Raw genomic sequence first — 119,137 nt, 5'->3', positions numbered from 1 at the left:
TCAGAGATTACTACATACAACTCTATGCACATAAATCAGTAAACCTGGAAGAAATGGCTAAATTCCTGGACACTTGCACACTTCCAAGCCTGAACCAGGAAGAAGTTGCAACCCTGAATAGACCAATAACAAGGGCTGAAGTTCAGGCAGGAATTAATAGCCTACCAACCAAAAAAGGTCCAGGTCCAGACAGGTTCACAGCTGAATTCTACCAGACATACAAAGAGGAGCTGGTACCACTCCTTCTGAAACTATTCCAAACAATACAAAAAGAAGGAATCCTTCCCAAATCATTTTATGAGACCAACATCATTCTGATACCAAAATCCGGCAGAGACTCAACAAAAAAAGAACACTTCAGACCAGTATCCATGATGAACATGGGTGCAAAAATCTTCAATGAAATACTGGCAAACCAATTGTAACAGCATATCAAAAAGCTTATCCATCACGATCATGTAAGCTTCATCTCAGGGATGCAAGGCTGGTTCAACATACGCAAGTCTATAAATGTAATCCACCACATAAACAGAACCAAAGACAAAACCCACATGATTATCTCAATAGATGCTGAGAAGGCCTTCAACATAACTCAACAGCCCTTTATGCTACAAACTCTCAATAAACTAGGCATCGATGTATCCTATCTCAAACTAATAAAAGCTGTTTACAAAAAACCCTCAGCCAATATCATACTGAATGGGCAAAGCTGGAAGCATTCCCTTTGACATCCGGCACTAGACCACTCCTATTCAATATAGTATTGGAAGTTCTAGACAGAGCAATCAGGCAAGAAAAAGAAATAAAGGGTATAGAAGTATGAGAGGAGGAAGTCAGATTGTCTCTATTTGCAGACGACATGATTGTGTATTTAGAAGATTCCATCCTCGCAGCCCAAAATCTCCTTAAATTGATGAGCAACTTCAGCAAACTCTCAGGATACAAAAATCAATGTGCAGAAATCACAAGCATTTCTATACACCAATAACAGACTAACAGAGAGCCACATCAAGAGCTAACTCCCATTCACAGTTGCTACAACCTCTTCAAGGAGAACTACAAACCACTGCTCAACAAAATAAGAGGACACAAACAGATAGCAAAACATTCCATACTCATGGTTAGAAAGAATCAGTATCGTGAAAATGGCTGTACTGCCCTTTTCAATGCTATCCCCATCAAGGTACCAATGACCTTTTTCACAGAAGTGGGAAAAAACACCTTTCAACTTCATATGGAACCAAAAGAGAGCCCAAATAGCCAAGAAAATCCTAAGCAAAGAGAACAAAGCTGGAGGCATCATGCTACCTGACTTTAAACTATACTACAAAGCTACAGAAATCAAACCAGAAATACAGACCAATGGAACAGAACAGAAGCCTCAGAGGCAATGCCACACATCTACAACCATCTGATCTTTGACAAACCTGACAAAAACAAGCAATGGGGAAAGGATTCCCTGTTTAATAAATGGTGTTAGGAAAACTGGCTAGCCATGTGCAGAAAGCAGAAACTGGACCCTTTCCTGACACCTTACACTAAAATTATCTGGAGATGGTTAAAGGCTTAAACATAAGACCTAACATCATTAAAAACTCTAGAAGAAAACCTAGGCATAACCATTCAGGACACAGGCCAGGACTTCATGACTGAAACACCAAAAGCATTGGCAACAAAAGCCAAAATGGTCAAATAGGACCCAATTAAACTCCAGAGCTTCTGTACAGCAAAAGAATCATTAGAGTGAACTGGTAACCAACAGAATGGGAAAAAAGTTTTGCAATCTACCCATCTGACAAAGGGCTAATATAGAAAATCGACAAAGAACTAAAACAGATTTAGAGGAAAAACCATTAAAAAGCAGGTGAAGGATACAAACAGACACTTTTCAAAAGAAAATATATATGAGGCCAACAAACATGAAAAAATGCTCATCATCACTGGTCACTGGAGAAATGCAATCAAAACCACACTGAGATAACATCTTGTGCCAGTTAGAATGGCGATCATCAAACAATCTGGAGGCAACAGATGCTGAAGAGGATGTCGAGAAATAAGAACACTTCTACACTGTTAGTGGGAGTGTGAATTAGTTCAACCATTGTGGAAGGCAGTGTGGCAATTCCTCAAGGATTCAGAAATAGAAATTCCATCTGACCCAGCAATCCCATTACAGGGTATATACCTAAAGGATTATAAGTCATTCTATTATAAAGATACATACACACGTATGTTCACTGTGGCACTGTTTAGCAAAGACCTGGAACCAACCCAAATACCCATCAATGACAGACGGACAAGGAAAATGTGGGACATATACATCATGGAATACTATCCAGCCGTAAAAGACGAGTTTGTGTCCTCTGTCAGGACATGGATGAATCTGGAAACTATCATTCTCAGCAAACTGACACAGGAACAGAAAATCAGACACTGCATGTTCTCACTCATAGGCGGGTATTGAACACATGGACATGGGGAGGGAGCATCACACACTGCGGTCCGTTGGGGGGGTCTAGGAAAGGGGCAGTGGGGGATGGGAAGGATATCATGGGGAGAAATGCCAGATATAGGTGATGAGGGGATGGAGACAGCAAACCACCTTGTCATGTATGTACCTATGCAACAATCCTCCATAATATGCACATGTACCCCAGAACCTAAAGTACGATAAAACATTTTTAAAAAACAGAGGAAAAAATAAAGGATGAAAAATAATCTTATTTACTACAACATTAAATAACATATTTCTGAGAGAAAAAAATTAACCAAGGAGATAAAATATATTCACAATATTTTAAAAAAATGAAAAAAATAGAGAAATCCCAATAAATTTAAAAATGTTTTATGTCTATGAATTGAAAGAATATATAGCTGGGCGCGGTGGCTCTTACCTGTAATCCCAGCACTTTGGGAGGCCGAGGTGGGTGGCTCACGAGGTCAACAGATTGAGACCATTCTGGCCAACATGGTGAAACCCCCATCTCTACTAAATAAAAAAAAAAAAAAAAAAAATTAGCTGGGCATGGTGGCACATGCCTGTAATCCCAGCTACTTGGGAGGCTGAGACAAGAGAATTGCCTGAACCCAGGAGGCGGTTGTTGCACTGAGCCGAGAATGCGCCATTGCACTCCAGCCTGGGTAACAAGAGCGAAACTCCATCTCAAAAAAAAAAAAAAGAAAAGAAAAGAAAAGAAATCGAGATCATCCTGGCCAACATGGTGAAACCCCCTATATACTAAAAATACAAAAATTAGCTGTGTATGGTGGCTTGTGCCTGTAGTCCTAGCTACTTGGGAGGCTGAGACAAAAGAATTACTTGAATCTGGGAGGCAGTGGTTGAGGTGATCCAAGATCATGCCACTGCACTCCAGCCTGGTGACAGAGCAAGACTCTGTCTCAAAAAAAGGAAAAAAAAAATTCACTTTGGGAGGCCAAGGTGGGTGGATCACGAGGTTAAGAGATCGAGACCATCCTGGTCAACATGGTGAAACCCCGTTTCTACTAAAAATACAAAAATTAGCTGGGCATGGTGGTGCGCGTCTGTAGTCCCAGCTACTTGGGAGGCTGAGGCAGGAGAATTGCTTGAACCCAGGAGGCGGAGGTTGCGGTGAGCCGAGATCGTGCCATTGCACTCCAGCCTGGGTAACAACAGTGAAACTCCGTCTCAAAAAAAAAAAAAGAAAAGAAAAGAAAATTCAACTGAAACCACTACTGGCACACGTTTCAGACCTGATGCAAAAAATAAAAAACATATATAAAAAGCATAAGACAGAGATGTCCCTTTGTGAGAACAAATGTAAAACAAATAAACAAAACAGCTGCCCAGGAAGTATTGCCTTGGAACACAGCTTTCCCAATCACATTTTAAGGACTGGATTTCTCTTTGACCTTGGGACCTCTTATCTGTGTCATCTGTTGTATTCATTTTTTTTTTTTTTTTTTTTTTTTTTTGAGATGCAGTTTCGCTCTTGTCTCCCAGGCTGGAGTGCAATGGCGCGATCTTGGCTCACCGCAACCTCAGCCTCCTGGGTACAAGCAATTCTTCAGCCCTGCAGTGTAGCTGGGACTACAGGCGCACGCCTCCATGAGCAACCAATTTTTGTACTTTTTAAAATTTTTTGAGATGGAGTTTCGCTCTTCCTTACCCAGGCTGGAGTGCCATGGTGCGACCTCGGCTCACCGGTTTTATACAAAGCGTTCCTAGACTACGTGTTCTGATTGGATGAGAGCAAATCAGGATAACCAATCAGAGCATGAAAATAAAGACCAATTAGAGTAGACCTTGTAGTTTTTCACTCATCCAATCAGGACATGTACTACAAGAATGCCTCATAAGATGCATGCCAAAGGGGAGTCTCGCCATTTTAGGTTCTTCTGGGTCAGCTCGGTTACCGGCTGTGGCCGGGTTTAGAGGTGAAGACGGAGCACCCACCCACGCTGGAAGCTGGAGCCTGCAGCATCTTGGCTCGCTTCGCTGTTGCGGTTGGTGGCAGTGAGGAAGACTACAGCGCAGCCAGAAAGGTAAAATGATGGTGGGATAGGTTCTCCATCCCGGCCCGCACGGCCTGCGTCACGGAGGGCGGGTTGGGGGCGCCATGCCCTGGGCAGTAGGTGCTATTCAGGGTGTCACTGCCCGTATTCAGGGTTTGGTTGGGTGTGTTACCTGGGGTGCCACTGCCCACGGAGGGGAGAGGATTGGGGACCCTATCTGGGGGTGCACTGCCCTTTGATGGTGGTGGGTGTGGGCAGTATGGTTGGTGGCGAGAAAGGAGACTACAGCCCAGCAAGGAAGGAGAAAAGGTGGCCGCATAGGTTCACCATCCCCGGCGCAGTTCCTGCAGCATGCGGGGTTGGGTTGGCGGTGCCCGCCCTACTGTGGGCAGTGGACACTGTCCGTGTGGACCTCACGGCCTGTGTTTCGGGCTGGTTGGGTGTGCTATCTGGGAGCATCGCTGCCCATGGAGGGGAGTGGGTTGGGGCCGCTATCCGGGGTGCACTGCTCGTTGATGGGGGTGGGTGGGTTGGGGCGCTATCCCAAGCTGTACAGCCAGCGGCAGTGGGGCGTTTTGGGAGCACGGTCTGGGGATGCACTGACCGGGGATGAACTGCCCGCACTGTGGGGCAAGTTGGGGGAGCTATAGGATGCTGCAATTCCTTTGTCAGGAATAGGTTGGGGGCGCTGTGGGGTGTTACATTGTCCATGGTGGGTGGGGAGTGTGATAACCAGGGCGTCACTGCCTCCATCTGGGAACTGGTTGGGGCACTATCCATGGCTGCTGCCTTCAGCGGGGGGTGGGTTGGGGACACTATCGGGCTCGAATCCCAGTGGCGGGGGATGGGTTATGGTCACTATAGGGTGCTACACTCCTGGTGGCGGGGAGTGCTATCAGGGGCTACACTGAGGCAGAGGTGGGGAGTGTTCCTTGAGAGCACTACTGGAGGCCAGACTGCATGAGGAGAGGAGGTGGGGGTTGGCTGGGGGCACTGTTGGGGGCAGGATAGACTGCTCATGGTGAGGGAGCATGTTGGGTGCTATCAGGGGTCTGTGTTGCCTGGCAGGGAGCAGGTGGGTGTGCTCTCCGAGGCATATTGGCTGTGGCAGGGGCAGGTTGGGTCCGCTATTGGGAGCTACCCTGCTCATGGTGGGGGATGGATTGGGCGGACTATCCATGGCTACATTTCCAGAGGTGGGTAGCAAGTTTGGAGCGCTATCCCTGGCTGCAGTTCCTGAGGCAGGAAGTGGGTTGGAGGAGCTATGGGGGCCTGCTCTGCACCCAGTAGTGAGGGGATTGGGGTGCTATCTGGGGTTGCACTGCCCACGATTTGGGTGGCATATCGGGGTGTCACTGACCGAAATAAGATTCTGGTTGGGGTTGCTGTATGTGGTGAACTGCCCATGGAAGGGAGTAAATTGGGGGCATTATCCTGGGGTGTGCTGCACAGAGTGGGGTGGGGTGGGGAGGGTGGATTGCAGGCACCATCGGGTGCTGCAGTGTCTGAGGCAGGGGCAGGTGGAGCCACCATCGGGTGTTACACTTCCTGCTGTGGGCTGCAGCGTGTTGGCCCTATCCCAGAGCTACACTGCCGGTGGCACGTCTATCGGGGGCTGCACCGCCGGTGGCTGGCTGGCAGCAGAGGTGTCAGTGACAGCAGTGGTCTTTGAGAGAAGAGCAGTTCTCCCCTCCCTGGACTCTGGACTCTATAGGGCCATCTCTTCCTGCTCTAGCAAGGTGGGCACATAACGTTTCCTTGGGAATCCTGAGCATGGTGGGGTGCCCGAACCCGGTGGTTCCTAGGCCCATGCCCTCTCATTCTGTGTTGTGGGGACCACCTGGGACCCCCAGGACACAGTAGCAAACACCACGGAGTGACAGGGCTCTGTGGGTATAGGCGTCGGGAATGGGAACGAGCACTTTGGTGGGGAGAGCTGGCTGGGACTGAGTTTCTGCTGCTCCTGCTTCCTGAGCTCAGCCCAGGGTGGGCCCAGCAATTCCTGTGGAGTGGGAAAGTCCAGGTATCGTGGTGTCCCCACTACCGCATCCCACGCCCCAGTTCCTGGACAGTTTGTGACAAAAGGAGCAGCTGGACTTTGGAGGGTGGGTATGAGTGCCTTCACTGAAACTGGCCTGTGCCACCCAGTGGCCAGCATGACAAGGTGGGACTCTAAAACGGTATGACTCTCTGCATCCTGTTCTAGGCTTTTTGGCTTTGCCAACCCAACTCCTCCATGCCAGGAGAAGGAAGAGCCGCCTGCCACATGCTGGAGGCTGGAGCTTGTGGCAACACATCTCGCCTCGCTGTGGCTGGGGGCAGTGATGGGGACTGCAGAGTGCCGGAAAGGTAGGAGGACAGCTGCTTGCCGCCAGGGCAGGGGCAGGGGTTTGGCGGTTGCCAGGTGGAAAGGGACTCATAGGTTGGGCCTCTGCATTGAGGGCAACAGCAGTGGCATTGGCATCGGCGCTAGTGGTGGCAGCAGCAGTGAGTCTGGGGGCCAGGAAGGTGGGTATGAGTGCTTGGCCTGGCCTGGCCTGGTGTGGGTGGGAAGCTGCAGGTGCTGTACTGCAGGTGTGGCAGTGGTAGAGTCACAGCCAGGGCAAGGAGGGGTCTTCCCTGCTTCTCCTGCAGAATCTGGAGAATAAACTCCACCTGCTGGCACTTGAGCCAAGTGACAGTGGTAGTATTGTGTCATTATTAACAAAGTTTGGGGGGTGATTATTTGTGTATCCCTTTGCTTGTCTTTTTTTACATTGGGATAGTCTTTCAAATTTAATGAATCAGGGAGGGGACAAAAGGCATAATAGGCCTCCTGATTCCCTTACCTGTTCGTTCTCCTTTCTTCCAGTCTGGTTTTTCTTCTCCTTAGTATTTTCTTGTTGGTCTTCATTTTCTTATATTGCTGTTTCTATTTCTTGTATCTATTCTTGTTTCTCTTTTTAAAACACTTATTTATTTTACATTAGATTCCCTTTTTTTTCTTTATCCCAAGCAGTGGTCTTAACAAACAACAGTCCAAAACTGACTTAGGAATAGACCTCTTGTTTTAGTTTGTTTGTTTGGTTTTTTTATTGCATTTTAGGTTTTGGGGTACATGTGCAGAACATGCAAGATAGTTGCATAGGTTCACACTTAGCAGTGTGATTTGCTGCCTTCCTCCCCTTAGCCCATATCTGGCATTTCTCCCCGTGCTATCCCTCCCCAGCTCCCCCCTCTGCTGTTCCTCCCCATTCCCCCCAATAGATCCCAGTGTGTAGGGCCCCCCTCCCTGTGTCCATGTGTTCTCATTGTTCATCACCCGCCTATGAGTGAGAACATGTGGTATTTCATTTTCTGTTCTTGTGTCAGTTTGCTGAGAATGATGTTCTCCAGATTCATCCATGTCCCTACAAAGGACACGAACTCATCGTTTTTGATTGCTACATAATATTCCATGGTGTATATGTGCCACATTTTCCCAGTCCAGTCTATCATCGATGGGCATTTGGGTTGGTTCCAGGTCTTTGCTATTGTAAACAGTGCTGCAATGAACATTCGTGTGCATGTGTCCTTATAGTAGAACGATTTATAGTCCTTTGGATATATATCCAGTAATGGGATTGCTGGGTCAAATGGAATTTCTATTTCTAGGTCCTTGAGGAATCACCACACTGTCTTCCACAATGGTTGAACTAATTTACACTCCCACCAGCAGTGTAAAAGTATTCCTATTTCTCTACATTCTCTCCAGCATCTGTTGTCTCCAAATTTTTTAATGATCGCCATTCTAACTGGCGTGAGATGGTATCTCAATGTAGTTTTGATTTGCATCTCCCTAATGACCATTGATGATGAGCATTTTTTCATATGTTTGTTGGCCTCATGTATGTCTTCTTTTGTAAAGTGTCTGTTCATATCCTTTGCCCATTTTTGAATGGGCTTGTTTTTTTCTTGTAAATCTGTTTTAGTTCTTTGTAAATTCTGGATATCAGCCCTTTGTCAGATGGGTAAACTGCAAAAATTTTTTTCCATTCTGTTGGTTGCCGATTCACTCTAGTGACTCTTTCTTTTGCCGTGCAGAAGCTGTGGAGTTTGATTAGGTGCCATTTGTCTATTTTGGCTTTTGTTGCCAATGCTTTTGGTGTTTTGGTCATGAAGTCCTTGCCTACTCCTATGTCCTGAATGGTTTTGCCTAGATTTTCTTCTAGGGTTTTTATGGTGCCCGGTCTTATGTTTAAGTCTTTAATCCATCTGGAGTTAATTTTAGTGTAAGGTGTCAGGAAGGGGTCCAGTTTCTGCTTTCTGCACATGGCTAGCCAGTTTTCCCAACACCATTTATTAAACAGGGAATCCTTTCCCCATTGCTTGTTTTTGTCAGGTTTATCAAAGATTGTATGGTTGTAGATATGTTGTGTTGCCTCCGATGCCTCTGTTCCATTCCATTGGTCTATATCTCTGTTTTGGTACCAGTACCATGCTGTTTTGATTACTGTAGCCTTGTAGTATAGTTTGAAGTTCGGTAGTGTGATACCTCCTGCTTGTGTTTTTTTTTTGCTTAGAATTGACTTGGCTATGCAGGCTCTCTTTTGGTTCCATATGAAGTTTAAGGTGGTTTTTTTTCAGTGCGCCATCCCAGCCTGCATGGCCTGTGTCACAGAGGGCAGGTTGGGGGCGCCATGCCCTGGGCAGTAGGTGCTATTCAGGGTGTCACTGCCCGTATTCAGGGTTTGGTTGGGTGTGTTACCTGGGGTGGCACTGCCCACGGAAGGGAGAGGATTGGGGACCCTATCTGGGGGTGCACTGCCCTTGGATGGTGGTGGGTTGGGGCCGTATGGTTGGTGGCGAGAAAGGAGACTACAGCCCAGCAATGAAGGGGAAAAGGTGGCCGCATAGGTTCACCATCCCCGGCGCAGTTCCTGCAGCATGCGGGGTTGGGTTGGCGGTGCCCGCCCTACTGTGGGCAGTGGACACTGTCCGTGTGGACCTCACAGCCTGTGTTTCAGGCTGGTTGGGTGTGCTATCTGGGAGCATCGCTGCCCATGGAGGGGAGTGGGTTGGGGCCGCTGTCCGGGGTGCACTGCTTGTTGCTGGGGTTGGGTTGGGGCGCTATCCCAAGCTGTACAGCCAGCGGCAGTGGGGCGTTTTGGGAGCACTGTCTGGGGATGCACTGACCGGGGATGAACTGCCCGCACTGGGAGGCAAGTTGGGGGAGCTATAGGATGCTGCAATTCCTTTGTCAGGAATAGGTTGGGGGCACTGTGGGGTGTTACATTGTCCATGGTGGGTGGGGAGTGTGATAACCAGGGCGTCACTGCCTCCATCTGGGAACTGGTTGGGGCACTATCCATGGCTGCTGCCTTCAGCGGGGGGTGGGTTGGGGACACTATCGGGCTCGAATCCCAGTGGTGGGGGATGGGTTATGGTCACTATAGGGTGCTACACTCCTGGTGGCGGGGAGTGCTATCAGGGGCTACACTGAGGCAGAGGTGGGGAGTGTTCCTTGGGAGCACTACTGGAGGCCAGACTGCATGAGGAGAGGAAGTGGGGGTTGGCTGGGGGTGCTGTTGGGGGCAGGATAGACTGCTCATGGTGAGGGAGCATGTTGGGTGCTGTCAGGGGTCTGTGTTGCCTGGCAGGGAGCAGGTGGGTGTGCTCTCCGAGGCATATTGGCTGTGGCAGGGGCAGGTTGGGTCCGCTACTGGGAGCTACCCTGCTCATGGTGGGGGATGGATTGGGCGGACTGTCCGTGGCTACATTTCCAGAGGTGGGTAGCAAGTTTGGAGCGCTATCCCTGGCTGCAGTTCCTGAGGCAGGAAGTGGGTTGGAGGAGCTATGGGGGCCTGCTCTGCACCCAGTAGGGAGGGGATTGGGGTGCTATCTGGGGTTGCACTGCTCACGTAGGGGGTCGGTTTGGTTGGCATATCGGGGTGTCACTCCAGGTTGACAGAGGCGGCGCCCACACTGTCCCGGCCCAGGGTAGTGTAATGGGGCAGGGCATTGCAAGAGCCGTCCTCATGGACTGGGAGGTGGGAGACATAGGCGGCAGGGTTGCAGGTGCGCACAGCCTTTGCAATCTCCATACCGCAGGCCGCTGTCTGCCAGGGTTCCTCTGAGCCCATCCACCACTTCCGGCCCGTCGTGGGCCTGTCCCTCGAGTCCAGGCATCACTTCATCTGCAAAGGCCTGGCACACCTGCAGCGGCTCGTGCTTCTTGAGCCCCGTGAGGTTGACCATTTGGCTCTTGAGCCAGTCTAGGCCATGCGGGCCGAGTGGGCGACCCTGGGCGATCTCGAGCAGGGCCCGCGCCAGGTCATTGCCCAGGTTCTTGAAGTGCGGCGGGAAAGGGTAGGTGCGGCTGCAGAAGGCCATGTTGTGCAGCAGGCGGAAGACGCAGTTCCGCGGGGTTTGCGCCAGCGAGAGGCGGTACAGCGCATCCACCCACAGGCTGTGCACCTCGCCGGCCTCCTTCAGGCAGCGCGCCAGCTGGGCGGCTGGGGGTCCTCGGGTGGTGGGGCCACCTCGAACGGCAGGGCCAGCATGCGGAGCTTGGGGCAGCCGTTGTCCTGGAAGAGTTCCAGCACGCGCCCGTTGGCAAGCCAGGCACAGGTGCCCAGCTGGGTGAGCGTGTCCAGGGCGCCTTGTAGTGCGGTGGGCGGGCTGTTTTCCTGCAGCCGCTGGTGGTGCATGGTGCAGTCCACCGCACGCATCAGCTTGGTGGGGCTGAGCAAGAAGGCACCGGTGTGCGGCGAGGTCCAGGGCAGCGGCGGGCACAGCATGGGCACATCCACCGCCTGGAAGGTCAGTGTGGGCTCCGCGGCCGTCGCCAGCAGCTGCACGTAGGCCGGGTGCGGCTTCAGGAAGCCGATCTGGCAGATGCTACGGAAGGAGTACAGGTGGTAGAGCAGGGGATCGAGCCGGGAAGAGTCGCGCGGCTCGGCCAGGTTCGACGGCATCTGCGTGGCCTGCACCAGTATCTCCGCCAGCAGCTTACCCAGCTCCACCTGCACCGGCAGGGGCCAGGGCTGCTCCTGCGGGGGCTCCGGCGCCCCGAGCGCCATGCGGTACCTCAGGCCTGGCGGGCTGCGCGCGGGCGATTCCTGGACGTTCCAGGCGAGCGCAAGAGAACCCGCCAGCCAGAGGCGCCTGCACCGGCGCTGCAACCGCCACCTGCCTGCCGCGCGCTGGCTTGGGAGCGGCTTCCGGAGTCCGGGCGGGCGCTGAGCTGCAGGCGCGGGCCTAACGGCCTCACTCGGCTCACTCGGTCTGAGGTCGGAGGCTGCGAGTCTCGCTGCTGCTGGCTGTGGTGGACCGGGCTGGATCGCGGATTCTGATCGCGGGTTTGGGGGTGGACCCCTGGTTCGGGGTGGGTCGCAGATTTGGGGCTGGGTGAGGGTTGCAAGGCCACGAGGAGCCCGGCGGCTCAGGAGTCGGTGGTGGGCTTCTGAGGAGAAGCCGCCACCATGTGGAACCTCTTTAGCTTTGGGAGACGCCTGGGCCAGGCGATCCGGGACTTCATCGACGACAAGTACTCGGGTCGCGGGTACCACATCCGGGACTGGGAACCGCGGGAGATCCACAGGGCGGCCCTCCAGGGCGATGCTGCGAAGGTGCGGCGCTGCCTCCTGAAGGGCAGGAGCCGGGATGTGGACGCCCGCGACAGAAAGGACAGGTAGCGGGGGCTTGTGTCTGGGGCTCAGCCCGGGGTCAGAGGGGGGTCCCAGGCCCGGCTTCCCTGCAGCCCCTGGGACCGGGTCTTGGAGGGCGCCGGGCAGCCTCAAAGCAGTGGGGCGAAAGCGAGCCTCAGCTGCTTTCCATCGCTGGCAATTCCCTGCCTGGAGAACTTGGTGTAAAATTTGAATGATTTAACTCACAAACTTGAGCATAGGCACGTTTAAAACATGGTGTCGTGTACATGATAAGAAAGTGCCTAATGAGAACTCATTCCCTTGTCAAAAATACCATGAGTCATTTTCAGTAGGGGAAAAGTTCTCAGATTAAAAACCCGGTGTCCGTTTTACATCCGAATCGATGCAGATAGGTTCTTTCCTGGGACTTCTTTGAGGGAAACTTCAAGTGGGTTCCTTGAATGGGAAGACTCAGTTTTCTCAAAATGTGAGCTCTATGTTTATCAGTTTTCCATAGACCAAATGAAAACATCAAGGTTTCATTTTGCATGACAGCTGTTGTCTATCTTACTATTGTGATGACATTTAAAAATGTTTATAATGGAGTGAAAAAAGACTTGCTCCTCTAGATGTCAAAATGTGCGATGAATTCCCACAATTATTTACCAACAGCTGAAAAGACAGATAAATACATGGAACAGAATAGGAAATCCAGAAACACGGAAATATCTGTAAGCTATAGATGCAGGGATTGATAATGGTAACATTTCAGATGAGTAGGAAAGGATGTGTTATTAATAAAATGCCTGCTGTGTGAAGAAAACTAATGACATTTTATGTCCCAAAAATGAGTTCCTGATGGAACGCAGATTGAAATGTTTGCATATGCAAGATGAGAAAAGGACCAGCAGAAAACAGAAATGCCTATTTGTACAGGTACATTTTATGTTGACAAAGGCCTTTCTAAGAATGACCTCACAGGCTGGCATTCTGATAGTTCACTTAGCGGACTAAAAATCAAAACACCGTGTGTATCCGAAAACAATTAGCAAAAGATAACATACCTAAAAACTATTCTCTCTATATATCTAATTTTACTAGTGTATATATAAATACATATTCAGATGAAAAGTGTATCTTCATCCTACAGGGAATTTATTCTTTATTATATATAATATTTTATCTATTAGTGATTATATAAAAATTGTATATATTACTAATATAATGTTATATATTTATCAGTTATGCATATACACAGATAAATAAAATCCACATCTTCATTTTACATGGAATTTTTTCAAATCAAATCCACAAGAAAAGAACTCTAAAAGTGAGCGAAGTACTTTCTGCAGATCCACAGTGACTTACATAGGAAAAAATCCTTAGTGTTTCTTGTAAGAGAATTTTAAGTTTAAAGAGGAATGAGACTGTCTTCTACCCACAGTGTGTGTGAGAGGAAAGAGCAGTGGCACTTCCGCTGCTGCTTCAAGTTGAAGTTGCTGCTAACTTGTCAGGTAGACCATTTGGTGGGAATTGCACCAAACTGAAAAATGTAGATGCCCTTTGCTCCTCAGTCCCATTATATTAAAATGCCTTCAGAAAGTAGAGATCCAGGCACTTTGTTTTTCTTAGCATTTATGTTAACAAGAACCCACAGAATGAATAGGTGACCACTGAAGATGGCAGTAAGCGTAGATATGTTGCTGTGTGGAGATGTGTTTTGTTATAGCCAGTGAGGAAAACAATTTGTTTGCTTACACATACGCACAAACACACTGTGGTGTTCTGTTAGCCAAAACTTTGCACAAAATAGGATAAAATTTGTAACTTCTGAGCACTTATATTTTAAGTCTTTGTTCCTTTTTTAAAAAAACTGTCATTTCTTCAGTGAGTATAACAATTCTAGTAAAAATGTATTAATGAAATAATTTTTGGGATGAGAGAAATATAAATCTTGTGGAGATAAAAATAATTTCTCATTGTCTATTTTTCATCATTACTGTGTGGCTTGTTATCTTTGAACTTTTAGCTTCTTCAGAAGCAAAAAGGGAATCTTTTTATCTGTGCTTGCAGATGTTATTACATATATATTTTGTTATGTGCATCTGTTTTTCTTATGTATACATATATTACATATATGCAAACAATGATAGATTAATCATTTTGTTTTAGTTGTAGTCTTATAAAAATAACAAATCACAAATAAAATTACTATCACAAAAATGCTGGATTACAGAAGTTATATTTTAAAATATGGAACTCCCCAGCTGTGTCAGTTCTTTCAGTCCATTTGTTCGTCAGACGTAACCTGCTACCTGCTATGTAGCAGACGGCTTGTACTCTCTCAGGGCCCTTCCATTCTTAACAACTTTGTTTACCTGTTCTGCCTGGGCAAGGTGAGAGAGGCTAAGTGGAAATATTAGGGCTTAATCTCATCGAAGCTTTTCCTCCCAGCTTTCAAACAAAAGCATTTCTGAAGGTAAAAAATAGTAAAAGATAACCTTTAACTACCCTTTTGAAAATTTATTCGTCTTAAAACGCTAAGTCATTAGAAAGTCTGACTTGCATATATTCTGTAAATCTAAGTGTTGACTAAAATGATCCATACCTGTTTATTTCACTCATGAGTTTCCTTTGGCTTCACATTTTTCAAAAATCAAAGTAAGAAATAATTTGTTTAAAAACATGTTATTTCAGTGCTCTTTTCCCATGGTTCCTTTAAGAACTAAAATTTAAGTGCCAGTTAGATGCCTAAAAGAGCTCTAGACCTGCTGTGTATCCTGTATTTTACTTAATGTAAGGCCTCACAGATATTGTGGTACCCTATTATTTTCTACATTAATAAGATACTTTTAAAATACTACCGATTCCTGGTATAAAAAGTTATGAATTATAAATGCCATTCCAATATCAGGTATGTTAAGATGTGACCTAATCTTTAAATCATTTTGCAGAATAGGAATAATTGTGTCATTTTACTTAATGAAACATTTTTTAAGCACTAGTAATGGTAATAATTACAACATCTGGCTGGGTGCAGGGGCTCACACCTGTCATTCCAGAACTTTGGGAGGCTGAGGTGGGAGGTTCCCTCGATGCCAGGAGCTTGAGACCACCCTGGGAATCAAAGTGAGATTCCTACTCTACCAAAAAACATTTAAAAATTAATGGAGCATGCTGGTGCACTCCTGTAGTCGCAGCTACTCAGGATGCTAGGGCAGGAGGATTGCTTGAGCCTCAGAGTTCCAGGCTGCAGTGAGGTATAAATACACCATTGCACTGCAGCCTGGCCAACAGAGTGAGACCCTTTCTCAAATAACTAAAATCTAACAATTACTGAGTTCTTGCTTGTTCTAAAAACAGTTCTAAATAGTTTAGATAGGTTCACATTTAAGCATCACAATGGTGTCCTGTGAGCCAGCTGCTATTGTCATCTTTATTTTATTAATGAGGAAACTGAGGCACAGGAAGCCTAAGTAATAGCTGGTAAGTGACAGAGCTCAGAGTAGAACTCAAGCCCTAGTTGGACGGAATCCAAAGACCAAGCTCATTCTATCCAAATAGGTTGCTGTCTTCATTAAGGCAGTGAGCAATAAGAGCTAATAAATATTGTACTTTCGTCCAAAAAATTTTATTTGTTTTGAAGGCAGAGGAATAGCATGCCATTCAATGTTGACAATGACGTGAACCACCGTAGGTCTTGGGATATGGCATTGCAATTTCCTGAAAACTCCTCCTACTCTCACAGGACTGCCCTCCATTTGGCCTGTGCCTATGGCCGTGCGGAAGTTGTCAGTCTGTTACTGAGCAGAAACTGCCAGACGGACGTCGGCGACAGACTAAACAGGACACCGTTAATGAAGGTATGTAGTAGCCAACTCTACAGCATCAAACGGATTTGCTTTAAATACATAGAAATAAAATGAATTTATCGCATTTAAATATAACTAGTTGGTGAAACCTGTGGAATATGTACTGTGAATTCTTAGAATTTACAGCCTAGTTTTTTATTTAACACTGATAGGCTGTACACAGCCAGAATGAGAACTGCTCCATTTCTCTGCTGAAACATGGCGCCAATCCAAACATTCAAGATGTCTACGGCAACACCGCTCTTCATTATGCTATATATAATGAGGGGACTTCACTGGCAGAAAAACTGCTTTTCCACAGTGCAAATATTGAAGCAGTAAACAAGGTATAGATCAATCACCTTTCTTTTCAAAATATTTGTTTTGACATTGAGAAAGATAAGGATTAATTTTTCATGTTTAGAAGCTGAAGCACTCCCTGAATGAAAATATTTTGAAATAAAAGAAGACATATATGAGGCCAAGAAACACATGAAATAATGCTCATCATCACTGATTATTAGAGAAATGCAAATCAAAACCACATTGAGATACCACCTCACGCGAGTTAGAATCATTAAAAAATCAGGAGACAACAGATGCTGGAGAGGATGTGGAGAAATAGGAACAGTTTTACACTGTTGGTGGGAGTGCAAACTAGTTCAACCATGTGGAAGACGCTGTGGCACTTCCTCAAGGACCTAGAAATAGAAATTCCATTTGACCCAGCAATCCCATTACTGAGTATATACCCAAAGGATTACAAATCATTCTATTATAAAGACACATGCACACATATGTTCATTGCGACACTGTTTACAATAGCAAAGACCTGGAACCAACCCAAACGCCCATCAATAGACTGGACAAGGAAAATGTGGCACATATACACTGTGGAATGCTATGCAGCCATAAAAAATGATGAGTTCATGTCCTTTGTAGGGACATGGATGAACCTGGAAACCATAATCCTCAGCAAACTGACACAAGAACAGAAAATCAAACACCACATGGTCTCACTCATAGGCGGTTGATGAACAGCGAGAACACATGGACATAGGGAGGGGAGCATCACACACTGGGATCTGTTGGGGGGTCAAGGGAGGGACAGCGGCGGGGTGCGGAGGTCAAGGAGGAATAACATCGGGAGAAATGCCAGATGTAGGTGATAGGGGGATGGAGGCAGCAAACCACATTGCCATGTGTGTACCTATGCAACGATTCTAAAATGTGATTGTTTGGCACAAAAAGTATTGTCAAATTGGGATTAGGCAAAGTTCAGGAGATTTCTTGATTGTCAGCCCCATCATACAGTTTTGTAATACTTCTCAAATGCAAGTGATCACGGAATCTTGCTGTTGGGGAATAGTATTTCTGGCAAAACAAATATTCTTTGGAATATGGTTTAAGAAAAATTGCTCTAGAGAATGATTTAGGTCATTAATTTATTTTTAAAATTTGAAGCATTTGCTACTATGTCTTCAGTTTTAGGGTTATAGAGAGAGAAAAAAAGATACAGCCCTTGCTCTCAAGAAGCTCTTGGTTTCAGTGGGAAGCAATGAAATAATTACAGTATATGCTGTGTTAAAACGCTGTGATAGAAACAATGATTTTGGGGCCTGGTAAAGTGAGTTTTGGAGATGACTAAGGTTAACATGGGGAGACAGAAGAGGGGTGTTTGCAAGGCAGTGTGTGGAAAAGCACAGAGGAGGGCGAAGGCTGTGACCGTTTTGCATTTACTTTCTTTCTATATTGTTTGTTTAACTTCATAGCATCTTATAGAAGATTTTTCGTTCAGTTGAGAACTATGTAGTTTTATGAATTATAAATTGTTTTTGCTTTCTCACAGGAGGGAAACACACCCCTTCTGCTTGCCGTAATTTGCAAGAGACGGCGAATGGTGGAATTTTTGGTAAAAAATGGGGCAAATGTACATGCAGTTGATAATTTCAGAAGGTACAGTAGTTCATTTTTTAAAAAACAAAATCCTGACTATTCTAGAATGGTAACAGTCACTGGAGTCAGAAATGTTAATAAGATCAACTTATAATTATTGGCATACAGTGAAAAACAGCACAAATAATCAGTTAAATAGAAAAGCAGTTATTTGGACTGTACAACGTAAGAATGGTATATAGTAGGGTTCATTTTCTCTTATAGACTGTTATTTGTAATCGGATGGTTTTGGTCCTCAAATTTTATATTAGCTAAAGGGGTTTTGTGTTTTATTAATTTTATAAAGTGTAGACTTTAACTTTCGGTTTAAAACTACTACAGTTACCATTCTTATGTTATCCTATGCCTTCCTCCTCTGAATTTTTTTTTTTTTTGAGGTGGGATCTCACTCTTGTTGCCCAGGCTGGAGTGCAGTGAGTGGCATGATCTTGCTCACTGCAACCTCTGCCTCCTGGGTTCAAGCGATTCTTCTGCCTCAGCCTCCTGAGTAGCTGGGATTACAGGCATGTGCCACCACACCTGGCTAGTTTTGTATTTTTAGTATTTTTAGTAGAGACGGGGTTTCTCCATGTTGGTCAAGATGGTCTCGATCTCCTGATCTCAGGTGATCTGCCCAACTCGGCCTCCCAAAGAGCTGCGATTACAGGCCTGCGCCGCCGCACCCCGCCCTCCTCCTTTGAAGATTTTAACTTTCAGTTTACAACTACTACTATTCCCGTTATTATTATTACCATCGTTGCTGTTGTTTTCAGCCTGCAGTTAGCACTCAGTTACCTGACCTCTAGCTGACTTTGAATTACGATATACCAGACTAGAAAAGCAATGAAGAAATCTTCATCTAAATACTTGCTTACTTTATATAAATGACCTCAGCATAGTTTCTTGGCCATCAGAAAACTATAAGTTAGCAATTTGTATTGTGTCATACCCCAGTGGGACAAGAGACTTCCTTATTGTCCCTGCCTTTTTGCTTTGGTGGTAATTTACAAAGATGGGCTGGGCGTGGTGGCTCACGCCCGTAATCTAAGCACTTTGGAGGCCAAGGTGGGTGGATCACCTAAGGTGGGGAGTTCAAGACCAGCCTGACCAACATGGTGAAACCCCATCTTTATAAAAATTAAAATTAAAATTAATTTACAAAGATGAACACTTAAGCACCCAAGATGCTTATAGGCCTAAGCTAGAACATGTGAATGGTTCTTATGTCTGCACTGACAGGCAAGATACTAATTGGTAAGCTGTATCCAATTTGCCAGTTAAATATCCTTATGAACGTTCTTGAGTGGAGTCATTTCTTTGATATTTTAGAACAGCCCTCGTGCTTGCCATACATCATGACTTTCCAAGTATAGTCGGCTTTCTTCTTGAACAAAATGTTAACATCTTTTCTCAAGATTCGTTTCAACTAACTGCAGAAGATTATGCCGTTTGTTGTGATGTCACAAGGTAAGTGTTTATATTAAAAGACCAGTTAATACTAAGTTAGGTTTTACACCAATGAGAAATATTGCATCTTACACATTAGGTGGCATTTCATAGTTTTTTAGATGTAGTTAGGGATGGCAATGAGTTAGTCCACTTTGTAGCCAGAAATCAAACAGAAGCTAAACCAGTGAGAAGGAGCAATAGTGCAAGATTCTTTCAGGACTTTAAAAAACTTTTGTCCCTGGATACCTCAGTGTTGTTCATTTTATTCCAAGTATAACCCCTATACGTGACATATAAATAGTGTCACATCTTTTTACTATTTTTCTTTCTTTTTTTTTTGAGACAAGGTCTCACTATGTTGCCCATGTTCCTAAGCTCGAGTGATTCTCCTGCCTCGGCCTCCCAAACTGCTAGCCAACGTGCCTGGCCTGACCTTTCTAATTAGTTGTTGGGTCTTGAAATGTCCAGTTTAGCAGAAAATCTTGTATTGTCCCCTGGGGCTGTCTCCTGTGCCTTCCTGCTTTGAATTTTTTGAAAAACGAAGTCGTCCACGAAGTCCAAGGAAGACGGTCTCACTTTACAAGTCGGAAGAAGGGGAGAAAAACTCTCATCATCCGTTGTTTCCACCGATTCACCTGCTGTCTTGCTGCCATTGTAACGGGTCCTACAATCTGGCAATGGTTGACCTTTGCCCCCAGGATGCCTTTACTGATTCAGATCCCTCAGTCTTCATGGTGACTCATACACAGAGGTCACAGCTGCAGTGTGTTTTTATTCATGTACATATACTCAGCCCGTGTTCCCAGCATTCTGCTCTGGCCGCGAGGCCTCCTGGCTTTACCCAAACACATAATTGTAAATTGACCCTGTCTCAAAACTAAAAACCTTATTTGTAGCCCACCTCTTAGTTAGGCTTAGCCCAGACTTTCCTGGTAAGTTATCCTTTGAGACTGATGTTTGTCTTTTCTCTGGCAAATATTAGTTGGAATTGTACTCAACAGTCAGGAACGTTCAAATCATGTCGTAGGAAGAGGTCAGAGTGTCCATCCCTTTTGTTATCACATCTGCACCTGAGGCTTTTTCATGTCCCGTGCAGCAGCTTTTGATAGACAGCAGAAGCTTCCACATTATCCTGCAGTAGAGTAGTGGGCACCAACTTGCAGCTGGCCCAGTGGTCTGTTTCCATCATAATGAAAATCTGTCAGGATACTTGCGTCTCTACCTCAAGTTTTTGAAATACTTAAAAATTCTACCTCACAGGAAGTCATTCAATACAGTTCTCTATATCTGCAGTAGGTAATTTGGATTTAGCAGAGCTAAGCTTTATACATGACTCATGAGTATCCATGTATAAGGGCCTTACACCTGTTTCAGCAGCACATATTCCAATATTGAATCAGTACAGAACAGATAAGCATGCCTGCTGTCTAAGAATGGCACACAGATTCTCAAAGCATTCTGTATTTTGCACAGTCCCCAGAATGTCATTTGACTATCTGTTAACTAGCTCCAGGGAAACAGTGTGAGTCAAACCAAACTGGGAGACGCCCAAAATTGAAATTGTTACTATTATCATCATAGAAGTGTTCATGTCGGGCCAGATGCAGTGGCTCATGCCTGTAATCCCAGCACTTTGAAAGGCCGAGGCGGGCCGAGCATGAGGTCGGGAGATTGAGTCCATCCCAGATAACATGGTGAAACCCCATCTCTCCTAAAAATGCAGAAAAGGTGCCAAGTGTGTTGGCACACTCCAGCAGTCTACTACTCCAGTAGCTACTCAGGAGGCTGAGGCAGGAGAATTGCTTGAACCCTGGAAGCAGAGGTTGCAGTGAGCTGAGATTGTGCCACTGCACTCCAGCCTGGGCTACAGAGTGAGACTTCATCTCAATTTAAAAAAAAGTATTCATGTAAGGTGATCTGTGAAATGAGAACAGAACTGAGTAACATATGGGATGTTACATGCAAATATGTTGTTAGTACCTGACTTGGAAATAAGGAAACATCAACTCGCATCTATTTCATGGAACTGGAAGACAATACAAGCCGGGTGTTGTCTTGTCAAAATTAGCACTTAATTACATTTTCCAAAAACTGTGACATTGAAATATTAGAACCTATGAAAATGCACCCATCAGGTTTTGAGATTTCAAAATTATTTCAGCAATGCACTTCAAGAGTAAATTGTTCCATTGTTTCCTATTTCTCTGAGCATTTAAACATGTTATCTCCTTACATCCTACTTACAGCCTAGTGAAGAAAGGCAGTAAATCCTTATTTTTTAGAAGAAGCCATGGAGCCTAAGAACAACTGGTCCACAAACGAAATACCTGTTGGTTACAGAGCGAAGACTTATTCTGAGTGCAGGACACGTTCCAGGATGTTAAACTGACTAGAATTCATTTACTGAGCTATGCTTCTCTCCGTTTATGAGTACTTTATGTTTTTCTTCTTTAATTAGAAGCTTAAGTTTATAGAGCTTACAATTTTAAAGTGTATGGGACATTAAAGTTCTGTTATTAGCTCTGATATTGTCTGAAAAGCTTTAAAATTTCATATGTTTGGTAAATATTATATTTTGATAAAAACAGTAATTTTATGTATTATATTTATTATGCTTGTAGCATTCAACAACAACTTTTGGTACATAAAAATAAGATACTTAAAAAGCATCTTCGAAATGACAATCGAGGTAAGACTTCTGATAGTAAATTTCTCATTTCTCTTGGTAGTCTTATTGATTTTAAAAAGCAATATTCCAGGCCAGGCATAGTGGCTCACAGCTATGACCCCAGCACTTTGGTATGCCAAGGCGGGTGGACCTGCTGATGTCAGGAGTTTGAGACCAATCTGACTAACATGGCAAAACCCTATCTCTTCTAAAAATAAAAAGTCGGTCAGGCGGGATGGCTGGAGCCCGTAATCCCAGCTACTTGGGAGGCTAAGGCAGGAGAATCAGTTGAACCCAGAAAGTGGATGTTGCAGTGAGCTGAGATCACACCACTGCACTCCAGCCTGGACGAAAGAGCAAGACTCTATCTCTGGGGAAAAAAAGTAAGATCATACAGTTTTAATTATTAAAGAGGAGTTTAAATATATATATATATATATGTATATATAAGTTTTTTACATAATTAAATATGTATATATGTTTTTTATTTAATTTCTTTAGAATTTAGAGTTATTTAAGAGGTTAATTGTAGCTAATTTGTAATCTCAAACAGTCTGAAAAAGTTTATTTAGCTACTTATGATCCCTGAAAATCTATGTGATGTTTTTGTATTGATATAAAAAGAAATTAGATGTTTCAGTTAGTATGCTGTATTTCTCTATGATCACATTATTACAAACTGGACTTGTCATGCAAATGGATCTTCTATTTAATTTTTATAATTAATGGTTTGTATTTAGTAAATAAACATTAACTACAGTTGATTCTTGAATAATGTGCGGGTTAGGGACTCTGATCCCTGTGCAGTTGAAAATCTGAGTGTAGCTGACTCCTTCCAAACTGAGCTATTAATAGCTTACCATTGACTGGAAGCCTTACTGATAAACAGTCGATGAACACATATTTGGTATGTGTTGCATTATTATATACTATGTTCTTACAATAAAATAAGGTAGAGAAACGAAGCTTTTATAAAGAAAATTATAGAAAAGAAAAAATATATTTACTATTCAAAAGCTTAAGTGAATTCTCGCAAAGGTCTTCATTATGTTCAGGTTGATTAGGCTGAAGAGGAATAAAAAAGTTTGGTTTTGCTGTCTCTGGTTTGCAGAGGCAGAAGAAAAATCTGCATGTAAGTGGACCCCTGCAGTTCAAACTCTGGTTGTTTAAGGGTCAACTGTATTACACAGGAATTTGTGTCACTAAGAAAGTAACTATCTTTAGAACTGGGAACTCAACGATTTCTTTTTGATACCATAAAACAAAGGGAATAAGAGTCATAAAACTGAGCCAGTGTTCACCCATTCAGAGAGATGATTTTTAAAGTTACCTACTGAATGCAGAAGTCAGAAAAGTAATTCCTTTCCAAGCAGCAGAAGTTATATTACATATTCTTATACAAACGAGGTCTATTTTTTACTTCATTCTCCATAAGTTGGAACCTCATGAGATATATTTACTTCTTAGAACAAGCTGCATTTTATTATATGCTGGATAATTCTCACAATAATAGTGATTTTATTGGAACAAGATACTCTGTTACCAGGTTTGGCATGGTGGCTCATACCTGTCATCTTAGTACTTTGGGCCGGGCGCGGTGGCTCACGCCTGTAATCCCAGCACTTTGGGAGGCTGAGGCGGGTGGATCACGAGGTCAAGAGATCAAGACCATCCTGGTCAACATGGTGAAACCCCGTCTCTACTAAAAATACAAAAAATTAGCTGGGCATGGTGGCACATGCCTGTTAGTCCCAGCTACTCAGGAGGCTGAGGCAGGAGAATTGCCTGAACCCAGGAGGCAGAGGTTGCGGTGAGCTCAGATCGCGCTTTGCACTCCAGCCTGGGCAACAAGAGCGAAACTCCGTCTCAAAAAAGAAAAAATCTTAGTACTTTGGGAGGCCAAAGCAGGTGGATTATTTGAGGTCATCAGTTTGAGACTTCCCTGGCCAACGTAGTGAAACCCATCTCTACTAAAAATACAAAAATTAGCCAGGCATGGGGGCAATCACCTGTAATCTCAAGTACTTGGGAGGCTGAGGCAGGATAATTGCTTGAGCCTGGTAGTTGGAAATGCAGTGAGCCGAGATCGAGATCGCACAACTGCACTCAGACTCCATCTGAAAAAAATAAATAAAAAGGTACTCTGTGACCATTAGGCAAATGGTGATCATAATAAATATTCCAGTAGCCAAACTCTAGGTTCAAAATATTATAATAAAATCATAAAAATGGTTCACAATAACGAAAATGTAACACCTAATACATTGTGCCATCTGAACGGTATAAAGACACCTTAAATTTAGTACATACGTATCAAACCACTTCTGTAAGTTAGGTTTGGCAAATTGCAAAAGGCAAAGATGAAATTGACGTAGCTTTTTGTCTTCAAGGTGTTCATAACAGAATATAGATAACTTTAATTTTTGTATTTTTTCTACTAACTTTTTAAGAAAAATATGTTGATTCATTCATACACTGTCCACTTAAAAAATAACTCATGTGTCTTTTATGGACTAAGAATTTTTCTCCAATGTTACAAAAGACAGTTTATTAATACGGTTAGGAGATTGTTGTTACCATTGTCCTTTATTTGGTTTACTCCCTTATGTAGTGCTTACTGTGTGTCCACTGTCATCTGGGAGCTTATAGTTATTATTCCTTACATATGTGTATTACGTTTAGTATGTGCCAGGCATTTTTACATCTGTGGCAATGAATGCAAGCTTCTCAAATGTGGGTAGGATTTAGGGCAAGCACGTAGAGTGAGTAAACTTTTCCAGGTAAGGAGGCAGAGGGACGATGCTTGGCAGAAGGAATCTCTAACAAGCTTGCATGTTTGACAGAAGCAGCAGCCATGAAGGATGAAAGTTTCAAAAAAGGAGGAGCAAGTTCAAAAGGCAGGACACCTGAGTGAACTCTGTAGAGTTTATGAGCAGTTCAAATTGACTAGTGCAGAAAGAGTATATGGGAGTGGTTGGGAATGGGGTGAAAATAGCTTACAGTTATTTATTATGTATTTATGATGTCCAGCATGTGTCAGTAAAGGCAAGCTGAGGAAATACTTTGTTGTTGTTGTTTTACCTGTGTCTATAAACAAGTTTACTAAAAGACTTTCAGTAGGATATAAATGAGTAGATCTTACCCTGTGGCTAGGAGAAACTTCTCAGGTAGAATGCTTTTGGCTGAAAATATTAGAAAGACCTAATTAACAGTGGCCAAAACCATAAAAAGCAGACTTGTTTTGGTCCCATGATATTACTGGATCCCACGTGTTCGTCTTTCATGTAAGATGTCAGCAGTGTCTTGTTCATGTCTCCTTTCACGGGTCACTACTTAGCAACAGCTCCAACCCTCATGTTCTCACAAGACAGCATCGAAGGGCTGGAAGGGCTGGTTTTCTTCATATGTGTCTTTTAAACTGAGAGAAAACTCAGAAGCATGCAGGGGGCTTCCTTTACTGTCTTATTGCCTGGGTCACACCACATGCTCATCCCTGAACCAGGCAATGGGAAAGCACATGTAATTATGTGATTACCTTAGAATAATCATTTCTCTTTCGAAGCTGGGGAGGGTTATTGGGATAATAAATGTCCAAATAGATTTGTGTTTCTCCAGCAAGAAACAATAAGGAACTGCTCTTGGGTAGGGAGCCAGCAGTGTTCGCTGCAGGAATTCATTGGAAAATTGTGAGCAGGGAAGGCATTGGATTAGATTTGAGAATTAGGGCATTCTGTTCATGGTATAAAGCAGAGATTGGCAAGCTTTTTCTATACAGGGCCAAGTAGAAAATATTTTAGGCCATGTGGTCTCTCTCTCTCTTTTTCTCTCTTTCTCTCTCTCTATCTCCCCGCCCCCCGCAAAAATGATTTTGAACAGTTGAAGCCATGTGATCTCTATTGTAGCTACTCAACCCTGCCATGGTGGTGAGAAAGCAGTCATAGGTGGCCTGTCAGTGAATGGGTCTGACTACTCTCATAAAACTTTGAGAAAAAACATATGCTAGGCAGCATTTGGCCTGTGGTCTGTAGTGTGCTGACCCCTAATGTAGAGGATAGATGGACGATAGATGTCACCTGAGAGCATATAGTTATTATTTACTAGGTATTTTATTATGCTCATTAGATTCCATGCACTTTTAAATTTGTGGTGATGAGTGCAAGCTTCTAAAAGGTGTGTAAGATTTAGGGTAAGCATGTAGAGTGAGTGAAACTTTGCCAGATAACAAGGCAGAGGGATGATGTTTCCAGAAGGAGTAGATAACAAGCTTGCATGTTTGACAGAAACAGCAGCTATGAAGCCTGCAAATTTGAACAAAGAAGAAGAAGAAGGAGAGGGAGAAGGAGAAGAAGGAGAAGGAGAAGAGGAGAAGGAGGAGGAACAAGAAGAAGAAGAAGAGGAGGAGGAGGAGGAGGAGGAGGAAGAAGAAGAACAACAAGAAGGAGGAGGAGGAGGAGGAACAGGAGGAGCAGCAAAGGGTAAGACACTTCAATGTCTCTACTCTTAACCACATAGACCAGGGAAGCTTCAGCCATAGTTAATGCTACAGTTTCCTTGTCACAAATCCATGGAGTACATGAGTCTATTATGAGGTTTTTACCCACTCATGATAAAATAAAATGATGGAACTCCAGTTTATTCATTTAAAATATTGGTGTTGCTGGGCACGATGGCTCAAGCCTGTAATCCCAGCACTTTGGGAGGCCGAGGCGGGTGGATCACGAGGTCAGGAGATCAAGACCATCCTGGTCAACATGGTGAAACCCCGTCTCTACTAAAAATACAAAAAATTAGCTGGGCATGGTGGCCCGTGCCTGTAATCCCAGCTAGTCAGGAAGCTGAGGCAGGAGAATTGCCTGAACCCAGGAGGCGGAGGTTGCGGTGAGCCGAGATCGCACCATTGCACTCCAGCCTGGCTAACAAGAGCGAAACTCTGTCTCAAAAAAATACATAAATAAACAAATAAAATATTGGTGTTGCTGGGCATGGTGGCTCCTGCTGTAATCCCCACAGTGTTGGCGGCTGAGACAGAAAAATCCCTTGAGGCCAGGAAGTCCAGCAGCCTGGGAAACATAGCAAGGCTCCGTGTCTGTTTTTTTTTTATGTTGCTGGGTGTGGTGTTCTGCCCCCGTAATCCCAGCTACTTGAGCAGCTGAAGCAGAGAGTTGTTTGAGCCTGGAAGTTTGAGGCTGCAGTTAGCTCTGATAGCAAAACGACAGTCCTGGGCGGCAGAGCAAGACCACGCCTCTAATGCAAATCAAGTCACCTAAGATAAGATAAGATAAGATAAAATGCTGGTCTTTTTCTTTTAAAATTTGTTTTGCTTTTTTCTAAATTTAAGAAACGATAATGATAGTCGGTTTGTATAAGGCTTTCAGAAACTGGCTTCTGTCCAAATCCCCATCTGCAGCCCTTTGTCTGTCTGCCCTTTTTTCTGCCATTACTGAGCTACTGGTAATGCCCCCATCACCATCCCTCTCATGTAGACAGATACATACGCTCTGGGAGGCTTCTTTTCCTCTCTTGCCAACGCGCTATTCTTTCTGCCCTCTGCCTCTTTTAATCTGGTGTACTTGATGCTCTAAGTCTCAGCTCACGCGCGATCTCTAGAAAAGCTATCCCTGACCAATTTTATTCCCATTCCTTAAACCCCAGTGCCACCACTTAGCAGGAACTTACCAAATATTTAGGAAAATAAAGACTTTATGCAAAGATGATTGCTACAGTCTAGCAGCAAAGAGGATAGACATGCAGAGACATCATGGACAGTTCAGATGGTAAAGTGACATAGACAAATTGGCAGAGTACTAAGGGATCCCCAAGGAAGGAGACACTTGTGTATGTGGATAAAAATAGCTAGATTCAAAGAGGACTTCACATAGCATTCTGAACCTTTTCTTTCTTTCTTTGATTTTTTCTTCTGTTTCTGGAAACAAGTTCTGACTCTGTCACCCAGGGTGGAGTGCAACGGCATGATCGAGAGTCGCTGCAAACTCAAACTCCTGGGCTTAAGGGAGCCTCTCACCTCAACCCCTTGAGCAGCTGGCACTCCGGGCGCACACCACTATGCCTGGCAAATGTTCTATAGAGTCAAGGTTTCACTGTGGTCTCCAGGCTGGTCTTAAACTCTTGGCTTTGAGCAATTCTCTCTCTCGGGCCTTTCAAAGGACTGGGATTACAAGTCTGATCTACTGTGCCAAGCCTACATTCAGAGTCTTAAAACACAAATATAAATTTTTCAGAATAGTAGAGGAAAACATTTCAGATGTGAAAAGCAGGATGTACACTACTAAAGATATAACAGTAACAAAATTTTTATAAATTATTGGTAAATAACTCGCTTAGCATGTTGTTAAAAAAATACACCATTAGGAAGGAGAGAATAGCAAAGTGTTACTTGATATGTTTTCACGTATTTTTTTTTTTTGGGGGGGGAGGAAGGCAGAAAGGAAGGGAATAAGGATGGTAGGGAGGAAGGAAGGGATGAAGGAAGGAAGGAAGGGAGGAAGCGGGGAGGGAGGGAGGGAGGGAAGGGAAGAAAGGAAATCAAGCAATGAAAGAGACATTGCCGACCTGGATCTAGAGGTTTACAAGTTGATTTCTTTTTTTTTGAGAGAAGGAAAGAAAAAAAAAATAAATAAGTAAAGGAGAGGAAGAAAGAGGAAGAGAAAGAGGGAGAGTAAATGGAAATATTGCTTTATTCTGAAAAAAAATTGGGTATTAATAATGGCCAATCAATGTTTCATTTAAACTAATGGGTAGGTGTGATGTGGTATTGACAAGAATGTATATTTTGTGTATTTGAAGTGGAGAGCTCTATAAATATTTATTAAGTTTACTTGTTCTGGATCTGAGTTCGAGTCCTTGATATCCTTATTAATTTTCTGTCTCATTGAATCTATGTCTCGTATCTGGGTGTTAGGAACGTTAGCTCTTGTTGTTGCATTGATCCTTTTACCACTATATCTTTGTTGCTTTAAAATCTGTTTTATCCAATACAAGAATTGCATCTCCTGCTTTTTATTTATTTATTATTTATTTTTGCTCTCCATTTGGTTGGTAAATCTTTCTCCATCCCTTTGTTTTGAGTCTTTGTGTATCTTTGCATGTGAAACAGGTCTGGATGTAACATGCCGTTGGGTTTTGGCTGTGTCTTTTGATTGGGAATTCAGTCCATTTAAATTTAGGGTTACTGCCATTTGATGTTGACTGGCTGTTTTATCCATTTGTTGGTGTAAATTCTTCTTTATGTTGGTGCTCTTTACTTTTTGGTGTATTTTTAGAAAGGCTAATACTGGTTGTTTCTTTCTATGTGTAATGCTTCTTTCAGAAGCTCTTGTAAAGCAGGCCTGGTGGTAATAAAATCTCTGAGTTCTTGCTTGTTCATAAAAGATTTTATTTTTCCTTCAGTTGTGAAGCTTAGTTTGGCTGGATATGAAATTCTGGGCTGAAGGTTCTGTTCTTTGAGGATGTTGAATATTGGCCCCCACTCTCTTCTGGCCTGTAGAGTTTCTGCCGAGAGATCTGCTGTAAGTCTGATAGGCTTGCCTTTGTGAGTAATCTGACCTTTCTCTCTGGCTGCCCTTAGTATCCTCTCCTTCGTTTGAACCCTGGTGAATCTAACGATTATGTGCCTTGGGGTTGCTCTTCTTGAGGAATATCTTTGTGGTATTCTCTGTATTACCTGGGGTTGAATGTTGACCTGCTTTGCTAGTTTAGGAAAATTTTCCTGAATAATATCCTGAAGGGTATTTTCCATCTTGGATTCATTCTCTCCGTCGCATTCAGGTACACCTATCAAACGTAAATTTGGTCTTTTCACATAGTCCCACATTTCTTGGAGACTTTGCTCATTCCTTTTTATCCTTTTTTCTCTAATCTTTTCTTCACATTTTATTTCATTAAGTTGGACTTTGACCTCTGATATCCCTTCTTCTGCTTGAACAATTCGAGTGTTTAAACCTGTGCATACTTCTCCGAGTTCCTGTATTGTATTCTTCAGTTCCATTAATTCACTCATACTCCTCTCTAAGTTGTCTATTCTCAATAGGATTTCATCAAACCTTTTTTCAAAGTTCCTAGTTTCTTTACATTGGGCTACAACATGGTCTTTTAACTCACCGAAGTTTGTTATTATCCATTCCTTGAAGAGTGATTCTGTCATCAGGATGTGCTTGTTCTCCATCAAGCCTTGTTCCATTGTCAATGTGGAACTGTGATCATCTTTAGAGGGAGAGGCATTCTGACTTTGAGTATTCTCAGCTTTTTTACGCTGGTTTCTTCCCATCATTGTAAATTTATCCTCCTGTCGTCTTTGAAATTACCAACTTTCAGATTAGGTCTCTTGAGTGGACGTCCAGGTTGTTAGTTCCCAGGGCCAGAGCAGCGGCATTAAAACTGATGGTGCTTTTCTGCCCAGGATTCTCCTGTCGGGCTTCCTTCTTGTGTCCGTAGGCGACTCTGCCTTCCCGGGGCTCCAAACCTTGGTCAGAAGGGGAACCGGTCCCGTTTACTCTGCGCCGAGCGCTGCCGCGCCAAGGTGCTGGCGGGACCACTGCGCTGACCACGAGAGTCGCGCTGGTGACTCGTGTGTTTCCACCGCTGGGGGATCTTCTGCTCCATGAGTGACCAGACTTTGTCTGAAAGTGTGGCGTCCTCTAGTTCTCCGCGCCTTCCCTGAGAGCTGCAATCCCGGGATGTTAGCGATCGGCCATCTTGGATCGTTGGTTTTCACGTATTTTAAATTTTTGTTTGTTTATATTGAGTGGAATAATTTGTGGGTGACCCTGAGATTTTTGCATGGCTCGAACCTGCTGCTATCTAGTGTCTCCCCAAGTGGTTTGTTGAAGTTTTAGATAATTAGAAGTAGTTCTTAAAAAGGTAAATATTGTAGTAAACATAAAGCTTCATTTAAACTCTCAATTTGTAAAATAAATGTGTATGTTTTTTGTATCCATTTTTCTAAAGATTATAGTCTTTTAAGTGTTCTGTGTCATTCATTTAAACGCAATATATTTATTTGTTAGCAGAACTTGACTTAAAAGTGGCTTCAGAGGAAAGGCAAGAACGTCTTGAAGGAAGCGGAAACCAACAGCCGCAGGTAGGAAAGTACTGAAATCTCCGCTTCCCTATCGGTTGCTTTGTTTACGTTTGAAAGATAACATACCGTAGTCCAAATGAAGTGACCTTTTAGACTATCCTTTTAGAGTGCAGCAGATCACAATTTCACATTGAATTTTAAAACACGTTAGCCAATTCTAATAATTTAGCATTTGCCTCCTCTCCAGTTATTCTTCAGATGTATGAATTCACTGTAGGGGTTCACTGTGTATGGTTTGCTGAGGTGAAAATCCCTTCAGAGAGAACGCTTTACGATACTACATACCATCTATCAACCCATTTCTGGCAGATTTAATTCGTAACGAATTAAGTTTTCTTCAAACAGTGAGAGTTAAGCTTCCTGTGTGAAGCCAAGGCAAATTACTTTTTTACGTTAAGCCAAGGCAAATTACTTTTTTACTTCTTAGTTATAATCCAGTAACTTAGGGGTAGCAAACCATAAATTAAATTTCACAGTTAAATTTTAGTTATTATTATTATTATTTGAGATGGAATTTTGCTCTTGCTGCCCAGGCTGGAGTGCAATGCTGCAATCTCGGCTCTGCAACCTCCACCTCCTGGGTTCAAGTGACTCTTTCACCTCAGTCTCCCAAGTAGCTTGGATTTCTGGAGCCCACCAACATACTCAGCTAATTTTTCTATTTTTATTAGTGATGGGGTTTCTCCATATTGTCCAGGCTGGTCTTAAACTCCTGACCTCAGGTGATCCACCCACCTCGGCCTCCCGAAGTGCTGGGATTACAGGCTTGAGCCACTGTGCCTGGCCTAAGTTAATTTTAAAACAGGTACCCGGACAGAAAAGACATCTGAGAAACAAAACAAACAAATTAGTTTCCCACTTTTGAACTGCAAAAAAAAGTCACAAGAACCACAACTGAGTAAGAATTGTGATAAAGAAGATACATCTGTATATTCAGGACTTCCTTTAAAATTCATTACAAAAAATTCAACTGAAGATTAGTGAAAGTTTTGAAAAATCCAAAATTACCGTTTGTCCTGAGGAAGAGATCTTACGTAGTAACGCCAAGGAGGGACAAACTTAAAGGGAGCGCTCTGTAATCCGGTGAATCATTTCCCTGATCATAGGGAGCACATACATCTGGAGTGTCTAACTTTGTAGTATTCCAGGCGTTGCCTGAACAGAAGGAGCCGTCTCAAATATGTCTTTGCACTGCATTTATACCCTGGGTCCCTCACACACACGTGCCCGTCATCTTCTAAGCTTTAGTCAAATGAAAATAAGTCAGACTGTAAAAATCATAACAACCCAGACATGTAGCCTGTTTTTCACAGAGATGAAGAGAATGTTGTAATGATACAGAAATTGAAAAATTAAAGAACACACTGGTTATGGTTGAAATGAAAGATCAAGAGTTTGATATGCAAATAACAAAAAATATAAACCAAAATGCCACTAATAGAAAATCAGACATTAGACATTGGCCTCAGTCTAGAGATCCAAAAAGTGTTTTTTGATTTGTGGTTTGCTCACTCCAGAGTAATGGAGCATATGATACAGATAGAAAGCCCCAGTATTTCTGCTGTTAGAGACACTTACAAAAATGGAAAACCAATACAGCACTTGTTCCACAAGCCATATGGAACTTAGAAGCTCTTCTAAAGCTTAGAAGGTGACTAGCAAGCGTGTTTCAGGGACCCACATATGACAGTCCCACTGCTAATAGCTATAAAAGCATGAAACCCAGCACTTTGGGAGGCCAAGGTGGGTGGATCATGAGGTCAAGAGATCGAGACCATCTTGGTCAACATGGTGAGACCCTGTCTCTACTAAAGATACAAAAAATTAGCTGGGCATGTTGGTGCGTGCCTGTAATCCCAGCTACTCGGGAGGCTGAGGCAGAAGAATTGCCTGAACCCAGAAGGCGGAGGTTGCGGTGAGCCGAGACTGTGCCATTGCACTCCAGCCTGGGTCACAAGAGTGAAACTCTGTCTCAAAAAAAAAAAAAAAAAAAAAAAGCATGAAACCTGAATTAGAAAATGTGAGTTATTCTTCACCACGTATCAAAAGCATATCTAGCTTGCCAGTCATCTTCTAAGCTGTATTCAAAGGAAAATAAATCAGACTGTAAAAATTATAACAAACTAGACATGTAGCCTGTTTCTCACAGCGATGCAAAGGCCTAAGAATGAGGTGGGAATGTTACAAATAGAGTTCCTGGCTTTGAAGAAAGAAAGTTTAACTGTGAAAAGAAGGAGGTTCACTTGCTGCTTCTCTTTTTATGAACCGTCTGATTCATTCTGGTTTTGTATTGAAGAAAATCTTGTTTTTAGTTACAGTGGCGTTATCCAAATGTGTAATTATGTGTCAAAGTAGATTCTACTGCTATCTAAATGACAGTTCTGAAAAACATTGTCATAATCTTTGTTCGTTGGTCAACCTAAGTCTCACTGTCAGTCTTCCCAGTGGCACATGGGCTGGGAAAATAATTTAGCCATGTGACCTTCTGAACCAGATAAGTATAAAAGAAGTTGCTAAAGAAGCAAGCTCTAGATTCTTTTTTCTGTACTGATTTAAAGATGAATGAGATTTATTTAAATAATAAAATGGTAATACAATGGGAGGGAAACAAGGACTGAGAAGAGACCTGAAAATGTACCTAGCCTTGAGAGTTGCAAACAATATTCCCAGCCAACGAAGTCTGTTGAATGTGCTTTCATGCATGCAAATGTATCTGTTTCACTCAAACTGTTAGAGCATATAATTCCATCATGGCCATTTGAAATATTTTCGGAAACAAATACATAGACTTTTGTATATTTAAAAAAATTACCACTCCCCAGTGTTTCTATTGAATCAGACTTTTGTATTATGTTTAATAAAATATGGTAAAGTTTGACAAGTATGAATTTATCATATAAGTAGCATAATTCCTCAGCCAAAAATTTAGAATTTGAGTCTATACTACAAAGCTGAGTTCTGTACATTGTGTCTAAAGATAGACAAAAATATAGATATTTTCTTCTTTCAAAGTAAAAGCAAATGAGGCCTCCCACCATCTTCCAAGGCATTAAATGCTTGGCCAAAGTCACACTTTTAATTTATCTAACTAATTTGATATATTTTCCTGGAAATTTATGTAATCCAGCAACATGCAAAATCATCTTCCCTTTTGGTACCATGAAATGCTAGGTAATGCGACCTTAGGAGCTCTGGTGAATTATCTAATATTCCTTGGTTTCACTTCCATTATGAAGTAGGTAATCAGGCTGGAGTAGATAGCTATACCGTGTATCTTCCAGCTATAAACTTGTGTGGTCGTTGAATGTACATTTGGGGAACATCTCATCTTCCAGGATTCAGCACTAGCAACTCAGCAATTTCACTCTTCTCATTGTGTTGGGGCAAACTTGGTTCTTCTATTTCAGTGAGCACCTTCACTTTTTTGATACCGTGGGATCCAAATTTAAAAAAGAAGATAAAAGGCAGTGGGAAATAAAATAGCTTCGTGCAGAAAAGGGAAAGCTTCTTTTCTGTTTCTGAAGCCCCACAAGTTCACATCTTCTCAATCCGGCTACTTCATGTAGCATCCTGGTGATAAAGTCAGAAGACACATTTGATGTCTGTGTCTTTTTGTTTCTCTGCTTTTGTGCTGATACATTGACACCACAGAAGTAACTGTGATCTGGTGGAGAACTAGAAATCGAGTCAAAAACCTCGGGGAAAATCCTGCAGTTTGCTTGTGTCTTGTAACCTCTCTTTAAGAATTGTGATAAGTAAATCAGTTCATCACTACAAGCATGTGGAAGTGCTCAGTACAATGTCTAGAGATGTGATTTAGTGAATATAATTCTTATAACTGACTAAAAAGGGTTGAGTGAAATCACAATAGAATATTATCAAAAAGCAGAACTTTAAACACTTTGAGAAATTTTATTTGTCCAAATACACGTGGAGGTAAATCTCTTACTGTAGGGTGATGTCTGGGTTGGATATCACAGTATAAATGCAATTTTCTTATTTCAATATTTTAACTTAGTCACGTGTTAATATTCTATTTTATGCTTTGAGTTTCTTGTAATTCAGAGAAAGGCTTTTCCATTTCTGATATTCTTGAGAATTCTCAAGTGTGTGTGTAGTTTTTTACTGTTATGGATTCTTTGACTTCAAATGAAGTTTTGAACTTTTTGAAATTTATGCTAAGGTTCGAGGTTTTGCTTCAAGTTTTTCTCCAGCTGGATATCCACTTATAGCAACTTTTAATTTCATGAATGTACAGGTCGTTCGTTCACTTCAGAGGTAATCATGATATGTTACTTTGTTGAGTGCTAGCTAAACATTTCTTTTGTTTTATTTAGGATTGTCAAAGTTATGGAAAAAAGAAGGATGTGAAGTCTGAAAACGGCGTGTTGAAGAAAAATAGTGCCAAACTGAGACGAAAAGTATGCGCAATAAAAAATGCCAATCTCAAAAGGGAAAAGGAATATATTCGGAAAATCAGAAGAATTAGAGAAACAAATACTAACTTTCAAAAGAGTATAGGACTCAAGGAGGAAATGATAGCAAAAACAATGTCGCAGTATTGTCAACAGCTTGATGATCTCAAAGCTGAGAATACAAGGCTGAATTCAAAATTGAAGAAGGAAAAACACAGCAAGAAAAGACTGGAAGCTGAAATGGAATTCCTCTATTCTAGACTGGCTGCTGCTGTAAATGTGCACAAAGAAAGTGTGCAGAGGAAGGACCTAGAGCTCACTTTACAAAGAGCAAAAGATGTTCATGTGCAAGAAGTAATACGTTCTAATATATCTCAACTAGACATCGGCTTTAGAAAGTGTAGAGATGGACCGAAGGCAAGCACAGCGTCGAATAAAGGAAATGAAACAGATACGTCTAAATGAGGAAGCTAAAAAGAAGCAATTCATGGTAAAGCAGAACTGTGAGGAGAGAATATGTCAACTAGAACGCAAAAATCTCTTGCTTATACAACATCTAGAGGTTGCTCGTAAGGAAGGCAATAATAAAGAGATAGTAATTAATGTCGAAAGAGACTGTCTTGAGAGTGGACAGGAAGCTTTTCTAGAAGAGAAAAATAAGGAATTAATGAATGAACGTAATTATTTAAAAGAAAAACTTTCAGTATGAAAAAGAAGAAGCAGAAAAAGTAAGTATGAAGAAAGATAAATATTTTTAGTCCTCTGGAAAAAAAATTTAAACATTTCATTCTGGCTATATGTTGAACCTAGTTCAATATAAAAATAAATAGATAAAAATGTACTTATCATACTGCATAATTCTATTTACATGAAACATCTAGAAAATACATGTATAGGGACAGAAAGTAGATTAATGTTTTTGTAGGGCTGGAGCTGGAAATGGGTAGTGACCTCTAATGGGCATGAGGGATTGTCCTGGAGTGATGAAAATGTTCAAAAGTTGGATTGTAGAGATGGCTACAAGTCAGTGAATTTGTTCAAGTGCATGTGTTAGAGTTAAACATGTATGTTAGAGTTAAACGTGTAATTATATTTAAATATCATTAACTACTGAGAGTTAAATATTCCATGTTGTGGAATAAATGTGTTAAAAATCTTCAACTATATGTGAAAACATAAATTTTATAGTATGTAAATCATATATATGCAAAGCTGTTTCAGTAAAAAAATCAAAAAACAATGTTTTTATTGTATCAGCTTGGAAACATACCTTATTTTCAAGAAATAAAAGGTAGCACTCACAGATGCTTTACTTTGAGTAAAGACATTATGTCAGCCTGGTGCGGTGGCTCATGCCTAGAATCCCAGCACTTTTGGTGGTCGAGGCGGGTGGTGGACACTTATAGTTCCAGCTACTTGGGAGGCTGAGGCAAGAGAATTGCTCGACTCCAGGAGGCAGAGGTTGCAGTGAGCCAAGATCGTGCCTCTGCACCCCAACCTGGTGACAAAGTGAGATTTTGTAAAAAAAGCAAAACAAAACAAAACGTTATGTCACCTATAAAATCTTAGTAGATACAGAGTAATGTTGATAAGGTATGTAGTCTTAACTGCTGATAATAAATTTAATGTCTTTATGTTGGCACATTTTAAGACCATAATGAAGCAAATAAATGGAAATGCTTGTACCTGAAATGAGTATTTTGAAATGAAGTGAGTTGCTTTGACACTTAATTCTAAATTTCTCGATGAATTGAAGTGTGTTGCTGCGTCTTGTGATGCTTTTCCCTCAGTAACTCTTTTATGTATTTTAGTTGGTATAACTTTGTTTTCATTCATGTCAGTGTGACTTAAGTCTGAAAATATGTCACTCATATGACGTCATTTTCTGAGCACTTAATATTTTAAAGACATCTGCTTGTTATAAAATCACAAGTTGGAATAAATGTGGTAAATTTCAGAAAAACATATTTGATTTAATGTTCCCCTGGTAGGTATTTATAATTTACTTTGAATATTTTATTAATAATTAGCTCATAATTTACATTTTAATTGTCAGTGACTATCATTTGTATATAATTTTGTTCAGTACAAAGATACTTGTAGCTTTCTGTGATTTACAAGTTTGACATCGGATCCTCATTTTTAGATTGATGAGAGGTGGCAGAGTTGATGCAGAGTGGGAACGAAGTGAGTATGGGGCAGAATTGTAGGAGCTGAGGTCAGGGAGGGATGGAGAGGCCATGTTACGTAGGGTCTTGAAGACCATTGGAATTGTACTGTTATTTCGAGGTAGGCATCTGTTGGAAGGATTTGAACAGGCAACTGAGTATGTGAGACACGCAGGTTGAATTAAGGGTCTGAGATGAATAGTGGGCTGAATCAATCTGTCATGTAGGTAGAATACCGGTTCTGTGTCCCTCAGTGAACTCAGTAACAAACAAGAATGTGCGCATACGAGGAAAGGAAGGGAGTCTATGTGTCTGGTAACAATTTTCAAACTATTTATGTTAGAGGTAAATATTATTAACAATTTAATACTAAGGCTATTTATAAAATTAGTAACAAAATTATTTTATCAGATGATTATGAGACAACTTTTAGAAGAACTGGCTGAGAAGCTTAAAAAATTACCTATGTCAGAGTCTTCACTAGAAGGTACATCACTTTGTTACATTAATTTGGATAAGACACGGGCATTGTGTAACCATCACCACAGTCAATGCTAGAACATTTTTACCACTCTGAAAAGCAACCGTATATCTCACAGCCATGACTGCAACTCCTCTCCGTGTCTCTCTACCTGCCCCAGTTGTAGGCAACCACCATCTACTTTTGTCTCCATAGATTTGCATGTTCTGCATATTTTATATACAAAGAATCATACAATATGAAGTCCTTTCTGACTGGCTTTTTTTCCTTAGCATAATGTTCTCAGAATTTTATCCATGTTGTAGCACATATCCGTAGTTTATTTCTTCTTACTGTCAAACAATAGTCTATTTCATGGCTATACCAGTTTTCCATTTATTCATCAGATGATGGACCTTTAGTTTGTTTTCACTTTTTGGCTATTATAGAAACAGCTGCTGTGGACATTCATTTACAGTTTATTATATGGATATATGTTTTTTTCCCTGCCATTGGACTTTATTCTCAGAGTTAATTGGGTAGATCTCAGCACCAGTTTGACTCGTACTGTCCTTCCTGCCGTCTCAGTTTCTGCTCCTCTAGTCTCATTCATTCGGACCTGGCAGATCATGTCCCCTTTGTGAAGCTTTCTCTGACTGTTCTCATTGACCTTACATCTCAGCACTTGGTAGTCCAGTCTACAGAACAACTTAGGCCCTAATTTTCTATGGCTTTTATTTTTTATGGAATATAATTTTGTCTTACTATAAATTTGCGTAAAGGGAAAAGAATATGACATGCATGTCACCTATTGTTGTATAAATTGAAAATGTTTTAGCTTGGCAGCTTTTAGCATAGAACCAAATACTTTTTACCATACCAGTTATTTCTTCTTTGAGACATTGACCAGTAAATCTTTTATTCTAAGTGTATTTTTAGCAACATAAAATTGAAACCAGTTAGCCTAATAGAGGAGAATTGTTCAATCAAATGCTCATGTTTTTCTCAGTATGAAAAACGAATCTCAATTTGCCTTCCTTCACTGTGTAGCCAGAACTGTATTTCTGGATGGCTGCCAGTTTGTCAGCCGAACAGTTCTGGCAGTCTGTCTGCTGAATGGTCCCACAGCCTCTTCATCCGAGTGCTCAGCAGAGTGCTCATGAAAGCAGCACAACAGCCACAGCTGCTGGAGGGGAACTGATGGAGGAGACTTGATTTAGCAACAGAGTTCAAGGTTTTCAGCCAGTGGCTTCAGCCTGTCTTCGCTGGTCATGCTGATTACGTACTACTCAATCCAGGAGGTGCTATTGACATTGCAGTACCTATGTGGTTGTTGCCCACTGAGTCATAGAGAGAAAAGTGACCCATAAATTATACAGTCCCCATTTGCTGCCGCTTTCAGTTGTGTGAAGAATGATTCAGTGCAGCTACAGGAGGCCACTTCCATTTTAATGCCACCTGCCTAACACAAATAGCTTTAAAGATACAAAAAACAGTAAAAATGATTATGCTAATAGCAGATTTTATCTGTAGCTCAATATGCACCGAGTACTCTTCTAAATGCTTCATGTTGGTCCCTGGTTTCATCTTCCCAACATCGCAGCGACGTAGATGATATTATTTTCTCCATTTCAAGGTCAAACAGCCTGTATCTGGTAGAACTGGGATTTAGACACAGGTCTTCTGGCTTCAGTGTAGATACTGCCTTTCAAACCATGAAACACCTGATTGGGTGGCTCATGCCAGTAACCCTAGCACTTTGGGATGCTGAAGCAGCAGCAGCGTTTGAGCCCAGGAATTTGAGACCAGCCAGAACAATATAAGTGAGACCCTGTCTCTACAAAAAAAAAAAAAAAAAACTAACAGCTGAGGCATGGTGGTGTATACCTGCAGTCCCAGCTACACTGGGAGCCTGTGGTAGGAGGGTCACTTGAGCTCAGGATATCGAGGCTGCAGTGAGCAGTGATCAAGCCACTGCACTCCAGCCAGGGTAACAGAGTGAGACTCTGTGTCATAAATGGAATGTTTTGTATATAGATTTTCATAGAAGTGAGTTAGACATCAGGCATAGAATTATTAGCCACTTTGATGTCTTTCTTGGAAATAAAACATGTAATAAGGGAAGGCTTTAAACCCTATCAATCAATAGCCTCTAACTTCTTCAGAAGGTTCTTATTGCATGAATTTTTAAGCAAGAAGCTACCTTAAGACATTTGGTGGACACCATTTTGAGTTTAAAAAATCTCAATTGGGAAGAAGGAAGACCTCTACTTGACTGGAGCTTTTCAGTAATATAGTTGAGTGTCCCCCTGAAAGAAACCATAGAAGAGATTCATCATGCCGTGTATTTATGGAAAAGGGAATTCTTCAAAGAAAACAAGGGCAAATAATTGATAATCTAATTTTCATGAAAAAGTTTTTAGTATAAAAGAGAAAAAGGGGGCCAGGTGCGGTGGCTCAAGCCTGTAATCCCAGCACTTTGGGAGGCCGATGCGGGTGGATCACGAGGTCCAGAGATAGAGAGCATCCTGGTCAACATGGTGAAACCCCGTCTCTACTAAAAATACAAAAAATTAGCTGGGTGTGGTGGCACGTGCCTGTAATCCCAGCTACTCAGGAGGCTGGAGAATTGCCTGAACCTAGGAGGTGGAGGTTACAGTGAGTCGAGATTGCGCCATTGCACTCCAGCCTGGGTAACAAGAGTAAAACTCCATCTCAAAAAAAAAAAAAAAAAAAATAGAAAAAGGGCTGGGCACAGTGGCTCATGCCTGTAATCCCAACACTTTGGAAGGCTGAGGTGGGTGAGTTACCTGAGGTTAGGAGTTCAAGAACAGCCTGGCCAATATGGTGAAACCCTGTCTCTACTAAAAATACAAAATTTAGCTAGGCATGGTGGTACGCACCTGTAGTCCCAGCTACTTGGGAGGCTGAGGCAGGAGAATCACTTGAACCCAGGAGGTGGAAGTTGCAGTGAGCCGAGATGGTGCTACTGCACTCTAGCCTAGATGACTGAGTGTGACTCCATCTCAAAAATAAAGAAAAAAAGAAAGAAGAAAAGAGCAAAGTATACTAGTCCAAAAAAGAAGGAAAAAGGACAAAGTATACTGGTCAATATACCAAGAGTGAGACTGTCCCTCTCCGAGATTAAAAAAAAAAAAACAACACTATGCTCAAAATAACATCAATAAGAATCAACATAAAATAGACAAGATTCATTATCTACAAAAGTAATCTGCACCAACTAGCAATGTAAGAGTGTGTGGTTGAGAATATTGTCTGTAATATGTGTACTAGAATGAAGAGACCTCACTGAAAAGGTCAGAGCTGGAAATGTAGATTAGGGAATCTGGGTCAAAGTTTTGAGATTTTAGGAGTCCCGAGAGAATTTTAAAATGGAATACAAAGGGATTCCAGTAAACATGAGAAGTTGCTGCATTTAGAAATGAAGTGGGGTCAGAGGAGCAGAGGGTGCATTTGGTCACTGCTCGCAGTTGCTGCTGAGGAAAGCAGGATAAAGACTTTCGTGACCCTGGGACTTCTTCATTGGAATTATTACAAATCAGATTTCAGTATAAAAAACCACAATAAATGAGGAGAAATAGATCTCTGGATGAGATCATGTGTCAAAGAGTCCAGTGGAAGGGGAGAAACGGTAATAGAAAACCACGAAAAGTAGACAAAAGTTAGGTTTTTGTTTATTATAGAAAAAAATAAACCTTATTTAAATAGAAATGGTTAAGAGAAGGAAAAACTGAAACCCATGGGTAAATACTTACAGAGAATGAGTTAGCTCAGCCTGAAGACAGATGAGGATCAAAAAGATAATGGGAAGTAGATAAGAGTTTTCTATAAATAATCTTAGTAAGATGTAGTTTAACAAAACTGGACTATCGTAAACTATTAATGACAATGTTTCTAGAGCATCTTTAACAACTAAAATGTAAATATAGTTACTTTTAATTTTTTTTTACTAACCCTTAGTATTTTATGTGTAAAATCTTTATTTTTTAACATTTTTGGCACTTTAAATTTCAGAAAAGATCCTGATGAAAGTATTAGTCGTTTTTAGCTGTTTTAAGAAGAGTGACTGTTATTGAAATCTGCCCTTATTTGCATCAGGTTTATAAAATGCACTTTATCCACCTGCCTAATTACATATTACTCATCAACTTGTGAGAAACAGTATTTTTGAGATAGAAGAGTGTCTCTAGAGTTTACAAAAATAATTTTAAACACCTTTTTTTTTTAAGCCTGAAAGACTAAATGAAGAATTAAAAGTTTTTGAGTTAATATCATCACTGGAGTATAATGTGAATCAAACAACAAAGAAAAATAATGAATTAGAAGAAGAGAGAACTGGGTATGCTTTTCCTATTGTGGAACATTTTAACCATTTATTAATTGATTTAACTAAAATTTTACTTGACTAAAACATAGATACAAATGCATTTTATGTCTGTATTTTCATAATTAAATTCTATTTTAAAATTTATTTTAGAAGCTCACAACATTATAGGTATGTGCGTCATGGGGGAGGGAGCCAGCTGAGCTGCTGGAGCAAGGTTGGGATGAAAAACATTATATTAAAAATATGTGAAAAAAAGAAACTGACAACACAGTCTTAAATTTTCTGTCAAAATATTACACTTATTCTTTAATGATTTTGAAAACAATAACCACAAAGCCTTGGACACATGATGGCAGCTGCACTCTTCATTATCCAGTACGAATTTTTATTTCTGAAGATATTTCTGCTGTCTTTGGTCATCTTTTCCTCCTTTTGTAGTGTCCTTCTCTGCTGCATTCCTCTTCTTTAAAGAAGACCTGTTCATGGCATTCTTTTCTTTCTACTCAGGTTCTGGACTACATGCGCAAGTCGTGTATGATGGTGGCATAGGTACATACGTGGCAAGGTGGTTGCTGCCTCCGTTCCCCCGTCACCTATATCCGGCATTTCTCCCCATGTTATCCCTCCCCAACCTCCCCATTCCCCACTGTCCATCCCCTAGTCCCCACAAACAGACCCCAGTGTGTGGTGCTCCCCTTTCTGTGTCCATGTGTTGGTGACATTCTTTAGCATCAGAATTCATCTTGATATGTAGCTCATATTTCATTTCTGCTTTTTTTCTTTTAGATATAAAATATGATAGAAATTTACTCATTTTACATGAGTACCTCCATTGTATACATGAAGCATATATGTTATTGAACTTCTGTTTCACAGAAATAAATTATATGTATGTAAATGTATCTATAACTTAAAAGGAGTAAAATGGCCATTCATGTTTGATCATAGATTAGAAAAACAAAACAGAATGTGTCCTTGAAGTCCTGAACACAGCTACTTTTCCATTTACCTACTGAGCACCTGTGTTGGTTTTCTGATTCTGATCCATGTTTTCCTGTCACTGCCTTTCTCTGCATGGTTTGTATCCCTTTCATTTCACTGACGACCTGTCAGCAAAGATCTCTAGTTCTCTTCTTCAAAGTCTTTAAATCATAATTTTTCTAAAACTGCCGGTTTTCTTTTTCTCATCGGCTCAGATAGTAAAGATGTTTTCTTACATTTCCTACAACTGGATTCGATGATCGCCTTGATGCTTTTCGTGTGTACTTTTTTTTCTTTTTATAGACTGTGGTCAACAGGCATCAAAATGTATTTTTGTGTCTTTTTGAAACATATACGTGTTTTACTTTTTTATATTGGTTACTCATCTCTTAGGTATGGTTTATATTTAGTAATGGGTTATTTCATGTTAGCATACCAAAATTAATATGAACAGTTTATAAAAACTGTATGGTTAGGCCAAGGCATGATGGCTCATGCCTGTAATCCCTGCACTTTGGGAGGCTAAGGCAGATGGATCATTTGAGGTCAGGAGTTCAAGACCAGTCTGACCAACATGATGAAACCCCGTCTCTACTTAAAATTGCAAAATTAGCTTGGTGTGGTGGTGGATGCCTGTAATCCCAGCTACTTGGGAGGCGGAGGTAGGAGAATCACTTGAACCCAGGAAGCACAGGTGGCAGTGAGCCAAGATCGCACCATTGCACTACAGCCTGGCAACAAGAGTGAAATTCCATCTCAAAAAAAATAAAATAAAAACAACTATGTGGTTATATTAGCACTTTGCCTGCCTTATATGCCATAAAATTGTTCTTCATATTATTAATCTAAGATTATAATTTCATATAGAATGCTTTCAAACTATGCTTAGTTGAAACTGAGAGGAGCATAGTTTATAGATGTGTTTCTTTGATATGCCGTAATATCTGTTTAAACTATTATTACATATTTACTCTTAAAATACTTGACTTGCTAATTCTGTACATTTCTGCAGATATAAGAAACTCCTAGAGATGACAATAAATATGTTAAATGTATTTGGAAACGAAGAGTTAAGTTTCCATGGAGACTCAAAAACAGATCAATTGAAAATGGATATTCTGCTTAATAAGCTAAAACATAAGGTAAATTTTAAAAAAAAACATTTATTTTATCTTAAGGTCTAAGTTACATGTGCAAGATGTGCAGGTTTGTTACATAGGTAAATGTGTGCCATGAGGGTTTGCTGCACCTCTCAATCCATCACCTAGATACAAAGCCACACATGCATTAGCTATTGATCTTGATCCTCTCCCTCCCAACCCCAACGGCCCCTCGTATTTTTTCTTCCCCTCCCCGAGTCCATGTGTTCTCATCATTCAGCTCCCTTATAAGTGAGAACATGCAGTGTTTGTTTTTTTGTTCCTGCATTAGTTTGCTGAGGATAGCAGCTTTGATTTCATCCCTGTCCCTGCAAACAGCATGATCTCATTCATGTTTATGGTTCCACAGTATTCCATGGTGTATGGATCCCACATTTTCTTTATCGCACCTATCACTGATGGACATCGGGGTTGATTCCGTGTCTTCGCTGTTATGAATAGTGCTGCAGTGAAATACACATGCATGTATCTTTATAATAGAATCACTTAGATTTCAGCATAAGGTAATTTTAAATCAGTTTGGGATTAAAAATCACATAATTTGGGGAAATACTAATAATTTTAAAAATCCAAATTCTGCCAAAATATGTTTAAGGAGGTTTATTCTGAGCCAATCTGGTGACTGTGGCTCTAGGTTACACAATCTCGAGAGATCCTGAGGATATTTTATGAGACAGTCACCTTACAGTTTGACTCTGTACGTTTCCAGCAGACAGAAATTAATTGTAGGGAAAAATAAATCAATATGAGGAAGGCATATTTGGTTCAGCTTGAAAGTGGGACATCAAAAAGAAGTGGCTAACAAGCCATAGGTGGGTTTTAGAGATTTTTTAGGTGACTATTGGTAAAGAAAGTTAAGTTGTTGTCTAAAACTTGAAAACAGTAGAAAGGAAAGCCTTAAGATAAGGTAGTTATGGAGGCCAAGGTTTTTATTATGTAGATAAACCCTCATAGCTGGCAGTCTTCAGAGAAAACAGGGTAAACGGATCTTTTCAGACTTGAAATGCATTAGGCCCTTAGTTAATCTTCCGTAGATCTGGGAAGATCCAGAGCGGGAGAGATTGGGCTACATTAATGAAGACTTTTCACAGATGCCGTTTTCCCCACAGAAGACAGCTTCATGGGGCCATTTCAATTTCTTGGTCCTGGCCCTGCGGCAGCCATTTCAAAATATGTCAAAAAAATCTATTTTGGGGTAAAATATTTTTATTTCCTTCAGCTTCTGCTGTCTGTGATGCTGTACCAGAATCAGGTTAGAAAATAAACCACGTTATAAGAGTTAATAAAACCCATCTGATGAGATTTTACAGTTTGAAGGGTATGATTCCCCAGACGCTTTAGATAGAAATTGCGGCAAAAGAAAACAAGGTCTTATTCCTTGTTATAAATCTCTCAGTGCTTTAAGCAGTAAAAGATTTTTCTGAATTTTCATTTAATTTTATTACAGACTTGATATTAATGAAAAGGACAGTTTTTAAAATACATAATTTTTTATATTAAAAGGACATGCTGCGTATTCTCTTATGTCTTGAGCCTTGACCAGTGATCTGAAACCAAGCAGTACATGTCCGACCTACCCTCTGTGGGAATACTGAGTTCGTTCGGAAAAAACCGGACTGCAGGTTAGAGGAAATTCCTTAAGTTCAGGCTTTATTGAGAGAAAAGAGCCTCCAGGCGGGCCAGCTGGGACGAAAAGGAAAAATGGCCGCGCCGCTCAGAGGGGCAGGGTTGTTTTATAGGGGGCTGAAGGGCTGGGGGGTAGGGAAGCCAAAAGCCGAGGTGGTGGGCAACTGTTGGTCAGTTTGAACTGCTGGGCGGGAGGGCTACGGCCGGTATGTAAAGTGAGAGATAAGGGAGCCTCTTTGTGGGGGAGAGAGAGAGCTTTTGCGGTAGGGGCAGAGTTTTCCAAACATTCCCGACTCCTTAAAAGAAAAAGAGGGGGTCAGGGGCGTCGGTTGTCTCTCTGGCTACTTCCTGCTGACAGGGGTCGACGGGGGGTTCTGAAGAGGTTTCTTTTCCTAAGGAGCCTGGGTGTTCGGGGAGAGGTCTGTTCCTTGCACTCGTTCAGGGTAGGGTTGGAGCAGCATCTGGTGGATGGTGACTCGAGTCAGTTCTTGAAAGCGCCGCTGTAGGAACTGTAGAAAGCAAGGAGCAATAAGTAAGATTAGGCAAACGGCTGCTAGGGGCCCAAGCAACGGGGACAAGAGGGTATACATAGAGGAAGACCACCACGCTGTGGCTTCAGCCGAGAACTTCTGACTCTGCAGGCTAGTTTTGAGTTTCTGGAGGCTCTCGATTCAGGTTTCTACTAGGCCGGATTCATTGATGTAGTAACAGCACTCTTCCTGTAGGAAGATACAGGTCCCTCCTCATTCAGCAGTGAGCAGGTCCAGGGCTCTTCGGTTCTGCAAGGCAACTTGGGCAACTGAGGTGATCTGTCGTTGGAGTGATGCTAAAGACTCAGTAGAGTCATCAATAGCCGCTTGGAGTTTTGAGGTCAGTCGGGCTATGGCCAGGTGAGAGTGGACTAGTGCCCCTCCTAATCCTGCTGCAAGTGCTGAACCAGCAAGGGAGACTCCAACGGCAATGGGTAGGAAGGCAGCTCGTCGGGTGCGGCGATGGGGAGCTTGCAGCATCTGGAATTCGGCTGGGGAATATATAGTGAGTCGAGGGACTAGGGTTACCGGGAGGCATAAAAGAGATGAGGAAAGGCCAATGTAGAGAGTTTTTGTTAAGGTCTTGTTACACCCGAAAAACGTTCCTCGTGGGGCTGTTACATTAGTGGTTACCTGTATAGTTCTGTTACAGCTAGGGAAGTTTCGGCCTAGGGAATAGCACACAGGTAGCTGTTCAAAATCAGGTGGAGTGTAGAGATCGACTTCCCTGACGGGGGAGAAGGAAGAAGTTGAGGCTGAAAGGTTGAGAGGGATGGGGTAGGGGACTGCAACGAAGGGAGTCTGTCCTAAGAAGGCACACATGAGGCATGAGGTTAGGTCAGTTAATCCTGAGAGGTTAGCTAACTTGATTCCTTCTTGGAGAAAGGTTAACCAGGAAAACGGAGGCGAATGTGGTTGCAATTGGTCATTCAGAGATTTTTCTTGTAGGCTAATGTCAGAGTGGACTTGGTGGACTGTATGTACGTATGCCCGCCAGATGTACAGGTGGGAAGAGGGATATTTGGTATCTATGTGGTCATACACGGCAGCTTTCTGGGGGCTTTTCCACCGGTTGTCCCAGGGGTCAGGTATGAGAAGGGAATATCGTGTAGAACCGATAATGGTGTTTCCTTCTCCATCTACATCTGGGATGATTTTGAGCTGAGATCGGGCAGGTACTGTGGACTCGATAGCTATATGTATTCGACAGCCCATCCAAGTACATCCCATGCAGGAGCGCCAAGGAGTATTATTGCATGCTCCTGATGGTTGGTCATGGTTGAAGCACATGACAGGTATAGTAGTATGGACGTTGTGGAATTTGGTGAAGTTCAGCTATATGGCACTTTGGCATCCGGCTGCGGGGCAGTCGGAAGTTGCAAGAAGGTGGTTGTGGCTGTATGGGGGGTATTACAGATGAAGGTGGTTTTGGTATAGTTTTCAGTTAGGAAGAATCTCCATCTGTAGGGGGTGTGGCTGCTAGGCCCTGGTAAGTTTGACAGATAAAGGGCCAGTAGGAACAGCCTTCCAGCATAAGGAGAGTCCATGAGGGGCCTTTTTTACCCGAGAGAGGTGAACCCAAGGTGGGATTTCAGCAATTCTTATAGCTGATGGAGTGGTAAGGAGGACTGTGTATGGTCCTTCCCACTTCGGGGCGAGGGGCTTTGGGGAGAGGGACCTGATAAGAACTGAGTCCCTGGGGGAGACTTTCTGTGTATTTTCAGATGGCTGGGTGGGTTGGGGAAGAGAAGCGTTGGCGTGTTCTCGGAGAAGGCTGCCAAGGAGAGTAAAGTAGGGGAGGTAGCTGTCTAGAGGAGTGGTCTTGGGCGGTGGGGGAGTTGAAAGTAGGAAGGGGCAACCATACAGCAGCTCAAATGGGCTAAGCTGTGATGGGCCCCGGGGGCCTGCTCTTACCCTGGTGAGGGTGATAGGAAGTAAGGTTACCCAGGATTGGCAGAGCTCAAGCATGAGCTTGGTCAGATGCTCCTTTATTAGGCCATTGGCCCGTTCCACCTTACCAGAGGACTGAGGATGGTAGGCGGCGTGTAGCTTCCACTGAATTCCTAGAGAGGTAGAAACGGCATTAGTGACTTTGGAGATAAAGGCTGGGCTGTTGTCTGACTGTATGGTAGCCGGGAGTCCAAAGCGTGGGATGATGTCTTGAATGAGATGAGTGGCTACTGTCCCGGCAGACTCAGAGGCTGTGGGGTAAGCTTCAATCCAGCCTGAAAAAGTGTCAACAATGGTTAGCAGATACTAGTACTGTTTGTGCTTTGGCATATGGGTGAAATCAATTTGCCAGTCTTCGCCTGGTAGGAACCCGCATAGCTGATGAAGCTGGCGCCGGGGATGACAGGAACCCTGGGAATTAGTTTTCGCGCAGACAGTACAGGAGGACTGGACTTCCTGTATGGTACTGAGGAGGTGGTGGGGGTGGAAAAGTGGATTGAGGAACCGGTATAAGGCTTTAGGCCCAATGTGGAGTGAATTATGGGTGTCTTGGATTATCTGGTACCTTTACTTTTCAGGGAGGATGAGGAGGTTATGCTTGAAGGCCCAGTCATCCTTGAACCGTACCCCGGGGGTAGACTGGAGGGCCTGGAGTTCTGAGGCATAGTATTGAGGGCTAGGAGAAAAAGGCTGTGTGGGCTGGTGGTGGGGAAGGTTATGACGGCCTTCAGCTTTGAAAGGATGTCTCGCCCCAGAAGGGGAACTGGGCAGGTGGGGATTACTAAAAAGGAGGGGGTGAATGGAGTGGAGTTATATGAGCACATGAGTGGTGGGGTTTGGTAGGGGATACTCGGGGTCCCGTCGATTCCCATGACCGAGACCTGGGAAGGAGTGAGATGACCAGAATAGGAAGGAAGTGTGGAGTAGGTAGCCCCCATGTCTTGTGACCCTAGGCTAGGCGAGGGTAACCGGAGTCGGAAAGCCAGGGCCCCGCTAGTCATCTAGCAGCCCTAATAGACTGGGGAATGGAGTTCCCTCGGAGGTCAGCTCCTGGCAAGCAGGCTCCTCCCTACCGAGGGTGACCGCCGGCTGCGTAACGCCAGTGTGTCTGTTTTGAGGAACCGGCACCCTGGGGAAGCTGGGGCAGTCTGACTTCCAGTGTCCCGGGAGCTGACAGATAGGGCAAGGCTTAGTTGGTGGCCGTGGTTGTGGACAGGCTCGGGACGAGTGTCCTTCCTTTCCACATTTGAAACATGCCCCCGGAGGGACATGGGTTTCGGCCTTGGGCTTCTGGTTCCCTGCCGGCCTTAGAGCCGCCACTAGGGCTTGGGTCTGGAGGGCAGCCTTCTGCTTCATGCGAGTTTGGCGGGCAGCCTCAGCCGCATCTTCCCTGGCATTGAATACTTTAAAGGCCATTTTTACCAGGTCTTGGATGGGAGTCTCTGGCCCCTCTTCTGCTTTCTTTAGTTTCTTTCTTATGTCGGGTGCTGATTGGGAGATAAAATGGGAGGCTAATACAGTGGCCCCATTTTGGGAGTCTGGATCTAGTCGAGTATACCAGACTAGGGCTTCTTATGTTTGAGTGAGGTATTGGAATTCCTTAATATAGGTGGACGGGTTGGCTGAGAAAGATCCTAAACGTTTCTCAATTTGGGACAGGTCTTGGAGTGAGAAAGGAACATGGACCCTGATTAAACCTGTGCCTGCTACTTCTCGGAGTGGGGCCAGGATAGTTGGTTGGTGGGGGCGGGTGTGGGCCGCCACCAGAGAGGCAAGAGGAAGTGCGGCCTCTGAGGGAGGGGGCTCGGAGGGAGTAGAGGGAGAGCGAGGCATGGCCTCTGAGGTAGGTGCAGAGGGAGTAGGGGAAGGGCGTGCCGTTGATGGCGAGTGGTTGCTGAGATTGGCAGGAGAGGACAGATGTTCAGGCAGATCCTCCGGTGAGGAGTAGGGAGGGGGAGAGGTAGTGGAGGAAGATTTACGGGGGGGTTCGAGATAAGAGGATTTGGTAGGTGGAGCACGAAGAACATAGGTCGGGGTGGGTACGGAGGTCCCAAAAAGCCTGGACGTAAGGAATTTCATTGTCCTTGCCTGCGCGGCGACAAAAATCATCAAGATCTCGGAGGGTGTTGAAATCAAAAGTGCCAGTCGGGGGCCAATGTGACTGGTTACTGAGTTTGTATTGGGGCCAAGCCACCTGGGACAGGAAAATAAGCTTTTTCTTTCTGAGGGTTTGGGAATATCCCAATTTGGTGAAATTTCACAGCAAGCATTCGAGGGGGGTGCTCAGAGGTATTTTGGACTTCGAATTTCCCATGGCAGGCGCAGCTACAGACTCCGGCGCGGATGGGCAGATGCAACGAAAAGGCGTCCCCGTTCGTTGCAAATTCCCCGGAGTACAATTAAGTACGGAAAGGGAAGCGGTCAGAGGGGCGTCCCCCGTCTGGCGGCTGTCCCTCGGAAGGCTCCTGGAGCCGGAATGGAAGACTACCTTGGCTCGGCCGAGACTAGGCAAGGAGTCCATGCGGAACGCCGGAGAGGGAGCAACTGCACCATGCCATAGGAAGAGGAGACGGGAAGCGGGGGAAGGCAAAGCAAGAAAAACTTGGCTTACCTTAATCGGAACGTGGAGGTGGCAGGGCCAGTGTTGGGTAGGTCGGGGAGGGGGGCCATGGCCGGGCCAATGGCCCCAGCTCCCGGGTTTCCGGCACCATTTGTCCGACCTACCCTCTGCGGGAATACTGAGCTCGTTCGGAAAAAACTGGACCACAGGTTAGAGGAAATTCCTTAAGTTCAGGCTTTATTGAGAGAAAAGAGCCTCCAGGCGGGCCAGCTGGGACGAAAAGGAAAAATGGCCGCGCTGCTCAGAGGGGCAGGGTTGTTTTATAGGGGGCTGAAGGGCTGGGGGGTGGGGAAGCCAAAAACCGAGGTGGTGGGCAACCGTTGGTCAGTTTGAACTGCTGGGCAGGAAGCTGGGTGGCGGGAGGGCTAGGGCCGGTATGTAAAGTGAGAGATAAGGGAGCCTCTTTGTGGGGGAGGGAAAGAGAGAGCTTTTGTGGTAGGGGCAGAGTTTTCCAGATCACTAGTACCAAATAAATTTGGGGGGGATAGGTAACAGATTTATTGAGAAATAACAGGCCATGCAATTGACTCATTTGAAATACACAATTTGTTGACTTTTAGTATGTTCAGAGAGTTATGCAATAATAATTACAATTCATTTTAGAACCTAAATCAAAAGTAAATCTTTTCATCACCCTAAAAGTAAACCCCACATCATTTAGCCATCTTCACTAGCCTTCCTCCCTCAGCCCGAGGGAACCACCACCTTCTTTATATAGATTCTCCTATAAGCCTCTGAAATAAAAATCAATTAGTCTACTGTGACTGACTTGTTTTATTTAGCAAAAGTTTCCATGCTGCATCTATGTTGTAACAGATATTGATGCAGGGTTTTTGCCCTTTGGTTCAGCTAAATCTGGGCTCTTGTCTCATGACCAGGAAAAATTAGGCATGCAGACACATTGAAGCATGGGGAGGACGGAATTTATTAAGTGAAAGGAAAGCTCTCAGCCAAGAAAGGGGTCCTGCAAACAGATTTTCACCTCACAATTGAATATCAGGACCACCACACATGAGCTGAAGAGGCCAGGCTCCCCTGCATAAGGTGTGAATTCCTGGTGGCTCCACCACATTTCCCCAGTGCATGTGGACCTCCAGTCTGCTACCGGCATGTCCAGGCAAGACCCTGTGCAGGTTCTTCTCTTGTCTGCAGGAAATCTCTGGTGTAAACACTTGAGGGGCGGTTGGAGGTTCTCCAGAGACCCTTCCATATCTGCCTAAGCATTTTGCTGTCTCCTGCTTCTTTCAGTATCTGTACTTAATTTCTTCTTATTGCTGAATAATATTCCATTGTATGGAGACATCAAACATGTTATTTGCCCATTCATCTGGTGAATGGACTTTTGGGTTCTTTCCCACGCAAAGGTGATGGACCTTTGGATTCTTTCCCCTTTTTTGACTCTTATTAATAATGCTGCTGTAAACATTTATGTATGCGTTTTTGTGCTTGCATATCTTTTCGTTTTTCTTGAGTGGATACTTACAGCTGGAATTTCTGGATCATATGGTCACTTCATGCATCACCTTTTGAGGAGCTGCCAGTTTGTCTTTCAAAGTACATCTACCACTTTACACTCCCAGCAGCATTGTATAAAAGCTTTAATTTCTTTCCATTTTTGCTGACACACATTTTCTCTTTTTTATTGAACAAAGATTTCATCCTATGGCGTGAAGTGATACCACATGGTGGTTTCCTGATGACTAATTACATTAAGCATCTAGTAATGTGCTTATAATCCATCTTTATATTTTCTTTGCAGAAATATCTATTCAAAATCTTTGCCCATTTTTTAAATTGGGTTATCTTGTTCTTTATATATCGTATATATGTAAGTCCCTTATCAGATACGTGATTTTCAGATATTTTCTTCCACCAGTGGCTTGCCTTTTCACTTGTTGATAGTGTCTTCTGAGGCACAGCAGTTTTCAGTTTTGAAGTCCACTGAATCCATTTTTTCTTGGAAGTCATAGCTATGAGAACACTGCCTAATGCAGTCACAAAGACTTATGTTGACGTTTTATTCTGACAGTTTTATAGTTTTAGCTGTTACAGTTAACTGATTTATTTTGAGTCCGTTTTTAAACATGATATTTGGTGAGAGTCCAACTTCATTTATTTTTCTGCATGGGAATACTCAGTTGTCCCAGCACCATTTGCCAAAAAGACTGTTCTTTTCCCATTTTGTCCTTTTGTTAGCCTTGTATAAAATCAATTGACTGTAAATGTGCAGGTTTATTATAAGATTATCAATTTTTTGTTTCCTTATGTGTATTCTTATGCCAGGACCAAACCAAATTTTTTTTTTTTTTTTTTTTTTGAGACGGAGTTTCGCTCTTGTTACCCAGGCTGGAGTGCAATGGCGCGATCTCGGCTCACTGCAACCTCCGTCTCCTGGGTTCAGGCAATTCTCCTGCCTCAGCCTCCTGAGTAGCTGGGATTACAGGCACGCGCCACCATGCCCAGATAATTTTTTGTATTTTTAGTAGAGACGGGGTTTCACCATGTTGACCAGGATGGTCTCGATCTGTTGACCTTGTGATCCACCCACCTCGGCCTCCCAAAGTGCTGTGATTACAGGCTTGAGCCACCGTGCCCAGCCCAAATCAAATTTAATGAAAAGATTTTTCAATCAGGTTGCATATTACCATGTTGTCTTATATGAGGATAAAAGTCAAATGTAGTGAGATATCTTTAAGTTCACCTTTTGTATCTCAAAGGATTCTGTAGCCAGCTTATACCTTACTTACTCTAAGACATTATGGGAAGTCAGGCTTACAAGACAGAGTTTATTTCTGGTGTTTGTTTGTTTGTTTTGAGACAGAATCTCACTCTGTCGCCAGGCGCCAGGCTGGAGTACAGTGGCACAATCATGGCTCACTGCAACCTCTGCCTCGCGGGTTCAAGCAATTCTCCTGCCTCAGCCTCCCAAGTAGCTGGGACTACAGGCATACGCCACCATGCCCAGCTAATTTTTCTATTTTTAGTAGAGACGGGGTTTCACCATGTTGGCCAGGATAGTCTCGATCTCCTGACCTCATGATCCACCCGCCTCAGCCTCCCAAAGTGCTGGGATTACAGGCATGGGACACCGCGCCTGGCCTTATTTCTTTTTTTCTCCATTCAAACATTAGTCTCTTATCTAGTGCCTCCCTCTTTAGTTTCATTTTCAGTAAATTTTGGTCACAGGATCTGCTGACATAGCTACCATTTAGTGCATTATGCTTTACTAACTCATTATAATTCATAGAATTATCCACAGATGTGTACCATCCAGGAATGAGAAGTGTAAGTCAGAGCTGTCAGCTTTCCTCTGTGGAAATCAAGTGGAGTCATCATCTGTCAGTTCACAGATCCTCTTTCCACCTGGTAGCTGGTTCTCTGTGTAGCACTGTGGCTCATTCTTTTCTTGGTGCAGATCCTGCATCCTCAGAAACCACAGTTCCCTGTACTGACCTCCTTTCACTGAAACAGAGATGCAAAGCTCTGCTTTCTAGCTCAGTAGAGAATTCTTAGAATAAAAAAAAAAATGAACTCATTTCAAGGAAAACTTTTAGGAGTGCAGCACTAAATAATCAGGTAATGCTTAGGCAATTTATCAGAGACAAATAGTAGATGAGTATTTTGAATTTCAAATTTCCAGAGCCAAAGTGTGTGCTATAGAGAAGCATTGTGGTATAACATAGTGATGGGATGGTCTTCACTGGTCCACACAAACAAGCTTGAAGTAAGGTAAAGGAAACGTTGCATTGGCTTTCTTAACACTCAAAGTGTGCTATGCTTATTTTACTTCTGCGAAGATTAAAAACAATTCCATAATGTTCCCCTTATTTCCTGGTTGAGAAAAAGAAAATGAAAATGAAATACTAGATTGATGAATAAATACTTAAAGCTTCTTCTTTAGAATTTTATTTAACAGAAATCAGGTAAGGGTCTTATTTTAGTCATGTGACCAAATATTTCTAGTTGTTTTTTTAAATTTCATGTCTTCTTGCACCCTAGTTTATTTCCTAACTTGAGGGAAAATTCTAAAGAGACACCCTTGCCTTGTTATCAGAGCTTATAATTGAAGGGGGTTTCAGGAAAAGTTCCTCCTCACCAGCTTATGTCTCTCTCCTGGTTATCTGCTGCTTCTCGATAATGATTGTCATCAGTAAATCAATCTCAGCATTTACTAGGTCCTACTTAAAAGGGCACTCTTTTCTACTGCATAGTTTATGTTTTCTGTTGTCCCTTTTTAAAACTTATTTTTCTATCAATTACCCAGAGTTCTGTGGCTTAAAAAAAAAAAAAAAAAAAAGTTAATTTTGTTCATGAATCTGTGGTTTGGAAAAAGCTTGGCCAGGAAAGCTTGTTTCTGCTTCCCTCAGCTTCCCCAGGAACAGCTGATGAGTTGGGGAAATGGAAGCCTCTGAAGCTTGGCTCACCCACGTGGTTGATGCTGGCCATTGGCTGGAACAATGATTGATGCTGGCCATTGACTGGAACCTTGATTGGGGCAGGCAGCATGAACACTGGCACTCCCACGCTCTCTTTGTGGCCTGAGTTTTCTCACAATCTGGGGGTTCAGTTCAAAGGAAAAGTAGTCTGAGATAGAGAAGCCACATGGTATCCCGTTTACAGCATTCTATTCATGAGAAGGGAGTCAGTAAGGTTGACCAATATTCTATTTTTTAAAGGGATGAAAATAGCTTCTCTTTTGAAGCAATTTATTAACTTTGACCTAAATAACTCAATATTATATTTCTGAAAACTTTCTGACAAATTATGGGAAATGATAATGAGAGAAGGGGGTGAGACACTTTTTATCAACATAACTTAGTGCCATTTAAAAAGGAACAAAATAAACTCTCAGAAAAGTGAAAGTAAGATCAAGTGGGAAAGTTCTGTGGCAGAGATGATAATAGCAAGGAATATAATTCTGTGACTTAACTTTGTGGCCTTGATTTTGTTCTTGAAATGCTGAGTAATTTAGGGGTTCATATTTGAAGAATCTACTACATTATAGATAATATTTTATTTTAAGTAAACGCATTTCAAAATTTGCTGTTGGTTCTGTATTATTCTCAGCCGACTTCATTATCAAGCTGTATTATTTTATTCATGCAGTTGGATGATCTTATAGCAGAGAAGGAAGCTCTATCTTCAAAACATGCCAGTTTGGCTGAAGACAATCAGGTTATTCAGCAGGAGTTATTATCTATGAAAAAAGTGCAACAGGAATGTGAAAAACTTGAGGAGGATAAAAAGATGTTAGAAGAAGAAATACCAAATCTTAACACACATATGGAAAACAGTATGATAGAACTTGATACAGTACAAGAATATAAATCAGAGCTAGAAGAAATGGCAAAGCAGGCATTAGAAAAATTAGAAGAAACCCATTTACAGGTTAGTTTTTAAAATCAGGTAAGTTTATCTGTAATATGCTTTCATTCCTTTCACTGCAAATTATATTTTGGGTATGTATATATTGTATTTCCTCTGCATCTCTTATAACAATCTGCCTTGTAGATTTTTAGAAAAAAAATGACATCTCTTTTCCCTTTTAAATATTTAAATTTTTATTATTATTATAACAAAATCAACCTTTCAGAGTAATGACCCTCACTATAGAGTCATTTGATTATTAAGACTAGTTGGCAGAAGATAAAATTGTGATTTGGAAATTATGTGATACTTTTGAATTGGTCTTAAGCTACATTGTTCATTGCTCAGTTTTTAAAATGATAAATGTGGCTCACGACTGTAATCCCAGAACTTTGGGAGGCCAAGGTCGGTGGATCACGAGGTCAGTAGATCGAGACCATCCTGGGCAACATGGCAAAACCCCATCTCTACTAAAAATACAAAAATTAGCTGAGCGTGGAGCCACATGCTTGTAACCCCAGCTACTGGGGCAGCTGAGGCAGGGGAGTCACTTCAACCCAGGAGGCAGAGGTTGCAGTGAGCTGAGATCATGCCACTGGACTTTAGCCTGGCAACTGAGCTAGACTTTGTCTCAAAAAGAAAATTAAAAATGGATTATATTACTTTTTATATAACCAGATTACATTAATACTAACATAATAATGATTTTAATGTTTATAAATCAGACTGAATTCTGAGTTCAGTTATTAGTTTTGTTAATATTGTTGATAAATATTTTAACCTTCAGCCTTTTTCAATGGATTTAAAATTGTTCTCTGAACCACTGACTCAAAATGGAAGACAACAAATATCTGATAATTAGGTTACAATTGTTTTAAAAGTGTATACTTTTTATTTGTTTTAGAAAGAAGCAGAATATGAAAAACATTTAGAGCAGTTAAACAAGGATAAGGCAGCTTCACTAAATAAGAAGAAACTCGCACTCCACCACGTGAAATGTGAACTCTCCAAAATGGAAACTGCTTATGAAAAGGTTACAACCGAATTAGAATATAAGGAAGCCCTTGCATTAACATTAAAAGCTAACAGTTCCATTTCAAAAAAATTAATGAAGTAAGTCAAAACATACACTCATAGAAAATAAAATAAGCTCATCGAGTTGTTTTGAACATGTAATTTTTAGTGAGATGACTTCAGGAGATGAGTAGGAAGTGAATGCTAATCTGATAATGTAATTTTGAAAAATAGTATTAATAAGGAACCTTACCTTTAAAATATTAGTTAAGGATACTTTCTGTCTCTCATTTTCTTTCTTTTTTGCTTTTTTTATAGCTTTTTTCCCCTGAAAAGTCTCAGGTAATTAACATGATCTATTAGTTTTTTTACTACATATTTTTGAAGCTTTATAATTAAGTGAACTTGTTAAAAAATTACTTGTCAGGATTTCCCTAGATAGAAATATTAGTTTAATTTTTTTTTTTTTTTGGTGGATCACAACCTAAACCCAAAGTGTCAAATGGTCCTGCTGCTCTGGGCACATCCTGACACTCAGGCATAGAACTGTGTTTGATTATGATCTTTAATATTATCACTAGAGGGTACCTCAAGACAGACTATTTGGGTAACATTTTCAAGATGTTACAGAAAGGCATTTTTGTGAAATAGGGAATAATTATCACAGGAATGAAAACAGCTATAATTCGCAAAGTGGTTAAAAAACACCTTGTTCAGCCTGAGGAGGGTGTGGAAGGCAGAAAGAACAAGCCCGCTTCAAATGCCTTGATCAGTGTCAGAAGTAATTACGTTCAGAGATGCTTTAGTTCTTTTTATTCATCAACCCAGCCATCTAGTTCTCCCCTAGGAGTTGCTGCTCTGAATTATTCCTCAGTGCCAAATGCCTATTTTTTTTCTAGATAGTGGGTGAAATGTACAAGGGTGAAACCTGAAACTTGTGGTTTACTAAACACAAATAATTGTAGCTTTTTTGGTTCATTTTAGTTTTCTTAATCTACATTATTTAAGGGTATAATATGATGTTTTAATATAATTATTTATAGCGAAGTGGTTCTTATAGTCAAGCAAATTAAGATATCATTTCCTCACATAGTTACCCTTTAAATACAAGTATTTCTAGTGGAATCTCCAGAGTCTTACAAGTAGAGCCAATGTAGAAAGCAGCAAGTGTTGCCTGTTGAGCCGTACAACACTGATAGCCATTTCTCTTCCCTGTCTACTTTGAACTGCTTGTTTAGTACCTGGGAAACACATCTACTTCTTTAGAACAATTTTAAAGTATTATTGCTTAAAACAGATATGCTCCCACACATCTTTGGTATTAAAACACTTCTGAAACTATTCCAAACAATACAAAAGAGGGAATCCTTCCCAGATCATTTTAGGAGACCAACATCATTCTGATACCAAAACCCAGCAAAGACTCAGCAAAAAAAGAAAACTTCAGGCCAATATCCATGATGAACATAGATAGATGCAAAAATTTTCAATAAAATACTGGCAAACCGACTGCAACAGCACATCAAAAAGCTTATCCATCACGATCAAGTAGGCTTCATTCCAGGGATGCAAGGCTGGTTCAACATACACAAATCTATAAACATAATCCACCACGTAAATAGAACCAAAGACAAAAACCACATATCTAAATAGATGCAGAGAAGGCCTTCGACAAAATTCAGCAGCTCTTTATGCTAAAAACTCTCAATAAACTAGGTACTGAAGAACATATCTCACAACAATAAAAGCTATTTACAACAAACCTACAGCCAATATCATACTGAATAGGCCAAAACGGGAAGCATTCCCTTTGAAATCTGGCACTAGACAAGGATTCCCTCTCTCACCACTCCTATTCAATATAGTATTGGAAGTTCTAGCCAGAGCAATCAGGCAAGAAAAGGAAATAAAGGGTACTCAGGAAAGGAGGAAGTCAAATTGTCTCTATTTGCAGATGACATGATTGTATATTTAGAAGACCCCATCGTCTCAGCCCAAAATCTCCTGAAACTGATAAGCAACTTCAGCAAAGTCTCAGGATACAAAATCAATGTGCAGAAATCACAAGCATTTCTATACACCAATAACAGACTAACAGAGAGCCAAATCATAAGCAAACTCTCATTCACAGTTGCTACAAAGAGAATAAAATACCTAGGAATTCAACTAACAAAGGATGTAAAGGACCTCTTCAAGGAGAACTACAAACCACCACTCAATGAAATGAGAGAGGACACAAACAGGTGGAGAAACATTCCATGCTCATGGCTAGGAAGAATCAATATCATGAAAATGGCCATATTGCCCAAAGTAATTCATAGATTCAATGCTATCCCCATCAAGCTACCAATGGCCTTCTTCACAGAACTGGAAAAAAACACCTTAAACTTCATATGGAACCAAAAGAGAGCCCACATGGCCAAGACAATCCTAAGCAAAAAGAACAAAGCTGAAGGCATCACACTACCTGATTTCAAACTATACTACAAGGCTACAGTAATCAAAACAGCATGTTACTCTTGCCAAAACAGAGATGTAGACCAATGGAACAGAACAGAGGCCTCAGAGGCAATGCCACACATCTAAAACCATCTGATCTTTGACAAATCTGACAAAAACAAGCAATGGGGAAAGAATTCCCTGTTTAATAAATGGTGTTGGTAAAACTGGCTAGCCATGTGCAGAAAGCGGAAACTGGCCTCCTTCCTGACATCTTACACTAAAATTAACTCCAGACAGATTAAAGATCTAAACATAAGACCTAACACCATAAAAACCCTAGAATAAAATCTAGGCAAAACCATTCAGGACATAAGCATAGGCAAGGACGTCATGACTAAAACACCAAAAGCATTGGCAACAAAAGCCAAAATAGACAAATGGGATCTAATTAAACTCCAGAGCTTCCGCACAGCAAGAAACAATCGTTAGGACCAGGAATTAACAGAATGAGAAAAATTTTTGCAGTCTACCCATCTGATAAAGGGCTAATATCAAGAATCTACAAAGAGCTGAAACAGATTTACAAGAAAAAACATTCATCCAAAAGTGGCAGACATTTTTCAAAAGACGACATATGTGAGGCCAACAAACACATGAAAACAATGCTCATCTTCACTGATAATTAGAGAAATGCAAATCAAAACCACATCGAGATACTACCTCATGCTGGTTAGAATGGCGATCATTAAAAAATCTGGAGACAACAGATACTGGAAAGAATGTGGAGAAATAGGAACACTTTTACACTGTTGGTGGGAGTATAAACTAGTTCAGCCACTGTGGAAGACTGTGGTGCTTCCTCAAGGACCTAGAAATAGAAATTCCATTTGACCCAGCAATCTCGTTACTGTGTATATACCCAAAGGATTATAAATCATTCTATTTTAAAGACACATGCACAAGTATATTCATTGCAGCCCTGTTTACAATACCAAAGACCAGCTGGGCGCGATGGCTCGCGCCTGTAATCCCAGCACTTTGGGAGGCAGAGGTGGGTGGATCACGAGGTCAAGAGATCGAGACCATCCTGGTCAACATGTGAAACCCCGTCTCTACTAAAAATAAAAAAAATTAGCTGGGCATGGTGGCACGTGCCTATAATCCCAGCTACTCAGGAGGCTGAGGCAGGAGAATTGCCTGAACCCAGGAGGCGGAGGTTGCAGTGAGCCGAGATTGTACCACTGCACTCCAGCCTGGAGCCTGGCAGCAGAGTGAGACTCTGTCTCAAAAAAAAAAAAAAAAATCCTGGAGGAAAACTAGGTAATACTCTTCTGGACATCACACTTGTTAATTAATGTATGGCTAAGTCTTCAAAAGCAATTGCAAGAATCACAAAAAATTGACAAGTGTGACTTAATTAAGCTAAGGAGCTTCTGCACACATGAGAAACTATCAAGGGAATGTACAGACACCTACAGAATGGAAGAAAATATTCACAAACTATGCATACAGCAAAGGCCTATTACCCAGAATCCAAAAGGGACTTAAGTCAACAAGCAAAAAATAACCCCATTAAAAATGGGCAAATGACATAACAGACACTTTTCAAAAGAACACATATAAGTGGCCAAGAAACAACATATTAGCAAATGCTTACCATTGCTAACCATCAGAGGAGTGCCAAACAAAACATCAGTGAAACACCATCTCACACCAGGCAGAATGACTTTGTTAAAAAGTCAAAAAATAAAACAACAACAACAATAATAATAAAACAGAGTTGGGGAGGCTGTGGAGAAAAGGGAACAATTACACACTGTTGGTGGTAATGAAGATTAGTCCAGCTACTATGGTGAGCAGTTTGGAAATTAAGCTAAGAATGGGCCGCCGCCGCCGCCGCTGCCGCCGCGCTCTCGCTTTGCCCGCCGCCGCCTAAGCAGGGCCGGGGCCGGGGCCAGCCACCGCCGCCGCTGCCGGGATGCCGCGGGTGTATATCGGCCGCCCGAGCTGCCAGGCCCGGGAGCACGATGTGGAGCGCTTCTTTAAGGGCTACGGGAAGATCCTGGAGGTGGATCTGAAGAACCGATATGGTTTTGTGGAGTTTGATGACCTGCCTGATGCAGATGATGCTGTTTATGAACTGAATGGCAAAGACCTTTGTGGTGAGCGAGTAATTGTGGAGCATGCCCGCGGCCCACGGCGAGATGGCAGTTATGATGCTGGGCGCAGTGGATATGGTTATAGAAGAAGTGGCCGAGATAAATATGGCCCTCCTACTCGCACAGAGTACAGGCTTATTGTGGAGAATTTGTCAAGTCGGTGCAGCTGGCAAGACCTAAAGGATTATGTGCGTCAGGCAGGAGAAGGGACTTATGCAGATGCTCAGAAGGGACGCAAAAAGGAAGGAGTGATTGAATTTGTATCTTATTCTGATGTGAAAAGAGCTTTGGAAAAGTTGGATGGAACTGAAGTCAATGGCAGAAAAATCCGATTAGTTGAAGACAAGCCAGGTTTCAGACCACACCGGTCCTACTCCAGGAGCCGGAGCCATTCGAGATCTCGCTCTCGAAGCAGACATTCCCGTAAGAGCAGAAGCCGAAGTGAAAGCAGCAAAAGCAGCCATTCTAAGAGTAGATCCCGGTCCAGGGCAGGCTCCCACTCCCGGAGCAAGAGCCGGAGCCGAAGCCAGAGTCAGAGCCGGAGCCGAAGCCAGAGTCGGAGCCGGAGCCGAAGCCAGAGTCGGAGCCAGAGCCGAAGCCAGAGTCGGAGCCGGAGCCGAAGCCAGAGTCGGAGCCAGAGCCGAAGCCAGAGTCGGAGCCGGAGCCGAAGCCAGAGTCGGAGCCGGAGCAAGAAGGAGAAAAGCAGGAGCCCCAGCAAGGACAAGAGCCACAGCCGCAGTCGCAGCGTCGGCAAGAGCCGAAGCAAAAGCAAAGACCAACCCGAAGAGAAGATCCAAAACAATGACAATGCTGGGAAGCCTAAGAGCCGGAGTCCTAGCAGGCATAAAAGTAAGAGCAAAAGTCGGAGCAGGAGTCAGGAGAGGAGAGTGGAGGAGGAGAAGCGAGGGAGTTTGAGCAGGGGCAGGAGCCAGGAGTAGGGCAGGGGCCAGAAGAGCCTCCGCCAGAGTCGGAGCCGGAGCAGGAGCAAAGGGGGTAGCATGGCATGAGCGGGAGTAGGAGCCACAGCAAGAGCAGGACAAGAGGAAGGGCAGGAAGAGAAGCAGGGAGGAGAGCCGCAGACGCAGCCTCAGCCACAGCAAGAGAGGAGCAGAAAGCGACGCAGCAAGCGAGACAGCAAGACGGGCAGCAGCAAGAAGAAGAAAAAGGAAGACACTGACCGCTCGCAGTCCAGATCGCCATCCCGCTCTGTTTCAAAGGAGCGGGACCATGTCAAGTCTGAATCCAGCCAGAGGGAAGGCGGAGGGGAGAGTGAGAATGCTGGCACCAATCAGGAGACCCGGTCCAGGTCGAGATCCAATTCCAAATCGAAGCCAAACCTTCCATCAGAATCACGCTCCAGATCAAAGTCAGCTTCAAAAACCCGATCTCGGTCCAAGTCTCGATCCGGGTCTGCTTCCAGATCACCCTCCCGGTCTAGATCTAGGTCCCACTCAAGGTCCTAACTGGCCACGACCGCAGCTGGAACTACCCGAGGAGTCTTTTGTACACGTTTGGTAGCCGTGGCACAAGTGATTGGAGTAGAACATGTCACTGCTGTACATTTTTAACTCCCCAATGGTGTGTCTATAATTGTTCAATCTGAGTGCTTCCTCTCAGTAAAGCCTCCTGGCGCCAGGCCTTCCTGTTCGACTGAAAAAAAAAAAAATTTCTCTTTTGAAAATCCCCTTTTACTAATGGCCCACAGTAGAATATCCAAAACGCCTTGGCTTTCAGGCCTGGCCTTTCCTACAGGGAGCTCAGTAACGTGGACGGCTCTGAGGCTGGAATGACCACATAGGTAGGTATGGTGAGTTCAACCATTTTTGCTCTTGAATTGATGCCCTTCGATGTGTGCCATGTAGTGAAAGTGCTAACTCTTACGTTTCCGACCACTTTGGTTTCATATTTTTGGACTTAACAAAGTTGTGAATAGCACAGCCAAGGAAAATTGATACCTGCAGTAACCCATAGGAAGTAAACTGTCGAGTTCCATAGTCTGGTATTGTCATATTGTTTTATATTAAAAAAGAAAAGAAAAGAATTTTTTTTAATTTTATTTTTCTTTATCTTGCAATGTATAGTGACCCCTGTTTCCATTAAATTTGAATAAAGACAAAAAAAAAAAAGAACTAAGAATGACCATTGGATGCAGTAACCCCATTACTATACTAGGTGTATACCTAAAGGAAAATAATTCATTGTAAGAAAAGGAAGCAGGCACGTGCAGGTTCATTGCAGCACTGTTCACAATAGCAAAGACATGGAGTAAACCCAGGTGCATCCAACATAGATTAAAAATCCAAGGTAGATTGGAAAATGGCATATATACTATGGAATACAGTGCAACCATAAAAAGAACAAAATCGTGTCCTTTGCAGCAACATGGATATAGCTGGAATCCACCATCCTAAGCAAACTAATGCAGAAACACAAACCAAATATCTCACGTTTTCACTCATGTGGGAGCTACACATTGGGTTCACATTGTCATAACATGGGAACAATAGACACTGGGAAATAAGAATGGGGAGGGACAGAGTGGGCCAGGACTAAAATCTACTTATTGGGTCCTACCCTCACTACGTTTGTGATGGGTTCGATTGTACTTCAAACCTCGGCATCCTTCAAGATGCCTTTGGAAGAAACCTACACAGGTACCACCTTAATTTAGAATGCAACGTAGAAAAAAAAAGAAAAATTTACTATACAAAAAGTTTAAGTAGAGAATACAAATTTTTTTAAGAAACAATTTATTGAAGTAAAAAATAGGGCCAGGCGCAGTGGCTCAAGCCTGTGATCCAAGCACTTTGGGAGGCCAAGGCGGGTGGATCACGAGGTCAAGAGATCGAGACCATCCTGCTCAACACGGTGAAACCCTGTCTCTACTAAAAATACAAAAAATTAGCTGGGCATGGTGGTGCGTAATCCCAGCTACTCAGGAGGCTGAGGCAGGAGAATTGCCTGAACCCAGGAGGTGGAGGTTGTGGTGAGCCAAGATCGTGCCATTGCACTCCAGCCTGGGTAACAAGAGCGAAACTGTGTCTCAAAAAAACAAGTAAAAAATAGATTAAACTTTTATAAACTTAGCAGAGTTTTGCCAAGAATTTCAAAGCAATGCATTCATTGCAAAATGTGGCTTTATTTGTTTAATCTTTGTACTAATAAAACAGCATATTTCTAAAATTATGTATATGCAACATACCAATATGAAATGTATTTTTGTCAGATAAATCTAAACAGCATTACACAGATACATCCTCTATTGTCTAAACTTAAATAGAAATTTTACTTTATTTATGTGATTATTTTTCTATTTAAACAAACTTCAAGTTATGTCTAGTCAGTAAAAATACTAAAGACCACATTTTGTAAGTGATATGTTATTCTCATAATGGCTTTTAACTTAAACATTATTATTCTTACTTAATTTTAGGTGAAGCTGGATTGTGAAGAACAAATAATTAGAAGAACAAAGAAAAGTATGTTGCCAAAATTTATTAAGTTTATTTTAGAAATAAAGCGTAAATAGCAAATGGCATTTTTTTCATTTTGGAGTTAGTAGATACGATGTTAAGTGTTTTTTTCTTACACCCATCTGATGAAAGATGTGAAAACAACTTTCACAGTGAAAAGTATACTTATGCACCATTAATTCATCGTGTTTCACAGCTTTAAAGCTTCCGATAAGTCTAAGCATCTAGTTTTTACTGGCTCTCCGCTTTCTTCACCTTTGCCATCCTCATGAAACTGCAGCCAGTACACTGAAGTGATTCTCAGAAAACAAAGGCATCATCGGCTTCTCGGGGCTTCGGTAGAGATTAAAGGCCAACAGACTGAAGACTCATTTAGAAATAGTCAGCTGGCCGGGCGCGGTGGCTCAAGCCTGTAATCCCAGCACTTTGGGAGGCCGAGGCGGGTGGATCACGAGGCCAAGAGATTGAGACCATCCTGGTCAACATGGTGAAACCCTGTCTCTACTAAAAATACAAAAAATTAGCTGGGCACGGTGGCGCGTGCCTGTAATCCCAGCTACTCAGGAGGCTGAGGCAGGAGAATTGCCTGAACCCAGGAGGCGGAGGTTGCAGTGAGCCAAGATCTCGCTACTGCACTCCAGCCTGGGTAACAAGAACGAAACTCTGTCTCAAAAAAAAAAATAGCTAAGCAATAACCATTCATAAGCAGTCACTTGACAGGTGACATTTTAAATCTCCTGTTATTTACGTTGTCATTGGATTGCATTTGTTCTCAGGAAAGATTCCAAATTTTTCACCATGGAATAAGCCACCCAGGTCAATGTGATTCTTGTCAAGTTACTCAACCTTGTCTGTTGCCACGTACCACACTCTGCCCTTTGCTCCCGCACCAAACTAGATGGAGTAAAGCTCCACAGAGCTGTTCCTCACCTCAGGCTCTTTGCCTTCGCTTCTTCCCTCTGCCTGGCAAGGTTTCCCTTGTGCTTCAGGCATCAGCCTATATATCGCTTCCACCAGAAAGCCTAAATATTGACACAAAACGGATAGATGTCCCTTCTGTGTGTTCCAGTAGTGTCCTGCTGTATACCTGTCACAGGGTCTATGACTCTATACGGACATTGCCTGCCTGTCTGTTTTTTGGTTATAGCGTACGATGACCTACCATCTTCATCTTGTAATTCCAGTGCTGGTTCTGGTACCTTAGCACATGGCTGTTGAGTACATAAGTGAAGATGAAAATGCTCAATTTAATCACAATTATAATTAATTCCATGTGTAAATTATTTAATAGTAATTTTGTATTATAATTGTATATACATATTTCTCATTCTTATTAACTCTGATAAAGTTCTCAGCTCTTTAGTTTTTGAACTCAAACTTAATTAACTGAAATTCCTTAGGTAAAGAACATCATTCTTTCTTTTTCTTTCCAGCTGTTGCTGTATTGCAGTCTTGCTCCTGTCTACTTTCTTCTCTAAAATCCACTGATAAGCCACATCTAATGAAGAGACTATCTAAACCATAAAATCTTAAGGAAAAAGCATACAATTTAAAAAGGTCAAAAACTTTATTAATGGGATTTTTACATGACATTTTAATTGTTTCTCATAAAATATATAACATCACAATCTTTACTAAAGTAGAATATTTTCAAATCGTGTATAATGAAGATTCATATGCTTTTTTATTTTTATTTGTTTATTTTTATTTTTCTGAGACGGAGTTTCACTCTTGTTACCCAGACTGTAGTGCAATGGCATGATCTCGGCTCACCGCAACCTCTGCCTTCTGGGTTCAAGCAATTCTCCTGCCTCAGCCTCCTGAGTAGCTGGGATTACAGGCGCGCACCACCATGCCCAGCTAATTTTTGTATTTTTAGTAGAGACGGGGTTTCACCTTGTTGACCAGGATGGTCTCGATCTCTTGACCTCGTGATCCACCCGCCTCGGCCTCCCAAAGTGCTGGGATTACAGGCGTGAGCCACCGCGCCCAGCCTCATATGGTATTTGAAATGATTTTTTTACCCTTAGTTTAAGTGGATCTTGCAAATGAAAACCAGCGTTATTGAGTTTGACATACTCAAATTGCCCAAATGTCAGCTGTTTAAACAGCCAAGCAAGCAAATCACCATTGATACTTTCGTAAAGGCCACCGAAGGCTTCTTTGCATTTGACAGTTTTGATTACTAGTAATAAAGGAGGACCTGCCCCGTTTGCCCATGCTAATGTTATGATTTCCTTTCTGTAGTTCAACAGTGTTTTGTGTGAAGATACTTTGAGGCTCTGTAAATATCTGGTTACTCCTCAGAACCCACTAGATTTGGCATTTCATTAATGACTTGTATTTGAACAATTATTACTGTGATGGTTGCCAGATGACTATATCCTTATTCACTCCTTTGTTCTCAAGGGAGAAACAGAACCAATGAATAAGGAAGAGAGAAAGCTTATGATTTTGGTCCTCCAATTGCCCAGGATTAGCCCAGTGGTAGACATTTCGAGCTGACTTTATGACTTTTTAATTTGTCCCTGTTACTCTGTCAGCACGTTTTTACTTTCTGGCACAAGATGTTCCCAGCTAATTTTGTATTTTCTCTGCCCCAGCCCTGGCATGAGTGATTTTCTTAGAAGCAGAGGTGGCTCCAACAAGGAAGCCCAGGCGAGCCCTCCCCAGCGTGTGCCCTTTGTCCCCAACAGAAGAACCACGGCTGCATCCACTGAGGTACCAAGAAACTGGCAAAGGGCCTTCTGGCTGTCTGGGAACAGTCCTTATATGTACCCTGGCTCAGCCTAGAAGGTTCCAGATTAGTCTTCCTGCAGCCTCTGTGCTGTGTCTCTAGATCAGTGCTCTGTGGGAAGGCCCCTCGGAGACCCAGCAGCACAGGGTGTCTGATCTGCCAAATGTCCCTCATTCCTTTCACTCTGAGACTCAGGAATAGGAGAGATTGCATGTCCAGGCAGTGCCAGGCCACCTCACTGTCTCCTTTGAGATGGGCCCAGAGGGACTTGGGGGATGAGAGTGAAGCAGCCTGAGGCCATCTGTCCCTCCCTGTGTCTTGGAGGAGAGGCCTTATGCCAAGATAACCCCCAGGGCCTGACCTCTGGGCAAGGAGGAAGGGTCTGTGGGCTGAGGGGGATGAGACTGTGAGCACTGCTTCTCAGGGGCCTGGTCAGGGGACCATGGTCAGTGTTGGTCAGTGTTGACCTGGTCCTCAGGACATAGTTGGGACCTGATCAGCAGGGACCTGGTTAGTGGTGAAGGCCTCATCGTGGGGACCTGGTGACCTAATCACTGGAAGCCTGGTCAGTGGGGATGTGGTCAGTGGTAGCCTTATTAGTGGTCCCTGATTGGTTGGAACATAAACACTGAAAACCTGGTTGGTGGGGTCTATACCATATACTAGGGGCCTGGTCAGTGTGGGACCATAGCGGCTTGGAGCCTGGTCAGAGAGGGTCCAGTCAGCTGGGGACTGATCCACAGAGAATTGTTCAGTTGGGGTCAGGAGAGTGGCAACCTGGTAAATTGTGGTCTTGTCGGTGGGAACCTGGTCAGTGGGGACCAGGTCAGTGGGAAATTGGTCACTGGGGTCTGGTCCTTGAGACCTATTAAGTGAGGGCCTAGTTAGGGAGACATGGTCAATGGGGACTCAGTCAGGGGGTCTAGTCAATGGAGGAGTCATCATTAGGGGCCCCATCAGTGGGGACCTGCTCAGAGGCACCTGATCAGTTGGCCACTGTGTGACCTCAGGCAGGGGATTTGTCTGTGGAGCCTCCTTGCCTCCATCTGTAGGGAAGGGGAGTCAGGCACCCTAGAGGGTTGCTGGAAAGAGAACATGAGAAGATGTGTTGAATCCAGCACTAGAACTTTACACACGACCTGGGTTCTACCTAGAGAGGATGCCAGCCCTCTCTGCTCTGCCTGGTGCCCTCCTCTGTCTGTATTGCAAGGACCACCCTTGGTGGACAAGGCTGAGATTGGGGAACACCTGTGGAGGCTGTAATGCTGACCCAGGGACTGATAGTGACAGTAATGAGGACTTGAGTGCACCCATGAGTGGAGTAGCGAGGCCTGACCAGAGAAGCAAGACACACACACACACACACACACACACACACACGGAGAGAGAGAGACACACACACACACAGAGAGAGAGAGAGAAACACATTACATGCACACCTATCAGTTCAGGGGATAGAGGACACTGACTCAGCCCTGTTGATTCAGGCAGGTTCCCACTTTGATGGGTTGTGTCACCCTGTGATGTTGCCGTTGCTGAGCTGCCATAGCCTGTGTCATGGAGCAGTGAGAGACACACAGCAGTGTCTGTGACTGGTTCTGAACACAGAACTGTTTTCTAGGCAAGAGGCACATTTCAGCACAGCTGACTGATTAGGCTCAGGTGAGTGGGACCTGCTCTTTTCTTCCTCCTGGCTTGGGGGCAGTCACTATCAGGTGGGTGGTTTTGGCCTCTGGGCAGCTACTGAGGGTGATCCCTGAACGCTCACCAGATGCCTATTCTGTGCTGACAGTTATCTCATTCATCCTTGCAGCAAGTCCATTCTGTATCTCCTCTGGACACCCCCAGGACCACCCAGGAAAACGCCATCAGGGCCCTGTCACCAGGCCCAGTTCAATGCCATGATGACCAAGATGAATGTCCAGAGACAAATCCCCGGCATGATGCCTGCATCTGACCACCCTGGGTGGGTAGTGACCAGCACCACATGGAAGAAGCCAGGGCGGCATGCAGCCAGCTGGGCCTTGGGAAGTTACTCTGAAAGGGGAAGATGGTTACTTTGAGGTCCCTGAAGGAAAGAACACGGCATCCTAACAACCCTAACAGCCAGCAGCATGCCATACATCCTCTCACCCAACCAGTGGGACAGAGGCCCCCTCCTGGGACACATGTCCCTTACCTAAAGGATCCTGGCCCAGTTGGGCCTCATCCTGAGCCCTGGAGGGGAGGGGCACCATGGCGTCCCAGCAACAGCCAGGAATACAACCCAGGGGACTCAGCCTTCGGTGGCCCTGGCTAGACTTAAAATTTGACCCAAGACAGGACAAGCTCAGAGCAGCATGTCAGTACCTGGAACCTGTGCATGCCAAAGCTGACTCAAAGAGCAACCAGCCACCTCTGCAAGGGTGTGTTTGGAGCAGGTGGACCAGTCACCAACCTCACCCACTCAGGGAAGCAGGGAGGCCAGGTTCCCACAGCCTGAGTGGCCACCACCTGATGAGTAATGGAGAGAAGGCCTGAGGAAAAGCAGATGGCACTGGGGCCCTACCTCCAGGGCATAACTGATTTACCCTGACTGGCAGTGAGTAAGGTTGGTGGCTGGTCCACCTGCTCCTGGCACACCCTTGCAGAGGTGGTTGGTTGCTCTTTGATCCAGCTTGGCCTTGCCTGGCATGCACGGGCCTCAGTGCAACAACTATGATGCAAATGGAGCCACACAGAGGACGTGAGCAGCAGGCTCAGGAGCAGGGTGTGCGCTGCCTTTGGGGCTCCAGTCCATGCATCAGGGCTCATACAGCATTGTGGGCTTTTTGGGTGCCAAGAGGCAGACAACAGGCCATCTTGAGGAGAACTTTATGTTCAAGAGCAGAAGGGCCCAATCAGGTGGATGAACCACACAGCCAGCTTCTGGGCATGGGCACAGTGCCACACCTTCCTTCACTTCTTGACATGCCCCACCAGCACTGAAGAGACAGTCTGGAGACAGGGCAAGAGGAAGACAGAAAAATGAGATGGTGAGTGCCATCTTCTTCTTGACCCCAAGCCCACCCGCAGGGTGGCTCTCAGCCTTTAGGAGTGGGAGAGCAAGATTGACAGCCTGATGGACAGCAGGACACTCAGATCAACATCACAGCCAGTGAGTCGACATGGAAGCAGATGATGGTGACAGACTTTAAGAAGAATCAGCAGGTGACCAGTTCTTCAGCCTCAGCCAGGCCTTGAAGCTGGAGCAGGCCATCCACTTAACCAGAGGTGCCTTCAACACCATCAGTGAGATCTTTGCTCATCATCCCAGGCAGGACCCTGGGACCAGTCATGGACCTATTCGTGCTCTCTCAGGGACACCTGGCCAACATCCTGGACATCATCCACATCCATAAGGAAGCTCTTACCAAAGTCACGGAGAGCAGGCAACATGTGGCAGAAGGGAAGACAGACATGCAGAGGCCGAGGATGTCAGGATCACAGGAACAGGATTTCTTTGGCCACTTTGGCTGAAATTCATCACTTCCCTCCAACTCACGTGAGAGACTTGAAGTCACAGATGCAGCATTTCTTTCAACAAAAGATACTATTTTTTCAAAAAGTCAACCAGGAATTGATAGTGTTGAATGACCAGATATTTGACTGTGGACTTTCTCCAGTTCAAGGATACTTTATACCGCAGAATAATAACACTGTCAGTGAGCCAGCGCCAGCTGTCGGTGGTAGTACAAGCGTGGTTTTGTGCTCAGCTGAAACCCAGCTGAACACAGAGTTGTGTAGGAAACAGTTAATATGGTGATAGAATAGAAACAGCAGCAAACATTAACTAAATCACGCTGTAAATGCCTACACTACCACTGTTACTCTCCAAGAATGATAATACCACTTACCTTACTGCTTTTTGAAGTATGAGTATTTTAGTGTGTATGTTGTACACCTCAAACCCTATGAAGAGTCTCGAAGAAGCTGGTGGGATAAAGCCTGCTGTGGATGTCTTTATACTCAAAGACTGATGATGCAATTCGAGTATGCATCCCACCAAATCCCATGTCGAGTTATACTTCCTAATGGTGAAGGCAGAACCAGCTGTCAGGTGATTGAATCGTGAAGGCAAATTTCTTGAGTGATTTAGCACCGTCCCCTTGCTACTGTCCTCATCATTATGAGTGACTTCACCTGAGATCTGGTCATTGAAAACTGTGTCATCCGCTCCACTCTCCGAGTTTTCCTCTTGCCATGTGAGACCACTCACTCTTTTTTTGCCTGCCAAGATGATTGAAAGATTTCTAAGGCCTCCCAGAGGCAGAAGCCACTGTGTTTCCTGTCCACCTTGTAGATCCATGAGCCAATTAATCCTCTTTTTCAAAATAAATCATACAGAGAAAGGCAGATGAAGATGAAAGCTTTGCTACAAAGATACCTGAAAATGTGGAAGCAGCTTTGGAATTAGGGAATGGGCACAGGTTGGAAGAGTTTGGAGGGCTCAAAAGAAGACAGACAGATGATAAAATGTTTGGACCATCTTGGAGATGGGAAAATGGTTGTGCCAAAAATGCCGACAGAGACACGGACAAGTGAAGGGCAGGCCGAGGAGGTCGGAGAAGGAAACCATGCTTTCTGGAAGATGTCTTCCTGTTGGGTACGGAAAGCTTACACAGTGCCTGTACCATCACTGCACCTTAGAAGCAGGGACCTTGCTTTTTATTTCAAAGAGTCATAGGCGAAAAAGACTGTAGCCCTGACTCAGATGAGACTTTGGACTTTGTAGCTTTGAGTTAATGCTGAAATGAGTTAAGACTTTGGGAGACTGCTGGTAAGGCATGAATGTGTTTTGCCTTCATGAGGTTCATGGGGCCAGGGGCAGAATAATACGGTTTGTCTCTGTGTCCCTACCAAAACTCGTGGAATTACACTTCCTAATGTTGGAGGTGGGGCCTAGGTGGAAAAAGATTTTGCCGTAAAAGGGTATGGGTAGATTCTTCACGAATGATAAAGCACCATCCCCTTGATGCTGTCCTCCTGAGAGTGAGTGAGTTCTCAGGAGATCTGATTGTTTAAAAGGCTGTGGAACCTCTTTCCTCACTCTGTCTTGTTCCTACTCTTGCCGTAGGAGACATCTCATTGTCCCTTGGCCTTCTGGTGTCGTTAGGAGGCTCCCTGACTCCTCCCAGAAACAGAAGACACTATGCTTCCTTCACAGCCTACAGAAAGGTGAATCAACTAAACCTCTCTCATTTACAATAATACTGAAAATTACAACTGCAGAGTGGAGCTGTGAAATGTCTTCAAGGCCTCTTTCTGTTTGTCTTGACTGTTAGCACAGGGCTTCTTTATAGGCCAGTTTCTGAAGTCTTCTCAGATTTTCCTTTTCAAATGGGGTTTTGTGTTATCGATACACAGCCAATCTGCTGTAGAGATACCTAAAAAAGTAGAAGCAGGTTTAGAAGTGGGTAGCAAATAAAAACTGGGAGGGTTTGGAGGGATTAGAGAACAGCAGAAAGATGGGAGTGATTTAATCATGGACGGGTTGGGGGTGGGAGTGGAAGGAAAAAGGGGTGGGTAAAGTGGGAGGTGTAGGGTGGTGGGAGGATGGGGTGTAGTGGGAGTGGGGAGTAGCCAGCTGCAGAGGCACAGCTTCATGGAAAACCTCTACTAGGGCAGCACGCCTGTGGCTTTGCAGGTTTTAGCCCCACGGCTGCTCTCATGGACTGAGCTGGTGTTGAGTGCCTGTAGCTTTTCCACACTCAGGGTGCAAGCTCTTGGTGGGTGGGTCTATGAATCTGGGCTCTGGAGGGTGGTGGCCACCTGTGTGGGGGCTCCAAGCCCATTTTTCCCTCTGAACTGCCCTAATAGAGGTTTTCCAAGAGGCTCTGCCTCTGTAGCAGGCTTCTGCCTGGAAACAGTGGGAGGTAGGGGTGGGGGCGTGTCTGGGGGATGGATTCTTCACCAATGCTTATGCATCGTCTTCCTGATGCTATGCTCATGATAGTGAGTTCTCATGAGATCTGGTTGTATAACACGGTCTGGCTCCTCTTCTCCTTCAGTCTTGTTCCTAATCCTCCCATATGAAACATCTTGCCCCTTTGTCTTCTGGGAGAGGCAAGGAGATGTTTCATATGGGAGACGTAGGAACAAGATTATGATTGGGAGGCTTCCTGAGACCTCCCTGAAGCAGAAGCCACTATGCTTCCTTTACAGCCTGCAGAAACACGAGCCAATTCAACCCCTTTTCTTTCTTTTTTTGTTGAGACAGTTTCACTCTCGTTTCCCAGGCTGGAGTGCAATGGTGCGATCTCAGCTCACTGCAACCTCCACCTCCTGGGTTCAGGCAATTCTCCTGCCTCAGCCTCCTGAGTAGCTGTGATTACAGGCACGCGCCACCATGCCCAGCTAATTTTTGTATTTTTAGTAGAGACGGGATTTCACCATGTTGACCAGGATGGTCTCGATCTCTTGACCTCGTGATCCACCCACCTGGGCCTCCCGAAGTGCTGGGATTACAGGCTTGAGCCACCGCGCCCGGCCAAACCCCTTTTCTTTCTGATCATACAGAAGATTAGTGCTGTGAAGTAGAGCTATGAAATGCCTTCAAGGCCTTTCCCCATTGTCTTGGCAACCAGCACTCAGCTTCTTTTCATGCAAATATCTGAAGCCTTCTCGGATTTTCCCCCTGAAAGTGGACCTTCCTTCTTTTACCACATTGCCAGGCTGTAAAAAAGAGAGCTAAAAATGTAGAAGCAGGTTTAGAAGACGGTAAAAGACAAAGTTCAGGAGAGTTGGGAAAGCTTAGAAGACAGCAAGATTAGGAAAAATTTGAACCACTGCAGAGAATTGTTAAAAACTTGTGATCAGAAGGCTGACAGAAGGATGGACAATGAAGACAAGACATAAAAGGTCTCAGATGAGGTCCAGGCGCGGTGGCTCACGCCTGTCATCCCAGCACTTTGGGAGGCCGAGGCGGGTGGATCACAAGGTCAAGAGATCGAGACAATCCTGGTCAATATGGTGAAACCCCGTCTCTACTGTTTGGAAAACTCTGCCCCTACCATGAAAGCTCTCTTTCCCTCCCCCACAAAGAGGCTCCCTTATCTCTCACTCTACATACCGCTCTAGCCTTCCCGCCCGGCCGCAGCCACCTCCCGCCTGGCAACCGGCTGACTAATCATCGTGCCTCATCAGCACTCCCCAGCTTCCCGCCGCCCAGCTTCCCGCCGCCTGGCTTCTGCCTCATCAGCACTCCCCAGCTTCCCGCCGCCCGGCTTCCCGCTGCCCGACTTCCCGCCGCCCAGCGGTTCAAACTGACCAACCATTGCCCGCCACCTCGGCTCTCTCAGTTTCCCCACTCCCTCAGCCCTTCAGCCCCCTGTAAAAGAACCCTGCTCCTCTGAGTGGCGCGGCCATTTTCCTCTTCCCGGCTGGTCTGCCTGGAGGCTCTTTCCTCAGTAAAGCCTGAACTTAAGACTTTCTTCTAACCTGCAGTCTGGTTTTTTCTGAACGAGCTCAGTCCTCCCGCAGAGAGTAGGTCGGACAAATGGTGCCGAAACCCGGGAGCTGGGGCCTTTGGCCCGGCCACGGCCCCCTCCCCCGACCTACCCAACACTGGCCCTGCCACCTCCACGCTCTGATTAAGGTAAGCCAGGTTTTTTCTTGCTTTACCCCCCACTTCCCTTCTCCTCCTATGGCACGGTGCAGTTGCCCCCCTCCGGCGTTCCGCACGGACTCCTCGCCTAGTCTTGGCCGAGCAGAGGAAGTCCTCCGTCTGGCTCCAGGAGCCTTCCGAGGGGTAGCTGCCAGACGGGGGATGCCCCTCTGACCACTTCCCTAATCGTACTTAACTGTACTCTGGGGAATTTGCAATGAATTGGGACGCCTTTTCTTTGCATCTGCCCAACCGTGCCGGAGGGTCTGTAGCTGCGCCTGCCATGGGAAATTCGGAGTCCAAAATACCAACCAGCACCCCCCTTGGGTGCTTGCTGCGAAATTTTACCAAATTAGGATACTCCCAAACCCTCAGAAAGAAAAAGCTTGTCTTCCTGTCCCAGGTGGCTTGGCCCCAATACAAACTCAGTAACCAGTCACATTGGCCCCCGACTGGCACTTTCGATTTCAACACCCTCCGAGATCTCGACGATTTTTGTCGCCGCATGGGCAAGGACAATGAAATTCCTTACGTTCAGGCTTTTTGGGACCTCCGTACCCACTCCGACCTATGTTCTTCCTGCTCCACCTACCAAATCCTCTTAGCTCGTACCCCTCATAAATCTTCCTCCACTACCTCTCCCCCTCCCTACTCCTCACCGGAGGATCTGCCTGAATATCTGTCCCCTCCTGCCAACCTCGGCAACCAGTCGCCATCAACAGCACGCTCTCCCCCCACTCCCTCTGCACCTTCTACCTCAGAGGCCATGCCTCGCTCTTCCTCTACTCCCTCTGGGCCCCCTCCCTCAGAGGCCACACTTCCTCTTGCCTCTCCGGTGGTGGCCCACACCCACTCTCACCAACCAGCTATCCTGGCCCCACTCCGAGAAGTAGCAGGCACTGAAGGTTTAGTCAGGGTCCATGTTCCTTTCTCACTCCAAGACCTGTCCCAAATTGAGAAACGTTTAGGATCCTTCTCAGCTGACCCGTCCACATATATTAAGGAATTTCAATACCTCACTCAAGCATACAGCCTCACTTGGCATGATATTCGCGTTATCTGTTCCTCCACCCTCACAGTAGAGGAGCACGAGGGCATCCTCGCTGCAGCCAGAAACCAAGCAGATAAAGATCATGCTATAGATAACCAGATCCCCTGAGGCCCCAAAGTAATCCCAGGTGAAGACCCCCAATGGGACTATCAAGCTAGTCGAGGGTCTGATATACCCAAGAGAGACCGCATGATTAGATACCTCCTCAGGGGAATGGATACTGTATCTAACAAATTTGTAAACTATGATAAACTAAGAGAAATCACCCAACTACCCTCTTTATGAGAATCCCGCCCTCTTTCTCGCCTGCTTACAAGAAGCCCTAGTCCGGTATATTCGGCTAGATCCAGCCTCCCAAAACGGGGCCACTGCATTAGCCTCCCATTTTATCTCCCAATCAGCACCCGACATAAGAAACTAAAGAAAGCAGAAGAGGGGCCGGAGACTCCCATCCAAGACCTGGTAAAAATGGCCTTTAAAGTATTCAATGCCAGGGAAGATGCGGCTGAGGCTGCCTGCCAAACTCGCATGAAGCAGAAGGCTGCCCTCCAGACCCAAGCCCTAGTGGCGGCTCTAAGGCCGGCAGGGAACCAGAAGCCCAAGGTCGAAACCCATGTCCCTCCGGGAGCATGTTTCAAATGTGGAAAGGAAGGACACTGGTCCCGAGCCTGTCCACAACCATGGCCACCAACTAAGCCTTGCCCTATCTGTCAGCTCCCAGGACACTGGAAGTCAGACTGCCCCAGCTTCCCCAGGGTGCCGGTTCCTCAAAACAGACACACTGGCGTTACGCAGCCGGCGGTCACCCTCGGTAGGGAGGAGCCTGCTTGCCTGGAGCCGACCTCCGAGGGAGCTCCATTCCACAGTCTACTAGGGCTGCTAGACGACTAGCAGGGCCCTGGCTTTCCGACTCCGGTTACCCTCGCCGAGCCAAGGGTCACACTTCAGGTAGCGGGTAAAAGTGTCTCGTTCTTGCTGGACACGGGGGCTACCTACTCCACACTCCCTTCCTATTCTGGCCGTCTCACCCCTTCCCAGGTCTCGGTCATGGGAATCGACGGGACCCCGAGTATCCCCTACCAAACCCCACCACTCATGTGCTCATATAACTCCACTCCATTTACTCACTCCTTTTTAATAATCCCCACCTGCCCAGTACCCCTCCTAGGACGAGACCTCCTTTCAAAGCTAAAGGCCGTCATAACCTTCCCCACCGCCAACCCACACAACCTCTTTCTCCTAGCCTTCACCTCAGATACCGAACCCCAAAAAGCCCTATCCAAACTACTCCCTGGAGTCCACCCTCAGGTCTGGGACATTAACAACCCGTCTGTAGCTACCCACCACCAGCCAGTTCAGGTCCGCCTTAAAGACTCCTCACCTCGTTTTCTCTCCCGCCCTCAATTTCCCATCTCTAAAGCCCACTGTATGGGTATCAGACCCATCATAGAGAAACTAAAAGGTCAAGGCCTCCTAATTCCCATTAACTCCCCATGTAATACCCCCATCCTCCCAGTACGAAAACCCTCAGGACAATATAGACTGGTCCAGGACTTGCGCTTAGTCAATGAAGCCGTAATTCCCATACATCCAGTTGTCCCCAACCCATACACCATTCTCTCTAACATTCCCCCAGGGACCACCTGTTTCTCAGTCTTAGACCTAAAGGATGCCTTTTTCACTATACCTCTACACCCCAACTTCTACTTTATCTTTGCCTTCACTTGGGATGATCCCCTAAAGAACATGTCCCAACAACTGGCCTGGACAGTCCTTCCACAGGGCTTCCGAGATAGCCTGCACCTATTCGGCCAGGCACTCGCCACCGACCTACTCCACTGCAACCTCAAGCCCTCTCACCTCCTCCAGTACGTAGATGACCTTCTTATTTGCTCTCCCACCTGCCAAGAGTGTATCCAGGCCACCACTGCCCTGCTCAATTTCCTAGGAGATAGGGGATACCGGCTGTCACCAACCAAAGCACAATAGCCTCACCTACCTAGGTATACAGCTCACACCTGGGCGACAGTCCATTACAATCGACCAACTACAAGCCTTAAAGGCGCTCCAGGCCCCTGAGTCAGCAAAAGAAATCCTCTCCTTCCTAGGACTAGTAGGGTTTTTTCGCCACTGGGTACCTAATTATGCTTTGCTAGCTAAATCCCTATACCATGCTGCTGCAGAAGCCCCCGAGGGACCACTCTCCTCACCAGGTTCTGTCAACCGGGCGTTCAAGTCACTGCTTAATGCCCTTTGCACCTCCACCAGCCTAGCCCTGCCTAATCCCAACTTACCCTTCCAGTTACACACGGACGAAAAACAGCACACAGTTGTGGGAGTGCTGGTCCAGCCAGTGGGAGGGTCCCTTCTGCCCATAGCCTACCTGTCTGGACAACTTGACCCAACTGAGCGAGAATGGCAGCCGTGTCTTAGAGCCCTAGCTGCCGCCGTCACCCTAACCACAGAAGCTCTTAAGATCAATCTACAACTCCCACTCCAAGTCTTTTCTCCACACAGGTTGACTGAGCTGCTCAGTCAACACTCCCTGCCCCACCTCAGGCCCTCCCGTATCCAACTGCTTCACCTACTGTTTATTGAGAACCCCAACATCACTCTCTCCCACTGCTCCTCGTTAAACCCGGCTACCCTCCTCCCTTGCCCTCCATACGCCAGCCCCCTACATTCCTGTACTGAAATCCTCAAATTAGCCCAGTCCCCTCGCCCCGACTTGCTCCCTCAACCCTTACCATCTGCCTCCATCACCCTATTCATTGATGGCAGCTCTATACCCCATCCCACCGGCCCACGGAGAGCAGCCTATGCTATTGTAACTCACTCTGAAATTATAGAGACCCGCCCCCTTCTTCTTGGGACCACTTCACAACAGGCTGAACTAATTGCCCTCACTTGGGCCCTATCCTGGTCCCAGAACAAAGAAGTAAATATATATACTGACTCCAAGTATGCCTTCCTCATAGCTCACTCACACTGCATGATCTGGAAAGAACGAGGCTTCCTCACCACTAAGGGCATGCCCGTCCTCAATGGAAAACTCATTGCTGCCCTTATTCAGGCCGTTCAACTCCCTAGCAAGGTAGCCATCGTCCACTGTAAAGGGCATCAGTCCCTGAACTCACCCGTAGCCGCCGGGAATGCCTTTGCAGACAGGGTGGCTAAAGATACGGCAAGAAACCATCCGCCACCCACTTCCACTCTCTGTTTCTTGTCCAAGTCATATAGCCCCCAATACTCCGCCTCAGAACTTCAGATCCTCCAGTCTACCCCCGGGGTACGGTTCAAGGATGACTGGGCCTTCAAGCATAACCTCCTCATCCTCCCCGAAAAGCAAAGGTACCAAATAATCCAAGACATCCACAATTCACTCCACATTGGACCTAAAGCCCTATACCAGTTCCTCAACCCACTTTTCCACCCCCACCACCTCCTCAGTACCATACAGGAAGTCCAGTCCTCCTGTACTGTCTGCGTGAAAACTAATTCCCAGGGTTCCTGTCATCCTCAGCGCCAGCTTCATCAGCTACGCGGTTTCCTACCTGGCCAAGACTGGCAGATCGATTTTACTCATATGCCAAAGCACAAACAGTACCGATATCTGCTAACCATTGTTGACACTTTTTCAGGCTGGATTGAAGCTTACCCCACAGCCTCTGAGTCTGCCGGGACAGTAGCCACTCATCTCATTCAAGACATCGTCCCACGCTTTGGACTCCTGGCCACCATACAGTCAGACAACAGCCCAGCCTTTATCTCCAAAGTCACTAATGCCGTTTCTACCTCTCTAGGAATTCAGTGGAAGCTACACGCCGCCTACCATCCCCAGTCCTCTGGTAAGGTGGAACGGGCCAATGGCCTAATAAAGGAGCATCTGACCAAGCTCATGCTTGAGCTCCGCCAACCCTGGGTAACCTTGCTTCCTATCACCCTCACCAGGTTAAGAGCAAGCCCCCGGGGCCCATCACAGCTTAGCCCGTTTGAGCTGCTGTACGGTCGCCCCTTCCTACTTTCAACTCCCCCACCGCCAGAAACCACTCCTCTAGACAGCTACCTCCCCTACTTTACTCTCCTTCGCAGCCTTCTCCGAGAGCACGCCAACGCTTCTCTTCCCCAACCCACCCAGCCATCTGAAAATACACAGAAAGTCTCCCCCGGAGACTTATTTCTTATTAAATCCCTCTCCCCAAAGCCCCTCGCCCCCAAGTGGGAGGGACCATATACCGTCATCCTCACTACTCCATCGGCCATAAAAGTCGCTGAAGTCCCATCTTGGGTTCACCTGTCTCGGGTAAAAAAGGCCCCTCATGGACCCTCCTCATGCTGGAAAGCTGTTCCTACTGGCCCTTTATCTGTCAAACTTACCAGGGCCCAGCAGCCACACCCCCTACAGATGGAGAGTTTTCCTAACTGAAAACTATACCAAAACCACCTTTATCTGTAATACCCCCCCATACAGCCACAACCATCTTCTTGCAACTTCCGACTGCCCCGCAGCCAGATGCCAAAGCGCCATATACCTGAACTTTACTAAATTCTACAATGTCCATGAAGGAATTGGGATTCTACCTGTCATATGCTTCAACTATGACCAACCATCAGGAAAATGCGGTGATACTCCCTGGTGCTCCCGCATGGGCTGCACCTGGGGCTATTGTTCCCTACATGCAGCCCTTGACATACAGCGACACCCAGGCATTCCTGCCCAGCTCAAAATTGTTCCAGACCTAGATGGAGAAGGAAATGTCAGAACCGGTTATACACGGTATTCTCTTCTCATACCTGACCGGTGGAAAAGCCCCCAGAAAGCTGCCTTATATGATTTCCGAGACACCGCATATCCCTCCTCCCACCTGTACATCTGGCGGCCATACGTACGTATGGTCCACCAAGTCCATTCCGCTATTAACCTACAAGAAAAATCTAATTGACCAATTGCAACCACACTCATCTCCGTTTTCCTGGCTAACCTTCCTCAAAGAAGGAATCAAGTTAGCTAACCTCTCAGGATTAACTGACCTAACCTCATGCCTCATGTGTGCCTCCTTAGGACAGACTCCCTTCATCGCGGTCCCCTACCCCATCCCTCTCAACCTTTCAGCCTCAACTTCTCCCTTCTCCCCCATCAGGGAAGTAGATCTCTACACTCCACCTGGTTTTATACAGTTACCAGTATGCTACTCCCTAGGCCGGACCTACCCCAACTGTAACAAAACCATACTGGTAACCACTAATCTGACGGCTCCAAAGGGACCTTTCTTATGGTGTAACAGAACCCTCACAAAAACTCTCCACGCCGGCCAATCCCCAGCTCTCTTATGCCTCCCAGTGACCTTAGTCCCCCGACTCACTATATATTCCTCAGCCGAATTCCAAATGCTACAAGCACCGCTCCACCGCACCAAGCGAACTGCTTTTCTGCCCCTAGCTGTAGGCATCTCCCTAGTAACCTCAGCACTTGCAGCTGGGCTGGGAGGAGGAGCCCTAACCCACTCCCACCAAGCTATAGCCTGACTGACCTCACAATTCCAAACTGCTGTTGATGACTCTGCTGAGTCATTAGCATTGCTCCAACGACAGATTACCTCAGTTGCCCAAGTTGCCTTACAGAACCGAAGAGCCCTGGACCTGCTCACCGCAGAGCGAGGAGGAACCTGCATCTTCCTACAGGAAGAGTGCTGTGACTACATCAATGAATCCGGCCTAGTAGAAACCCGAATCGAGAGCCTCCAGAAACTCAAAACTAACTTGCAGAATCAGAAGTTCTCGGCTGAAGCCACAGCGTGGTGGTCTTCCTCTATGTATACCCTCTTGTCCCCATTGCTTGGGCCCCTAGTAGCCGTTTGCCTAATCTTACTTATTGCTCCTTGCTTTCTGCAGTTCCTACAGCGGCGCTTTCAAGAACTGACTCGAGTCACCATCCACCAGATGCTGCTCCAACCCTACCCTGAACGAGTGCTGGAAACAGACCTCTCCCCGAACACCCAGGCTCCTTAGGAAAAGAGACCTCTTCAGAACCCCCCGTCGACCCTTGTCAGCAGGAAGTAGCCAGAGAGACAACCGACGCCCCTGATCCCTCTTTTCTTCTTTTCTTTTAAGGAGTCGGGAATGTTTGGCCGCAGCCACCTCCCGCCCAGCTTCTGTCTCATCAGCACTCCCCAACTTCCTGCCTCCCAGCTTCCCGCGCCCAGCTTCTGCCTCATCAGCTCTCCCCAACTTCCTGCCTCCCAGCTTCCCGCCGCCCAGCTTCTGCCTCATCAGCTCTCCCCAACTTCCTGCCTCCCAGCTTCCCGCCGCCCAGCTTCTGCCTCATCAGCTCTCCCCAACTTCCTGCCTCCCAGCTTCCCGCCGCCCAGCTTCTGCCTCATCAGCTCTCCCCAATTTCCTGCCTCCCAGCTTCCCGCCGCCCAGCTTCTGCCTCATCAGCTCTCCCCAACTTCCTGCCTCCCAGCTTCCTGCCGCCCAGCTTCCTGCCCAGCGGTTCAAACTGACCAACCATTGCCCGCCACCTCGGCTCTCTCAGCTTCCCCACTCCCTCAGCCCTTCAGCCCCCTATAAAAGAACCCTGCTCCTCTGAGCGGCGCGGCCATTTTCCTCTTCTTCCCAGCTGGTCCGCCCGGAGGCTCTTTCCTCTCAATAAAGCCTGAATTTAAGACTTTCTTCTAACCTGCGGTCCGGTTTTTTCTGAACGAGCTCAGTCCTCCCGCAGAGGGTAGGTCGGACATCTACTAAAAATACAAAAAATTCAGTGGCTCAAGCCTGTAATCCCAGCACTTTGAGAGGCCGAGGTGGGTGGATCACGAGGTCAAGAGATCAAGACCATCCTGGTCAACATGGTGAACCCCCGTCTCTACTAAAAATACAAAAAATTAGCTGGGCATGGTGGTGTGTGCCTGTAATCCCAGCTACTCAGGAGGCTGAGGCAGGAGAATTGCCTGAACCCAGGAGGCCGAGGTTGCGGTGAGCCGAGATCGCGCCATTGCACTCCAGTCTGGGTAACGAGAGCGAAACTGAGTCTCAAAAAAAAAAGGTCTCAGATGAAAATGAGGAATTTCCATTGAACAGGAACCAAGGTTACATTTGATTGGCCTTAGCAAAGAATGTGGCTGCACAGTGACCCTGCCTTGAAGATCGGTCAAACTATGAACTTATGATGATTTAGGATGTATCTGATATATGGAACATCCAGGTAGCATAGCTCAAGAGGTGTCCTGTCTGCATCAAACAGCTTGTGTTCTTTTTTTTTTTTTTTTGAGACGGAGTTTAGCTCTTGTTACCCAGGCTGGAGTGCAATGGCGCGATCTCGGCTCACCCCAACCTCCACCTCCCGGGTTCAGGCAATTCTCCTGCCTCAACCTCTTAAGTAGCTGGGATTACATGCATGCGCCATTATGCCCAGCTAATTTTTTGTATTTTTAGTAGAGACGGGGTTTCACCATGTTGACCAGGATGGTCTTGATCTCTTGACCTCATGATCCACCTGCCTCGGCCTCCCAAAGCACTGGGATTAAAGGTGTGAGCCACCGTGCCCGGCCGAGCTTGTGTTCTTATTTGTGACCTAAGAAATAACCTCAAGTTGGAACTTCTATTTACATGATAAGTGGAGCTCAAAAGTTAGGAAAATTTGGAGCCTGGTAAAGAAGTCAGAAAGAAAAGCAGATTTTCAGGGAGAAAATGCAAGAAGGCTTAGGGGATTTGCATAAAAAGGAATTCAGTCCAAATCGCCAAGACAATGAGAAAAAGGCCCTGAAAGCATTTCAGAGACCTTTGCAGAAGCCTTTACAGTCACAGGCCTTGGGGCCTAGGAGAGAAGACTGATGTCCTTGGCCATCTCCATGCGCCACTGCTTTGTGCATCTTCTGGACACTGCTGCCTGCATCCGTGCAGCGCCAGCTCCAGCCAGGTCTGAAAGGTGCACAGGTACAGCTTAGGTCACTGCTTCACATGGCTCCAAGCCTTGACGGCTTCCACACAGTGTTAAGCTAGCAGGTGCACAAAGCCAGAGACTAGAGGCTTGAGAGCCTTCGTCTAGACCCCAGAGGATGTAAGGAAAAGGCTGGGTGTCTAAGCAAAAGGTTTTTCTTTTTCTTTTCTTTTTTTTTTTTGAGATGGAATTTTGCTTGTTGCCCCAGCTGAGTGCAATGGCGCGATCTCAGCTCACCGCAACCTCCGCCTCCTGGGTTCAGGCAATTCTCCTGCCTCAGCCTCCTGAGTAGCTGGGATTACAGGCACGCGCCACCATGCCCAGCTAATTTTTGTATTTTTAGTAGAGACAGGGTTTCACCATGTTGACCAGGATGGTCTTGATCTCTTGACCTCGTGATCCACCCGCCTCGGCCTCCCAAAGTGCTGGGATTACAGGCTTGAGCCACCGTGCCCAGCCAAATCTTTTAAACTTATTTCTTCTATTCAACTATGAATATATATGTTTTGACAAACATCTTTTCAACCCTTTAATCCTAAATATATTGGCCTCTGATGGTCACCATTTTACTTTATATATCACTGAGATTAACTTTTTTGGAATCCATGTGTAAGTGAAATAATGAGATATTAATCTTTCTGTGCATGACTTACCTCAACTGATATAATGTCCTCCAGCTTAATCCATGTGGTTGAAAATAATAGATTTTTTCCTAGGCCAGACATGATGGCTCACACTTGTAATTCCAGCTCTCTAGGAGACTGAGGCAGGTGCATCAGTTGAGCACAGAGTTGAGACCAGCCTGGGAAACATGACAAAAACCCATCTCTACTAAAAATACAAAAAATCAGCTGGGCATGGCGGTGCACACTTGTAATCCCAGCTACTCCAGAGGCTGAGGCACAAGAATCCCTTAAACCAGAAATGTGGAGGTTGCAGTGAGCCAAGATTGTGCCACTGCTCTCCAGCCTGGCTGACAGAGCGAGACTCAATCCAAAAAAAAAAAAAAAATTCTTTTAAAAATAATGAATAGTACTCCATTGTGTGTATCTATCCCATTGTCTTTATTTCCTCATTAGAAGTTAAACAGTTGATTCTATATTTTGTCTATTGGGAAGAGTGCTGCAAACAACAAAGAGTCCAAACGTTTCTTCATTTTGACATTGTTTGTTTCAGATACATATCCAGTGGTGCAATTGCTGTGTTACATGGTAGTTTGATTTTTTTTGAGAAATCTGTATTTCATTTTTCATAATGGCTGTCTTCATTTTCATTCAAACCAACGGTGTGCAAGCATTCCCTTTTCTTCACGTCTTTGCCAACACTTTATTATTTTTCTTTTTAGTAAGAGTCATTCTAAGAGTGAGTTGCTACCTCATACTGGTTTTTGGCTTGCCTTTCTCTGATCATAATTTACATTGAACATTTTTACATATATCTGCTGTCCATGTGTATGTCTTTTCTTGAAAAAGACTTATTTACGCCTTTTGTTTATTTAAATAGTTATTTGTTTTTTGTTACAGTCATTTGAGTTTCTTTTTTTTTTTTTCCTTCAGTAACAGTAACCTAAATTTGAGTTTCTTTTTCTTTTCCTTTTGTTTCTTTTTTTTTTTGACACGGAGTCTTGCTCTATTGCCAGGCTGGAGTGAAGGGGCACAATCTCGGCTCACTGCAACCTCCGCCTCCTGGATTCAAGCGATTCTTCCCGAGTAGCTGGGACTACAGGCACGCGCCAACATGCCTGGCTAATTTTTGTATTTTTAGTAGAGACAGGGTTTCACCATGTTGGCCAGGACAGTCTCGATCTCTTGACCTCATGATCCTCCCACCTCGGCCTCCCAAAGTGCTGGGATTACAGGCTTGAGCCACCGCACCCGGCCGAGTTTCTTATATATTTTTAATATTAACTCCTCACATGTATGATTTGCAAATATTTTCTCTCATTACTTAGTTATCTCATCCTATTGATTGTACCAGATTCTGTGCAGCAACTTTTTAATTTGAAGGAATCTGACTAATCTATTTTTTCTTTTGTTCCCTGGGATTTTGAGGTTAAATTTTATTTTTTATTTTTTTGAGATGGAGTTTCGCTCTTGTTACCCAGGCTGGAGTGCAATGGCGCGATCTCGGCTCACCGCAACCTCCGCCTCCTGGGTTCAGGCAATTCTCCTGCCTCAGCCTCCTGAGTAGCTGGGATTACAGGCACACACCACCATGCCCAGCTAACTTTTTGTATTTTTAGTAGAGACGGGGTTTCACCATGTTGACCAGGATGGTCTCAATCTCTTGACCTCGTGATCCACCCTCCTCGACCTCCCAAAGTGCTGGGATTACAGGCTTGAGCCACCGCGCCTGGCCTAGGTTAAATTTTAAAAACTCAATGCCTAAACAATGTTATGGAGATTTCACTCTATTTTTTTGTAGCCGTTTCAGTCCTTATATTTAAGTACCTAATTTATTTTGAGTAGATGTTTTTATCTGGTGTGAGATGAGGGTCTCATTTTACTGCTCTGCCTGTGGATATAATTTTCTCAACACCATTTATTGAAGATACTATTCTTTCCTTAAGAAATTGTCAGGCCGGGCGTGGTGGCTGATGCCTATATTCCCAGCACTTTGGGAGGCCAAGGCAGGTGGATCACGAGGTCACGAGATCGAGACCATCCTGATCAACAAGGTGAAACCTCATCTCTACTAAAAATACAAAAATTAGCTGGGCATGGTGGTACGTGCCTATAGTCCCAGCTACTCAGGAGGCTGAGGCAGGAGAATTGCTTGAACCCAGGAGGCGGAGGTTGCAGTGAGCCAAGGTCGTGCCATTGCACTCCAATCTGGATAACAACAGCAAGACTCCATCTCAGAAAAAAAAAGAAAAAGAAACTGTCACCTTTATTTAAAATCAGTTAGTTGTAAATACATACATATATTTATGGTCTCTCTTTTTCTGTTCCATTGGCCTATGTATCTGCTTTTATTCAAGTACCATACTATTTTAGTCACTTTAACTTTGTAGTATATTTCAAAGTCAGGTGGGGTGATATCTTCATTTTTTTATTGCTTTGGATATTTAGGATCTTCTGTGGTACTGTGTGAATTTTGGATATACTTTTTAAAATTTCTATGAAGTATGTCACTGGTATTTTGATAGAGTTGCATTATATCTGTAGATCATTTTGTGTAATACAGATATTTAATTAATGTCAATTCATGAGTGAATAATATTTGTGTATTAATTTCTTTAATGTTCTTTAGAGTATAATGTAAAGGTGTTTCAACTTTTTGGTTAAACTGATTTCAAAGCATAGTTACTCAAGTCATTTTAGATGGAATTGCTTTTTAATTTCATTTTGAGATAGTGCATAGAAATGCTACTTACTTTTGGATGTAGCTTATGTATTCTGAAAGTTTAATGACCTTGTTTATTAGTTCTAACAGTTTTTTGTTTTTTTTTTTTGAGACGGAGGTTTGCTCTTGTTACCCAGGCTGGAGTGCAATGTCGCAATCTCGGCTCACCGCAACCTCTGCCTCCTGGGTTCAGGCAATTCTCCTGCCTCAGCCTCCCGAGTAGCTGGGATTACAGGCATGCGCCACCGTGCCCAGCTAAGTATTTTTTTTAGTAGAGACGGGGTTTCACCATGTTGACCAGGATGGTCTCGAGCTCTTGACCTTGTGATCCCCCCGCCTCGGCCTCCCAAAGTGCTGGGATTACAGGCATGAGCCACTGCGCCCGGCTCTAACAGTTTTTTGTAAAGTCTTTGGTTTTCCATTCTTCAGATTTTGTACAGGGATAATTTAACTTTTTTTTTTCCAGTCTGGTTGCTTTTGGTTTTACTCTCTAATTTCTTTGTCTTGGACATGTAATACCATGTTTAGTAAGACTGATTCGAGTGAGCATCCTTGTCTTGTTCTAGCTCTTAGAGTAAAAGCTTGCAACATATCCCTGTTTAGTATGTGGTCCGCTGTGCATTTTTTGTTTATATGCGGCATTTATTGGCTGAGGTGCATTTGTTCCATACCTAACTTTTTCAGAGATTGATCACAAAGGAATGTCAACTTTTGTCAAACTTATTCTGCATCTATTTCTTTCTTTTTGTACTCTGCATCTATTTAAATGTTAGAGATGTGAAGTCACAATAAATCATTACATAAATACAAAAAATCCTCAGAGACTGCTATGGATATCTTTACGCCTGCAAACTAGAAAATTCAAAGAAAATCAATAAAATCCTGGATACACAAACTTCCAAGATACAGCCATGAAGAAGCAGAAGTCATGAACAAAGCAAAGATGTATAAAATATATAATGAAGGCTGGGGATGGTGGCTTACGCCTGTATCCCAGCACTTTGGGAGGCTGAGATGGGCAGATCACCAGAGGTCGGGAGTTCAAGACCAGCCTGACCAACATAGAGAAGCACTGTCTCTACTAAAAATGCAAAATTAGCCGGGTGTAGTGATGCATGCCTGTAATCTCAGCTACTCAAGAGGCTGAGGCAGGAGAATGGCTTTAACCCAGGAGGCGGGGGTTGCGGTGAGCCAAGGTTGTGCCATTGCACTCCAGCCTGGGTAACAAGAGCGAAACTCCGTCTCAAAAAAAAAAAAAAATCATAGGGGGTTGAAACTGACCTCTGGCAGGCTGAATCGCTTTTTGGTGGAGCCACAGGAGCAGGGATGTCTGTCCAGGTGTCGCCATGGGTGTCAGACAAGCAAAAAACTTGGAACGACTTCTCCAATGATCAGTCGACAATGGCGGTGTTATTTGCAAGAGTAATTGGGTAAGTTGCGTATCTTACAGCTTCCGGAATAATGACTGCTCTTCTCCCATCAAAAGCGGTTGAGGCCGGGTGCCGTGGGTCACACCTGTAATCCTAGCACTTTGGGAGGCCGAGGCGGCTGGATCACCTGCAGTCAGGAGTTTGAGACCAGCCTGGCTAGTATGGTGAAACCCGTCTCTGCTAAAAGTGTAAAAATTAGCTGGGCGTGGTGGTGTACGCCTGTAGCCTCAGTTACTCGGGAGACTAAGACAGATTAATTGCTTAAACCCAGGAGGTGGAGGTTGCAGTGAGCCGAGATCACGCCACTGCACTCCAGCCTGGGTGACGGAGTGAGACTCCATCTCAAAAAAAAGAAAACGGCAGTTAAGGCCAGGCACAGTGACACACATGTCACCCTAACACTTTGGAAGGCCGAGGTGGACGGATCACTTGAGGCCAGGAGTTGGAGACTAGCCTGGCCAACATAGTGAAACCCCATCTGTACTAAAAATACAAAAAAATTAGCCACTCATTCTGAATGCAGAATGAGACTCTGTCTCAAAAAAAAAAAAAAAACAAGCGATTGTGTCTTTGGCAAGGCCTGTTATCATTTAAACCATAGCCTGAATGTCTTCCAAAGTTGGCTTGGCCCAATAGCACAGGAATAATTACAGGAAAAGTTAGGTGGGGGTTGGGTTAGCTCAGCTTACTGTTCTAATTTTCTCACTGATAGAACTTTTGCAGTGGTGGTTTCAACAGATGGGTGCAGGAAGATTTTTTTTTTTTTTTTTTTTTGAGACAGTTCCAGTCTTGTTTCCCACTCGGGAGTACAGTGGCGTGATCTCAACCTCTGCCTCCCAGGTTCAAAGGATACTCCTGCCTCAGCCTCCACTGGAATTACAGGCTCATGCCACCACGCCAAGCTAATTGTTGTACTTTTAGTACAGATAGGGTTTCGCTGTGCCACCCAGGCTGGTCTCAAACTCCTGGACCCAAGTGATCCACCAGCCTCTGCCTCCCAAAGTGCTGGCATTACAAGCGTGAACCACCCCACTGATCAGAGGAAACATCTTAATACTTTGTTTGTTTTGAGACAGAGTCTCACTCTCTTGCCCAGGCTGGAGTGCAGTGGCATTATCTCAGTTCACTGCAGCCTCCACCTCCCGGTTCAAGCAATTCTCCTGCCTCAGCCTCCCAAGTAGCTGGGATTACAGGCATGTGCCACCACATTTGGCTCATTTTTGTATTTTTAGTAGAGATGGGGTTTCACCATATTGGCCAGACTGGTCTCCAACTCCTGATCTCAGGTGATCCTCCCTCCTCAGCCTCCCAAAGTGCTGGGATTACAGGCATGAGCCACCACACCTGGCCAAATTCTGAATTCTTCTTTAGGGGAAGTGAGAGCTTGGGACATAGGCATCCCCTTGGACCCAGTAACCCCACTTCTGGGAGTTTAGTCTAAAGAAAGGCTGCAGTCAAGTCCAAAACTTACGAAATGACAAGAGCGGACTCTGACGGGGACCTGTCACGTACACAGTGCTCAGCTAAGCCTTTCCGTATACTGCTTTTTCCTGTCAAAGAAAATAAAAATACGAGGACCTTCCAAAGGCATTATGCCAAGGAAAAGTTATGGTTGTTGTTTGTGTTGGCTTCTTTTTGTTGATGTTTGTTTTTGAGATGGACTCGCTCTCGCTGCAGTGCAGTGGCTCAATCTCGGCTCACTGCAACCTCTGCCTCCCGGGTTTAAGCGACTCTCTGCCTCATCCTCCCAAGTATCTAGGACTACAGGCACCATGCCCGGCTAATTTTTGTACTTTTAGTAGAGACGGGGTTTCACCATCTTGGCCAGGATGGTCTTCAACTCCTGACTTTGTGATCCACCCGCCTCATCCTCCCAAAGTGCTGGGATTACAGGTGTGAGTCACCGTACCCAGCCTAGTTTGTCTGTTTTTGAGACATGGTCTCATTCTGTTGCCCAGGCTGGTGTGCTGTCGAATGAACATGGCTCACTGCATTTTCCACCTCCTGGGCTCAAGGGATCCTCCCACCCAGCCTCCTGAGTAGTGATTGCCTGAGGTTGGGAGTTGGAGACCAGCCTGGCCAATATGGTGAAACCCCATCTCTACTAAAAATACAAAAATTAGCAAGATGCAGTGGCTCATGCCTGTAATCCCACCTCTTAGGGAGGCAGAGGTGGGAGGATAGCTTGACTCTAGGAGTTTGAGGCCTGCCTGGGCATTATAGGGAGACCCCATTCTCCATAAAAAGAAAAAAAAAAAAAAGACAAAAAATTAGCCAGGCATGATGGCGGGTGCCTGTCATCCCAGCTACTCAGGAGGCTGAGGCAGGAGAATCACTTGAACTCAGAGGCTTCAGTGAGCCAAGATCACGCCACTGCATTTCAGCCACCACAGACACAGCCACCACGCCCAGCTAATTTTTAAATGTTTTGTTGAGATGTGGGTGGGGGATGGGGGTGAGGAGAAATTCACTTTGTTGCTCAGGCTAGTCTTGAACTTCTGGGCTTAGGCGATCCTCCTGCCTCAGCCTCCCAAAGTGCTGTTGTTAAGTGTTGTACCTTAAGCCAGATGCCTACAAAAAGACAAAAAAAAGTCCTCACACATCTCCAGATGATCGCCCTCATGAATTGTTCATACGTAAATTATTTGCTTAGCCCCTAAAGCTTTACAAGATGTCCAGTCTGTCTAAACGAAGATGTGTTGGCAGGACATGTAACTTCAAGTTTGCAAGCTCTGTCTGACCCCTTGTCTGTGGAACCAGTCTGCTGAATTTCATACCGACAGCACAGATGACAAGTTTACTTTCCCCGGCGCAAAACAAAGGCAGGATGACAGCCATCAACCCTCCACCAGACCCTGAGAGAGCTGCAAAATTAATCTTTCCTTTCCCTCTCAAATGTTTGCCTTTCCTTATATATAGCCATAGTTTCAGTTTCCCTGGGCACCAATTAAAGTCAGAAGAACGTAACTAATGAGAAATCTCATTTCCTACTCTCTTTTTCTTGTTTTCTGGTTGATGGAGATACTGTTTCAGTCTGTAACTTGCATGAACATTCCAATAGACTGGGAAGCAGCTGTGACTACACCCCAGCTGTAAGAAACCAGAGTTTGGCCGGGCGCAGTGGCTCACACTTGTCATCCCAGCACTTTGGCAGGCCAAGGCAGGTGGTAATCAGGTCAGGAGTTTGAGACCAGCCTGGCCAACATCGTGAATCCCCGTCTCTACTTAAAATATAAAAATTAGCCAGGTATGGTGGCACACACCTGTGACCCCAGCTACTCGGGAGGCTGAGGCACAAGAATCACTTGAATCTGGGAGGCAGAGGTTGCAGTGAGCTAAGATTACACCACTGCACTCCAGCCTGGGCAGCAGAGTGAGACTCTATCTCAAAAAAAAAAAAAAAAGAAGAAGAAAGAAAAGCAGAGGCCGGAGGGCAAGGAGCTGGTCCATCATGATGGAATTTGAGCCCAAGTCTGACTCCAAACGTTACAACTGTGTGAGTCAGAGACAGCGCCTCAGTTTGAGTTTTGATTGAGTTTTATTGCCTGCGACCAAGGCGGGTGGCTAACGCTTAAAACTGTATTGGCCCCGAGGAAGGGGCTTGATTTTTTTTTTTTTTTTTTTTTTTTATAGCTTGCTTAGGGGAAGGGAGGGGGAGTTTAGCGGAAGCAGAATTTTATAGAAGCAGAGCAAGCAAGTTAGTAGGAGGAGGCTGGTAACCAGGAGGCAGGAGGTTTCCATAGCTGCTGGTTACTAAGAGTATTTTTATACAATTATTAAGGGGGGTAACAGGGGGGACTTTTTATATAATTACTTACCAAGGGGGGGTTCAAGGAGAGGTATTTACAGTAGCAGGCAGGCTTGCCAAGCAGGACATGGTTCCGTTGGTTACCCGTACTGAGAAGAGCATGACCCAAACCTCACCGTTCAAGGCTCTGAGTAGAGCGTGACCCAGTAATGCACCTGAGGGAGAAATGGCAGGGAGGGAAAGGCTACAATGGAGTTTACCGCTAAGACGGAGTCAGGCAGGCTAGCACAAACCTGCACTCAGGTCTCCCCAGGGCAGGGCTTGTCACCCTTGGCGGCGCCTCTGACACTTGGGGCTTGATCATTTACCGTGGGGGCCGATCTGTGCACCGATGTGTGTAGAGCAGCGTCCCTGGCCTACATCCCTGGATGCCAGGAGAACTCCCAGCACCCGTGGTGACAACAAAAATGTCCCGTGAGGCAGAATCACCCCTGCGCAGTGAGCGCTCTGGGGCCAGCGCCTTCCTACAGGAAAGGAGGCGTCGTTAGATGCACGCCGAGGGCCGCGTCTCAGTAGCCCAAAGTAAGTGAAATATACACGTAGTGTGATAACAAACAAATGAAACAGCTGAGGGTCGATTGTGGATTGAGGGTCGACTACTTAAATGTTTTTAAGTAGTTTCTTTTATGTATTTATTTATTATTATTATACTTTCAGTTCTAGGGTACATGTGCAGATCCTGCAGGATTGTTACGTAGGTATACACGTGCCATGGTGGTTTGCTGCCTCCATTCCCCCATCACCTACATTCGGTATTTCTCCTAATGTTATCCCTCCCAATCTTCCCACTCAATTTTTTTTTTTTTTCTTAGCCGGAGGCAGTGGTTCACACTTATAATCCCAGTACTTTGGGAGGCTGAGGAGGGAGGATCCCATGAGCCCAGGAGTTGGAGACCAGCCTGGGCAACATAGGAAGATCCTGTCTCTACAAACAATACACACATTAGCTGGGCATGATGGTGGTGAGTGCCTGTAGTCTCAGCTACTCAGGAGGTTGAGGCAGGAGGATCACTTGAGCCCAGGAGTTTGAGACAAGCCTGGCCAACATAGTGAGACCCCATCTCCACAAAAATAAAAAATTAGCCATGTGTAGTACTGTGTATCTGTGGTCTCAGCCACTCAGGAGGGTGAGGTGGGAGGATTGATCACTCAAGCCCAGGAGGTCAAGGCTGCAGTGAGCTATGATCGTGCTCCAGCCTGGGCGACAGAGCAAAAGCCTGTCTTTAATAAACAAATAAAAGGCCAGGCTTTGTGGCTGATGCCTGTAATCCCAGCACTTTGGGAGGGCAAGGTGGTGGATCATAAGGTCAGGTATTCAAGACCAGGCTGGCCAATATGGTGAAACCCTGTCTCTACTAACAATACAAAAATTAGCTGGGGATGGTGGCGCACGCCTGTTGCAGCTACTCAGGTGGCTGAGGCAGAAGAATAGCTTGAACCCAGGAGGAGAAGGTTGCAGTGAGCTGAGATCGCGTCACTGCACTCCAGCCTGGGTGACGGAGCAAGATTCTGTCTAAATAAATAAAAAGTGATGGGAAATTGGGTGTAGGGAATGTGGGAAATTCTTTGTACTAGGCTCACTTTTTTTTTTTCCTGCAAATCTGAAACTATTTTAAAATAAAATTTTTTTTCTTTTTTTTTGAGACAGAGTCTCACTCTGTAGCCAGGCTTAAGTGCAGTGGCACAATCTCAGCTTACTGCAATCTCCACCTCTAGGTTCAAGCGATTCTCGTGCCTCAGCCTCCCGAGTAGCTGGAATTATAGGCACCCACCATCACGCCCAGATAATTTTTATATTTTTAGTAGAGACGGGGTTTCACCATGATGGCCAAGCTGGTCTCAAACTCCTGACCTCACGTGATCCTCCCACCTTGGCCTTTTAAAGTGCTGGGATTACAGGCATAACTACCGTGCCCAGTTGAAACCAAAATAGTGCCGGCGCTGGGGGCAGTGGCACACTCCTGTAATTCCAGCACTTTGGGGGCTGAGGCAGGAGGATCCTTGGAGCCCAGGAGTTTGAGACCAGCCTGGGAAACATATTAAGGCCCCATCTCTACAAAAAAAAAAATAGAAAATTAGCCAGGCATGGTGTGCACACCTGTAGTCCCAGCCACAAAGGAGGCTGAGGTGAGAGGATTGCTTGAGCCCAGACGGTCAAGGCTGCAGTGAGCTACGACTGCACCACTGTACTCCAGCCTGGGCGACAGGACAAGACTGTCTCAAAAGAAAAGAAAGGAAAAAAAGAATGGCAGCATGACAGTTTCCATTTGTAATTTTATTGTTAAAAGTAATTGTGGTTTCTGCCATTACTTTTAATTAATATAATTAATACCATGACAAATAATGGCAGGCCGGGCGCGGCGGCTCACACCTGTAATCTCAGCACTTTGGGAGACCGAGGTGGGCAGATCACGAGGTCAGGAGTTTGAGACGAGCCTGGTTAACATGGAGAAACCCCATCGCTACTAAAAATACAAAAATTAGCCAGGCATGCTGTCGGGTGCCTGTAATCCCAGCTACTCAGCAGGCTGAGGCAGGAGAATTGATTGAACCCAGGAGGCGGAGGTTGCAGCCGGGAGCCGAGATTGTGCCACTGCTCCCCAGCCTGGGCAACAGAGCGAGAGTCCAAATTAAAAAATAAAGTAATGGCAGAGGCTGGGCGCGGTGACTCACACCTGTAATCCCAACACTGGGAGGCCAAGTCGGGCGGATCACTAGAGGTCAGGAGTTTGAGACCAGCACGGCCAAGGTGGCAAAACCTGAAGTCTCTACTAAAAATACAGAAAGTAGCCGGGCGTGGTGGGGGGCATCTGTAGTCACAGCCACTCGGGAGGCTGAGGCAGGAGAATTGCTTGAACCCAGGAGGCAGAGGTTGCACTGAGCTGAGATCACACCACTGCACTCCAGTCTGGGTGACAGAAGGAGACGCCATCTCAAAAAAAAAAAAAAAAAAGTGATGGCAGAAACTGCAATTACTTTTGCACCAAACTAATATAGAAACACATTATGTGTATATATATTTTAAAATGTAAAATAAAATATAGGCCAGATGCTGTGGGTCATGTCTGTAATCCCAGCACTTTGGGAGGCCGAGGCGGGTGGATCTCCTGAGGTCAGGAGTTTAAGACCAGCCTAGCCAACACTGTGAAACCCGTCTCTACTAAAAGTACAAAAAATTAGCTGGGCGTGGTGTCGCACGCCTGTAATCCCAGCTACTCAGGAGGCTGAGGCAGGAGAATCGCTTGAACCCGGGAGGTGGAGGTTGCAGTGAGCCAAGATTGCGCCATTGCACTCCAGCCTGGGTGACAAGAGCAAGACTCTCTCTCAAAATAATAAATTAATTAAATAAAATAAATATATACTACATATATATATGTATTTTGTTAAATAGAGATAGGGTCGCCTTATGTTGGCCAGGCTGGTCTCAAACTCCTGGCCTCAAGCAATCCTCCTATCTCGGCCTCCCAAAGTACTGGGACTGCAGGCGTAAGCCACTGCACCTGGCCCACCATTTATAATTTTAAAGGAAAGAGCAACAGACTTTCAGTTTGGAGGGCTGGGACCATTTGCAGGTACAAAATTTAGGGAGGACACCAATCTATTATTATTATTATTAATTTTTTTAAATCAGAGTCTCATTCTGTTGCCCAGGCTGAAGTGCAGTGGCGTGATCTCGGCTCACTTCAACCTCTGCCTCCTGGGTTCAGGCGATTCTTCTGCCTCAGCCTCCCAAATAGCTGGGACTACAGGTGCATGCCACCATGCCCGGCTAATTTTTTTTTTTTTTTAATATATATTTTTTTGGTAGAGACAGGGTTTCACCATGTTGGCCAGGCTGGTCTTGAACTCATGACCTCGTGTCTGCCTCGGCCTCCCAAAACCAATCTATTATTATCCACACTTTACAGCTGGGGAAATCAATGCTGAGAGGAAAGTCATTCACTTAGGGGTGCATCACCCTGGCCTCCAACCTGCAGTTCAGTTCATGAAATCGTGACTTCTGACCTGGTCCCAAACTGACCCTAAAGTTTCCAGGCCCAAACAGTGCCTGCTCAAATAAATCAGGCAAAGGTCGTGTCTTTGAACCTGGAGTCCTGGCAACGCTGATAGGTCCCTCCTCATGGGACAAGATCACCGTTGGACTTTTCAGCAGATCATCTCCCACCGCTTGTTAATTGGTTCTTGTTTCTAAGTGATTTTTTGTTTATTTGTTGAAGAGATGGGTTTCCACTCTGTCACCCCGGCTGGAGTGTAGTGGCGCAATTCCAGCTCACTGCAGCCTCAAACTCCTGGGTTCAAGCAATCCTCCTGCCTCAGCCTCCTGAGTAGCTGGGACCACAGGTATGTACACTACCATGCCTGGCTGTAAGTGGCTTTAATGGGGTCCTTTTAGGAAGAGAGATGTTGGAGTGAGGGTCTGGGGGAGTTCCCCAGGCCTTCTGGGAGGCCTGGGCTCTGGCCTTGGCTTTGCCTGCCATCTGGCCCTGCTGAAAACAAAAAACGTGGAAACGGCTGGGGTGTGGTGACTCATGCCTGTATTCCCAGCACTTTGACAGGCTGAGGCAGCCAGATCACGAGGTCAGGAGTTCAAGACTAGACTTGTGGGTAACCTCCCCATACAGGCACCGAGGAATGAGAGCTAAGCAGAACCCTGGCACAGGTAGGGCTTGAGGAATATCTCACTTTATAGTGTTACTACTCAGCTATTTCCTTTTATATAATCCTTTACATGATCATGTATTAGTTTATAGAAATAGGGCTTGACGAAATCCCTTTATATAAACTTCTATATATAATCATATAATAGTTGATGAGTGCCTAAAGAATATCTCCCTACATATATACCTATAATTATATCTTAGTTCATAATCGGAGGAATGCCTAGAGTGGACACAGTATAGAGCATGAATTAAGGAATAAGCAGCTTATAATCAGAGGAATGTCTAGAGCAGACACAGTGCAGAGCATGATTTAAGGGAAAACAGTTACACCAGGACAAGAATCCATGGCCCAGGCAGCAGCGTTCAGTATCATAAAGATGCCCGCTGTATGGCAGGCTTGGGGCGAGAGCCACTCCCCCGATAAAGGAATTGGAGGACCTTGCTCCAGTTCTTGTGGAAGGCTGCCCTTAGCCCGGCAATCCACCTTGGTGACTGTGAACTTTATCAGCTCTTGCTACTGTGCTGCTTGAAAAGCATCTTCCCATAGAACCCATTGGAAGCTGCCAGAAGGTGGTGGTAACCCTGACAGCTCTGTCATTCTATGTGACTTAAAGCATCCTCCTATAAATCTTAGAAGTAGTTTGCCCATAGACAGAAGTATTGCACACTGCACCCTCTTCACTGCGCACGGCCCACCTCCTGGCCTAGGTGACCTAATGGGGGTGGACCCCTTGTCTTACTGCTCACAACCATAGCACTATCCTTAAAGATGACTTCACTCACTGCCCTGCCCCCTAACCTAGACACAATAAATACTCAGGCTTCTGGACATTCAGGGCCTTACCTGACTCTGCGTATAGGTGGCGTGGCCCCCCCAAGCCCAGCTGCATCTTCCTTGTACTTCTGTGTCCTGTCTGTATTTCTCGGATCCTGCGCCTCAGCACAGCATAAGGCTCACCCCACGGCCCTGTGGGGCCCTCAGCCCTACAAGACTGACCAACAATGAGAAACCTACTAAAAATACAAATCACTAAAAATACAAAACTTAGCCAGGTATGGGGGTGCATGCCTGTACTCCCAGCTACTCCGGGAAGCGGAAGTTGCGGTGAGGCAAGATCGGGCCATTGCACTCCAGCCTCGGCAACAGAGCAAAACTCCATCTCAAAAACAAAAAACAAAACAAGGCCGGTGCAGTGGCTAACGCCTGTAATCCCAGCACGTTGGGAGGCTGAGGCCAGTGGATCACAAGGTCAGGAATTCAGGACCAGCATGGCCAACATGGTGAAACCCCATTCCTACTAAAAATACAAAAATTAGCCAGACACGGTGGCGGGTGCCTGTAATCCCAGCTCTCAGGAGGCTGAGGCAGGAGAATGGCTTCAATCAGGGAGGCGGAGGTTGCGTGAGCCAAGATCATGCCATTGTACTCCAGCCTGGCAACAAGAGCAAAACTCTGTCTCACACACACACACACACACACACACACACACGGAAATGGCAGACCCAACAGAATCTGGGCTGTGGTCAGCCTGTGGCTGAAGAAGCTACAAGAAAAATATGCAGCCCCCTTCCTGTGGTCATGCCCTGCAGTTGGGCACCGATAATGGTGCTGATTTCCTGCAGGAAGCTCTGGCTCTCTTAGCCACATGAGCAGCAGCTTAGTACAGCCTGAGTGCCCCACCCCAGTGTCCACGCCCACAGCACTCGCCCCATCCCAGGTTTCTTCCCCAGATGTCTCCCAGGCCCATTGGGTTTAGCACATCCCAAGTGGAGCCAACTATCTTTCCTCAAAGAAAAATCCTTGTTAAGCAGAGCATGCTAGCTCAAGCCTGTAATCCCAGCATTTTTGGAGGCCGAGGCAGGCAGATTGCCTGAGCTCAGGAGTTTGAGACCACCCTGGCCAACATGGTAAAACCCCGTCTCTACTAAAAACCAGAAGAAATTAACCTGGTGTGGTGGTGTGCACCTGTAGTCCCAGTTATTCGGGAGGCTGAGGCAGGAGAATCACTTGAACCCGGGAGGCGGAGGTTGCAGTGAGCCAAGATCACTCCACTGCACTCCAGCATGGGCGACAGAGCAAGACTCTGTCTCAAAAAAAACAATGCAAATACAAAAAATATTAGTCGGGTGTGGTGGCCCGCACTTGTAGTCCCAGCTACTGGCGAGGCTGAGGCGGGAGAATCAGTTGAATCTGGGAGGTAGAGTCTGCAGTGAGCTGAGATTGCACCATTGCACTCCAGCCTGGGCGACAGAGTGAGACCTTATCTCAAAAAGAAAGAAAGATTCTCACTATTATCTTTCCATCCATTTGCCCTGAGCCACAGGCCTGGCAGGTGGTGTGTGCATCCATTGAGTACCTACTGGATACCAAAGCACGTTACTGGCACCTCCTCCCTCGCCTGTCCTGGAGAGGCTGGCCCTGTTATTGTTCCTTTACAGATGAAGAAGCAGGCTCAGTTTACCTGGCATCCTGGAGTCGCAGGAGCACTTTTTCTGGAAGTAGGAGCCCGTTTCCTGCCGGTGGCGGGACAGAAACCAATATTGTTTGTTGGCTGGGGCGTCCCCTGGTGGCCAAATGCAGAACTGCAGCCTGGGCCGTGTAGGCCTGTGGGGTCTCCCAGCTTCCTGATGGCTCCAGTCTCACCTCCTGCTCACACACCCTCCCATAGTCCCCTCGGTGGGGACAGCGGCCCTGAATGAAGCCCTGATCATCACCACGGAGACACCTGAACACAAAACCTAGTCTCTAGGGTCAGACCCAGGCCCTGCCCCCACTCCACCACTCAACTGTGAAACCTCAGTTTCCCCAGGTGGGGACTGGGCCAGCGATCACCGCCTCTGCCTCTTCAGGTCATGGTACAGATGAATGCAGGCTGGCATGGCCTAGGCACCCAGTAACTCACAGGAGAGATGCAGGGACTTGAGTGGAGTGTCCCAGGCAGCCACAGCTTCCCTACTACAGGAGGTCTGGCTGGCACCCAGTTGGGAAGGGCCCAAGGCCTTTTAAAGCAGGGTGAAAACAAGGCCATCTCCCTTCTGGGAAACTGAAACTAAAAGCCTAAGGATCCTCTGCCTGTAGGTGGCCCAGGCCGGAGCTGCTGCTAAGAGTACTTCCTGGATCTTGCTATTGGTCAGGAGGGGCTTTTATGCTAATAATGGGGAGGCCCGCAGAAGATTCCAGCACCCTCCTCTAACTCCAGGCCAGACTCCTTTCAGTTAGTGGGGAGCTCTAGATGGCACCTACTTTGTTTCACTATTCCCTAGTGCCCATGGATGACTTTCTGAAGCATGAGAGCAAGGAGCGCTGTAAGCTTCCAGTGGGGACAGGAGTTGTGGTGCTCCTGGTCATAGTGGCTGTGGCTCTGGGGGTGCTCCTGATTGTCTATGTCAAAAAGGCCAACAGCGAGGCCTGCCAAGAGGGCCACCGGGCAGTGATGGAGTGTCGAAATGTCACCCATCTCCTGGAACAAGAGCTGACCCGGGCCCAGGATGGCTTCCGGGATGCTGAGGCCCAGATCGCCACCTACAACCAGACTGTGGTAAGCATCTCAATTCCTTTGGATGGCCTAGTGCTGGGGGGCGTGAGCCGAGACACCCTCCCCAGAAATCTGACACAGAGTGGGTCTCCAGGGAGATGCGGGGAGGGAGGGGTCTTGAAACTGTTCCTGGGTCCCCACGTCAAGAGACCTAGGTTTACCTACCAGGGTTTGGGGCCCTCTGACCCAGTCTGGGACACTGGTGTAGGGGCAAGCCGTTAAAAGTCCCCAGATCCCCCAGATCAGGGACCTCAGTATCCCCACTGGGACTTAGGTGAATTTATACTTTCCAGGGCACTGGTATGGGTGGACTTGAAACTCCTCGTGGGCACCGGTCCTGGGAGAGTAGGAATCCCTGTTCAGGGTTGAATGGGGACCTCGCCAGACTCTGAAAAAGGAGACTCTTGAAATTTCCACTTCATCCCCGAGAAACTGAAATATATTCACCCGGGTCCCCATATGGGGGCTCTTGAAACTGTCACTGGGCATGTCACTTGGGCTGGGAAGTCCCACTGTGTTCTGGATTTGGTAGGACCCTCTAACTTTTCTTGGGCCATCTGAAAATGTCTACTAAACTTTGGTTATCGAGAGCCTCCAAGTTGCCATGTGGGGGGGGGGGGCTCACGCTTATGGGTGGCCCTGGGTGACTGTGGTTGTGGCTGTTCTTCAAGTTTAAAGATCACCGTGCAGAAGAGGGTTGGAAGAAAACCCGGAAAGGGTTTGCATTTAAGCCCCAGGACCTAGGGAAGAGGTCCAAGTCCCAGGGGCAACAGCCCAGGGCCAGAACCCCAGATTCTGACCCTTCCCTCTGTCCTAGATGACCCTAATGGCTTCCCTGGATAAGGAGAAGGCTCATTCCCTGGATGCGGAGAAGAAAGTGGAGGAGCTTGAGGGTAAGGAAGAGGGAAGGGAAGGGGCTGGGGAGGGGTAAGTCAGGAATGGAAGAGAGGGTGGGGCAGGGAGACCAGAGTTGGAGGTTAGGGTAAGGGGGAGGTCCTGTCCCAGAGTGGGGCAGGGCCAGAGCCTGGCCACGTGCTGACTCGCCCCCTGATTCTGTCCACCCACTCCACCAGGAGAGATCACCACATTGAACCAGAAGCTTCAGGACGCCTCTATGGAGGTGGAGCGACTGAGGTCAGAGATAACCTCTCCCTCTGCTGCCCTCCACCCGCCACAGCCCTCTCAGCCCCGCGTTCCTACCCGGGGACCGAGGATCTCCTTGGCTCCCAAAATCCCCATTGTCCCAGGGGGTAAGGTTTGAGTCCCACAAAAGGACAACTTAGCCCCGAGGGTCACAGAGCCCTGGGTGGCCGCCATCCATTCCCTCCCCAGGGACTTGGATTGGGGCGGTGCGGCGGGAACTCCGAGGGGCGATGGACTTACAGGGAGGGCGGCAGGAGCCCGGTCGGGCAGATGCCTGATTTGCCCCTGTCTGTACCGCAGGAGGAAAAACCAGGACTTAAGCGCGAGAATCGCGGACCAGAAGAACTCCGCCAGCTCCCTGAAGGACACCAGCTCCGCGGCGGCGCCTCTGCTCCTGATTCTGCTGCTGGGCCTCAGCGCTCGGCTCCTCTGAGATCCCGGGAAGCCGGTCAGTGAGAAAGGGGCGGCCCCGGGAGGGAGAAGAAAGCTGGGGAAGAGGAGCAGGGAAGCCGGGACTTCGAGGTCTAGAGAGAGGGGCTGCAGGGGAGGGGACTGGCCGCAGAGGAGAGGGGTCTTGGGGAGGGAAGGGGAATCCAGTGAGAAGAGAAGGGTGCCCCGGAGCGGGGCGGGGCTTACTGCTATATGGGCGGGGCCATCGATGGGGGCGTGTCTATCGACGGAGGCGGGGTCAATAAATAGTGGGGGGCGGGTCTATGGGCGGAGGGGAAGGGCATGTAAGTAGTGGGGCGGGTCTATCGATGGGGCGGGGTCAGTGTCTGCTTCCTCGAGTCGGCCCTTAGTACCTCTTCTGGTCCTTTAGGCGCAGCTTCGAAGGGCCGGTTCCCGCTCAGCTTTTCGCTTGGACAATCCCGTGATCTCATCGGTTCTGGGAGGGTCATGGGGCAGCAGGTCTGGAGGGGCCATGGGGCAGTGCTGGGTGTAGGGACCCAGAGTTGCCTCCCTCCAGAGCCGGGCAGGGAATGATTGTCTCCTCTTGTCTCCCGCCCTGAGTTTGGGCATGGGGTGCCGTAGGGTGGCAACTGCTGCCTGGTACGGTTTTTTTTTGGGGGGGGTGCTTTTCTCTGGAGTCTTTGAGCTTCAAAAATAAACGCTTCCTTTCGGGGGGGGGCACACCTTACTCGAGTTCCTGGAGTGTCATTGTGTTAGTCCCGAAGCGTCTGGGGCCTCCCCTGCAGGTGAGGGTGGATCCCCGTTGACGACAACACTTCGCCTTCCCTGCCCCAGGGCGTTTTCAGGAGCCCGCGGCGTTCGGGCAGGCACCACCCCAGTTCCTCCCAGCCCTCTTCTCTGCTGGGATCCACACAAGGATGGACTACGCACCCTCATCAGGATTCACCCTTTTCCCAGTGTTATATTCTCATTTCCTCCCTACAGCCTCTCCCGATGCCTGGAGTTCCAGGGAGGAAACTGAGGCTGTATCGAGAGAAACCTTGTCTTGCTTCCCTCCCGCCTGCAGAAAATGCTGGGCTGGGATTTAAACCGGGATCTGTACACACACACAGGCCATACCTTCGTCAGGAAATTTCCCCTCCTTCATCCCCCAAACTCTCTCTTTTTCTTTTTTGAGACAGAGTTTCATTCCTGTTACCCAGGTTGGAATGCAATGGCGCAGTCTCGGCTCGGCTCACCACAACCTCTGCCTCCCAGGTTCAAGTGATTCTCCTACCTCAGCCTCCCGAGTAGCTAGGATTACAGGCATGCGCCACCATGCCTAGCGAATTTTTTTGTATTTTTAGTAGGGACAGGGTTTCTCCATGTTGGTCCAGCTGGTCTCGAACTCCCGACCTCAGGTGATCCACCTGCCTCGGCCTCCCAAAGTGCTGGGATTACAGCCGTGAGCCACTGTGCCCACCCTTTTTTTTATAGAGATGGAGTTTCACTCTTGTTGCCCAGGCTGGAGTGCAATAGTGCGATCTCAGCTCACTGCAACCTCTGCCTCCTGGGTTCAAGCGATTCTCCTGCCTCAGCGTCTCTAGTAGCTGGGACTACAGGCATGCACCACCACATCCGGCTAATTTTGCATTTTTAGGAGCGATAGGTTTCTCCATATCGGTCAGGCTGGTCTGGAACTCCTAACCTTAGATGATACGCCTGCTTTGGCCTCCCAAAGTGCTGGGATTACAAGCACGAGCCACCATGACCAGCCCCCATTTTTTTAAAAAAACAGAATTTTTCGGCCAGGCGCAGTGGCTCACACCTGTAATCCCAGCACTTTGGGAGGCTGAGATGGGTGGATCACGAGATCAGGAGTTCAAGACCAGCCTGGCCCACATGGTGAAACCCCATCTCTATTTTTGAAAAAAGAAAAAAAAAATTTTTTTTCTCTGTCACCCAGGCTGGCATCAAGTGGCTAAATCTCGACTGACTGCAACCTCCACTTCCTGGGTTCAAGTGATTATCGTGCCCCAGCCTTCCAAGTAGCTGGGATTACAGGACTGCACCACCACATCCAGCTAATTTTTGTGTTTTTAATGGAGACGGGGGTTTCATCATGTTGGCCAGGCTGGTCTCCAACTCCTGACCTACCCGCCTTGGCCTCCCAAAGTGCTGGGATTACAGGCATGAGCCATCGCACCCGGCCCCATTCCCCAAACTCTTACTCATTCTGCATTAGCCAGCTCTGGGAACCCCTCCCCCAGAGAGTCTCTCTGCTTCTCCACAGCTGAGGGCTGCAATCCCGAGACCCTTCACCTACCTTGTTGGTCCTCGAAGGCCCCATAGTCACTTCCCTCTCTGTTATCTTCCTTCCTCCAAGTTCCCCCAGAAGCCCAGCTATTGTCTCTGCAACTGCAACTTCCTGTTTGTGGCAGTGGGGCCAGGAGCCCCTTGTCCCAGACTTCTGCATTGTCCTCAGTCCCATAGTCCCTGGCCCAGATGGTCAGTGGGATTAAAAAAAAAAAAAGCCGGCTGGGCGCAGTGGCTCACGCCGATAATCCCAGCACTTTGGGAGGTCGAGGCGGGTGGATCACGAGGTCAAGAGATCGAGACCATCCTGGTCAACATGGTGAAACCCCGTCTCTACGAAAAATACAAAAAAAATTAGCTGAGAATGGTGGCGCATGCCTGTAGTCCCAGCCACTTGGGAGGCTGAGGTGGGAGAATTGCTTCAATCCAAGAGGCGGAGGTTGCGGTGAGCCGAGATCGCGCCATTGCACTCCAGCCTGGGTAACAAGAGCGAAACTCTGTCTCAAAGAAAAAAAAAAAAAAAAAAAAAGAGCCCTCTGGCTAGTCACAGTGGCTCATGCCAGAAATCCCAGCACTTTGGGAGGCCAAGGCGGGTGGATCACTTGAACTCAGTTCAAGACCAGCCTGGCCAACGTGGTAAAACCCCATCTCTATTAAAAATACAAAAAATTAGTTGGGGGTGGTGGCACATGGTATGGTCTCAGCTACACAGGAGGCTGAGGCAGGAGAATAGTTTGAACCTAGGAGGTGGAGGTTGCAGTGAACTGAGACTGAGCCTCTGCACTCCTGCTTCGGCAACAGAGTAAGACTCTGTTTACAAAAAAAAATAAGCCTCCACCTCTCTCAGCGAGAGGGTCCCCAAATAACTCCCCTGCCCCAGGCCGCCCGGGGCCCTCTCACCCCTCACTTCCCCTTGCTCACCGCCTCCACCTTTCCTCGTGCTATCCTCCTTTTTGCCTCAAGGCCTTTGCCCAAGCTCTGCCTGATGCTTAGAGCACCTGTTCCCCACTCCCAAGGTCCAGGGCAGGGTCTCAGCCTCAGCACTATTGGTGTTTGGGCTGGATGGTTCTCTGGGTGAGGACCATCCTGGTGGATTGTAGGTTTTTTTTTGCTTTGGCCTTGGTGGTTTGTTTGTTTGTTGTTTTTGAGACGGAGTCTCACTCTGTCGTCCAGGCTGGAGTGCAGTGGCACGATCTTGGCTCACTGCAACCTCTACCTCCTGGGTTTAAGCAATTCTCCTGCCTCAAGCCTCCCAAGTAGCTAGGATTACGGGCACTTGCCATCATGCCTGGCTAATTTTTGAATTTTTAGTAGAGACCGGGTTTCTCCATGTTGGTCAGGTTGGTCTCGAACTCTCGACCTCAGGTGATCCGCCCACCTTGGCCTTCCCAAGTGCTGGGATTACAGGCATGAGCTACCACTCCTAGCCTCTTTCTTTTTTTTTTTTCTTTCTTTCTTTCTTTTTTTTTTTTTTTTTTTGCTTTTTTCTTTTTTGAGATGGAGTCTCACTCTCTCACCCAGGCTGGAGTGCAATGTCGCAACCTCGGCTTGCTGCAGCCTCTGCCTCCTGGGTTCAAGCGATTCTCCTGCCTCAGCCTCCCAAGTAGCTGGAATTATAGGCATGCCTCACCATGCCCAGCTAATTTTTTTTGTATTTTTAGTAGAGATGGGGTTTCACCATGTTGCCCAGGCTGGTCTCGAACTCCTGACCGCATGTGATCTGCCCACTTTGGCCTCCCAAAGTGCTGAGATTACAGGTGTGAGCCCCTGCATCCTGCCTGGCTGTTGGGATTTTGACACCAACAGCTCTTTGAGAGGCCAAGGTGGGCAGGTCACTTGAGGTCAGGAGTTCAAGACCAGCTTGGACAACATAGTGAAATCCCATATCTACTAAAAATACAAAAATTAGCCGGGCGTGATGGTGTGCACCTGTAATCCCAGCTACTCAGGAGGCTGAGGCAGGAGAATGGCTTCAACCAGAGGTGGAGTTGCAGTGAGCCAGGATTGCACCATTGCACTCCAGCCTGGGCAACTAACTAAATAAATAAATAAGATTTAAAAAGAATGGAAAAAACATAACCCCAGACGACAGCCAAGCACCTCCTTTGCAGATGCGGTCTTCAGGGCTTTCCACAAATGTGCCAGCTTGTTTCCTACCGAACCCTACGGAGCAGGAGTTAATGGTCTCCCCCTTTCACAGAGGAGGAGACTGAGGCATAGAGGAGGGCAGCACGCTCGGGATGCAGGAACTCAGGACCCCTAGTTCTTTCTTGGGCTCGACGAGATGGACCAGCCCCTGGAGGGTGTCCAACCCCTCCCAATGGACTCGGGAAGCCACGGCCAGGCTGGGCGGAACCGTGGGTGTCCCTGGCGCCGCAAGGTGCCAATTAAATGCTCGTGGCCGTCTGGGGCCAGAGCTGTGGACGGCAGCATGGCCGAGCCGGGGCCGGAGCCCGGGCGTGCCTGGCGGGTGCTCGCCCTGTGCGGGGTGGCCGTGTTCCTGGCCGCAGCAGCGGCTGGCGGGGCCCTGGTAGCCTGGAATCTGGCCGCCTCGGCCGCTCGGGGACCTCGCTGCCCGGAGCCGGGGGTCAATGCCACAGTGCCGCCCGGGGACCCGCCGCCTGGGGTCGATGAGCTGCGACGCCGGCTGGCAGAGGCTGCCGAGCGGGAGGAGGCCCTAGCCAGGCAGCTGAACCGGGCAGAAGGTATCCGGCGGGAGTTGGAGAAGGCATTAAAGGCCTGTGAGGGCCACCAGGTAGGTGGGCCGGGTGGAGGGGGAGCTTGGGAATCCAGAATGTTGGGGTAAGAGAGGGCCTGCCCACACATCCCCAGGTTTCCCTCCCTTTGCCTCGGTTTCCCCAGTTCCTCAAATTGAGGAGGCATTGAGAATAGCACCCTAATGCCTTCCAACTCTTACGATGTTAGTTCACCATGGAGTCTACCTTCTGATCAAAAAGGTGGATAACCTGAGGTCAGGAGTTCAGAACCAGTCTGACCAACATAGCAAAACCCCGTCTCTACTAAAAATACAAACGTAAGCCAGGCGTGATGGTGTACACCTGTAATTCCACCTACTCGGAAAGTTGAGACAGGAGAATCACTTGAACTCGGGAGGTGGAGGTTGCAGTGAGCTGAGATCATGCCACTGCACTCCAACCTGCATGGCAGAACGAGATTCTGTCTCTAAAAAAAAGGGGGTCTCACTGTCTTCTGCCATTTGCCAGATAAATGGTGTCTGGAGAAACCACAGACCACCCGAGGCCCTCCTGCATGCCCCCATATCCCCACTCAGCCCCACTCCAGCCAGTTTCCAGCAGCCCTATTTCGAGAGCAGGACACACAAGTCACCTGTAATTAGGAGGCTAAAGTTGGCCTCTTAGGGGAGGTACCTGCTAGATCCTCCTTTTCCGCTGGCTCACCCTTCAGACTTTTTCTTAACCCTTTCCAGCCCTGAGCCTGACAAAAGAACTGTCCTAAAAATCCCAACTATTTCCATTTATGGAGTGACTACTGTATACCTCTGTGTACACCTCCCACTCCACTCCACCCTCCGAGTCCAGCCAAGGTAGGGCAGCATCTGAATTTTAAAAATCAGAATGGGGAGCGAGCGGTGGCTCACGCCTGTAATCCTAGCACTTTGGGAGGCCAAGGTGGGTGGACATTTTAGGTCATGAGTTCAAGACCAGCCTGGCCAATGTGGTAAAACCCTGTCTCTACTAAAAATATGAAAATCAGCTGTGTGTGGTGGCAGGCACCTGTAATCCCAAGCGGAGGTTGCATTGAGCTAGATGCCACCACTGCACTCCCGCCTGAGTGAGACCCTGTCTCAAAAAACAAAAGAAATAAAAATAAACCCTTACCCCTTTTCTGCCCCCACCAAGAAGGGAAGGGACTAGAGCAGTCAAGGTGCTGTAAGATGTCCTGAGGAGGCTGGACCAGCCCTTTTGCAGAGTGTCCTACAGAGACAACAGACACGTACCCTAGAAATTCAATCACTGTCAAGCATCAAATTGCCCTGTGTTGGTTTCTGTTGCTGCTGGGTTTTGGTGTGTTTTGTTTTGAGACAGAGTCTTGCTCTGTTGCCCAGGCTCGAGTGCAGTGGTGGGATCTCAGCTCACTGCAACCTCCGCCTCCCAGGTTCAAGTGATTCTCCTGCCTCAGCCTCCCAAGGAGCTGGGATTCCAGGCGCCCACCACCACACCCGGCTAATTTTTGTATTATTTTAGTAGAGACGGGGTTTCACCATGTTGGCCAGGCTGGTCTCAAACTCCTGGCCTCAAACGATCTCACCCACCTCAGCCTCCCAGAGTGCTGAGATTACAGGCATGAGCCACAGTGCACCCGGCCCCCTGTGTTGGTTTGTAACCCCATCAGCGAGTCCCAGATGGAGCTGAAAGTGGAACTTCAATCTGACTGCAGAGCTAAGCAGTCTCCACTTTCCGGTGGCTTAGGGTTGCTGGTGTTAAACCTGGGCAGAGATCTTCCTCCAGGCAGGCAGCTGTCACCACTCGGTGCCCCAGGCTTCAGAAGTCACTTCTGTATTCTACAATTACAAGGCCCGAAAGGACATTCCACACAAAGTTCAGGACACAGGGTCCTCGGTGCCTTCTCACTGTCCCCAAAAAGGCCAGGCCTATTCACTCCTCCCCTCCTCTGCCTACACCCCCTCCCACTTCCCCTCCACTCCTCAGAGCCGGCTTCAGACCCAACTAACGACACTGAAGATTGAGATGGACGAAGCCAAGGCACAGGGGACCCAGATGGGGGTCGAGAACGGGGAGCTGACAGGTGCGTTGCGGTGCAAGGGAGTGGGCAGGGATTAAAGGTGGGAGGAGCCTAGATGAATACTAGTTATACAAAAAGGCACGCAAACGTAATGCAAATAACATGGAAATAAACGCAAAAACTTATGAAGCGAATGCAAACAACATGCAGAGGTCATGAACGCAAATGCCACAAAACATGCCAACGCCTTTTAAACGACTCACAAAAGCAATGCAAACCTATGAAAAGCTATGCAAATAGCATGTGGAGCCAGGCAATGGCACACACAAATTTAATTCAAATAAAGCAAAGCATGCAAATGGCATGCAGAATATCAACTCGGATTCCGGCGTGCCTGGGGCGAGTGAGGGCGGAGTCTCCAGCCTGATCCCGCCCCCTGCGCCCGCAGAAGCCCTGGCGCGCTGGGAGGCGGTGGCCATGGAGTCTGCGCGGCGGCTGGACGAGGCTCAGCGGCGCGCCGGTGTAGCGGAGGCTGAGAGCGAAGCCTGCGCAGCCCGAGAGGCGGCGCTGCGCGAACGCTAGTGAGTGAGGGGCGGGCCCGAGGGCGGGATGGGACAGGGAGGGTGCGACCAATGGCTGCGCAAGGTACATTATTTCGGCCAATCATTACTTTGGGTGTGGAATTGTGGGCGGGGCATTGTTGGATATGCTGGGAGGATTCTAGAGTTGGAACCTGAGGATGGAGAAGGGAATGGACTCTCTTGGGGTTCCAGGCTGGGGCGGGCATTCTAGAAACTTGGGTTCCCAGGATCCAGCGTCGGTGGGGGGCCCGAGAAGGACGGGGAACAGAAGAGAAGGGTGCAAGAAAAAGGGAGTATGGAGGGAGAGGCTGGTGGTCTGGGGACAGAGCTTCTGGGGATGGAGCTGGGAGTCTCTAGGGAGTGGTCCCGGGAATGGCTGCGGGTAGAGAACTGATGACGGATCCTGGGGACCGGGAGACCCTGGTAGTTGCAGATCTCTGGGGATGGAGTTCCCAGCGAAGGGGCGCTCGGGCGGATGAGGGCTGTCGATGTCTGGGGACAGGGGTCCAGAGGCTTACAGCCCCCTTCCCCCTTCCCGGCAGTAACGCCCTGGAAACCGAGATGAGCCACCAGCGCAGAGTGCCCCGGCCGCGGCCCCGCTCGGGGTCCCGACCCCGGCCCAGCCCTCGCTCGCGATCTCGCTCCGGACCCTCCGGGGGCTGCCGGCGGCCGGCGCGGCGCGCACGAGGGTGAGTCGGCCCCAGCCGGAAGGGGGCTTCGGCCAGGAGGACAGACATTGGTGGGGGGGACTCTGCGGGACGTGTATAGAGGCGCCCTCACGCTGGATGCGACGCTCGGCTTTAGACCCTGGAGCCGCCCTGAATGGACACTGCACAGAAAGGAGCCTCAGCCCTCTCTCTCCAACCGTGTAAAGTACTTATTCTACAGACAGGGAAACTGAGGCCCAGGTGATCATGCAGTGAGTTAGTGTGGAGCTGGGATTTGAAGTCTCCTCTAACAAAAGTGTTGCCCTCAATTTTTGAGGACTTTAGGACTAGCCCTGGCTCAGGAGTGACCTGAAACGGTCACTCTCCCTCTCTGCGTCTCAGTTTATCCTATCTGTAGAATGGGTGATTGAACTCATGATAGGGAGTTGATTTGACAACAAAAGCTGATGAAAGTGGCACAATAGGAAAACCGCAAATCCCTAATCCTGTGAGAAGGATACAAAACTCCCAGATGGAATTTAAACAAAAAGAACCAAGTAACGTGTTTGTTTGGCTGGTTTTGTTTGGTTCTGAGATGGAGTTTCACTCTTGTTGCCCAGGCTGGAGTGCAATGGCACGATCTGGGCTCACTGCCACCTCTACCTCCCGGATTCAAGCAATTATGCCTCAGCCTCCCAAGCATCTGGGATGACAGGCCCCCACCACCATGCCCAGCTAATTTTTGTATTTTTAGTAGAGACGAGGTTTCACAATGCTGATCTTGAACTCCCGAACTTAGATGATCCACCCGCCTCGGCCTCCCAAAGTGCTGGGATTACAGGCTTAAGCCACTGTGCCCAGCCCATGTTTTTAACCTAAACTGCAACAAAGGTGACATGCCTGAGATGGAGCAGTGATTCAATATTCCCAAGTCTGTTAATCACTATAGTAATAGATCAAATGAGAAAATTTATAAATTGTGGGGGGAAAAAACACATCAAAATCAGTGCCATGGTAAGGACATCCACTGTCAAGTAGTTATTTTTCTGGGCATACTAGCCAATGCAATTACACAAGAAAAATAAAAGGTACAATGAAAAGGAAGAGAATCTCATGAAAGTACTGTTCCTATGGGTCAAAAATCATTGAAATATGGACACTTTTATATTGCTCAATTTCACATGACTGTATTGTTGGGTTTTCTTTCTTTTTTCTTTTTATTTTTTGAGACAGAGTCTTGCTCTGTCTCCAGGCTGAAGTGCAGTGGCACGGTCTCGGCTCACTACAATCTCTGCCTCCCGGATTCAAGTGATTCTTCTGCTTCAGCCACCCACGTAGCTGGGACTACAGGCGCCCACCACCATACCTGGCTAATTTTTGTGTTTTTAGTAGAGACGGGGTTTCACCATGTTGGCCAGGATGGTCTCGATTTCCTGACCTCGTGATCTGCCTGCTTTGGCCTCCCAAAGTGCTGGGGTTACAGGTGTGAGTCACCGTGCCTGGCTTATTTTTCAAGTCTTTAAACATTTTTAGCTTGTTATCTAAATGTAAACTTTATGTTTGGCGTAACTACAGACTTACAGAAAAATTGGTGTATTAGTACAAAGAAGTTCTGGATATCCTTCACCCAGATTCCTGAAGTGTTCACTTTGTTTTTGTTCTGTTCTGGGTTTTTGAGATAGGGTTTCTATATATCACCCAGGCTGATCTCCAACTCCTGAACAATGCTAAGGTTCACATGTCACTTTGACTCCTCCAAACTCAAGGCTGGCCAGGTGTGGTGGCCCACACCTGTAATCCCAACATTTTGGGAGGCCAAGGTAGGAGGATCACTTGAGCCCAGGAGTTCGAGAACAGCCTGGGCAACATAGAGAAAACCTATCTCTACAAATAATAACAAGAATTAGCTGAGCATGGTGACATGCATCTGTAGACCCAGCTGTTCAGGAGGCCGAGGCAGCGGAATCACTTGAACCCAGGACCACAAGTCTGCAGTGAATTGTGATCACACCACTGCACTCCAGTCATCTCAGTTGCAGAGCAAGACAGAGACACTGATCACAGCCTCCGCCTCTGAGCCATCCAGGGGTCTGGGAATTGTCAGGGGACATATTCTCAAAACTTGAAAATTAAAACTATGGAGTCTGACTCTGTCAGCGGGCTAGAGTGCAGTGGTGTATTCTCAGCTCACTGCAACCTCCAACTCCCAGGTTCAAGCAATTCTCCTGCCTCAGCCTTCCGAGTAGCTGGGATTATTGGCATGCGCCACCACGCCCAGCTAATTTTTTGTATTTTTAGGAGAGACGGGGTTTCATCATGTTGGCCAGGATGGTCCCAATCTCCTGACCTCTGATCTGCCTGCCTCGGCCTCCCAAAGTGCTGGAATTACAGGCATGAGCCAGAAAAAAAAAATGTTAAAAATCATGAGGCCAGTCACGGTGGCTCATGCCCATAAGCTCAATACTTTGGGAGGATAAGGCAGGAGAATCTCTTGAGCCCTGAAGCTCAAGACCAGTCTGGGCAACATAAGGAGACCCTATCTCTACAAATAACTTCTTAAAAATTCTTTGGGGCTGGGCGCGGTAGCTCACGCCTGTAATCCCAGCACTTTGGGAGGCCAAGGTGGGCGGATCACAAGGGCAGGAGTTCTAGACCAGCCTGGCCAACATGGTGAAACCCCATCTCTACTAAAAATACAGAAATTAGCTGGGCATGGTGGCGTGCGCCTGAGGTCCCACCTACTCAGGAGTCTGAGGCAGGAGAATTGCTTAAACCCGGGAGACAGAGGTTGCAGTGAGCCGGGATCATGCCATTGCACTCCAGCCTTGGTGACAGAGTGAGACTCTATCTCAAAAAAAAAAATTCTTTGGGAGGCTGAGGCAGTGAATCACTTGAGCTCAGGTGTTTGAGACCAGCCTGGGCAACATGGTGAAACCCTGTTTCTACCAAAAATACAAAAAATTAGCTAGACGTGGTAGTGTGCACCTGTGGTCCCGCTACTCAGGAGGCTTAGGTGGGAGGACCGCTTGAGCCTGGGAGGCAGAGGCTGCAGTGAGACAAGATCACACCACTGCACTCCAGCCTGGGTGACAGAGCAAAACCCAGTCTCAAGCAAAGCCAAACAAAACAAAGAAGAGAAAATAGCCAGGCCAGGCTTGGTGGCATGTACCTGTGGTCCCAGCTACTCAAAAGGCTGAAACAGGAGAATCACTTAAGCCCAGGAGGTGGAAGCTGTAGTGAGCCATGATCATGCCACTGCACTCCAGCCTAGGTGACAGAGTGAGACCCTGTCTCAAAAAAAAAGAAAAGAAAGAAAGAAAAAAAGCTGGGCACGGTGGCTCACACCTGTAATCCCAGCACTTTGGGAGGCTGAGGCAGGCAGATCATGAAGCCAGGAGACGGAGACTATCCTGGCTAACATGGTGAAACTCCGTTTCTACTAAAAATACAAAAAATTAGCCGGGGGTGGTGGCACACACCTGTTGTCCCAGCTACTAAGGAAGCTGAGACAGGAGAAACACTTGAATCTGGGAGGTGGAGGTTGCGGTGAGCTGAGATTGCACCACTGCACTCCAGCCTGGGCAACAAAATGAGACCCTGTCTCAAAAAAAAAGAAGAAAGAAAGAAAGAAAAAGAAAAGCGTTTGTCCCTCCACACAGTGGAGCACTATTAAACCGCCATTTAAATGGCCAAAGCAGATCTTCTCTAAGATACGTTAATATGAAAAGCAGGAGAGTGATATTTTGCGTATTTTTTTTAATGCAGGGCTTGGGGAGGGGACTTTTATTCAAATATCTCTGAAGGAGACACTGATCACAGCCTCCGCCTCTGGGGAGCGATCCAGGGGTCTGGGAATTGGTAGGGGACATATTCTCACATTTCTCTATGCACCTTTTATAAAGATTGCATTTTTTTTAAAACCATGCACGTGTGTTACTCATTCAAAATTTAAAACTAAAATTTGTTTGTAAAAATGTCCAGGCTGAGTATGGTGGCTCCTGTCTGTAATCCCAGCACTTTGGGAGGCTGAGGCAGGAGGATCATTTGAGCCCAGGAGTGGGAGATCAGCCTGAGCAATGTAGTGAGACCACCGTCTATACAAAAAGTTTAAAAATTAGCCAGGCATGGTGGTGCACACCTGTAGTCCCAGCTACTTGGGAGGTGGAAGCAGGAGAATCACTTGAACCCAACCTGGAGGTGGAGGTTGCAGTGAGCCGAGATTGCGCCACTGCACTCCAGCCTGGGCAACAGAGTGAGACCCTGTCTCAAAAAACTACATAAATAGGTTGGGCACGGTGGCTCACACCTGTAATCCCAGCACTTTGGGAGGCTGAGGCAGGTGAATCATCTGAGGTCAGGAGTTTGAGACCAGCCTGGCCAACATGGTGAAACCTAGTCTCTACTAAAAATACAAAAATTAGCCGTGCGAGGTAATGGGCGTCTGTAATCCCACGTACCTGGGAGGCTAAGGCAGGAGAATAGCTTGAACCCAAGAGGCAGACGTTGCAGTGAGCCGAGATTGTGCCACTGCGCTCCAGCCTGGGCCACAGAGCGAGCCTCCATCTCAAAAATAAAAATAAAAATTAGCTGGGCATGGTGGTGTGTATCTGTAGTCTCAGCTACTCGGGAGGCTGCGGCAGGAGAATCGCTTGAATCCTGGAGGTGCAGGTTGCAGTGAGCCGAGATTGCAACCACTGCACTCCAGCCTGGGTGGCAGAATGAGACCCTGACTCAAAAACTAAGTAAATAAAAATAAATTTTAAAAATTCCTAAGAGGCTGGTGTAGAAAGGGGAATGGAAGCCCTTGGAACTCTGACACCACCCCGTTTAGTCAGCTCTGCTCACGATCCTCCCACGCACCTAAGGCTTGTACGTGCCTGATCAGGGCCTTCACCTGAGATGGGGCTCACCTGGAGGCCTTGCCCACGGGGAAAATGAGGCTGCGGGAAGGGGAGATCTGGCCGTTGTGTTCCGCTACCGGCCACCAGGGGTCGCCCCAGCCAGCAGATCCGGTTGCTGCCTCCTGAGGGCTGAGAGTTTGAGAGTCGGACAGGGTGGGTCTGAGACCCCCCTCCCTCGGCCCTGGCGTCAATCCAGAAGCCAGCAGGAAACGGTTCCTCCTTCTGGAGTCCGCCAGAGCTGGAGGCCTGGAGACTGGCCTCGCCCCAATCGGGACCCCAGGGATGCAAGACCCCCTCACCATGAGGCTGTGGGGTCCAAGAATAGGCCCATGTGGGGCCGGGCACAGGGCCGTCCAAGGCAACTAAGACATCGTCACCAATTATGCATTTGTTTATTTATTTATACTGCTGGCTCCATCCCGACCATACCCGAGGGACCCCTGAAAATCAGTTCTGAGACGGGCACAGTGGCTCACACCTGTAATCCCAACACTTCGGGAGGCCAAGGCCTGCAAATCACTTGAGATCAGGAGTTTGAGACCAGCCTGGCCAACATGGTGAAACCCTGTCTCTACTAAAAATACAAAAAGTAACTGAGTGTGGTGGTGGGTGTCTGTAATCCCAGCTACTCAGGAGGCTGAGGCACGAGAATCACTTGAACCCAGAGGCAGAGGTTGTAGTGAGCCGCAATTGCACCATTGCACTCCAGCCTGGGAGACAGAGCGAGATTCCATCTTAAAAAAAAAGAAAAAGAAAAAGAAAATCAGTTCTGAGGATGGAGGCGATAGGGAGCCACAGCAGATGTGTTAGTGGGAAGGGCACAGGCAGAAGTGGTGTCAAAGAATGTTAGGAAGACAGACTTTGAGGCTGGAGGTTTGGAACCCCAGGGAAGTCATAAGGCAGAGAGTTGGTGAATATTCCTGGTGACAAGGAGAGAGGAGGATAGGCCCAGTCCTTGGGCTGCACTGAGCCTCCCCAGATGCCCAGGGAGGCCAACAGCACTTCTCAGTGAGACTTGCCTCCCTGCAGACAGAGCCAGCCCCTGAGCTGTCTTTGTCCTGTCTCCCTGCCTCCACCTGTCTAACGATCTCTCTTGGACACTGTTGGTCATCTCTCTACCTCTCTCTCTTTTTTTTTTTTTTTTTTTTTGAGACGGGGTTTCATTTTTTTTGCCCAGGCTGGAATGCAATGATGCGATCTCAGCTCACTGCAACCTCCACCACCCGAGTTCAAGCGATTCTTCTGCCTCAGCCTCCCGAGTAACTGGGATTACAGGTGCCTGCCACCACACCTGGTGAATTTTGTTTTTGTTTTGTGTTGTTTTGTTTGTTTGTTTTTAAGTAGAGACAGGGTTTCACCATGTTGGCCAGGCTGCTCTCAAACTTGTGACCTCAGGTGATCCACCTGCCTCGACCTCCCAAAGTGCTGGGTTATAGGCATGAGCCACAGCGCCCGGCCTCTGCTGGTCATCTCCCAAAGTGTCTTTCTGTCACTGGTTATCTCTGTCTGTCTACTCCTGTCTCCAGGGCACCATCCTGGGTAACCCCTATCTGTGGCCACACTGGAGCTCCCCTCCCATAGCTGGAGGTACAGAGGTAGAGGACAAAAATGGAAAGCCTATATATAGTAGCATTGCAGGAGGGGACGTGAGCCAACTGCAACCTGATCTTTGCAGCCCCCAAATCACAGGCAAGGAAGTGGGTTTCTGGCTTTCAGCAGGGAATACAGAGTTCCAGAGAGCACGGGTTTCCGCCACCCCACAGAGAGACTCTTTGCCTCCTCTGCCACCTCGAAAAACACAAAACTTAATTTCACTTCAATTAACCAAAAACCAAACACGTGGACATAAAAGTGGAGGGCTGGCTGGGCGCAGTGGCTAGCCAGTGGCTGGTGCCTGCAATCTCAGCACTTTGGGAGGCTGAGGTGGGCAGATCATTAGGTCAAGACTTCGAGACTAGCCTGACCAGCCTGGTGAAACCCGGTCTCTACTAAAAATACAAAAATTGGCCGGGTGTGGTGGCACGTGCCTGAAATCCCAGCTACTCAGGAGGCTGAGGCAGGAGAATCGTTTGAAGCCAGGATGAGGAGGTGACAGTGAGCCAAGATCGTGGCACCGCACTCCAGCCTGGGTGGCAGAGTAAGACTCCATTAAAAAAAAAAAAAAAAAAATTAGCCGGGTGGTGGTGCTTACCTGTAGTCCCAGCTACTCAGGAGGCTGAGCCAGAATTGTTGCAGCCTGGGAGGTGGAGGTTGCCGTGGGCTGAAATGGCACTACTGCACTCCAGCTGGGCCACAAAGTAAGACTCTGCCAAAAAAAAGCGAAATAGTGGAAGGTTTTCTGAACTTCACTGAAATCTTTCTTCACCAGAAATATCACTTCCTCAGGGACCTTCCTGAAGTCAAGTGATTTTTTTTTTTTAACCTCGTGTCTCCATGAGGACCTCAGTGTCACTTTTCAGGCAGTGACACAGAATTGACTTCCTCATCAGTCT

General features: G+C 46.0%; 4 protein-coding genes, 1 long non-coding RNA gene and 1 pseudogene across 6 annotated transcripts; 5 read left to right on the top strand and 1 right to left on the bottom strand.

Moving 5' to 3' along the window:
* The first annotated feature begins 11,670 nt into the window (after positions 1-11,670).
* Positions 11,671-70,974, top strand: LOC103790453 (ankyrin repeat domain-containing protein 18B-like). Its single transcript, XM_035283610.3, is given in 20 exon segments — positions 11,671-12,145; positions 15,850-15,964; positions 16,126-16,299; positions 17,802-17,908; positions 19,217-19,354; positions 21,958-22,025; positions 26,285-26,479; positions 31,031-31,101; positions 35,439-35,896; positions 35,898-36,215; positions 36,217-36,244; positions 42,395-42,504; positions 44,486-44,615; positions 56,466-56,747; positions 57,631-57,839; positions 65,775-65,820; positions 67,248-67,371; positions 68,418-68,535; positions 70,039-70,213; positions 70,365-70,974. Coding segments are annotated over 16 exon segments (2,616 nt in total). The 5' UTR covers positions 11,671-11,936; the 3' UTR covers positions 65,779-65,820; positions 67,248-67,371; positions 68,418-68,535; positions 70,039-70,213; positions 70,365-70,974.
* Positions 62,069-64,467, top strand: LOC144580935 (uncharacterized; annotated as a pseudogene).
* On the bottom strand, positions 67,363-101,466 carry LOC103789816 (uncharacterized). The gene is made up of 3 exons (XR_008478786.2): positions 100,869-101,466; positions 93,756-93,900; positions 67,363-73,956 (listed from the first exon to the last, which is right to left on the bottom strand). It is a non-coding gene; the product is annotated as an uncharacterized LOC103789816 (long non-coding RNA).
* LOC128930562 (uncharacterized) lies at positions 70,385-87,340 on the top strand. Its single transcript, XM_054250659.2, has 3 exons — positions 70,385-70,517; positions 73,647-73,747; positions 80,868-87,340. The coding sequence occupies exons 1-3, from the start codon at positions 70,453-70,455 to the stop codon at positions 81,650-81,652; spliced, it is 951 nt and encodes a 316-aa protein (XP_054106634.2). The 5' UTR covers positions 70,385-70,452; the 3' UTR covers positions 81,653-87,340.
* A 143-nt stretch (positions 101,467-101,609) lies between the features above and the next one.
* On the top strand, positions 101,610-104,223 carry BST2 (bone marrow stromal cell antigen 2). 2 transcript variants are annotated; one of them, XR_004737832.3, is made up of 5 exons: positions 101,610-101,945; positions 102,760-102,835; positions 103,016-103,192; positions 103,386-103,533; positions 103,906-104,223. XR_004737832.3 is itself a non-coding variant. In XM_035283614.3 (5 exons), exons 1-4 carry the CDS (start codon positions 101,640-101,642, stop codon positions 103,516-103,518), a joined length of 576 nt encoding a protein of 191 aa, XP_035139505.1. In that variant the 5' UTR covers positions 101,610-101,639; the 3' UTR covers positions 103,519-103,533; positions 103,906-104,223. The 2 variants fall into 2 exon arrangements, 1 of the variants encoding a protein (XP_035139505.1); XM_035283614.3 differs by having other exon boundaries at positions 103,016-103,076.
* A 3,981-nt stretch (positions 104,224-108,204) lies between these two features.
* Positions 108,205-118,714, top strand: CCDC194 (coiled-coil domain containing 194). The gene is made up of 4 exons (XM_054250660.2): positions 108,205-108,546; positions 110,483-110,579; positions 110,965-111,097; positions 111,640-118,714. The coding sequence occupies exons 1-4, from the start codon at positions 108,223-108,225 to the stop codon at positions 111,788-111,790; spliced, it is 705 nt and encodes a 234-aa protein (XP_054106635.2). The 5' UTR covers positions 108,205-108,222; the 3' UTR covers positions 111,791-118,714.
* The last annotated feature ends 423 nt before the right edge of the window (positions 118,715-119,137 follow it).

The sequence above is a fragment of the Callithrix jacchus genome, chromosome 22 (genome assembly GCF_049354715.1).
Source record: "Callithrix jacchus isolate 240 chromosome 22, calJac240_pri, whole genome shotgun sequence".
NCBI lineage: Eukaryota > Metazoa > Chordata > Mammalia > Primates > Cebidae > Callithrix > Callithrix jacchus.
The sequence above is the reverse complement of the archived record's forward strand: the minus strand, read 5'-3'. Positions and strand labels throughout refer to the sequence as shown.

Coding starts and splice junctions, on each gene's coding strand:
- LOC128930562 (XM_054250659.2), top strand. CDS start 70,453: ATGATGACCAAGATGAATGTCCAGAGACAAATCCCCGGCATGATGCCT. Junction 70,518..73,646: donor CCTGCATCTGACCACCCTGG/GTGGGTAGTGAC, acceptor CTCTTGCCGTAG/GAGACATCTCATTGTCCCTT. Junction 73,748..80,867: donor CCTTCACAGCCTACAGAAAG/GTGAATCAACTA, acceptor ACACTTTTTCAG/GCTGGATTGAAGCTTACCCC.
- BST2 (XM_035283614.3), top strand. CDS start 101,640: ATGGCACCTACTTTGTTTCACTATTCCCTAGTGCCCATGGATGACTTT. Junction 102,836..103,015: donor GAAAGTGGAGGAGCTTGAGG/GTAAGGAAGAGG, acceptor CCACTCCACCAG/GAGAGATCACCACATTGAAC. Junction 103,077..103,385: donor ATGGAGGTGGAGCGACTGAG/GTCAGAGATAAC, acceptor TCTGTACCGCAG/GAGGAAAAACCAGGACTTAA.
- CCDC194 (XM_054250660.2), top strand. CDS start 108,223: ATGGCCGAGCCGGGGCCGGAGCCCGGGCGTGCCTGGCGGGTGCTCGCC. Junction 110,580..110,964: donor CGAGAACGGGGAGCTGACAG/GTGCGTTGCGGT, acceptor CTGCGCCCGCAG/AAGCCCTGGCGCGCTGGGAG. Junction 111,098..111,639: donor GCGGCGCTGCGCGAACGCTA/GTGAGTGAGGGG, acceptor CCTTCCCGGCAG/TAACGCCCTGGAAACCGAGA.